The sequence below is a fragment of the Musca domestica genome, unplaced genomic scaffold (assembly GCF_030504385.1).
Source record: "Musca domestica strain aabys unplaced genomic scaffold, Musca_domestica.polishedcontigs.V.1.1 3, whole genome shotgun sequence".
NCBI classification, from domain to species: Eukaryota; Metazoa; Arthropoda; class Insecta; order Diptera; family Muscidae; genus Musca; species Musca domestica.
In genome coordinates this window covers 6,514,729-6,636,624 of record NW_026712299.1, presented here as the reverse complement: position 1 = coordinate 6,636,624, position 121,896 = coordinate 6,514,729, and the positions used below count along the sequence as shown (strand labels likewise).

Genomic DNA, 121,896 nt, shown 5'->3' with positions numbered 1-121,896 from the left:
ATATAAAGAAATCACACTATCACGCTTGAATTCCATAACGAATAACTTTTTTTCTGGAAAATTCTCACCAGAATGCCTGTGTACGCTTGTAAACAATATAATGAGCTGTCACTGGAATAATTTTAACATTTGTCGGACGAGTGGCTTAGAAATAACAGCAGTCTGAAATTGGTTGCAACTTTTTTCATCTCACTCTGTTTATATTTTGTAGGGTCTATCTTGAGTTCAACCTTCTAACCCAAATTGAAGAGACCAAATTTTTCCATTTGGTTAAACCCGGTTACTAATATAATTCTTATCGAAATTATATCATGCACTATACGGCAGTTTTATTTGGTACTAGAGGTACAAAAGCCTCCGTCAATTTTTTTGAAAATCGATTCCGAGTTGGATGTAATTCCTAAATTGTGAGTACTCTAAAGACATGATACGCCTAAAAATAAGGTTCAGAGTTGATATGATCTACTTCACGTAAACTCCCAATATAATTTTTTTTGTTACAGGGGCTCAAATAAATACACATAGTGGTCTGGGGTATCATATAGTCGGCACCGTCCGACTTTTGACCTTTCCTTTCCTGGTTTATATTGAAAATTGATATTTTTCTAGAACTGTCTATAAATATTTTTATCTATTTGAATATGTTTTAAAACACTCTTCCAAAATTTCCACTAAAACTAATCCTAACTTTGGCCCTCACCATTGGAAAATATGAACATATGTAGGTACCTATATATGTATTTATTGTATATTCCATTGTGCATTATAAATAACTATAAAATAAATAAACAAAAAATTCCAACAATTCATCATTCTTTAACATTGAATAGAAAAGCACACACACAAACACTCAACTATAGAGATAAAATATAAATTGAAGAAAATAAATATCTATTTAAAAAATAAAAAAAAATGGACTGCACAAAAAATGAAAGAGAGAAACATATAAAAGCTGTTCAAAGTTCAATTGTTGGAAAACAGCAGCATGGTCGTCGTAAACTGAGAAGAGAAAGACGTCGTAGAAAGTTAAATAAAAGAAAGAAAATAAAAACTACGACAACAACAATAAAATCCACTCGAAAAGAAGGCAAACAAAGGAAAATTGTACACAAGCGTTTCCGATTGGTTGGGTGTCACCACCGGCCCATCGGACCACTACCAAGAAAGCAGCGAACGTTTCGAGAGAACATCACAAATAAAGAAAGTATAAAATAAATAACAGAATACATACATATGTAGATATTTTCGTAGTTATTTACTTGAAATAAATAAAGAAAATCAATATGAAAACATTCCAAATAAATAATTATCAATATTATGGATTTTCAAACGCGGAGTATCTAGACTTTGTTGAAAATAATTGGGAGTGCGATAATTCCTATATCGTTTAATTATTTAGTGAGATTGACCGATTCATCAACTCCAATGCGAATCACTTAGAGATAGAATCTTGAAATTTTGCTTGTGGGTCAATGTAGGTGTGTAGAGCTGAGGCTAAGGCTAAAGTTTTTTGGAAATTCGTACTACACCTATTTCAGATATAGTTCGAAACATTTTGTTTGAAATTCGAGAATTCCTTTTGAAAACCATGACATTTCAATTGTAAATCGAGATTTCCATTTCTTATTCGTAACATTTCACTTGTATTTCGGGGGTGGCATTTGTCATTCGTAAAATTAATTTCGAATTATTTACATTGTAATCCGTTTTTAAACCCTCCACCATAGTATGGAGGGTATATTAAGTTTGTCATTCCGTTTGTAACACCTCGAAATATACATCAGCATAAAATTCCATGTTGATTTAACTATGACCGTCCATCTGTCCGTCCGTCTGTGGAAATCACTCTAGCTTCCGAACGAATTGAAATAGGTTGATAAAATGTTACTCAGATATGTGTTTGGTCTATAGGACTTTTGGTATTGAGAATGACCTATATATGACCACTTCTTCGTAAAACCACCACATAACGGGACCTCCCTATATTCGGTATTTTGAGGAATTTTGCTATATTATACCCCGGAATTGTTTCAAATCTTGGGTTTGAAGTTCGTTCTACAGCCTGTGACATAAAATTGCCTATGCATGCCCACACAGAGAAAAAAATTAACCTTATACAAGGTTAGCTTAACCATAAATAAACATGATTTGGAGTCTACGTTATGTAAGGTTAATTTAAACATTTTCTTGTTGACTGGTATTTAAAAATAATCATCGTTAATTTAGCTATTCCATGTTTGACTTTTTTAACCACGAAAATTGTTGATATTGAAAAAAATTGTTGTTTTAACAATGCACTGTTAAATTTTTGTAACCATGAGAATTGTTAATAATAACATTTCATAGTCAGTTTATCTAAACAGTTCATATGATAATTTTTAATAATAAATTAACCTTTGTTTGAATAAAACAAGAAAAATGTAATTTTTACAAGTTTATTTATTATTTATTTATTAATACCGCATATTTCTAAAATATGTATTTCCATTACAAATTGTATGTATATTTAAGGGAGGGCTGGTAAAGAAAGATATATGTTTAATATAAATTTTATTTTTTAACGCCTTACCGAGTGATTTTAAATTATATTCCTCAGCCATTGTGAAAAAAACTACAAAACGCCAAACACCGACTGCAAAAACAGAAGAAGAAACTAGTAGTTAATAAAAGCAAATAGTATTGTCACAACTTACCAACAACAACAACGTACATTTGGTGACAAATGCATACGCTAATGTACGTCGTAGCAGCCACAAGACAAAAAGAACACATATGTATGAATAAACACTCACACATTATTTCTCTCCTCATTTTTGCTTGCCGCTGCATATACGTTGTTGTTGCTTGTTTTTTAATGTATTACCGTTATTTTTGTTTCTTTATTGTAATTTATAGTTTATTTGATAGACAAATCCGATACAATTTGAATATAGCAATAACACATTACTATGTTGAAATAGTATCAGGGTTTTCTATTAAAACAAATACAAATTACAATCAAATATATTTGTTAATTTCACCAGCTTTTACTTACCTTTATACCAAGCACTATTCCCACGAGCACGTGCACTACTCCCTTGCACTATTCAACACCAACTTAAGAAGTGATTGTCTATTTGATCTTTCTTACACATATTCAGACCACAGAAAGAGATTCGATAAAGAGGAGGAGGGGGAATATGACAGTCACATTCGTTGCAACTTCGTATATTGTAATATTGAACTTCGTCAAACACAAAGCAGTTCAAAATTGTTGACCACAACAGAGCCGAAGGCTCTTTAAATTTTTATGTATCTCTCACATTTTTCCGTCTCTCTCAAAAAACAACAACCTTATACAACGTTAATTAAACTATTTTTCATCTACATTTGACCTTATATAACGTTAATTTGTGTTTGTAATCTCAAACATTTACCATGAAAAAATTAACCATGCACATGGTTAAAAAAGTCATTGTATTTTCGGCTCTGTGCAGGTCTTCGTATTGCCTTCATATAACTCTACTTCCCTGTATACGGTATTTTTATAATTTTAACAGCATTTTTCAATATGTTTTTATACCTTCTACCATAGTATGGAGGGTACATTAAGTTTGTCATTCCGTTTGTAACACCTCGAAACATACATTATAGACCCCACAGCATAAAATTCTTGATCAGCATAAAATTCTATGTCGATTTCACGATGACCGTCCCTCTATCATTTTGTCCGTCTGTTTTAACCACTCTAGCTTCCGAACGAAATTAAGTAGGTTGATAAAATTTTATTCAGATGTATATTATGTCTACAATACTTTTGGTATTGGAAATGACCGATATAGGTCCACGCCTTCGTATAGCCCCAATAAACCTGTATCTCCCTACATTTTGAATTTTGATGATTTTAGCGACATTATTTACCGGAATTGTTTCAAATTTCGTATTTCCAGTTCGTAACCGATACTACAGCCTCTGACAGAAAATTGCCTATGCAGGTTCAGGTCTTCGTATAGCCGAAATATACATTTTAGACCCCACAATAAAATTCGGATCAGCATAAATTTTTATGATCAGCATTAAATTCTATGTCGATTTAGCGATGTCCGTCCGTCTTTCCATCTGTGCAAATCACTCTAGCTTCCGAACGAAATGAAGTAGGTTGATAAAATTTTACTCAAATGTATATTATGTCTTAAGGACTTTTGGTATTGAAAATTCGCCATGTAAGTCCACGTTTTGGTATAGCCCCCATATAACGATACCTCCCTATTTTCGGTATTTTGATGATTTTAGCGTCATTGTACACCGGAATTGTCTCAAATTTGGTATTTGAAGTTCGTAATGGACACTACAGCCTCAGACAGAAAATGAGCCATGTAGGTCCACGCCTTCGTATTGCCCCCATACAACGGTACCTCCCTATTTTCAGTATTTTGATGATTTAAGCGACATTCTTCGCCGGAAATGTTTCAAATTTGGTATTTGAAATTCGTAATGGATACTACAGCATAAAACAGAAAATTGTCTGTGTAGGTCCACGTCTTCGTATATCCCCCATATAACAGTACCTCCCGATATTCGGTATTTTGATGATTTTAGCGACATTATTCGCCGGAATTGTTAAAAATTCGTATTTGCACTTTGTAATGGGTACTACAGACTGTGACAGAAAATTGTCTATGCAGGTCCACGTCTTCGTAAGCGACATTCTTCGCGAATTTGAAACAATCAAATTTCGTATTTGAAGTTCATAATGGATACTACTGTCTGTGACAGAAAATTGGCTATGCAGGACAACGTCTTCGTATAGCCCCCATATAACGGTACCTCCCGATATTCGGTATTTTGATGATTTTAGCGACAGTATTCACCGGAATTGTTAAAACTTCGTATTTGTACTTCGTAATGGGTACTACAGACTGTGACAGGTGCACGCCTTCGTATAGACCCCAAAATAACGTTAACTTCGTATATACGGTATTTTGAAGATTTGAACAGAATCTTTTATTTATTTATTTTAATTTTTTTTTTTGAAGATTTGCAAATTCTTTCCAAATTGTGTAAGGTATTAAAAGTTCGACTTGGCCGAGCTAACTGGTTTTTTTAATTGTTTATTTTTTGATTCGAATTATTTCATTTAAAATTCATATTTTTCCATTTCGAATTATTCCATTGAAATTCGAAACCAAGAAAATCACAAACACTTTTTTGAATTACAAATAAAATGATTAGAATTACAAGTGAAATAATTCCACTTTCGATTGTAATAATTCGAATAAAAAATAGAAAAATTAATAAAATTCTCAAACTACAATTGAAATGTTTCAAATTACAAATAAAATTCTAGAATTACGAAAAAACTTTGAATTACCACTTAAAAAGGTACTAAAAGGTACCAATTTAGTTTTTAGGTGAATGGAAGAAGGTGAAATGTTAAAATTTGGATTAACAAGTTAAAAGTTAAAAGTCGGTTTTGGCGACCGATGAATACCCCCAGGCAATGTTCGTTTTTTTTAAATATATAATTTGACTTCTGTTATGATTATTGAAATGTTTGGTTAAGCTCAAAAAGTACGCTCTAGAGAGAATATATCCACAACCTATATAACGAAATTAACAAGCAAGTGGGTCGCCAAGTCTTAATCTAGACTTTCATGATAACCTTGAATTTTTGAAATTAATAATTCCCTTGCAATGACTTAATGGATAAATACTTTATTCATTGCCCCTCTGTGCCTCCATATGTGTGTGTAATAATTTCCTAACACAAAAGTTCACAAAAAGAAAACAACACCAACAAACAATTTGAAATTAAGAAATAAATTAAATTCCATTATTAAAGAAAAGTGCCATACAATGACACAAAACATACAGAAAAACTGCGAACAAAACAAAAAACTCAATATTAATGTTGACATTCGCGAAAATGTAGAAAAAACGATGACAAAGACAACGAACGCCATGGGAAATTGCATAATGGTGTCGAGGGTAGGTAGGTAGGTAGGTAGGAGAGTCGCATGGAAGAGACACAGCGAGGCAAACAAACAAAACGAATGAACGAACCGACAAAAAAAATAAAAGGAAAATGAATTACAACAGCAACCTTTGGAGAAAAATGACAAATTAATCATTTAATTAAAATGTTAAGAACATAAAGAGAACCTCCGCCGTCGAAACGCAACTAACGTTGGTACCTCCCCCCTTACGGTAAACTCACACCATCGGCAACTGGCCAACGAATAACAAACCAAACAAACGTCAGACACCGCATTGAGTGACAGAAAAAGCCAGACTTATTTCCCTCGAATGGAGAGTGAAAGAGAACGAACTACAATTCCACAAAAGAAAGAAATATTTTATTTTTATTTTCATTTCAAATCAAAATAAAAAGAAATTCAAACATACATACCTACCAACACACAATGGATGATGCTTATGTACGTACATACAAAAATACAGAGACGAACACACAATGAGAAATGGAGAAACGAAAAATTTTCGCATAAAACACAACAATTGTCATTCGAATGTTGTTGCATTGGTGTGAGTATGAGAAGAATTCAAAGGAAACGCGACACTTTTGTCAGGAGTAACAACGGCAGAATTAAACTCCCTCCCACTTTCATTCAAATTTGCAAATGCTCTTCCACAGAGAGAGAGAGCGCACTATGTGTGCCCGCGAGAGAGAACATTTCATTTGATATCTCCATTTGTTTTTTCTTTGCTTATTTTTCTTCATTTCATTTCGAATACAAAATACAATTAAACCTATCCAACTCAGAGGCAATTGTACTCCACAACCGAAAGAGAAACAGCAGCAGCAACAACAAAACACATTCGCATTGAATGAATGTTTGTTTGTATTTTAAATGTGACTGTATATGCTTGCCCACTGACATGATGCTGCCGAGGAGAATAACTGAGACGACATCGTTGACGTCGACAGCGTAACAACTGCTTCGTATGGTTGTTGGTATGCGTGTGTGTGTGCGATGAGTACCAGTCAACTGTTATTGGTGAACACCAACCCACCTGCAATGGCCGTAAAGAGCAATTGTAACAACAAAGACACCAAATACGATTGCTGTACGAATGAGATGGAATGATATTCGATTGTGTGAGAGATATAGAATATGTGATTGCTTCAGTTGTTGTTGTTGGTATGCCATTGCTCCTGTCGCTGGTGTTTGATGAATGTTTTATTTGTTTTTCATTTGTAATTCGACCACGACTGGAACGAAATGGAATGAAATTTGGAATTGAAATATTTAAGGGCAGAAGTTGTAAGAAAATTTGAAACAAGAAATTTTATCTGTGAGAATGTGAATTTTACGGCTTTGTAGTGAAACACATTTTAAATAAATACCAAAGCATTTTGAATTTTTCGCTAGGGCAATGAGGAGTGGAAAATTGAATTTTATGCCACGGACAGGTGCAAAAAAAATGTGTGTTAAATGTTTGTCTCGAGTTTTATAGACATTTTTATTATAAATTTAAAATTTATTGAAGTTTTTCATTTTGGCCTTGAAAAAATATCTTGATCGTGGATTTTATTTTTGCTACATGCCTACATTTACTACTTGTAAATTTAAAAATGGTTCCTATTAATGACTAAAGCGGGTTTTGATATTGTTGAATTAAAAAATTAAGTGTGTAGGAAAATATTACAATTTTTGAGGAAAAATAGATACTATATTTTAAGAAAAAATTTGAGGGAATAGCAATATTATCAGATAATATCTTGGACATTAAAAATGCCCCAGGAGATTTTGATAATATTAACATTAGTTTCACAAATAATATCGTTGATAACAAATATCTGCAGACTACTAGCGAACTTTAAGAATTATATTTTTAATAGATGAAAACCTATTTGAATTGGATCGATCGTTGATTTTTAAACAATTGTTTTGCTACATTCGTACATACAGCTACTAAATGTGATGTTGGAAAACAATATTGGACGACTGTGGCAGTTAAATTGATTAATTAAAATACTAGCTAATATAAAATCAAAATACCAACATTTGGAAAGATAAGATGGAAATATGAACAAAATTGGCCAATATGGCCCATTCATCCAAAGCTCTACATTTATGTTCTATGGTACGAAATAGGTATATCTCAAATATCTGCAAACCGAGTCCTACAAATCCACTTGGAATTTTCAACAATACAGCTTTGCTATTGGATAGAACATTTGCAGCACATTCGTCCTCAAAGTCTCACAAATTTTCGTTTCATATAAACCAAAATTGTTGATATTACTTAAAAATGCGATTTTAATATTTCTGAATTTCTGGCACTTAAGTAAGATTTAAATTTTTGTTTTTATGAAAGGACCTATAATAGAGTATAAGGGCAAATAATTTTGTAGAATATTTTGACTTAAACAATATTTTGAAAAAGTACCAAAAATATATTTTTTGTTACTCGCTTGAGGGTTAATAGTGTCGGGGGTATTATAAGTTTGATTGGGCCAAAAAATGATGCAAAATCTATCTCGCCGAGCTGAGCTATGTAAGTCTGTCAGTCTGTCTGTCAATGTTAATTTGTAATCACACAACAGGTCGCCATTATGGTCCGATCCCCATGAAAACTTGCAGGAAGTTAGGGTTAGGGTCAGAATAGAAGCCTATAGTTCTTGAAGATGTTCGCAAAATACTTATGGGTTGAGATGGACAAAAAACAGAAAGGTTTCCAGATTTTGCACTTGTTCTACAGGTCACAATTATAGACCAATCTGATTTCGTCGGAATTGTAAAATTTTACACCGAGACATTTTCGTCGGAATTGCAAACTTTTACACAGAGAATAGGTTTAAAACATAGCAGAACTTATCAATTTGGATAATGTTAATGGTAAACTCGGCTGTAAGTTTTGTGTAAAAATACCAAATTTTCCATTAAAACTCGAATATTTTTGACCCCTACAAAATCACAAATACACTTTGAGGTTACCTCTGACCGAAACTATTGATGATAACAACCAAGATATACGGTATTTAGCAAGATATGTGCAATCTGTATATTTAATTGAAATTTATGTTAGTTTCTGCACCAATAACTAGAGAACGGCTTTTGAAAATTCTCACAAATTTAGAATAATCTCCTTGCTGAAAAGAATAAATTATAAGACAGGACAGAAAGCGTAGCCTGAATGGCCTATGAGCATGACAGAGGGCGTAAAAAACAAAGGTTAAATTTATTGCAGGACTGCATGACATTATTTAAAAAACGAGATCGACGAAATTTATTTTTGACATGAGGTGGCTTTTCAATATATTTTTTTCTGTTGTAGGGTATCACATAGAACAAAAAAACAAATTGGAAGATGTAGCCGTGTAATTAGAAAATATCAATTTTTTATAGTCATTCCTCGGAAATTATAGTCGATGAAAGAATTAATTCTCGGTTGGTATGCATGATTATTACCTTGTAAAATAAATCATTGTGGCGAGGCGAACTTTTTTAGTTTTCCTTTGGTATTATATTTTACTCAAATTCCGATATGAGTTGAAAATATAAAAAACATGGGAGTTTCATCTCCCATGGGTCCTTGGATATATGCTGTTGGTTTTTGTATTCGCAAAAAGACACACGGAACGGCTGATGGTTTTTGATAAAGTCAAATTTTATTCATTTATCATGAAAATCATTACCTATATCTTTGATAAAACTGACTTATGCTGATCGCAATTATATATATTTTATGGAGTCTCTGATACCGATAAAAATCGGTATGGCTACAAAAGGTCCATGGTGGTGCCGTCATTCCCATTTTTTTTCTTTTAATTTGTACACCCTCTACCATACATATTATGTAACTCCTAGAAATAGGCATTGCAGACCCCACAAAGTATATATGAATGTATTCTTGATCATAATAAGATTCAATGTCGATTTAGACATGTCCGTCCGTCGAATTAAGGTTTTTTGGGTATTTTAGTCACATTTTTAACTGAACTTTCTGTAAATACGCATGTTTATATCCGAATATTAAGTATTGTGATATTTTTCATGGGAATTGTTTCAAATTTGGTATTTGGAGTTCCTAATGGAGTTTTTCATGCTGACCCACCTCTTCGTATAGCCCTCATATAACGGTACCTCGCTATATTCCGTGTTTTGATAATTTTAGCGACATTATTCACCGACATTGTTTTAAATTTTGTAATATAAGTTCATAATGGGCACTACAGTCGGTGACTGAAAATTGTCCATGCTGATCCATGTTTTCGTAAAGAACTAACTGCTTTTTTACCTGTTATTTTATATATTTTACACATTATGGGTATGAAAAACTATTTGGCAAAAATATTTGTGGTTTTAAAATTAACCAATTATTTAAATTTCCATTTTTAAGATTTGAATCTGATATAGAGTTGTTTTTAAAACCGATTTTTTTTGGGTAGACAGCCCAAATATATTCCATTCTAAGTGATGTGAATTAAGAAGTTATTCAATGTAATTGCCAGCTTTTAAATTTCTTCAATGTCTCGAAATATCTAAAAATTATTATTCAAATACCAAGAAAATCCATTAAATGCCGCCGCTCTTGCATGTCCGTGGCCTCAAGCTCATTGAACAGCACAAAACAAAATGTTTTTAAGTTGTATCACAGGATATTCTCATTCCATACGTTTCTCTTCCAAGTCGATGGTATTCGTTTCATTTTTCGTTTCGTTACACACAAGGTAAACCTGTTTCCATAAGGACAAATGTAAGGGCAAACCTATTAAAATATTAAATTAAATTGAATTATAACGGAAAGGAAATTAGACAGGTTGTTTCTAAATTTCATAAAAATATTCATATTCAAAAAATATTATTTAAAATATTGAAAAAATATTTAACTAAAAATGAATTTATATATTTATATTAATGTATTTAGGTTTCTTAAAATAACATTAAAATCTCTTAGATATTTTTTCATATCTAATATTTATATTAAGGTCTTATTTTATTTTCTCCATTCCCTTAGCAATTAAGGACATCTTGAAATTGTCATTTTATTTGAAAAGTGGGAGTATTCTTTGGGATAATATACTCGTGCTAGATACAATCCAAAAGTTTCAACTTAAATGTTCATTGACAAATCATATTAATTTGTTTGTGGCAAATGTTATTTATTTGCTGGCTGGCAATATAAGCTCTCGCTCACACTCGTCCTCCAAGTATATAGCCATCTACCCACCCAACATATCCCATCTAGAGGCTAGTATTTACATAGCAGCATACAATTGTATGTATTGAGACAAACGAACAAATAAATACTTACTCACATTTCGTTCGCCTTGGGGTTCTTTTTTATTTCTATTCGTTTTCGTGTTTTTTTTTTTTCGTTTTGCTTTGCTTTATTTAATTCCATTTCACATTTTCCATTTGTAACAACTACAACAACATCGAGAGTAGTAATAATAACGTATTCGTATTCGTCCAAATGGCAATTGCGACAGCAGCAAAGCCAACAACAAAATTCCAGAAAACTCATGAAAACCATCCCCTTTTTTGATTGTGTGTGTGTGTGTGGGTTCATCCAAATGTGCCACTGTGAACAACAACAACGACAACAGCAATTCAAAAACTCAGCAAGTACGAATTGGAATCACAAAACACAATGGAAACGAACAACAAACGAAGAAACGTTAACGACCCCTCTTTAATAATACTCCGAGAAAGTGCCGCAGCAGCAGCAGCGTCAGTGGCTGCTGAAATTCGTTTTCACACACAGGCACACAGCTTTGCAAAATCAGAGAAATGAATATGCCAAAAACAAATATAACAATCGAAATGGAAACAAAAAAATGTTTTTTTTTACACACACACACATACAACTGTTGTAGTCCTGTGTGGAGACACGAACAACAGCAAAAACAACAATAGTATTCAAATTTAAGCACCACCACCATTGAGTTGCAGAGTAGCAACCATCCATCCCCACAATGGCAATAGTAATAAAAAAACAACAACAACAACCCAGCGAATGAGATAATATCCACAGGAGGTGGAGAGTAACAAAGCAATCATACATACATACGTACAAACAAACAAACAAATGAACAATGGGAATCAGCATTAATGCCGATTGTTCCAACTCCGATGACTGACTGCGGAGACGACTGCGTTTCTCTCTCTCTCTCTGGTTTCATTGTGGAGTGTGTCTCTGCTGCTCAGTAGCTCTCTTGCAATGTTGTATGGCATTACCGTTGGTTTTGTGTTGTAATTCATTTCATTTGCTATATTTGTCCTCCTGAGCACAAATGTCTGAATGTTGGTTGAGTATAGTCAGTCGGGTGTTGGTCGGATGGAGAGGGTGAACTGTGGGTGTGAGCATGCATATGTTTTGTGTGTGGTGTGTGTGTGTTTTTATTGTTGTTGCTGTTGCATACAAATGCCCAACCAATTTGAACAGTTGAATTTCTATTTTTTTATTTCTTTTTTGGTTTGTTTGCTGCTGCTGCCAGCCAACTCTCTTTCTCTTCACGGAGGAGCATCGACGGATGTGAGTGTGTGTGTGCGTACAAATGTGCGTTTTCTGCAGTTGTATGTGTCGTTGTTGCTGTTGTTGGTTTTTTTATTTCAAACAACATTGATATTCGTAGCAATGTTTCGTTTCTCATTACGAATTTGTCATTTGTAAGTGAAGGTACACACAATACAAATATTCCAGAAGGAGTCTCCTCAATTGCTCACTCACCATACCGTGTGTGTGTGTGCTCATAATCGTATTTACGGCTGTGTGATTGTGTGTGTTTGGTGGAGTCGTCGTCGTGCAGTTTAACGTTGAGCGACGGTGGTTTTCCCCATTTGAATTCAGTGTACGTCTAGGACCAAACGGTACGGTACAACGGATAAGCACCTTTGCAAATTTTGGAAAACAAACGGCAAAACGTTAACGAATTGAAATGTAAATGCCATAATAAAAAAATAATACATAAGAAATGGATAAAATATATAAAAAATAAAACTTAAAGAAAAAATTAAAAAAAAATTGAATTGAAATAAAAGTGGAAAAAATATTCTCTCCACTTTGCGCGCGCGTAAAACATTTCGTTACTCCAAAAAATTAAAAGAAAAACAACAATCAAATAAATACAAAAAATTCCAACAACAAAAAAGTCAAAAAGGAAAATGAAATATATATTTATATATAATTCCACATTGATGTGATATTTTTTTTTGTAAAAAGTGTCTTTGCTCAAACTCATTCGCTGGCTCGCTCAGCCCAAAAGGGTCGGTTCGTCGTTCTGCCACATCACAGTTGTAGTGTCGCCAGCAACAACAACGGCGACGCAGTCGACAGAACGAACGACACACGGATTTTTATTGGAGAGACATCATTTATTTGCCAGTGGAAATACATTTGAGTGTGTATGTGTGTGTGTGCGTACCCCTCCCTCTTTATTTCCTGCAGCAACATTATATTTCTTAAGTGACATTTGTATATGTATTTGTGAGGATTTCGACAATTGTTTGGCCACCGCCGCCGCCGTTTGCCAGCCATCCACCACCATCTTCATCATCCTCCTTACCATCATCCACAACAGCAACGTTTCTGTTTGGTTGATGTCGTTCGTTTCATTTGGTGGTGTATATCCATTTGATGTGCTCTGTGTGTGTTTGTTTTCGTTGTTTTTTTTATTTTTCTTCATTCATTTTCACATTTTGATGTTGTTTTTGCATCTCGTTTTGTTCGTTTCCATTTCCAATTACGTTTGGTTTTCGGTTACGATTGCTTAACGTTTTCCAGCAATAATCATACGTCGTGTGACACGCCGTCGGTTAACAACTGCTAACGGTTGAATACGAGACCCAAGCGAAATCGTAAAACGTGTATTTTAATTCTTTCATTTTTTTTGGTCAATAATGATAGGAATTACAGAACAATAACACACCACAAAAAAAAAAAAAAAAAAATTAAATAATTAAATGAAAGAAGAAGAGCATTTGCCAACAACAACAACAGCCGCAGCATCATCATCATCGGTTTACAAATACATTCTTGCAACAATCAATCGCAGCGGTTTGTGGCAACGGCAATGATCGGCTACGCGTTCGCGTCTTTTGTGGACAGTTTTAATTTCGAATTGCAATACAAAATTAATTAAATAAATAATACAAATAAATAAAAATAAAACAATTTTCTATTTTTTTAGAAATTCTTAAAACAAATATAAAAAAAAAGAAAAAAAAAACTTACAAATTAAAAATTGGAAGAAGGTGAATATTTGTAACAAAATATTAAACTAAATTACATTGCGTAATAATAAAAAATAATGAAATACAGTTGGTTTTTAAATATATATAAAAAAAATCATAATTGGTGTTCAATAAATGTATAAAATAATAAAAAAAAAAAACAAAATCGGTGAAATAAATTGAAAATAAACAGTGCTATGTTTGAGGATGTTTTCAAAATGAAATTATTTTAATGCTATGACTGGAGTTTTGTGAATAACCTAGTGGTTAATATAAATAGGTGTTCCAATGTAACTCATGCAATGTTAAGAGATCTCTTTAATAATTCCATTTTTTTGACCTTTTGTTTAAAAAAGTGAATGGCTATGGACTTGGGTATCAATTGTTTTCTATCAATTGAGTGCTAAAGTTTATTCGAATCTCTTTCACAAAATGTAATTCTAAAGATTTTTCCGAACTTTATACCTTTAGGAGGCTATGCTATTCAGTTGTGTCATCGTAATTAGTTTGTGCATCCAAATTAAGAGGTAGAAAAAATACAAAAGCCTTTTATTCGTTTTGCTTTCCCACATATGAACGTTATGAATCCTCGACCATCCTATGAGATTTATTGTGTCCATCTTGGTATGCTATCATTGGAAAATTGTCGTTAAATTCAAGATACCCTAAATTGTTATTCTGTATATTTTTAGATAAACGAAACTAACGTTTCATTCGTTGTTATTAAATTAGGGATATTTCTAAAAGAAATAAAATAGTGCATTTGTGCCAGTAGTCGGCACCACTTGTCTATTATCGGTATGACATGTCCCTATAACAAGAAAAAAATTAAATTTGAAAAAAAATTGTTTACCCTCCACAATTTGGAACGAATTTGGAAATTTTATATGGTCAACTTTATATAGTCTAACTGCATAGGTAATTTTTGTTATAGGCCATTACAATATTCAAATACAAAGAAAAAAAATCCGGCGAATAATGAGCTAAAATCGTCAAAATGTCAAACGGATGTCCCTAAATCGACATAGAATTTTATGATGATCAAGGGGTCTTAAATTTATATTTTGAGGTGTTAAAAATGGAATGACAAACTTAATATACCCTCCATACTATGGTGAAGGGTATAAAAATGCCGGTCTCAGGAGCACTTACCCTATATCATATTTTGATTTGCAATAATACCCACAGTATTTAATATTTACTCATTGGTGTGACATCGCATCACCTCCCTCCTGCTTAGGTTGTGAAATCGAGAATAGTTATAAATATAGAAACCGAGCCGAATTTCACAAAATTTTACAGAGGTATTTTTGGGGTGTATATAATTGTGTTATACAACCTGCAATATAGTACTATTTTTTTCACAGTGAAACAAAACGTGAAATGTGCGTGAGCTAAACAGCTCACCAGTGTTGCTAAAAATTACTACTTTACATTTTACTAGACACATTTTCTGATTTTATATGGGCAAAGCAGTAACCTCAGAGCACATTTAACAATTCTTCCTTTTACTAGTTCTACAATCAAAAATGGTACAATAGAAATGGAACTGATATTTTTCAAACATTGCGGACGTACTTCTAGGTTTAATTACAAGAAAAATCCAGCAGATTATGAAAGTTGAGCTAAAAATATCGGCGTTTTAAAAGGTTAGTTTATTCCGACATTTTTGGAAAATTTCAAATTAAGATTCCTTGGAATCCTTACATTTTAGGTATATAGAGGTTTCGTTAATATTTCTGGTAAAAATTCAAGAATTATTTTGATAACAAAATGTTTCACGCAAAAGAGGTACACAATAGGTTTTTTGTTCCTATTAAAAAAAAAAACTCTTCCCTTAAAGTAGAAAGTCAAAATATTAAGCAAAGTTATTAGTCAAACATTTCTATTATAGGTCCCAAACATTACCAAATACATCAAATGTCTAAATCTTATCTAAACGGCAGGAATGTTGTTGTGGTCCATTTTACAGCAATGGTCATACAAAATGCTAGACTTCTTCCCTGTCCATAATTCTCTTCTAAGGTGTGTCGATTGGCTTCAATTGTGTGATCAGGAAATTTTTTATTTTTTTTGCTTCATTTGAACCTCTAAATATTTTGCGACCATCTCCAAAAGCAAGAAGCCCCTCTGTATCTCTAAATTTAGACTCATCTATATGATTTGCTTGTCTACGATATTTGGCTATATTTGTCAATGAAACCAACTTAAAAAGCCAGAAGTTCACCTTTTGTGTATTTTGGATTTCGCCTGAAAATCAAGTGAAATTTCGCGTCCTTTGCTTTCTATTTGTGACCTTTATAACGGCTGCACAATTAGGAACATTTTTAGTTATTGGGGCATTTCAACCTCTAAATGTATTGCGGACATCTTTGAAAACAATAGGCCTAGCCCCTCTAACCCTAACCCGACCCTTGTGAAAATTTTCTTGAGGATCGGACGATAATTGCAATCTGTATATAAAAACACCCACCTGTGTTGTAAGGTGAAAAAATATTACAAAATGCACACTTAAATATTATAAATCAAATTGAAAAAATCGCATGCGATAAAAATATGAAAAAATAAAAAAAATCCCACAAAATACTACAAAAACTATATTAACATCATTATTGGCATCTTTCCATTTTCGTCAGGTTCGAAAATCGCAGGCAACTGAAATTTTTATACCCTACACCACAAGGTGGTCAGGGTATTATGTCTTTGTGCATTTGTTTGTAACAGTCAAAAGGAAACGAGATAGACCCATAGTTCCTTTTGATGATCTGCATAGAATCACATTCTGAGTCGATTTATGCATGTCCGTCCGTCCGTGTGTCCGTCCGTCCGTCCGTATGTCCATGTATTTTTGTAAACAAAGTACAGGTCGCATTTATTGCCCGATCCAGATGAAATTTTGCACAGATCATTTGTTTGGCCCAAGGACGAACCCTATTGGAGATAATCGGTCAAAATTTAGATATAGCTCCCATATATATTGTTCATCCGATTTGTTATTTTTGTCCACCGCTGCCGTAACAATATTTAGGGAAATATATCAAATACAGCTCAGAAATACATTTGCAAAATTTTATCGACATCGGTTCAGATTTGGATATAGCTCCCATATATAACTTCGGCCGATTTACCTTTTATTGTGCACCAAACGTCTAATATTTGTCCAAATGGGATGGAATTTGGCACATACGACCGAATTGAGTCTAGAAGCTAGTATGTCAAATTTAGTGAAGATCGGTTCAGATATAGCTATAGCCTCCATATATATTATTCATCCGATTTGTTATATTTGTTACCCACAACCGTAATATGCACTCCGTAACAACGATATTCAGGGAAATATATCAAATACAGCTCAGAAATATCTTTGCCAAATTTTATCGAGATCGGTTCAGATTTGGATGTAGCTCCCATATATATATTTATCCGATTTCAAATTAATTGTGCACCAAATGGTCAATACAAGTCCGAATTTAAAGGATACAAATGCTTCGGCATGTTTAGTCCTTTGAACTTTAAATTATAATTATAATCATAGCGTGTATGATTGAATTCTCCCATAAAAACTTTTAATTGTTATGTGGAGCTCAACTAAATTAGCAAAGTGGTGTAGGGTATCATAAAGTCGGCCCCGCCCGACTAAGACTTTCTTTACTGGTTAGCTTTGCTTTTTTGAGATATACATTTTCCGCGTTCTCGTATTATTTAATAAAATTTTAAATTTAAAAATCACTCACTTCGAAATACTATTTGGAAGTTATGAATGATGCCACTGTTTTCTACTCGTCCAAATTTGTTTGGCGTCGACCGCCCTTTTTGTTTATTTTGGCTTAAATTCGTATATACATTTTGAAAGGATTATTAGGGAAAAAAAATGAAAAACAATAAAATTTTCCAGTTTTTGAGACATACCTATTTGAATTTAAATGTTTAACTCTTTTTTTATTGATTCAATTAAAGCTCAGCCAACAATCGTACAAGATAAAATACTGCATATTTTATCAACATTTTTCAAAAATATGTTTTTGCAATATTACTTAAGTTTTGATCATTAAAAAGTCGATAGCGACAACTTCAAAAGCCTCATTTTTTCTAAAATTACCATTCCTACGGATTAAATTTAGCACAGGTTATACTTGATCAGTATCCTTTCTTTGTGTTTTTATTGAACATCAAATAAATATTTTCATTAACTTAACTCCGAAAACCAACTGTATTTTGCTTTAAAAAAATCTTAACAAAAAAATATCTAAATAAATATGTTATCTTCATTTTCCAGATTAAAAATGAACATATTCAGTGTACTGTGAGAAAATTAAAATATTCCACGGAAATTAAACTTAAAAATATCACCCAAAACACTTTTAAATTAAACCTCCCCCGCCCAAAAGACACTATGATGCTCGGAGACTAGTATGATTTCGAATTGTGTTGAGGAAAATCAAAGTGAAAAACAATTGCTATTGGAAAATCCAACGAAAATCATTGTTGTCGATCAAGCCTCGCCGAAGGCCTTGATTAAAGTGAAAAGTGAATTTCATTTAAATGCCATAACGCAAGAAATGAACAATAATAATAATAACAATAACAACAATAATAACAATAACATAACATTGCATAACAACAACAATCACTGTGACAAAAGTCCTTTACACGCCAAACTGAGTCCTTCATACCCATCAACCACGTATCTGCATCTTCATACGCATCAACAGCAGCAGCAGCAGCTACAACTACAACAACACCAACATCAAGCGAACATCATGAACTCGGCCACAATGCTGATGCATCATCAGCAGCAACAGCAACAACAACAACAGCAGCAACAACAAAATGGAGCACGTGACAGCAGCAGCAGTCGCGGTACCGAACGTGGCGATGATCGTACCAATGGCCGCTCCTCCCACACCGGTCGCGGTTCCAGCTGTTCCCCAGCCTCATCGCCCGCACGTCATGGTAATGCCGTTAGTCCGGTCACATCTCTCAATCACAGTATGATGCAACAAATGCAACAACAACAGCAACATCAGCTCTCACCACCACCCCATATGGGTGGTGTACCAACACCAAATGGCATGCCGGCCGGTTTACCGCCCCGCATGCCACATGGCCTGCCACCGCATTCATTGGGTCTCCTCAATTCACTGCAAATGATGCATCACGCCTCACCGTTGGAGCTAATGGCGGCCGCCCATCATCATGTACCGCCACGCACCTATAACAGTCCACCGCCCATTTCGACCTCCGATCCCAGTGCCAATGAATGTAAATTGGTTGAATATCGTGGACAAAAGGTGGCTGCCTTCATCATCAGCGGTGAGACAATGCTGTGTCTGCCGCAAGCTTTTGAATTGTTTTTGAAACATTTGGTCGGTGGCCTACATACGGTCTATACGAAACTGAAACGCCTCGATATTGTACCGTTGGTATGCAATGTGGAACAGGTGCGAATATTGCGCGGTTTGGGTGCCATACAACCGGGGGTGAATCGTTGCAAGTTGTTGTGTTGCAAGGACTTTGATATTTTGTATCGTGACTGTACGACAGCAAGGTAAGTGGTTTTTTTGGGGGGAAAGAGAAATTGTTGGTAATTTTTTTGGGGGAAGGTGGGGAGCGGATTTCGGGGGGAAATTTTGATGTTTCAATTAAACATCAATTTGGGGAATATTGCACAGGAACTGAAGTTAAACAAAGATAAAGAGAAAATGTTGAAAAATATGAGAGATTTGTGTGTTTTTTGAAACATTATTAGGATATATTCGAAATTAGCCATTAGAGTTTGTAAATAATATTCCTTAGGAAATAAAAAAACACAATCAAAGCTAAGGCAGTCCTTATAAAAAATTCTTGATAAAAACTTTGACAGCCCTTTCGGAAAATATAAAATTTTGAAGGTAGATAAATTGTCCCTCAAAACATTAAAAAAAATTATAAAAACATATAAATTAAGAAAAAAAATAATAATAATAAATAATAATAATAAATAATAATAAATGACAGATTTTTTCAGAAGCACTCTTTCATATCGAACAGTACTCTAGATCTAAACAGGGTGATATAAAAAACCCACGGCCACAATGTTTGCGTTCCCAAGGCTTTTATACACCCTCCAACATATTTTCGCGATAATATTCGGCATTTATTCTGATGCCACGGTCGATTAATATGAGCGGACAGCGATCATCGGCTTTTATGGCGGCCCACACCATCACCATGGCCGGCGCTTGAGTTCTGGTGGCCAACCGAAGGTGCACATTTTCAGCAGACCGCTTTGGCAAGTAAACATGATCATTTTGTGTGCTTACAAACACTTTCAATTTCAATTCAAGTCAAAATCTGCATTTAAACTTAATTTTTTTAGGAAAGTATCAAAGGAAGAACTATTCTGGATCAAATTTCATTGTGGGTGTGTCTAAACAAAAGAAGATTGTATATCGAATATGTAACATAAAAAAACTCATCAAATTTGAAATATTTGTAAAAACCCTCTTCCACTGGTACAATATATGCAGCCATTATCAACTTAGACCATCGTAAATCGCGCCTAAAAGTATACACCAGTCTTATATACTTATACCCAACACCACAAGGTGGTCAGGGTATTATGTCTTTGTGCATTTGTTTGTTACAGGCAAAAGGAAACGAGATAGACCCATAGTTCCTTTTGATGATCTGCATAGAATCACATTCTGAGGCGATTTATGCATGTCCGTCCGTCTGTCCATATATTTTTGTGAACAAAGTACAGTTCGCATTTATTACCCGATCCAGATGAAATTTTGCAAAAATCATATATTTGGCCCAAGGGCGAACCCTATTGAAATTGGAGATAATCGGTAAAAATTTAGATATAGCTCCCATATATATCTTCGACCGATTTGCCTTTTATTGTGCACCAAACGTGTAATATCAGCCCGATTAGTATGGAACTTTGCACATACCACCAAATTAGGCCTGAAAATAAGTATGCCAAATTTGATCGAAATCAGTTCAGATATAGCTATAGCTCCCATATATATGTATATTGTTCATCCGATTTGTTATTTTAGTCCTCCGCAGCCGTTATATGCACTCTGTATCAATAATATTTGGAGAAATATATCACATACAGCTCAGAAATACATTTGCTAAATTTTATCGAGATCGGTTCGGATTTGGTTATAGCTCCCATATATAACTTCGTCCGATTTACCTTTAATTGTGTACCAAACGTCTAATATTTTTCTCAATGGGATGGAATTTGGCACTTACGACCGAATTGAGTCTAGAAGCTAGTGTGTCAAATTTGGCGAAGATCGTTTCAGATATAGCTATAGCTTCCAAATATATTGTTCATCCGATTTGTTATATTTGTTATCCACAGCCGTAATATGCACTCCGTAACAACGTTATTCAGGGAAATATATGAAATATAGCTAAGAAATATCTTTGTCGGGCCCCGCCCGACTTTAAGACTTTCTTTATTGGTTTCCATGTAAGTTACTTATCAAGCTACAATTATTAAATGTTGGAATAATTGTTTTTTTCGAAATGTTTTATTTCAAATTTATGGAATTAAAGCCATTTTCTGTTTTTACAATTGAAAATCAAACCTAAAAGTATGCACCATTCTTATATTATTTTGAATGGGTTACATATTGTACGAAAAATATTACTGGCTTTGACTTTACTATAGAACATAATTAATTAATTTTTTTTACTTATTTCATGGTTAAATTATAGACTAATCTCAAGATGTATGACAGTGAAACAAAACACGAAACGTGCGCGAGCGATTGAAACCAGTATTTTCAAAATCAAAATATCTAAGAAATCGTCCTTAACCTAAAATAAAGTGCAATAATAATTCTTAAAGGATTCACGCTCATAGCTCGTATTATAAATTATTATCCCATAATAAAGCTTCTATAGTCCTTGACAAAAAAATGACTATTTTTGTCTGCTTTTTAGTTTTTTTCACCCAAAATGAAAATCCGCCAAAAATGCATCTCTATTTTATTGCCTTTTCATAAATTTTGCTGTTGATGGTTACTGTGAATATTATTTGGTGAACTGGTTTGAATAATTGCCTAGCTGTGTAATACAATAAGCAACAACAACAAACACTACCAACAACAAAAATATAAAACAAGGAATTCGTTTTCACAAAAAACCCTAACTCGGGCTCTCTCTGGTTATTGGCCTTTTTTCAGACTTCTTCAACAACAAGTCTTAATAAAAAAATGAGAAGAGGATTTTCCACATACATATGTACACATATATGTATGTTTGGTATGTATGAAGGATGATGTGAATAAAAGGGTTACTCTAAGTGGCATTTATAGTAGTGGCTGTTGTAGTAGTCGCTGTTGCTGTTTTGGCTAATGTTGTGGATAACCAAGTTTAAGTGGTTTTTCTGTATGAGACTACCAAACAACCAGTCCGTCAGCCCGGCCGGCTAGCCATCCAACCAGCCAGCCAGCCACTTTAAAAATTTACCAAGACCATTTGCTCTGTAGTTGGGGTAAAGAGAAAAGAGTGTGTTATCCATATGTAAGTCGTCCTCCAAAGACTTTAGTTTATTTGTCTGTCGTTTTTTTTTTTTTTTTTGGCTAGAGACGATTATGTTTTGTTTAGCTCCAGTTGGGTTTCTAGACTCTTTTAGAGTGAAAGGGCCATTCATAATGCATCCATATACACAAGAGTACATATGTATATTTATATTTGGTTATTAGCAGATATTTAATGAGCCATATTATTTACATGTTTATTTGAGGGGCACTAGTGTTGGTGTGTGTGTGAGTATCTTGCTAAATGAGTGCCATACCCTTTTAAATTAAAAGTTTTTAATTATTTAATAATTAAATTTTTGTTGGAAACTGTTTCAAGAAGAAAATATTAAATTTTGAATTTAAGTGCCAAAATTATTTCAAGGATTTGGGGAAAAAGGTTTTCAATGGGAATTGAAATTCAAGAGAAGTTATTTAAAATAAAAATTCGTGTTCAGATTTCCAACCAAATTAGATGAATTTCCAACCAAATTAGATGAAACTTTACACATGGGATTCTCTTCCTTAGAAATACCTCTGTCAAATTTAATCGGGGTTTGGTACATATGACCGAATTAAGCCTAGAAGCATATACTTCTAATTTTCGGTCGATATCTCCCATATTTATGTTTCATCCGATTTGGTGTTGAAGTCCCTCACATTCGTAATATGCACGCCACAAGCATCATATTTGGTACCAGATATCAGATGTAGGCCTGAAATACATCTGCCAAATTTTATGGAGATCAGTTTAGATTTAGATATAGCCCCAATATATTTTTCCTTCATAAGGCTTGTTGTGCACCAAATGGATAATATAAGTGGATTTTAGGCACAAGCGACCGATTTTTTGTTCGATATATATTTTTATACCCTCCACCACAGTATGGAGGATATATTTGTTATTCCGTTTGTAATAACTCCTGATATAAATTTTAGACCCCACAAAGTACGTCAGTGGAAATCGTTCTAGCTTCCGAACGAAAAAAAGTAGATTGATAAAATTTTACTCAAATGTGTGTTCGGTCTGCAGAACTTGAAAATGGTTAAATATCTATACCACGTGTTGGTATAGCCACTATAAAACTGTACCAAAAATTTGAGATTTTTGTGGGTGTTGTTGTTACAAATATAAGCCGTATTTGTGCCTTCCTATATTCGTTTTTTTTTTTTTTTTTTTTTTTTGAGAATTTTAGTGACGTTATTCACCGAAATTGTTTCAAGTTTCGTATTTGAAGTTTTTAATAGGTACTTCAATCTATAACAGAAAATTGTTTATGCAGGTCCAAGTCTCCGAATAGCCCCCATATATAGTACCTCCCTATATTCGGTATTTTTTTTTATTATTTCAGCGATATTGTTTCCAATTTCGTATTTGAAGTTCCTAATGAGTACTACAGTCTATGACAAAAAAATGTCTATGCATGTCCAGGACTTCGTATAGCCCCAATCGGTACCTCCCTATATTCGGTATTTTGAGGATTTTACCGACCTTTTACACCAGAATTGTTTCAAGTTTCGTGTTTGAATATCATAATGGCCTATGACTAAAATTGCATATACATGTCCAAATTTGCGTATAGGCCACAATATAACGGTGACTTCCCTCATTCGATATTTTTATGATTTTATCAGTATTTTTTTTTTTTGTTCAACGGAATTTCTTTAAATATTTGCAAATTTCAAAGAGGATATTCAAAGTTTGTCCCAGCCGAACGTACAGCTTTTTATTTATTTAATATAATAACTCTGGTCTTAACATGCACAACATGGCAATATTATTTGGATCGAGAGGAACAAATGTCTCCGTCAAATTTGGTGGAAATCGATTTAGGGTTGGAAATACCTCCCACATATTAGTACTCTCTGAAACCAAATTATAACTGCACTAAAGACATATATTCCCAATATTAAACTTTATTTGTTACGGATAGCTCTACTAAATATCTGTAGTGGTATAGGGTATCATATAGTCAGCCCGCCTGACTTTTGGGCATTTTTTACTATCATTCTTTTTGATATTCCACGCTTGCGGTCCCGATTTGCTTTCTTACTCCGTATTTGTTTCCTCTCTCTATAGAACAAAATTCTATTTCCTTTATATACACTTGTTCCTGGGGAAATACGATTTCACCCATTCCTAGACACCCATTACTTCCTTTCCTCCTGATTGTTGATTAAAAAACTGTCATAGTTTTCAGTGCATTTTAGCAACAACAAAAAATAGTCCATTGTAAAGTAGGAATAGGAGTAGCCACCAACAAAGTGCGTTAACAAAACGTTATGTCATGTAACTCTACAAACGTCTTCCTACGTTCTAGCTTTATTTTCTCATTTCCTGTTTCCGTTCGAATGGAAACATAAACTTTTCGCTGCATTTAATGAGTTTTGTGTTTTCTATTTTTCTTTTTTAAATCAATAACAAGAAATTGCAAATAGTTTTATTATTATTGTAACTAAGTGCAGTTTGTTGTAACACACTTTTATGTGTGAACGGATGATTGGGTTTGGTTTGGAATTCTACTATTCCAATGACTCCAAGAAAAAAAAAACTCTTTTTTTTTTAAAATTTAACTCATCGAAAACTTTAACCCATTATTAAGCCATCAAAAGGGTTATTTTCCTCGTTTTTTTTCGCAAATTTATAAAAAAACTCCCCTTAAATGGGATCTTAGCAAATCCAAATATTCTACAAAAATATTTTATATAAAATTCGACCATATACCCTAGAAGATGTTTAGAGTCTAAATCTTACCTAAGCACCAGGAGTGTAAAAAGCGTACTTTTTGTGAATTTGTGCAAAAATCTCCAACAAAGCATCATTTAAAAAAAAAATGACGTCAAAGACAAAAATATTCCTTATCAAATGTTACTTTAAGTCACCAAAGAAAAGTCTATATCCACTCTATTTTCAAAAAAAAAAAAAAAAAAAAAAAAAAAATGATGGTCCAAATAAAAAAAGACGTCGAAAAAAAGGTTATATTTTTTTCAGGACTGTATCGGATTATATCAACACAAAATCGACCAAAATGTATTTGGGCTTTCCAATATATTATAGTGTTGTAGATTATTACATAGTCGGCTCCTGATGACTATAGCCTTTGCCTTTATTTTTTATTTAAGATTGCAGATTCGATTCAGAAAATTATGAAAGTAGAACTAAAAGCGGAAAACACTTATCGACGATTTGATAGTTTACATCTCAAAATAACCTAAACAGAGGAGAAGAGTTCGCTGTTTTCCAATATTTTTGCAATTATATAAAGTGCCTTTGGTTATATTATTCATAACATTAGCTGGAAAAAATTAACCATCAGGCGAGTCACCAAATAGGTTTTTGGTCCTTTTTTTCCCCTGTAACGGGATCACAGAAAGTCAAAGTATTCTACAAATTCGTTTGTTATAAAATTCTACTACAGATCCCAGGTCCTACTACAGGTCCCATATATAAAAATTCCTTCTTCCTAAACGCCAGGAATTAAAAAATATGAAAAAAATACATTTTGAGGGTTAAAGTCGTACTTCATATGAGTTCATGCCAATTTCTCCTACAAAGCTACATTTTAGTAGGACGACCTCAAAGACAAGAATATTCCTCATCAAATTTCACTCTGCTTCACCAAAGAAAAGAATTCTCTATTTCCATCCTATATTGAGAAAATATTTGTTTCGCAAATGTAACCTAATGTGACTATTTTATCTTTTTCCAAAAATGTATAAAAAATTCCGCTTAAAAGGGATCGTAGCAAATCAAAATATTCTACAAAATTATTTGTCATAAAATTCTACTAAAGGTTCCAAAATACATAAAAATTCTAAGTGTTCCTAAACGCCAGAAAATAATAAATATTAAAAAATACATTTAAGATTTAAGGTCGTACTGCAGATGACTTTATGCAAATTTCTCTCACAAAACAACATTTTAGAAGGACGACCTCAAAGACAAGAATATTCCTCATTAAATTTCACTCTGCTTCACCTAAGAAAATAAATCTCTATTTCCATCCTATATTGAGAAAATATTTGTTTCGCAAATGTAACCTAAGGTGACTTTTTTATCCTTTTCAAAAAATGTATAAAAAATTCCGCTTAAACGGGATTGTAGCAAGTCAAAATACTGTACAAAATTCTACAATGGCTCTCGAAATCCATGAAAAGTCAAAATCGTAGGAACGTCAGGAATTAAAAACAAGTAAAAAAACATTAAGTTCGGCCGGGCCAAACTTTTAATACCCTCCACCTTAGGGTAAAGGAAACATTAGAAGAAATGTGGCAAAAACCATTAAAATGCCGAATATCGGGAGGTACCGTTATATGGGGGCTCTACCAAATCGTGGACCTACACATGCAAGGTTCCGCCAACGGAGCTAGAACCCATTATGACCTACAAATACCAATTTTCAGACAAATACGTGAAAAAAGGGGCAAAAATCATCAAATTACCGAATATCGGGAGGTACCGTTATATGGGGGCTATACCAAAACGTGGACCTATAATTACAATGACTCGCCACACGAACTGGGACCCATTATGATCTACAACTACCAAATTTTCAGTGAAATTCGTGAAAAAATCAGTCAAAATCATCAAAATACCGAATATTGGGAGCTACCGTTATATGGGGACTATACCAAAACGTGGACCTATACATACAATGTGTCGCCACACGAACTAGGACCCATTTTGACTCACAAATACCAATTTTTACACAAATCAGTGAAAAAATGTTGCAAAAACCATCAAAATACCGAATATCGGGAGGTACCGTTATATGGGGGCTATACCAAATCATGGACCCATACATGCAATGTTTCGCCACAGGAGCTGGAACTCATTATGACCAACAAATACCAATTTTTAGACAAATCCGTTAAAAACTGTGGCAAAAATAATCAAAATATCGAATATCGGGAGGTACCATTATATGAAGGCTATACCAAAACGTGGACCTATATATGCTATGTTTTGCCACACATACAGGGACCTGTTATGACCTACAAATACCAATTTTCAGACAAATCCGTTAAATAATGTGGCATAAATCATCAAAATACCGAATATCGGGAGGTACCGTTATATGGGGACTATACCAGAACGTGGACCGATATATCTCATTTTCAATACCAACCATCCTAGACACAATAACAATTGCTCTGCTAAATTTTGGCGCTCTACGTCAAATAATGTGGGCTGTATCGTGATTTCAACAGACAGACAGACGGACAGACAGACAGACAGACAGACGGACAGACAGACAGACGGACATCGTTAAATCGACTTAGAATTTTATGCTGATTATGAATATATATACTTTATGGGGTCTACGACGAATATTTAAGGATGTTACAAACGGAATGACAAAGTTAATATACCCTCCTTTCCAAGGTGGAGGGTATAAAAAATATGACAAAAATAAATTCAAGGTTTATATGAGTTTATGCAAATTCTCCTAAAAATCAACTTTTTAGAACAAATTTCACATAGAGTTACCAAACAAATGAAATTCCTATTTCCATTCTATATTTAGAGAATATTTGTTTCTAGGTAAAAAAAAACGCGAAAATATTTTCCAATTTTTTAAGAATTTTTTTTTTGGTCTCTTTTTTGAAACCTTGCATGAAAGTAACGTACAACATAATTTTTGATGAAAAATGTTCAAAGAGAAAATATTTTACACCAAATTTCACTATAAGTCTCAAAACAACATTTTTATGTAGGTAAAATAGTTTTTTAGAAAATTCCATTCGAAATTTATGTATTACAACCAAAAATTTTGTATTAAAGTTCTTTACTGCTAAATTATCATGTTTCCATCCTAGGCCAAAATTTCCCTTAAGACATAATTTTTTCGTAAAAGTATCAAAGCAACAAATATTCTAGAGCAAATTTCATAATGAGTCTCTGAAGAAAATATAGTTCAATTCATTACTTTGTAATGGTAATAGTAGCTTAGATGGATTTTATATTTTTCCTCTACGTTTTCTAAGGCAATTACTACCACAAACTTTATACTTTACTAATAACAAATCCTATTATATTTTTTTTGAGGCCGAGTCCTTGTCCTTCCCCTACTGATGGCTCTGGGCCTAGAATTGAAAATTGTGTCGATAGCTGTAACAATTTCTTTAGGTTATGTATTACAAGTTGAAATTATATGTTCAGGTGTTTGGCTGTTAATCTCCCTTAATACTTCATTTTTGGCGAAAGTGTCATAGGAAGAAATGTTGTGGATTAAATTTCATTATTACTTTGTAAAGGTAAAAGTATCTTAAAAAGATTTTACATTTTTTCTCGACGTTTTGTAAGGCAATGACTGAAACAAACTCCATACCGTACCAATAACATATGCTATTATAATTTTATTTTGAGGCTGAGTCCTTGTCCTTCCCTTATTGTCGTCCTGGGCCTAAATTCCAAAATGATGTCCAAAATATGCCACAATTTTTTATGTTACCTAATTCGTATAGAAAATTAGATACCACCTTCCCCTACCCTTTCTCCCCAAGTAATTTATTAATCCCTTTCCGTTAAATGGGAGTAGTATTTTCGCAATATTTTGTATTTTTCCTTTCAAATGGAAAACAAAACCTCCTCGTTTATTTTTATGCATAAATAAACTTGCAAGTACCTATCGAGGTAAAGCAAAAAAAAAAAAAAAAAAAAAAAAAAAAATGCGGCTACCTCCCTAAACCTACATTTATCACAAACAAATGTATGTGTAATTCATACACACACACATCATTTAGTGTGTCTGTGGCCAAACACAAAACGTTTTACAATTCACATTCAAAAGCTGGTTCAAACTAAAACTTGGCTGGCTTTTGGAGGGCTTTGAATGCAAAGCGAACTTATATTTAAATGCAGGGGGCTGGCTAATATAATTTTAATATACACACATGCATTTGTAATCTTGTATATATGTATGTGTATGTACTGAATGTATGTACTCATAAAATGAATGTCATGTATTGTTTTGTTGTTGTTCGTTCTTTTTTTTGTTGTCTATGGCTACATGCAATCTAGCAACAAAAAAATGCAAGTACAATGCGTTCCTTAACGAAAAAATGACTGTTGGTGGGTCTAACTTTTTGTTTCTCTCGGTTTTTGTGCTTTTATTGTACTGTTAAATGCGATGACATCGAACGGAAATACGCAATACAAAACTATGAGAAAAAAATTGCATTTTCATTCAAATAAATCGACGAAAAACATTGGCTGGATTTCAAATAGAGAAAGGGAAACTTTTTTTGGGTGACGCGAAGGCATGACGGAATTTTAGAAATTATTTATAAGACGACGGTATACAGGGTGAAATAAAAAAAACTGCAAAAAGCCAAAATTTTTACATTTTGTTTTTTTAATATTTATTGAATGAAAGCAAAAAATGTCGGAAATAGCATCAAATTTTAGAACATGTTTAGATTTGTTCGAATTGATCACCTTTGGCACGAATTATGGCCTTTAAATGGCCAATGAAACCGTCACACGCTGTCCGAATGATGCTCTGCGGTATTTTGGCCCATTCCCGGCGAAGCGCTTGCTTGAGGTGATCGACACTTTGTTATTTTTTAGTGCCAACCTTGCTTTTCAAAATACTCCAGACACAATAGTCCAATGGATTGGTATCTGGAGATTTTTGTGGCCATCGTGTGCTGGAAATGAAGCGAGGAACCTGATTTTGTAACCATTCTTGGGTGGCGCGTGCTGTGTGCGATGGTGCTGAGTCCTGTTGGAATGTCCAAGGTCTGCGGCCAAAATGTTTGTGTGCCCAAGGCTTTAAAACACCCTTCAGAATATTTTATTCGGAATATAATATTCTGAATTTATTCCGATGCCACGGTCGGTTAATACGAGCAGAGAGCGACCATCGGCTGTTATGGTCGGCGCTTGAGTTCTGGTGGCCAACCGAAGGTGCCCGTTTTCAGTTGACCTCTTCGGCAAGTAAACACGATCATTTTGTTTCTTTACAAACTCCTGGACAATGAAAGTTTTCTCATCGGAGAAAACTAAATTCGGCAGTTCACCCCTTTCGGTCAAGCGAAGAAATTCTTTAGCTCTTTTGAGTCTATTTTCTTACTGTTGTGGTGTAAGTTCTTGCACGTTTTGGAATTTCAATGGCTTAACCCCGAGCTCATTCTCAATATTTGCGGAATGGAATATTACGATACGTTCAGCTAACGAGCCATTTTTCGGCCACTGCGACGCGGGGAATTCGATTAAGTTGCTTCTTTACTTTTCGAACCACTTTTTCTGGTAATGTTGCTGTTTTCTTCCGCCCACTTCTTCGACGTCGAGCTACTCTATCAGTATCACGGTAACGAGCGATGGTACGAGACACAAAAGATTTATTCTCATTTAAATACTGGAATGCTCTAACGATAGCCACTTCTGGTTCTCCAGCAAAATATAAAGAAATCACATTATCACGCTTGAATTCCATCACGAATAACATTTTTCTGAAAAATCCTCACCAAAATGCTTTTGTACGCTTGTAAACAATATAATGAGCTGTCACTGGTCGGTCGAGTGGCTTGGAAATAACAGTAGTCTGAATTTGGTTGCAGTTTTTTCATCCCACTCTGCATATCGAGAGTAGTGTTTGAAACGTTGGGCGCCACTTCTATGGAGTATTCGGGAAAAAAGGAGCAACCCCGTCACATAAGTCGAGATCGAAAAGGAAATAACAATAATGGTCTCTCAATACATTTTATACCGTCAACCATTCTTTATTTTTCATAGGAACATTGGGCGCCAGTGATATTTGCATGATATTGAGAAAAAACGATCCGTAGAGTAAATGGGAGATTTCATAAAACGAACAGATATAGTAGCCCTTGGATATATAGAGCCCCACCCACTGATAGCTATTAAAACATTAGGCTCTCGTGGTATGTTGAACGCTACAGCCAGTAAAGTAAGTCGTCGTCAGCCAACTAGATAGTAATACTGTACCATTAATTTTGTGTTAGAAACGTTGGGCGCCACTCTCATGTGGAATTCAGGAAAAATTTGACTTTCAGTTACTCCAGCCTTTTTTTATATTTAGAGGAGCTCGAGAAGACTACTCTCCTAGACTAGTAAATTGAGCCTAAAAATATGCATCATTTTTATCATTTTCATAGGGTCTCTAAAAATATTGCAGATTTGACTTTTTTCGGAAAATTATTTTACTAAAATTTATGGAATAGTATTTAATAATAAGATATCTTCACTCCACTGATTTCACACCCTTTTAACCATCAAATACAAATATAATATTTGTTTGTTAAAAATAGCTACATTTCTTGTGCGTTTCAAGTGCCAACAATGGAAATCAAAAAAGTTTTCCAATATTCAACTGATGTTTGGTTGAAGGGAAAAAAGAAACTTTTTGTGAAAGTTTAAAACACTCTGCAATTTTTGGCAAGAGGGGGGAGAATGTTGAAGGAAAAATTTTTCAAGCAATGGCTTGAATAAAAATGTGAAAAGAGTAGGGAGAGGGTTTAATATTTTTGAATAATTTAAAAAAAAAATTAAAGTTACAAAGAAAATCTTTTTTATTTTTTTTTGAAATATTAACGATATGAATTTATATTTTTTTATTTTGAATTTATAATATAAATTATAATAAAAATTACAAATAAAATCTTTTTTTTAATTTTTTTCAAATGTTAACGACATGAATTTATATTGTATTCCGAATAATTTCGTTATAACCTTGTGCCTCTTTTTATATTTATTTTTAATATACAACACATATTATAAAAAAAAGCCAATAACAATATTAATATTTTACCCCTTTCTCTTTTCTTTAATTACAGATGCCTATCAATCAAGCCACCAGAGAGGTAATGCATTTTGAGCTAATTTTACTAACAGCCAATACGAAGTTAAAAAAAAAACACACATTAAATTAAAACTAATCCAAAATCGATAACAAAATACCGAAAAACAAATACTTATTTTTTGCACCACAAAAAATGCGGGTAGAGCCCGCAGACAGTTGAAGTTTTAATTTTCATAGCAAGGTACAATTGCGATTAAACGGAAGTGACCTAAATAAGCAAAAGTCCTCGGAGAGGAATTTGCAAGAAAAAAAAAAAAAAACAACCATCGTTTGACAAACACGTTGGGCCACAAAACTGTTTTCAAAGTGAAAGGGCGCTAATGTGTTGACAAATGTTTCGGCACTAATCAGCCAGCCCATACTCAAGCAGAAGACACGAGGAGAATTTCTATAAAAAATATTGCTTTGAGGAATTTACCCCGAGAATGATGGCCAAAATTAAAAGGGAACATCAAAAAAGGATAAGATCAATAAAATGTTGAACACATAATAAAATAATTAGAGCAGAAAGTATTGAGGGAAGCCCAGGAAATGGGAGTTTGAAAAAGGCAATTTAAATTACAACTCACAAATTGTTTTCCAATAAATGTTCAAGTTTTTTTTTTGATTAAAATAAAAAATTTCAAAAGAATGACCTACATTTTTCAAACGGTACTTTTGGGAACCCATGCAGAGAAACTGGGGATCGTCAAAGACGATCTGTGGAAAATAAGAATTATTGGAGAGATCAGAAGATAACATCTTGGAGCGATTGTAGTTCATTTGAAACTGTGACTGTTTTGTGAAACTGTGACTGCTTCCAAGTGCTCTCGGAATGTATGAAGGAAGGCCCCGATCAATTTCAGTCCTTAATAGCTTTCAAAGACTCAATTATAAAATTCTGTTTGTTCGATCGAAAGCATTCCATATGGTCAACTGAAAGCCCCCGAAAAGTTACGATCAATTTCAGAAACGGCTCGAGATCAAAGACTCAATTATAGAATTAGCTTTGTTTGATCGAAAGCATTACATATGGTCAACTGTCCTAAGTTGGTCATAAAGGGATACTGGGCGCCAGCGCTATATAGAATAAAAAAAATGAACTCACCGATTAACTCGAACAATCGATGAGTTCACAGTAGGAACATTTATGGTTTCTCTTGGGTATTAAGAGGAAACGTTGATAAGAACTGGATGTTGAGAGTGATATTTGAAACGTTGGGCGCCACTCCAATGTGATATTCAGAAAAAAGGTGCATCAGCTCCGTAGTGTGAGATCAAAATTCAATTGAAGTCTTGCTCTACCAGAAGTATTTTACACGGTCACTCCCTTTTGAAAATTGTTGGAAGAAACGTTGGGCGCCATTGGTATGTGGAAATCGAAAAAAAAATCGATTTGGCCAGTAAATTGGAAATTTCCTAAGCCATGAAGTCATGGCAGCCCTTGGTTATTGGAAGGACTATAAACTGGCACCATTTGAAGTTGTTAAATGTCGAGACTCGTATTCAAATCGTTGGGCGCCACTTCTACGTGGAATTTGCTGTTAATAAGTCGATTCTTAGAGTGAATGAATAAATCAGCCACCCTTGAAGGTTCCAAAGACTTAATTATAGCTAGCCCTTGAATATTGAAAAATTGCCATTTGGCAATATTTGAAACGTTATATTATGATAGCCTCGGTATATCGAGAGAAGTGTTCAAAACGTTGGGCGCCACTTTTATGTGGTAATCGAAAAAGTCTCAGCCTCGTAAAATATGCCGAGAACAAAAAGAATCATGTTCAATCAATGCATTAAATGCAAAATTTGTTCAGGGAAAAATTGGAGCCAGTGATACTTGAAGTTCTAAAAAAAATATTACTGGTGTGAATCGGAGGTTTCATAAGACTAACAGTTATGGTATCCCTTGAAGCGATTGAAAGTTTTGGGCGCCAGTCGAATTTTGAATGGTACAAACAGACGAATAAGTACTAGTACAGCAATAGTAGACCATAAATGTTGTGTTAGACACGTTGGGCGCCACTCATATGTGATAAAAAAAAGCATGTGATTCGGTCTACTATTTCCAATTTTTTCGCGGAAAATTGGTTATTAAGAAGCCCATCCATTGGTAGAATTAGAAACTTTGGGCGCCACTTGTATATGGTATGCAAAAAACAGAAGCCCCAGCCCAACAGAATATGTCGAAATCACCGCTGAAATTTGTCGTTGTCGCATTTGATCCTGTCGATGTGATCAACCATCCCAACTTGTTTGGAGAAACTTTCAGAAAAAAAATTGAAGTTTCGTGAAGTGAACCAGAAAGTTTACGAGATGCTCAGTTAATCTAGCCATTGTATATTTAGAGGAGAACAGCAGGAAACCCCTTTGGCAACGTTTGAAACGTTGAGCGCCATTCGTATGTGGAATTAAATTAAATGCGAAATCATTTACTTGAAACCAAATACGGAATTAAAATCTTATTCTATCGAAGTCATTCAATACTGTCAAACAATTTGCTCGAGACATACGATTCGGTCAACAATTTTAAATTTTCCGTGGAATCGTTGCGAACGTAGAATTCATTAACAAGAAGTCCAACAACGTTATGTTAGTCGACTTCGGGCAAGTGGACACTCATAGCTGGGGTAAACGTTGGGCGTCAGTGTGTGGCATTCAAAAACACTGAAGTGGATTAGAGAGTTCATAACATTAATGGTAGATCGTGAATCTCGAAAATAGTATTCTCCAGATATATTTGGTGCCATTTGGGTGAATTTGGAATCGGTTGATATTTGAATTGAGGGGATCATAAAACCCACAACTTTTCATACAATTATCTTCCGAAGGGTTTGAAATGCGCCCGTCGTTGTTCTATCAAAGACATTCCAAATTTATCAGGAAAATAATACGTAGTTCCATGGAGTGAATAAGGAGGTTAAATAGACTTACAAGTATCGTAGTCCTTGAAGGAAAAAAATTAAATTTTTTATGGGGAAATTATCGGTTAAGAAAATTGGAACCTTCTTCCAGTGAAAGTATTCAATGCGCATTCAAACGTTGGGCGCCACTTGCATGTGCAACAAAATAAGTCAGAAGAGAATCCCATGACCACCTTTATGATCTAGAGATAAAGAGAGGTCGAGAGCAGCATCAGACAGAGAGTTGCTCTTTATGTTCTCTCGTTGTTATTCTCTCATTACAGATAGGTCAAGAAAAGCCTCGGAGAATCACACTTTTATTTTTTTTTCTCAATTTTGTTACTCTCTGATCAAATTGCTTTTTAATTTTGATTGTGGGAGTAGAGAGCTTTATGCTCATTGATGCACGCATGCCTGCTTTCCCCTGGCCCTGGTCTAGAGATACAAACTTAAATCTCTTAATTATTAGAGCCAGCAACGTTTTCGTTAAGAACGTTACTTACCAAAGCAAACTTTAGCGGCTTCCGATTTTTTGAATTGCGATTGAAGGAACGATGCCTCATATTCTCATCCTGCCTCATATCCTGCATTGAGCTAGGACATTACTACACTCTGCTTCTCCTCAGCTTTCCAGCTAAATGCATTCACCTGCCTCTAACCTCACTTTGGATCTAGGCAATTTAAATTGCAGTTTTTTGTTCCATATATTTTATATTTATAGCTAAATTATAGCCACATGGGACATCCCTGTATTCTCTATAAACAATTTAAAAAGAACATCGGAAAGGACTTTTTAAATATTGCCAACATTTGCCCAACAACATTGCAATTATTTTTTTGCAGCTGTCTTCAATGTGATCGATGCCAGAATTATTCAAACATAACCCTTGCCGATGTAATATTCCAGTAGCTTCTTTCTTTTGGGGTTGAGGTCTCCATTTGTCTTCTCCATTTTCTCCCCCCTTTAAAATTCGATCAATTCTGTTGTTTGTTCCCTTCAATTAATCACTTAATTTTCACATCAGAATGACATAAATTGTAAATCGATGCAATTGACCGCAATTTGGCGTGTGCTTTATGTTTCATTTCGCTTTTTTGAAACAGAGATCAGACTTCTTTATGTTCTGTTCTTCGTATCTCCCCCCTCCTGTTGCAGTTTTTGAGACAAACGACGTTTACGTTGTTCTTCTCTCGGTGACAAAAGAGATCCAACCATTCATTCAGTCAACCAGCCAGCCAGCCATCTAGCCAGCATTTCAATTTGATCTCTGGCAAGTGATCTGATCACAAGTGACACATGGCTTGAGGTTCAGTTTTGTCTGATGTCTGGGCTGCCTGCTTGCCAACCTAACTGCGACGACAACGACGATCAATGCAATGGATTTTTGTTGTTTTTTTGGTCCAGACCACCAAGCAGTGCGCCATTGAAATACCGCATTTGTTTGGTTCCAAGTTGGTTGGTAGGTTGTTCGCTTGATTGGTTGGCTGGGCTGGTTGTGTTGAATGGGGGGAATGGATGAGGAGGAGGAGGAGAAGAATTACTCCATCGTAATGCAATTCTTTGTGATGTCGTTACAGTTTGTTAAGTTTAAATGCGGCTTAAATGCTATTTTGCGGTCCGCTCTGTCCGTCCCTCCGTCCGTCTGTTCATTTCATACGTAAATAAACGTATACTTTGTTTAACTGTCATTTAATTTTTGTATTGTTGTTATGGCCCGTCTCTGATTTCTTTCATAAACCCCTCCTAATGTGGAACCCCGACTTTTGAAGGCAAAAGAAACCGCACAAAATGCAAATTTGTTTGCAAACCAAAATAAAGACAGGCGGACGGACAGACAGACATACCGACCGACACACACAACAAAAGAGAAGATAACAAAGTTTAGTCAAACATTAATTGTGACAAATGATGTTTAAACCAATATAAATCTAAAATGACAAGTGCGATTTGGCTTTGCAACAATATGTTGCCAATCAGCAACAACAGCAACAACGGATTGGGTCAAGGTTTTCTTTACAACCAAAATACTTAGATGAATACGGCAATATTTTCCTTGAGAAATATAAAAAAATTAAGTTAAATTATTTGTGGGTGGCACCATTGCCGAAGAGTTTCAGCGATCTGTAAATAAATTGATTGATTCAAAATGTTATTAAATTGACACTAATATTTAGCAGTTATTTAGGCATAAAGCCTTTTGGAAACATATTAGATCGGATGAATTTATTTATTTATTCATTTTTTTTTGAATATAAATTGAAAATTCCAGAATTTTATAGTCTTAATAACAAATAGCGTTCAGCGCTCTAAAAATTCTGAGAAATATCTTTCATAGCCCATGAAAAATAATTTTAAAATTTCGTGAAATTTATAAAAAGCTATTAAATCCATGAAAGTTCTTAATATTTTTAAAAGTTCCGATATAAAAACAGATCATTAAACTAATTTTAAAATCCTGCAAAAGTCAAATGGTCTTTAAAAAAATTAAAAATTCCATTGAAGCCAAATAATCCAAAAAAGTTATTTTTTAAAAAATTCTAATCTACAATAGTTTAATAATGTTAAATTTTTAAAAAGGATATAGGATATTAACAAATATTTGTATACCCTTCGCCACATAGCTATAGAGGCTATATATCATTTGATACGACCAAAACGTGCCTAATCGAAATAACGGTTTTCGATTTGGTCCAAAAGCACTAGGGTTTGTTTCCAGACATTTATCATCATCAAACGAAGATCGAGTTCAGAGATACCGATACTGTCCGGACTACTTTTCTGGGGCCTTCCACGAAAAATGTGAAATAAAAGTGCGATTGTCTTCAAATTTCGCACATCTTAATATTTTTAAATCCACAAGGTCAGGTGTAAAGATTGAATATAACAACCTTCCCCACAAAAGGGTCAAAATTTTCAATAATTTTAAATTTCACACATTGCAATATTTTTACTAACTCAAAAACTGGTACGAAGATAAAATATATCGGAACACTCCTTCTACTACCTCCCACACAACAATATTTTGAACAATGATATATCTTAAAATTTCACACATCACAATTGTTTTCTTTTTTCAAAGATTTTTTCTGAGGTTCCAACAGCGCTCTAGTCGTGGATTTTTTCAAAGATTTTTTTCTGAGGTTCCAACAGCGCTCTAGGCGTGGATTTTTTCAGAGGGTCCAAAAGCGGTCTGGGCGTGGTTTTTTTAAAGATTTTTTTTTCTGAGTGTCCAAAAACGCTCATGGCGTTGATTTTTTAAAGATTTTTTTCTGAGGGTCCAATAACGTCTAGGCGTGGTATTTGTTAAAGATTTTTTTCTGAGGGTCCAAAAGCACTCTAGGCGTGAATTTTTTAAATATTTTTTTTTCTGAGGGTCTAAAAACGCTCTAGGCGTGGATTTTTTAAAGATTAATTCTGAGTGTCCAAAAACGCTCTAGGCGTTGATTTTTTTAAAGATTTTTTCTGAAGATTCTATGCGTGGATTTTTAATGATTTTTTCTGAAGATTCTATGCGTGGATTTTTAAATGATTTTTTCTGAAGATTCTAGGCGTGGATTATTTAAAGATTTTTTCTGAGGGTCCAAAAGCGGTCTGGGCGTGGATTTTTTCAAAGATTTTTTCTGAGGTTCCAACAGCGCTCTAGGCGTGGATTTTTTCAAAGATTTTTTCTGAGGTTCCAACAGCGCTCTAGGCGTGGATTTTTTCAAAGATTTTTTTCTGAGGTTCCAACAGCGCTCTATGCGTGGATTTTTTCAAAGATTTTTCCCGAGGTTTCAAAAGCGCTCTAGGCGTGGATTTTTTAAAGATTTTTTTCTGAGGGTCCAAAAGCGTTCTATGCGTGAATTTTTTCAGAGGGTCCAAAAGCGGTCTGGGCGTGGTTTTTTTAAAGATTTTTTTTTCTGAGGGTCCAAAAGCGTTCTATGCGTGAATTTTTTCAGAGGGTCCAAAAACGCTCAAGGCGTTGATTTTTTAAAGATTTTTTTTCTGAGGGTCCAATAACGTCTAGGCGTGGTATTTTTTCAAAGATTTTTTTCTGAGGGTCCAAAAGCGCTCTAGGCGTGAATTTTTTAAATATTTTTTTTCTGAGGGTCTAAAAACGCTCTAGGCGTGGATTTTTTAAAGATTAATTCTGAGTGTCCAAAAACGCTCTAGGCCTGAATTTTTTAAAAAAAATTTTCCGAGGTCAAAAAGCGCTCTAGGCATAAATTTTTTTAAGGATTTTTTTCAGAGGGTCAAAAAGCGCTGTAGGCGTGGATTTTTTAACGATTATTTGTAAGGGTCCAAAAACGCTCTAGGATTGGTTTTTTAAAGATTTTTGCAGAGGGTCAAAAAGCGTTCTAGGAATGTTTTTTTAAAAGATTTTTTTGTGGGTCCAAAAGCGATGTAGGCGTTGATTTTTTAAAGGTTTTTTGAGAGTCCACTTTTTTTTGATCACCCATGAAAGAACATTTTTGAAACGCCAGCAAAACATGTTTTTTTAAATCTACTAATCCAAAATAAAAAAAAAAAAATAAATAATAAATAAATAAGAATTAAATATACATTATGGCGCTAATAGTCCATAAGTTTTTTTTATCACCCACGAAAAACTTTTATTTAAACGCCTACAAAATAAATTTTCGAAATCTACAAAATATTCGAAAAAATGTCCATGGATAAGAAATTATGACTTCAAGAAATTGCTTACTCTGGTGTTTAAAGTTTTTATTCAAGTCGATTGGTATTTTGTAAATTTTTAAATGAATACCCTAAAATTATGCACTAAATATTAACATTTCTCTCTTATCCCAAGTCGGCAAGTGGATATTTTTTCTGCAAATGAATAACAGGATGTTTATTCCCGATTAATTATAAAATAAAAAAATAAAAAAATATTCACAGAGCAATAAATGAAAATTCTCGAAGTAACACAAAAAATCTATTTTAAAAATCTGAGAGATTTTTGTAAAAAAAAATCATGTTCCAGAAATGATGACGTCATTAAAATGTTTGTTCAAATCTCAAAACACTTGGTTTATTTCGATCACAGTTTTCAATATTTTTGGTTTGTCGCCTACAAGTATGTACCATACATTGAAATTTGTTTTTCTGCTACATTCGGAGGTTTTTAATCCTAATTTAATTATAGAAATTAAGCATCTCCGTAATTTCTTTTCTTATTTTAATTTTCAAAACTATTGTCCCTCTCTCTACCTGCCTTTAAATCATAATAACTTAAATATTAGTAACTACCTCCTCTTCTTATTATTCTCTCTCCCTCTCTCCACACACATCTATTGTTAAATTCTATGCCTAATTTAATTTGGCGTGTTAATAACACATTTATGCGCCCCACCTGAAACAAACAGAAATTAAAGAAAATTATTTCATATCGACAGTGCGGACAACAAAAAAACACACAGCCCGAAACAAAACAAAAGAAAACAAATTGGATTTTGAAAACAAAGTAATGAAAAAAAAAAAAAAACAACAATAATGAATTATGCGAAAAGAAAAACTAATAATTCATGCACAATTTGTTCAAAATAATAAGTAGATGAATGGAAAAACAACAACAACTCGACTTATTTACAAAACATTTCTTTGTCTTCGTCTTCAATATTCCAAAGTCAAATATAAAAAAAGCCTGCCTTAAAGTGATTATCAAGTTTCCTTCTTCTTTTACCCTTTGTTTTGTGCTTATATTGGCATATCTTTGGTAAAAAACCGGAGTAATTTTGTAATTACTTTTGTAATTTTGTTGTTGATTTTTACAATTTTCCTTCATCTACTTTGCTTATGGTACTTTTTTTTCTATTCAAAGTAATAACAAAACAAAAATGGAAAATTATTATTATAATTTTGCTGGCGATCCCGCCAGCCCTCCTGCCGTGTGCAAATCATCGTTTGAGCTTGGTTCTGCTCAATTAAATCGCGGTTGCTTTTGTTGTTGTTGCGCTTAATGAAATACATCACACCTTGGCCAAGTCTCAAACTACAAAAAGCCATGCTTTTTCAAATAGGCTTTCGGTTGGAATAGAAAATAGTGTTGTATTCATAATATGCTGAATATGTGTTAAATATTAATTACATTGGCTACCCAAGTTGTTGTCTCGAACTACTGAAATTCTCAGCATGATTCCCAAACCACCAATGGTGGCTATGTAGTTATCGCATAATGAATTATCGAGACAATGAATTTGGTGTGGGCGGGTTTTAAGCTACTGTTGAGTTTTTTTTTTATTTCAGACAATTATGGTTTTGTAGTTGAACATTTTTGAGATATAAAATAAGTTTGAATAGGATATTTGCCGATTAAAAAAAAATTGTAAATCAAAATATATTTGTTTCCATTGGTTTCCCTTGCGGTTCCTAAAAGTATGCACCACACCTTTCAAATTGTGTTTTAATTTTGAAGTAATTGGTTAAAAAATAGCGCTACATATTTGGGGTATCAAATATTAAAATCAATTGAGTCTAATTGGTTTCCGTCCTAAAAGTATGCAACACACCTCCTTAATTTGAATAATTAATTTGTTAAAATAATTGATTGAGGAAAATAGATCAGAATATTTGGGGGTCTAATCTTAAGGTAAAAATATAACTAAAATCAGAATAATATTTGTTTCAATGGATTTCCATTGTTACTCCTAAAAGTATGCACCTTTTAATTGATATCAAACAAAATGGTATAAAGACAAATTATCTTTATTGGAAGGAGAGAGAGGGAGAGAGGTTCTCTTAGCGAGAGGCAAAGGTAAGCCAAGCTTTTGCATTAGTAGTACTTGTCTTATTTTAATTTGCCTAAAAGTATGCACCACACATTGTATAATATTTGTATCTGAACGCCTAATGAAAACAAATTAGCAAAAGCTGTGCGGGGCATACCATGTGATACCCTACAACGGTGTAATATATTGGAAACCCCATTAGGTCCATCCCCATTTGGATCGATTTTTTATACCCTCCACCATAGTATTGAGGGTATATTAAGTTTGTTATTCCATTTGTAACACCTCGAAATATAAATTTTAGACCCCATAATTTATATATATTCTTGATCAGCATAAAATTCTATGTCGATTTTGCGATATCCAACTGTGAAAATGGCTCTAGCTTCCGAACGAAATGAAGTAGGTTGATAAAATTTTACTCAAATGTATATTATGTCTGCAGGACTTTTGGTATTGAAAATGGGCCATGTAGGTCCACGTTTTCTATAGTCCCCATATGACGGTACCTCCCCATATTCGGTACTTGATGATTTTAACGACATTATTCACCGGAATTGTTTCAAAATTGTGATTTGATGTTCGTAATGCATATTACAGCATAAGACAGAAAATTGTCTGTGCAGGCCCATGTCATCGTATAGTCCCCATATATCGGTTACTCCCGATACTCGGTATTTTGATGATTTTAGGGACATTATTCACCGGAATTTCTTCAAACTTGGTATTTGAAGTTAGTAATTGATACTACAGCATAAGACAGAAAATTATATGTGCAGGTCCACGTCTTCGTATAGCCCCCATATAGCTGTACCTCCCGATATTCGGTATTTTATGAAATTTTAGCGACATTATTCACCGGAATTGATTCAAATTTGGTATTTGAAGTTCGTAATGGATACTACAGCCTAAGATAGAAAATTGTCTGTGCAGGTCCGCGTATCCGTATAGCCCCCATATATAGCGGTACCTCCCGATATTCGGTATTTTGATGATTTTAGCGACATTATTCACCGAAATTGTTTCAAAATTGGTATTTTATGTTCGTAATGGATACTTACAGCCTATGACAGAAAATTGTCAGTGCAGGTCCACGTCTTCTTATAGCCCCCATATAACGGTGCCTCCCGATATTCGGTATTTTGATAATTTTTGCGACATTAGTCACCTTTCAAAGTTGGTATTTGAAATTCGTAATGCATTCTACAGCCTAAGAGAGAAAATTATCTGTGCAGGTCCACGTCTTCCTATAGCCCCCATATAGCTGTATCTCCCGATATTCGGTATTTTATGAAATTTTAGCGACATTATTCACCGGAATTGCTTTAAATTTGGTATTTGAAGTTTGTATTGGATACTACAGGCTGTGACAGAAAATTGGCCTACGTTTTGGTATAGTCCCCATATAATAGTACCTCCCTATATTTTGATGATGCAGGTCCACATCGTCGTATGGACCCTGATATAATGGCTACATTCGGTATTTTTAAGATTTTAGCAGCATTTTTATCGGATTATATTTTTTTGATAACTTCGTTCCAAATGGTGGAGGCTATTCAAAGTCCGGCTCAGCCGAACTTACAGCTTTTTTACTTGTTTTTTTTTCTTTTTTTTAATCACGATTTTGTTTGTTCAAAAAAATGGACCCTTTGTGGGGAAGGCACCAGAAAGAGTGAGTCGATATATTTTATCTTTACACCTGGTCTTGTGTTAGTAGTTAGCTTTGGATGTGTGAAATTTAGAGAGAATAGGATGCTTATTTCCTATTTTAGGAGGCACCAAAAAGAGAAATTGCATAATTGTAGTCTACTCTATGACTACGAACCTAGAAGTTATTTAAAAATACACTCAGAAATTATGTCAACAACCTTGTAGTCTTTAAAACATATTCTTAAATGAATGAAATGCAATTTTGTGAGGATTTCGAAAAATATTCTTTAAAAAAACCTACGATTACAAGTCTCATAAAAATATTATTTTAGGGTCGACTATGTACCACGAAATCTTTTCGAAAATCTGAATTTTTTGGAATTTATTCCTCCTATTAGTCATGGCATTCATACCATTTGCGTGCATTTCTGTTTTATGATATTCACAATAATAACAACATTGAACTTAAGATTATTTGAAAAAAAGAACATTTTATCCAACAAATGTCTAATGTTCAAATATTTAATACAACAACAACGACAATAACAAAATATTTACATATTTATTTACGCTTATCTGGATGGGCAAATATGTTGCATGTAAAAGCCAGTATCACAGAATAACAACAACAGATGTCTGTAACACAAGTGGTAGTCGAACAACAATTTCTTTTATTTGGTAAATATTTTAATAAATATTTTTTTCTTCTTTCTTTTGTTGTAGTCATAAAAAATGAAAGTAAAAACAAATGAATAAAAATAAAATATTTATTTAATATATATAACATTATTTTTTATGATAGTCTAGGGAAAGAAGACGACAGTAGGCAAGTCATGGCAAGAGTTCACCAAAGAATATTTACAAAAAAATGTTACAATAAATTATTTTTCGTTATTTATTTTTGCGTTTTATGCAAAAAGCCAAGTCATTTCATTAATGAGGTTTTTCAAATATTTAAACTCTCTTCAGCTTTAGCTCCAGCTTTTTCTTTTTTCGTTTAACCTTTTGATTGTCCTTTTGTGATTTTGCATTAAACTGTCATTTAAGTTGTCTTCATCTTTTTTGTGACATGTTGTGTGCCATTCAAAGTGTCAAGCATAAGGCATGAAGATAAATTATATCGCTTCTTATCGGTGGTGTAATGTCAAAAGTATAAAAATTTTGCATAAAACCCGTTCGGAAACGTCACCTTTTCAGAGAAAACAAAAATACCAATGAAATACAATGTTTGTGAAATGTCACGCACACACTCACAGTTAAAACGGCCTTTACGTCAGTGGATTTCGTCTCGAAAAATGCCTAAAATAAATAATTTTATCATAAGATTTAAGAAAAAAAATTAAATAACTTAATTCAATGGAAGTTGCCAAGCACTATTGTTCGGAAAAAAATATTTCCAAGAAAATAACTAAAGATACTGCGAATTAAGTTGTCCAGATATTTGAAATAAAACTTCATAATTCAAGCATTGAAAATAAATGAAAAAAAATCCCGTATTTACTATAACTCATATTAATATACAGATGTGTGGTGCATAATTTTAGGCTCGATTTTTTATAGAAATTTAGATGATTTTATTTATTTTCATATATTTTTATAAACATATATGAAAGATATTTAATTACCACATGTTCACTAAACCATATGTGAATATAAAAAAATTGTGGTGCATACTTTTAGGTTGTTTTAAGAATTTATTTTTAATGATTTTATATTTTTTCCCGATTAATATTTTCTAAAATTTTGTGAAAATATTTAAAATACAGTGTCATAATGGAAACTATAATTATCATATACTCACTAAAACTCGTAATAATATATAAATGTATGGTGCATGATTTTAGGCTTGATTTTTTAAACATTTCAAGGATTTCATATATTTTCAAAATATTTGAAATATAATTTTAAAAGTCAAATATGGGCGATATATAATCAGCACATGTTTGTTATACCATTTGTAAATAAAGGAATGTGTAGTGCATACTTTTAGGCGTTTTATATTTTATATTTCCTCCAATGAATATTTTCTCAAATTCCGCGAAAATATGCGTTTCAACATTACCTAGATTTTTCTCCGAAACAGCAAATATCTTATTTTTGTTATAACACTTTTTCAATTGAACCAGCCTTATCTGCAGCAAAATATCAAGCCATTTATTTCAATTGTTTTTTTTTTTTTGTTTACATTCAATTGAATGCATCTACATGTGTTCCCCATCTAGCTAGACAGTTTTGTGAATTAACCACAATTTAGTCATTAATCAAAAAATATCGAATAATTTCCATGCAACAAAACACAACACAAATGCCATAAATTTTCGCTGTTATACATTTTTAGTTTTAGTTTAGTTTCAATAAAATGCGGCAGCACATTCGTCGCAATGGCAGTCACCAGTCATAATTCATTTGAATAGAAAAGCAACGAAACAAAAATCGATAACAAATTTATGGTAACAACAAATACAAGTAGCTTTGCAGCCATAAAAATGTAATTAAATACCCCAAAGGCAAAAGGCAATTATTATAATAAAATGCACATGAACACACACACACACACATACTCACAAATCAAAAAGTAAAATTATATAAACAGTAGCTAGGTAATTGTGAATGACACTGAGAGAAAAATAAATTTTATTAAAATATATTATATGAAATTATTGTAGATTATTGGCTACGATAAGAATTAAAATGGCAATGGGAAGAAATATGAAATGCGTGGTGCATACTTTGGGGCGCATGAGATCGTAAATTTTCAATAAGCTAATGTAATTACACGTAATTGAAATATAGTTAAAAATTATATGAATTATTAATTATATAAAAATATGAAGACTTCATGCCCAATTTTTCTTTAAACATGGGTTTAAAATCAAATGTTGACATGTACGGTGCATACTTTTAGGCTACAACAAAATATTCTCTTAGAGATCCTTCTTTAAAGAACCCTTTGGCATACATTCTAAAAGAATTCCAAAACTACTCTTAGGAGAACAGAAAAAAATGTCAACAGACGGTTGGGTCTACCCTATGATACCCAACACCGCTATGAAAATTTATATTGGGAATTTATGAGACGTAGAGCATATCAAATATGAACCTGTTTTAAATGAACCTGTTTTGAATGTTTATATAAATATGCATGTAAGTCTTATGTATAGTCCCTTGCATGTATATACCGAAATCCACGATTTCAAGCCCTTCAAATATTTATAGAAAAAAATATTGATTAAAAAAAAAATTTTGTTGTTGCAAAATGGTCTGGCTTTATCCCTTTATTGTTGTTTTTATAAAAACAACGTTTGTTTATTAGTGGAGAACGATGGTAATGTTTACCAGGGGGTAAGGCAGGGAATACCTAGGTTTCGGAAAGAGCCACCAATCCTCATCAGTTCCCTTGTTTTTGTCTGGGATATTCTCCCCAGAAGTTATTTTAAAAATAACTTCTATGACAAAAAACATTTTTTTACCCAAGTGACGAGATCGTAAGCTCAATAGAAGAGGAACCAAAGAATTAAATAAAACTAAAATTCTCTTGGAAAATCTTACAACCGCACTTATAAACATTTACATCTTTCTCCACTTGTTATGCTTTCGTTCAGCCTGAACGAAGTAGCATAACCATGTAAGTTGGTTTTGTCTGTTACAACAAAAACCCCTTCGTCGACCGTGCCTTGTCTATTAATAGAACAGTGTGGCTTGTTTGTTCGGGATACCGTAGTATTTTGTTGTTGCAAAATGGTCTGGCTTTATCCCTTTATTGTTGTTTTTATAAAAACAACGTTTGTTTATTAGTGGAGAACGATGGTAATGTTTACCCTGCCTTACCCCCTGGTAAACATTACCATCGTTCTCCACTAATAAACAAACGTTGTTTTTATAAAAACAACAATAAAGGGATAAAGCCAGACCATTTTGCAACAACAAAATACTACGGTATCCCGAACAAACAAGCCACACTGTTCTATTAAAAAAAAAAAAAAATAACATAATTCGTAATTTCACGATTTGGAATCCTTCAACTAATTTCTTTAAAAATCAACCATTTAGAATTCCTTAAAAAACGTTTTCGAAATCTGCGATTTCGAGTTTTACAAAAATATTCATTGAATACATTTTTAGAAATCTTTAGAAATTTTTCTAGAAAACTTTCGATTATCAGACCATTAATTTTATTTATTATTTAAATCCACGATTTTTAGAGTTCTTTAGAAATTTTTTTAAACTTACGATTATTAACAACAATTAATTATATTAATTATATCCTCAGCCATATGGCTGACTGGTGCGCATGATAACTCTCAAAGGGAGTATCCGATTTGGTCCAAAATACAGGGTGATTTATCTTAATACAGGGTGATATGAAAAAACTGCAACCAACTTTAGTCTGCTGCTATGCCACTCGTCCGACCGCTATTAAAAATTATTCCAGTGACACCTCATTATATTGTTTACAAGCGTACAAAAGCATTTTGGTGAGAATTTTCCAGAAAAAAAGTTATTCGTGATGGAATTCAAGCGTGATAGTGTGATTTCTTTATATTTGGCCAGAAAAACACAAGTGGCTATCGTTAAAACTCTCCAGCATTTAAATGTGAATAAATCTTTTGTGTTTCGTTCCATCGCTTGTTACTGTGATACTGGTAGCGTAGCCCGAAGTCAAGAAAGTGGACGGAAGAAAACAGCAACATCAGTAGAAATGGTTCGAAATGTAAAGAAGCGACTTGATCGAAACTGAAACGCGTCGCCGTGACCGAAAAACGGCTCGTGAGCTGAACATATTGCAATATTCCATTTGGCAAATATTGAAAAATGAGCTCGGGGTAAAGCTATTGAATTTCCAAAAAGTGCAAGAACTTACACCGCAACTGAAAGAGAATTAACCCAAAAGAGCTAAAGAGTTGCTTCGCTTGGTCGAAAGTGGCGAAGTGCCGAATTTGGGTTTCTTCGATGAGAAAACATACGTTGTCCAGCAGTTTGTAAACAAACCAAATGATCGTGTTTACTTGGCAAAGAGGTCAGCTGAAAATGTGCATCTTCGGTTGGCCACCAGAATTCAAGCACCGGCTATAGTGATGATGTGGGTGTGGGCCGCCAAAACAGCCGATTAAAAAATGTCGCTCGTATTAATCGATCGTGGCATCAGAATAAATGCGTGAAAATATTCTGAAAGGTGTATTAAAGCCTTGAGCACGCAAACATTTTGGCCGCAGACCTTGGACATTTCAGCAGTACTCAGCAGCATCGCACTCAGCACGCTCCACCCAAGAATGGTTACAAAATGTGGTTCCTCGCCTCATTTCCAGCGCACAATGGCCACCAAAATCTCCGGATATCAATCCATTGGATTATTTTGTGTCTGGAGTATTTTGGAAAGCATGGTTGGCACTAAAAAATGCCAAAATGTCGATCACCTTAAGCAGGTGGTTCGCCGGCAATGGGCCTAAATACCACAGAGCAACATTCGGGCAGCGTGTGACGATTTTTTTGGCCGTTTGAAGGCCATAATTTGTGCCAAAGTTGACCAATTCGAACAAATCTAAACTTATTCTAAAACTGGATGCTATTTCGACATTTTTGGTTTCATTCAATAAAATTTAAAAAAAAAAAAAAAAATTATGGCCCTTGACTTTGTTGCAGTTTTTTATCTCACCCCGAGGATGGAGAATACCACTTTTTTTTGCAAAAATTAAGAAATTTGCACTGCCATAACTCTGAGGTATACCTCTGACGGCCCTTAAAATTAATATTATTAATATTATTCTTGCTGCATAACTTTTTCACCAATATATTAAAAAAAACTAGTTCCAAGTTTCTAGCAGTGTTTTAAAAAATATTTCTAAAAATTCTCTGGTTCTTGTTCTGATAGTCCTTCAAAATAATCCCTCAAAAATCCCCGAAGAATCCTGTTCTTACTCTGATTACCCACGATGTATGCAGTGACAATCTTTCCCAAAAATATTGAAAAGTACATGATTCTTTTTCTGATCGTCCTTTTAGAATCAACCTAAAAATTTATTATTTATGATATCCTATTTTTCTTTCCTAAAAATTACAATTCTAGCTCTGACAGTCCTTTAGGAAAATTAAAAAAATATATATATTACGATTGTTTTTCTGAGAGTCATTGGAACATATTTTTTAAAAACTCTACAATTTTATCTCTGAGAGTCCGAGAGTCCTTGAATTAAAAAAAAACCCATGTATTTTTTATTGTAAGTGCTTTAAAATATTATCGAAAACTTCCACGGTTCTGGCGTAGAAAATCCCTTAAAAATATTCCTGAAATAATGGAAGTCTTGCTAAATTAACCCCTAACAAATACTTCAGAACAAAATGTTGACTCTTGCTTCCTAAGGTCCTTAAAAAAAAATATTCTTAAAAAAAACTGTAGTCCTTCCCGAAAATACTAAAAAAATCAATGATTTATTCCCTCTCATTTATTTAAAAATCTTCTCTGTCACTACTCTACTATACCCTGGCCCCAAATTATAACCAGGATTCATTGCGATTGTGGTTTAAAAATTATATTAAAAAATTAAAATTAAATTATTTTATATATCTGTAATATAATTTTATTTTTCTATATCCTCCATACACATCAGAAAATATTGATATTTCATATAAACAAAAAATATACATAATTTTCTTGTCGTCGCTATTGCGTAAAAATTATTATTTTTTCTTCTTTTTCAAAATAAACAATTATCAGTTTCTTTTGGAGTATTTCATTGCTTGGCCAACCTGAGTTTTTTTTTTCTTTCCAACTTCCTCATGACAAACATGTTTTGCCTGATGTCCTGCAACAATTATTGAGCAGACAATTTTAATCGATTTTATAGTACTTGCAGTTAGTTTGAAAGCAATCAATTGCAGTTTTTGTTTTTACTCAACACAAAACAGCTGCTGCGAACAGGTTTGAAAACAAAAATTGATCGGCAGTCAAAAGGAATTTCGTTGGGAGTTTAAAATTTATGGGAAGCAACAGCAGCTAGTAATTTTTAATTCAACATTTGTGCGAGTTTAAGAAAAAATAATGATTAATTTTTTGTTTGTTTTTTTTTTGTTTTTTCTTTCATGACATATTAAGGCAAATAAAAACAATTTAGAAAAAAATGGTTTATTTATTTTTTTCTTGTTATTTTTTTGAGATAACCTAATACAATTACGTATCTCTTTTGCCCTGCTCTACTCCCAAAGAATGAGGTCAAACTAGAAGCCTCTACAAAAATTTTAGTTAAATTTTCTAACAAAAAAATATATTATCTGGGAATAAATAAAATTGGTGGCGCTCCCTTGCCACATACTAACTAAGATCATTGAGAAGAAGAATAAAAGAAACAGCAACAACAAAAAATGACTAACTACATCATAGAAGAGTAACAAAAAAATTATGGCCCACCTTAGCCTCAGGCAGCTTTATGTTGTCGCTACTGTACACATTATCCGACCGGTATCACAAGACTAGACAAATAATAACAATATTCTGTTGAGTTTTTTTTTATCTCCACGCAATATCAAAACAAAACTATCTCGAGATTTTATTTGCCCACAACAAATAGAAGAGAAACGTTGAATACAGAATTTTCCCAGTATCAGAAGGCACTTAACATTTTAATTCCAAAACAAATTCAGTAGCATATTTATTTTCAAATTAACTTATAGTCATATTTTTTATATTTATTTATTTATTGTTGCTTTGTATTTTTCAAATACCAAGAATTAATGGCGGGAGAGTTCAGTTTGCACAGGGGGAGGAGGTGGGGTTAGACTGATAGTTTGGTAAACAAAAACGTAAACGAAAGTGAAAATATTTATTTGATAAGAAAAAATATATAGGAATTTATCTAGAGGATAGCATTCATTGGAAAATGAAGCTAAGGAAGTAGGTGGTCAACTTCCTGGAAATGTTGCGACACGTGATAATAAAAAAATATGCATATAAATCTACGACTTTAGAATAATACTTTTTAATATTTTAACATTCAAAGTCCTGGATTTTACAAATATCTATACTCTCAGAATTCTGAAATTTGAGATGAAGGACACTGTTGGGGTGCATTTATTTATTTTTTTATTTATTTTTTTAATTCATACTAAAAAGCTCTATATTTGGTATAATATTGGGATGGAGCTTAAATAAATACATTAGAATTGAGTAGGAGAACTTGGGTAGAAATATTTACTAAATGTAAGAACTGTACTAAATTGAGGTCACTTTTAGTGTGTAGCTGGTTTTCGCAATATATACTATAGTACTGAGTGGTACTAAACTTAATATGTGAGGTAGGGAGGTGGAAATCTGAAATTTGATATTAGGGTTAATTTTCAGAAGATGGGATTGATATATGGTGATTTTAAAAATTGTACCAAAAAGTGCGGAAAATACCAAATGGTATTAAATTTTGGTACTTGGGAAAGGGATAGTGTTGGGAATCTGAAATTTGGAGTGAGGGTCTTTGTGATATTTAGGATTGATAAGCCAAAGATTCTATGGAAATCGGAACAATAATTGTAACAAAAGTACTAAATTTAGATACAAGTATGCTAAGAAATTTGGTATGAAAACCAATTTTAGGAAGTAGAGTTTATTAAAAGACGGTTTTCTTCGGAAATATGTTTTAAATGTATGAAATGTACTAAATTGTACAAAACTTGGTACAATTTGGTTTTGGGTAAATGAAAAAAGATGGAATGTTAAAATTTAGTACCGAAAGAGATACTTTAGGGTATTTGTATAACAAGTGTATAAAACGTCTTAATGGTAGGAAAATATTGATGTGATGTGTATCGGCGTTTTGGAAATTTACATCGCAAAGTGACTTAAATAGAGCAGGAGTAAATTACCCTCTCTTTCATGCCTTTTGAAAATTTAAGGTTTCGAAATTAAGATTTCTTAGAATCCGTTAATTTTAGGCATATAGTGTCTTCGGCAATATTGAAGATAAAAACAAGGATTGATTTGATCCAAAATTTTAACTATCAAGAAGTCAACAAAGGGGTATTTTTGGTCCTTTTTTTACAATGTGGTTTAAAACTCCCTTTAAACGGAATCATAGGAAGTCAAAATATTCTACAAAATTATTTTCCATCAAATCTTACTATAGCCAAACAAGATGTCAAGTATCTAAATCATAACAAAACGCCAAGAATTCAAATTTGTCATTGTAGGGTTAAAACCGTTCTTAGTGTGAATGCATGCAGAAATTTCCAAAAATGCAGCATTTTAAAAGAATGACGTCAAAGACAAAATTGTTCTCCATCAAATTTAACTATAAGTCATCAAAGAAAAGAAATCTCTATCTGCATTGCAAAAATATTTGCATCAAAATTCCAAAAAAAAAAAAAAAAATCGAAAATATTTTCTAATTTTTTTTTAACTATTTTTTCTTGGACTTTTTCGAGTTGCCGCCTGAAATAAACATAAAATTTCGTTTTAGACGGAAGATGTCAAAGGAAGAAATATTCTACACAAGATTTCACTATAAATCTCAGAATAAATCATGTGTCTAGGTACAAAGGGGTTTCTACGTCAAGAGACAAACTCTTATCCAAACGCCTGGAACTCAAATATACTAAAAAATACATTTTGAAAATGAAGCCGTACTTTGCGTGAGTTTGTGCCAATATCCCCAACACAGTATCATTTTAGAAGAATGACATCAAAGACAAAATTAATCTTCCTTAAATTTCGCTATAAGTCACCAAAAAAAGAAATCTCTATCTCCATTGTGTATCAAAAAAATATTTGCATTTATGTTGCCAAAAACAAAACGCGAAAATATTTTCTAATTTTTTGATCACTTTTTCCTAGGACGTTTTTCGAGTTGAGGCCTGAAAGTAGCATAAAATTGCGTTTTATGTAAAAGATGTTAAAAGAAGAAATTTTCTACACAAAATTTTATAATAAATTTCAAAATAAACCATACATCTTTGTACAATAGTTTTTATGAAAATAACATTCGAAATATATCGACTAAAAGTGAAAATTATGTGTTTGCTTTTTTCACTGTTTATTTAACACGTTTCCAGTCCAAGTCAAAAATTTCCCATTATTCCTCCTTTTTTCGAGAAGGTGAATATATGAATTCCTGGCGTTTGGGTAAGATTTAGGCTCTTGACGTCTTCTAGGCACTATATAGAATTTTATAACAAATATTTTTGTAGAATATATTGTTTTGCTACGATCCCGTTTTAAGGGATTTTATAACCATATTTTCAAAAAAAAAAAAAAAAAAAAAAAACGGATCAAAAAGACCCATTCGTCGACTCGCTTGAGGATTAACATTTTTAAACCAAAATAATTTTTGTCTGCAATATTGCCGAGGAAGCTTAATCCAAAAATTTCAAAAAAAGTAAGAGTAGGGGGAACTTGTCTCCTCTATTTAGGTCACTTTGCCATGTAAACTTTTGAAACGCCAGTATATTCAATTTTAGCCCCATATTTATAATCTGCTGAAGTCCCTGTAATTATTTGTGTTGCACAGTGTCATTGACATGCATAAACCATTTTTTAAAAATCCTGAAATTCGTAATAATACACAATTTTTCAGTTAGTATATCCAAAACCCCCGACTAGCTATGTTATTTTAAATATTTAAAAAAAAAAAAAATCCACAATTAAGATTTTCTTTATAAATATTTATAAAAAATCAAGGCTTTTTAATTCTCATTCCTTAAAAAATTTAAAATTTTTGTGTTACTTAAAAAAATGTTTGTATTAAAAAATATTTATTATAATAAATAAAATAAACAAGGTTTAAAAGAGAAATTCATAATTTTAAATAGCACTGTCTTAAAATATTAACAAAATGCTGGATTATTGTCCTTTCATTACATTTTTTATCCTGTTTTTCGGTATTTTGTATCCTTTTGCTCTCTCTTTCTCATCTCTAAAAAGTAACGCAAATTTGTTGAAAAATAAAAATGAAATCCGGAAAAATTTCAAATTCCTCCTACTTTGGAAAATAATGAATTCGGTTTCTTCAAAGCCCCTGGGAGGCCTTTTGCCTCGAAAGTTACAAATTTGCGTTGCTAACACATTTTCGATTTCCTGTAACTTCAATTATGTTTAACCCAACAGTAACTCTCTGCAATTTCGCAGTTCCAGGCCGGGTAGACCGCCAAAGCGTGGACCAGTTGGTTTATCTCTGCCGCCGACACATTTGTCACAGCATCCGCAAATGAAGAAGCATCGTTTGGACAACGGTGAATATCCCTACGAAAATGGACACATAAATGGTAAGTAGTTGTTGTTTTTTTTTAATATTTGTAACAATTTTTGGTTTATTAAATTCCTGTATATCATTTGAAATTCAACGCCATCAATTTGTGAAAGATTTGTTTGGAAAAGAAAAGAAAACGCCGACGCCACTTAGCATTTTATGATTTTCTGATGATGATCTGATATTTACGGTTTAGGCCTTATTTAACAGAGATCAGTGGCGAGACAGAGTGAGAGAGCCAACATCAAGAGCTAAGCCGCCACTCGACACAAATAGCCACCAATGACTTGACAAATTTCTCTGCCACCTATTTTTTTTCTTCTCTCATTCTTCTCCTCAGTTTTTTTTTTTTGAGTTCTTAGGAACTCTGTGAGAATTAACCAAAAAACCAGAAACATTTTTACAAATGTAATCCCATAATTTGTTCAATCATTTTGAAATATTGATAATACATTATTGAGGAGGGAATGGGAATGGAAAAAATGAAGACTAAAAGAATTTCAACAAATCATTGAATACATTAGTGAGGCGAGAACAATGAAGTCAAGTCAGCGATCATCCATTGCCAGTTCAATAAAAGTAGGCGTGTCGCAGTTGTCAGAGCTAAAAATCATGAAAGATATGATAAGGCAATGTAGTAGGGAAACAAAATTGAAATAATGTTACCGAAAAAAAAACGGCATTCCATTAAAATAGATTTAGTTGAGGCAAAAAAAAAAACAATAACATAAAATAAAAAAATAATAACAAAAATATTGATGAGAAATATGGCACTAGCAAAGTGAATGGGAATTATATCAATTGGGATTGTAAGTCCCCAGTCTATATTAATGATAACTGTTATTAAGCAATGAAGTATGGCACTAACGAAGTGAATGAGATTACTTCGATTGAACTTATAGGTTTTCAATCTACTTTATTTATTATTTTCAAAGAGAAGAGGGGGAAGATATACACGGTGTGATAAAAAATCAGCAACAAAGTCAAACGCCATAATTTTTACATTTTTGTTAATTTTATTGAATGTAAGCAAAAAATGCAGGAAATAGCATCAAATTTTAGAATAAGTTTAGATTTGTTCGAATTGGTCACCTTTGGCACGAATTATGGCCTTCAACCGGTCAATGGAACCGTCACACGCTGCTGAAATGTTGCTCTGCGGTATTTTGGCCCATTCCCGGCGAAGAGCTTGCTTGAGGTGATCGACACTTTGGTATTTTTTAGTGCCAACCTTGCTTTCCAAAATACTCCAGACACAATACTCCAACGGATTGGTATCCGGAGATTTAGATGGCCATTGTTCGCTGGAAATGAAGCGAGGAACCTTATTTCGTAACCATTCTTGGGTGGCGCGTGCTGAGTGGGATGGTGCTGAGCCCTGTTGGAATATCCAAGGTTTGCGGCCAAAATGTTTGGGTGCCCAAGGCATTAATTCACCCTCTGGAATATTTTAGCGATATGGCGGCCCACACCGTCACCATGGCCGGCGCTTGAGTTCTGGTGCCCAACCGAAGGTGTAAATTTTAGGCTGACCTCTTTGGCAAGTAAACACGATCATTTTGTTTGTTTACAAACTGCTGGACAACGAATGTTTTCTCATCGGAGAAAACCAAATTCGGCAGTTTAGCAATTTTGGCCAAGCGAAAAAAACTTTTTAGCTCTGTTGAGTCTATTTTCTTTCTGTTGCGGTGCAAGTTCTTGAATTTTTTGGAATTTCAATGGCCTTACCCTGAGCTCTTTTTTCAATATTTGCCGTATGGAATATTGCCATATGTTCAGCTCACAAGCCATTTTTCGGCCACAGCGACGCGGGTTTCGATCAAGTCGCTTCTTTACTTTTCGAAACATTTCTAGTTTTCAGCGTCTATTTTGATTTTAAAAATTCTATGAAATTCAATTTTTCAAAAAAAAAAAAATGGTTTTCGCTTGGTTTTGCTATATTTTCAATAAAATTTCTATAATTTGCTTTCGTTTCTGATATATTCTACAAAATCCATATGCTAACAAAAAATAAAAATTTTGAAAATCTTTTTTTTTTGTTGGATTTGAAAACATCTCTCTTCCATTCTATTGATGCCAGAAAGTATGGGAATGCAAAAAAATCCATCTAAACGCACATCATGTTTTGCGATTTGCTCTCATCATTGTTCAATTCAAATTTTTCATCAGCAAATAAACAATTTTTTTTTTGGCCATCAATACCGGCTAGAACAATAAACCAAAAAATGTAGACTAAACATCTTGCTATTTTATACTTCAAGGCAATTTTATAACCACCGGCATTGCCAAGAAGTACACTCAAATAAAAAAAAAAACAAAAGAAAACAGCCCACCTGTAGCATAATAACAGCAACAACAACAGCAGCAAAAACATGAAAAATAGATGGACAACAAAACAAAATTATTATCACTTACAAGAGAGCGCTCGCATATTCATCATCGTCATCAACGGCAACAGCGACAGCATAAATCCATGTAATTTTGTGTTGTACACTTAAAATGCTGGCACTGTTGTTGTTTTTGCATTTAATTTTAGTCCTGTAATATTGAGTTGTAAGTGTTGGTCTTTTTTTTTGGTTTTATTAAGGGTAACATATTTTTGTAATATTGATAATATTTACACGTATGTACACTGGTGGCCAAAACTAAAGCAACTGAAATTACTAGGAGAATGAATGCCCTGTAACTTTTTCAAAAATTAAGGAAATGAGAAAGTTTTTCTTGTTTTAAATTAGGTACTTCATTCACTTTTTAAAAACCTAAAACATAAAACCAGAATTCATTTTTATATAAAAAATAATGTTTGGTAAAGTCAATTAACCCGATTTTGGCTTGGACAAAACAAAAGCAACTCTGTTGTATATTCATATAACCGCTGCAATTTCAGTTGTTTTTACTGTGATATTTATCGCTTTTTGCTTCCTTCGACAATTTCGCTTGTCATAAATCCTTTTTGAGAAGTTTTTTACAACAGTATGTGTTTTTCTTTTTTAAGTACTGCCGTTTTTTAAGTACTGCCCAAAAAAAATTTAAAAATGGCTAGAAGCAAATACAGTACCTGAATAAAACAGCAAATTATCAGTGACTATCAAAACAACATATCACAGAAAATGATTTCCGAGAAATATTTCATAAATATTTATGTGATTTCATAATTTCTGTATACTAAGTCGGTTTTTTGAAACTGGATCAGTAGTAACAGTCTATAACGGATGAAGGCCGTGAAAAACTTCACCCCGTACTGATCCACAAATTGTAAGACTCGTAAGACATCAAAAAACCATTTATATCTGAAAAAATCAAAAAGGCTTTCGGAAACGATAATATTAAGTGGAATCAAGCTCAATGGAAAAAACATTATATCTGGGATGAGTCTACGTTTAATATTAAAGGCTCAGACGTGAAAAATTTTACGGTGAGAAGGCCAAAAAATGAAGGACTCAAGCCGCAGTGTTGCAAAGGTACAGTGAAGCATGAGGGAGGGTCAAAAATGGCGTGGCGCTATTTTTCTTTCTATGGACTTGGGCCTATGCATAAAATAAATGAAGTTGTGGATCGGTTTGTTTACATAGATGTATTGGATATCACGTTGTTCCCTTACGCTGAGTAAAATATTCGGCTGATTTGGGTGTTTCAGCATGACAATGATCCCAAACTTGTATCAAAACTTGTCAAATATTGGTTGCGGTAATCAAAAATTCATGTTTTGTTATGGCTGGCACAATCACCTGACCTAAACTCCTTAGAAAACCTTTGGAGTATCGTAGATAGGAAGATCAAGAGAGATTCGGAAATAAATAAGCACAACATTTTCTAAAGAATTCGGGGTGCCTGGGAAAGCACACCCAAGGATCAAATTGAGCGTGTTATAGAATCAAAAATAATGGTTATGCTATCGACTACTAGCCAAAATTTAATTATTTTAAAATAAAAAATCAAAAGTTGCTTTAGTTTTGACCAAGCAAAAATTGGATCATTTTAGTTTTCCACATATTATTTTTCGTTCAAAATTATTTTTGTATTTTTATTTTTAGTTTCTTAAAATTGAATTAAACCCCTCATTTAAAACTGGAAAAATAATTACGATTTGTTTATTTTTGTAAAAGTTACAGAACATTTATTGTCTTTGCGATTTAAGCCACCAGTGTATGTGTATGAAATTATGGAAGGAACAAAATTAAAATACAGTGGAACCCCTGGCTGAGGATTTTCAAAAAATAATAAAAAATAAATAGATAAATAAAATTTTTCGAGATGCTTCCCAAAGTTCAAACTATGATTTTTTGTATAGATCTTTGAATTTCTAAATAAAGAGAAGGTGGAGAATTTAACAAGATTTTAAGAAAGACTTCATCTGCCTTCCCGAAACAGCCAAAAAGTGTTCCAGTATCCCTAAAGCAAAATCTTTTCAGGATTTCGACCCAAACTAACAAATCTAAGAACATTTTGGTACATATTATAAAATTTCTTCAGGTTTTTGGAGATCTCTTTATATATTTTCTTCTCTTCAATCCATAAAATTTTATTTTTATATTAAATGAGATTAAATTTTGAACAAAAAAAAAATTAATAATAATATCCGACATATCAGTTTCAAAAAAAAAAAAAAAATTATAATAATAATAATAATAATAATAAAATAAATAAATAAAAAATAAAAGAAATAAATAAATAAAGTAAAGAAAATAAAATAAATGAATAAAATAAATAAAAAAAAATAAGTAAATAAATAAATCTAAAAAATAAATAAAAAAATTATAAATAAATAAACAAATAATAAATTTAAACAAATAAAAAGATGAATACCCTCCACCATTTGAATACCCTCCACTATTTGGCATGATTCGACAATTTTCAAAAAATAAAGCCCGTTAAAGATTCTGTTAAAATCTTAAAAATACCGAATGTAGCCGTTTTATTAGGGTCTATACGATGACGTGGACCTGCATAGGTAACTTTTGTTATAAGCCAGTACAATATTCAAATGCAAAACCAAAAAAAAAAAAAAATGGGTTTATAATGTAGCTAAAATCATCAAAATACCGAAAATAGGGAGTTACCATGGGGGTTATGAAACGTGGACCTGCACAGACAATTTTCTGTCACAGGCTTTAGTATCCATTACGAACTTCAAATACTAAACTTGAAATAATTCCGGTAAATAATGTCGCTAAAATCATCAAAATGCCGAATATCGGGATGTACCGTTATATGGGGGCTATACGAAGACGTAAACTTACACAGACAATTTTCTGTCATAGGCTGTAGTATCCATTACGAACTTCAAATACTAAATTTGAAACATTTCCAGTGAATAATGTCGCTAAAAGCATTAAAATACCGAATATCGGGAGGTAACGTTATATGGGGGCTATACGAAGACATGGACCTTCATGGCCCATTTTCAATACCAAAGTCATGCAGACATAATACACATTTTAGTAGAATTTTATCAATCGACTTCATTTCGTTCGGAAGCTAGAGTGATTTCCACAGACGGATGGAGATTTTGGTGGCCATTGTGCGCTGGAAATGAAGCGGAGACCTCATTTTGTAACAATTCTTGGGTGGCGCTGGCTGAGTGCAATGGTGCTGAGTTCTGTTGGAATGTCCAAGGTCTGCGGCCAAAATGTTTGCGTGCCGAAGGCTTTAATACCCCCTTAAGGTGCACATTAAGGGGGTGCACTTAAGGTGCACATTATCAGCTGACCTCTTTGGCAAGTAAACACGATCGTTGTGTTTGTTTACAAACTGCTGGACAACGAATGTTTTCTCATCGGAGATCGGAGAAAATCAAATTAGGCAGTTCACCACTTTCGGCCAAGCGAAGCAAATCTTTAGCTCTTTTGAGTCTATTTTCTCTCTGCTGCGGTGTAAGTTCTTGCACTTTTTGGAATTTCAATGGCTTTACCCCGAGTTCATTTTTTAATATTTGCCGAATGGAATATTGCGATATGTTCAGCTCACAAGCCATTTTTGGGCGACTGCGACGCGGGTTTCGATCAAGTCGCTTCTTTACTTTTCAAACCATTTCTGCTGATGTTCCTGTTTTCTTCCGTCCGCTTCCTTGACGTCGGGCTACGCTACCAGTATCACGGTAACGAGCGATGGTGCGAGACACAAAAGATTTATTCACATTTAAATGCTGGAGTGCTCTAACGACAGCCACTTGTGGTTTTCCAGCCAAATATACGCTGTACGCTTGTAAACAATATAATGAGCTGTCACTGCAATAATTTTAACGGACGAGTGGCTTATAAATGACAACAGTCTGAAGTTGGTTGCAGTTTTTTCATCTCAACCTGTATATCCAAAAAATCCAAACTCCAAATATTTATCAAAGTTATCGTTTATTTTCCAGCTTACCCAAATTAGCAAATATGTTATTCTTTCTCCCCAATATTCCAATATATTTTATTCTAAAAATCAAATCGTATTATCCAAAATTTCTTTACATTATTGAAATTTCCTGTAAAATTCATTCTCCTTTAAATTGAAAATATTATTATTGCACCTATCTAAATGCCCATCATTCTCTTATCCACTTCCAATACACCATTGTGTAATTAAGCTAACATGGAACTCTTTGTAATGTCATTGTTTTTGTTGTTGTTTTTATTTTTTTTTTAACAATTTATAATTTTTTTATTAAAACAATTTTCGTTGACATTTGTGTTAATTCAGGGTTACAGCCCCCTCTCTGTATTTCTGTTTGGCGTATTTTGCTAATTTGAGACATGCGTGTTGGCTTGTTTTGTTGTTTCCTTTGGGCGAAAATATTTGAGTGTTGCGTTCGTTCGTTCGTTGCTGTTTTTGTTGTAGTGGTGTTGTGTAGGGCGGGAGCTTTTGGTTGAATGCTGAAATAATGTTGCGCAGTAATTTTAGGGGTCATTTTTAATTCCAACCGCAAAATATGGTTGAATTTAGTTCGGTCGGTTCTGGTGGTGGATGCCGGTGGTGTGTAAAACAGCAAATAGGAGTTGTGTGGTTCTTTTTTTTTTGTATCGCCAAAGTGACATTTAATTGCCAATGGAAATTATCTATGGTTTTTGCGGGGAGTGTTTTTGGGAAATGTAATTTTTATGAAGGATTATTTGAAATTATTCAATGTTTTGAGGGGAGTTTGAAGAAATATTTTTTTTTTTGGGAAATTTATTTTTTTGAAGGATTATTTGAAATTGATCAATATTTTGAGGGGAGTTTTGAGAAATAACGTTTTGTGAAGGATTTATGAATTTCGAAATTTTCTATGATTGAATACATTTACGGAACTGTTGAGGGATTTCAAATAACTTGATTGGCCATTGAAAAATCAATGATTTCCAGGCAAAAATACTCAATTCCACAAAGAGAAAATAATAATTCGCTTTAAGCCTTTTCACAATTTACCTTCCTGTTTCTTTGGCCAAATCAATTGGTTTTAAGTTTTCTTGGTTTCCCAAGAAAACGAGAGACAGACAGTCAGTCAGACAAACAAACAAATGTAGGCAATACAAACTGAAATCGAATCATCATTGGAAACGAAATCAAAAACCGGGCATCAAAAGTCTTCCTCAGTTAACAGACGGACTGACCCAACGACAGACAATCGTTCAAACATTCAGATCGGCAATCATAAGCATTTAAACATGGTTGAATGGTTTGCTGTGTTATTTCGAAGTTGTTTTTTTTTTCTTGGCTGCTGCCAATAATTTAGCCCAAGTTTGGTTGGTTTCATATTTCAACGAATGTTATTCTGTCTTGCAATGATAATTCATATTGAAGTCTATCATAAGACCGCTCGCGCTCGCTCTCGCGCTACTTACCAAACTGCTCTACTACATTTCCACACACAATGAAAATATATGACCATTATTATTCATCATATCAGATGGGGAGTAGGGGGAAGGGGTGCTGGACTTGTGTTGAACAGGAAACCAAAGTCGACGAAACAAAACGAATTCGCATTAACAAATCAAAAGAAGAAAAACCTTTATGAAAATTACAATCTAAGCGGAATCGTGCAGAAAGACAACATAAATTTCAATTTGATTTTTGTTTTCTTGGGGGGGAATTTTTCTACTCTTTCGACTCTCTTTCGACTCTCTTTCCATGTGATTGTTGTCTGATTGTTGGCTTAGTTTGCAACGACAATTGCAGGTTATGTTGCATTGTTGATTGCTGGCACAATACTCAAATGCAATTAGCAGTCATACATACAGATATATGTGTGTGTGGAAAGGAGGGAATTCTTTTGAGTTTTCTAAGATGGAAACATGATATATTTTCCTAAAGGTGAAGTATTTTGAAAAAAAAAAAACAAATTTTGGAGAAAAAATAGTACAAGACCTTTTTTATAGTTTCTGAAATTTTCGGATTCAGGTTCCCTGGAAACTTTACATTTTTGGGTATAAAGTGACTTCGGTAATATTACAGATACGAGAATTGATTTCGTCGAACAATTAAGTTTGTCATTCCGTTTGTAACACCTCGAAATACACATTTTAGATCCCACAAAGTATATATATATTCTTGATCAGCATAAAATTCTATGTCGATTTAGCAATGCCCGCCTATCCGTCTGTGGAAATCACTCTAGCTTCCGAATGAAATGAAGTAGGTTGATAAAATTGTACTCAATTGTATAGTATGTCTGCAGGACTTTTAGTATTGAAAATGGACTATGTAGGTCCACGTCTTCGTATAGCCCCCATATAACGGTACCCTCCGATATATGGTATTTTGATGATTTTAGCGACACTATTTACCGGAATTGCTTCAAATTTGGTATTTGAAGTTCGTAACGGATACTACAGCATATGACAGGAGATTGTCTGTGCTGGACCTGCATATAACGGTACCTCCCGATATGCGGTATTTTGATGAATTTAGCGACATCATTTACCAGAATTGTTTCAAAATTGGTACATAAAGTTCGTAGTAGATACTACGGCTTAAGACAGAAAATGCGCCATGTAGCCCCCCACGTCTTCATATAACCCCATATAACGGTACCTCCCGATATTCGGTATTTTGATGATTTTTGCGACATTATTTACCGGAATTGTTTAAAATTTGGTATTTGAAGTTCGTAATGGATACTACAGTAAAAAACAGAAAATGGGCCATGTAGGTCCACGTCTTCGTATAGCCTCATATAACGTTACCCTCCGATATTCGGTATTTAGATGATTTTAGCGACATTATTTACAGGAGTTGTTTAAAATTTCGCATTTGAAGTTCGTAGTGGATACTACAGTCTATGACAGAAAATTGTCTGTACAGGTCCACGTTGTACAACCCCCACATAACGGTACCTTCCTATATTTGGTATTTTTATGATTTTAGCTACATTATAAATATTGAATATTGTAATAGCTTGTGACAGGACTCTCCTATGCATCTCCATGTCGTCGTATATACCTTAACAGAATTTTTAACGGATTTTATTTTTTAGAAAATGCCAATTTTTTACCAAATGGTGGAATGTATTCAAAGTTCGACCCGGCCGAACTTACAGCTTTTTTACTTGGTTACACTCAGAAGAGTCACTAAAAGACTTTTTTGAGTTTTTTGGTACTGCGTTACTTTAGCCCATTTCCGGCGAAAAGATCGCTTAAGGTGCTCGACACTGTGGTATTTTTTAGTGCCAACCTTGATTTCCAAAATATTCCAGACACATTAGTCCCACGGATTGGTATCCGAAGATTTTGGTGGCTATTGGGCGCTGCAAATGATGCATATTGATGGGTGCGATGGTGCTGAGTTCTGTTGGAATATTCAAGGTCTGCGGCCAAAATGTTAAATGGCTTTAATACACCCTGCAGAATATTTTAGCGATAATATTCGGTATTTATTCTGAAGCCACGGTCGATTAATACGAGCGGAGAGCGACCATCGGCTGTTATGGCGGCCCACACCATCACCATGGCCGGCGCTTCTGTTCTGCTGGCCAACCGAAAGTGCACATTTTCAGCTGACCTCCTTGGCAAGTATACACGATCATTTTGTTTGTTTACAAACTGCTGGGCAACGAATGTTTACTCGTAGGAAAACCCAAATTCGGCAGATCACCACTTTCAGCCAAGCGCAGCAAATCTTTTGGTCTTTTGTGTCTAATTTCTTTCGGTTCCGGTGTAAGTTTTTACACTTTTTGGAATTTCAATGGCTTTACCCCGAGCTTATTCGGCCACTGCGACGCGTGTTTCGATCAAGTCGCTTCTTTAATTTTTGAATAATTTCTGCTGATATTGCTGTTTTCTTCCGTTCATTTCCTTGACGTCGGTCTCGCTACCAGTATCACGGTAAAGAGGAATGGTACGAGACACAAAAGATTCATTCACGTTTAAATGCTGGAGTGCTCTAACGATAGCCACTTGTGGTTTTCCAGCCAAATATAAATAAATTGCACTATCACGCATGAATTCCTTCACGAATATCTTCTTACCTGGAAAATGCTCACCAAAATGCTTTTATACGCTTGTAAAAAATACAATGAGCTATCACTGGAATAAATTTAACAGCTGTCGGACGAGTTGTTTAGAAATTATAGCATTCTGAAGTTGGTTGCAGGTTTTTCATCTCACCCTGCATAGTTTATCCCACTGTGAAAGTTTGTGTAGAATATTTCTTCCTTTAACATCATTCGCCGAAAACAAATGTTTATGCTACTTTCAGTTGTTAACTAGGAAAAAGTTCGAGAAAAACTTACTCAAAAAATGAGACAATAATTTCGGTTTTATTTTTTTGTGGACAATTGATTGCTCGAAATTTGAAGAATAGTTTTGTTTTTGACGTCATCCTTCGGAAATTATGCTTTGTTGGAGATGTTTGCATAAACTCGCACAAAGTATGGTTTTAAACTTAAAATGTGTTTTTAGTATTTTGGGATTCCTATTATTTTGATAAGACTCTCGATGTCTTCCGAGGCCTATAGTCGAATTTTGTTTTGTAGAATATTTTGACGTGCTGCGATCCCGTTTAAAGGGAGTTTTTAACCATACCTTCGAAATGGGACCAAAAACCCAATTCTTGCGTCGTTATCTGCAATATTGCCAAAGACGCTATATACCTAAAATCGATGGAATGAAAGATATCTTAATCCGAAGTTCTCCAAAAATGGTTGAAAAGGAAAATTCCTATAAGCATTGATAGTTTGTAAAAAAAGTATCCTTATCCGATAAAAATTTCTGGGTATCATAACAAAGGTTCATTCAAAAAAAAAAAAAAAATTAAATTTGTCGCCTAGTGTTTTGTTCCAATCACTATTCGGTAGTACGTAGAAAAATATCCATAGCTCGAAAAAAATTCCTCGCCGTGAATCCAACATTTTTTTTTTTGATATATCTCAAAATTGTACCCTCAAATAATTTTCCAATTTTTTTATATTTATTCAATTTCAGACATGAAATCCCCACTCTTAGCAAACGGTTACAATCCCCCGCCCATTAATCACATGGCATTCATGCAAATGAATCATCATCCCGGCTCGGCTTTGATGTCACCCGGTATGCCACCACATGGCCTGCACACACGGCCCGATAGTCAAATGTTGAAGGCGGCTGCCCAGAGTGGTATGTCAGCGGCAAATATGGATGCCTTGGCCCGATCGGGTATTTGGGAGAATTGTCGAGCGGCCTATGAGGATATTGTTAAGCATTTGGAAAGGTAAGGGTCTTCAATTTTGTTCTTGTTATCCATCAAAACATTTCGAAGAGTCTTCGAATTCTATTTCCAAAATCAAATGTCTATTTTTTTCATTTCAGACTTCGCGAAGAACGCACCGATGAACGCCAGCAAATGGGTGGTGGTTCGGCTGCCGGCGGCATGGGCAGTGTTGAACCCAAACCCAGAGACTTGAGTTCACGTAATTGTAGGTTTCATTAACTGCTGTTTTATTTGGTTTTTCTTCTAAAACGATCGCTTTTTTGGTTTCTTTATTTCCCCATTTAAAGGCTCGCCAAATCGTCAAAGTCCTGTCTTAAATCTTTCCAAATCCGGCGGTAACACCGATCAGGGTAGCAATTGTGATGAGCGTAGTGAACGCAGTGATATGCATTCGCCAGCCCACTCGGTACGCGATGATAGCATAGAACGGGTGAGCGGTCGCAGTGCCGGTGATGTGGGCGGGGTCAATGATCGCAACAACATGGACGATGAAGATATTGAAAATATGAGTGATGATAATGTTTCCGATGTCGATGATCGTATGGTGAAAGATGAAGAAGGTAAGAAGGGGAATACATATTAAATAACAATAACAAAAATATTAAGAATAACATTAAGCTTCAAAAAATAAAATTAAAAAAAATTAATTTGTAAAAAAAATATAAAAATATATATATTTTTATTTTTGTATGACAGTATTTTTTTTAATTATAAACAAAAACATTTGTAGTTTTTTCAATTTAAAAATATATCACTTTTAACATTAAAAATAATTATTAATATTTAACAAGAACATTTCTAGTTTTTTCTTATATTGTTTTTAAATATAAAAATATATATTTTTAAAAATTTATTTATTACAGCATTTTTAGCATTAAAAAATATTTATAAATAATTATAAATATTTTTTTATGCTAAAAAATTATAATTAAATTTGTAAAAAATATGAAAATATATATATTTTTTATTTTTGGTTTATAACGTATTTTTTAAATTATTTAATTATTTTTTTTTTGTTAAAAAAATATTTTTTTGTTTATGACAATATTTAAACAAATTATAAAAAACATTTGTAATACGTATTTTAATTCTTTTTTATTTTTTTCTTGCTCTCCTTCCAGACTTGAGTGATGTTGAACGTGATAACATTTCCACCACCTCCTCCTCCCAACGCCATTTACAACACACTATGCCCGCCTCTGCCGCATCGATGTCAGCCTCCGCTGCTGGCGCCGGTGGTGATCGTATCTCGGTTACGGATCGCGACTCTACCCATCCGGCTTTGCAACATAGTTCACCGTCGCATCAGGCTGCCGCCGTTGCAGTCTTACAACATCAAAGAGCTTTGAATTATTCACAATTGGCGGCGGCAGCAGCGGCTGCCAATGGTGCTGTGAATGGTCCCACTGGTGTTGTGCCTGGCGCGAATAGTGTTGGCGGTGCAGGAGGTGCCCTAACACCCAATGAAGCGCTTCAGATGGCCACCGCCGATGCCACCTCTGCCGCAGCAGCATTAGCTGCAGGTGGTCTATCATTGGGACCCTTGGCCATGGATCCTGGTTTACCCTCATCGACAGAGACTTTACTGAGGAATATACAAAGTCTGCTCAAGGTGGCGGCCGATAATGCCCGTCAACAGGAAAGGCAAATTACATATGAGAAAGGTAAGATTTTTAGCTGGAAAATATTAAAAAAAATTACAGGACAGGGAAATTGAAAAATATTTTAAAAGAATGCCGACATTAATAGCGGGGCCATCTCCCAGAAAACTTATATTGCTGGGTTGAATATCCTCGAATTTTTTTTAGGGGAAAAGTTCACTTTTTTATATTGACGTTTATAGGGACCATCTGCTTGAAAACTTAATTTGTTGTCCTTGAAAAATAGCTGGAAAAAAATTAATGTTTTTAGAGCGGAATATCCTTTTTTTAATATTATATCCTTGAAAAATATTTTGAAAAATCTGTGAATATTGAGAAATAATATTGGTAAAAATATTTTGATAAAAGTGCAACTTTTATTGGTAGATAGTCATTAAAAAATATTAAAAAAATATATGAAAATAATGGGGAATGTCCTTGAAAAATATTTAAAAAAAAAGGACGATGTTCATCTGTCTGTCCGTCCGTCCGTCTGTTGAAATTATTATAGAGTGAACATTCTTTAATTTAGAGCTAATTTTTCAGAGCGGAATATCCTTGAAATTTTTTTTTAAATATTAAATCCTTGAAAAATATTTTGAAAAATCTGTGAATATTGAGAAAGAATATAGGTAAAATATTTTGATAAAAGTGCAACTTCTATGGGTGGATTGTCAATAAAAAATATTTTAAAAAAATCTGAAAAGGATGGAGAATGTCCCTGACAAATATTTTCAAAAAGGACGATTTCCATCTGTCTGTCCGTCCTTCGGTCCGTCTGTTGAAATTATTATAGAGTCAACATTATTTAATTTAGAGCTTCATAATCTTGCACAAAGTTTTATATTATATGCAGGCTGAGTGGTATTGAAAATGGGCTTTATTGGTCCACGTTTAGGTATAGAACCCATATAACGGTACTTACCGGTTTTCGGTATTTTGAAGGTTTCTGCCACAATTTTCGACCAAATTAGATGAAACTTATCAGTTGGGGTTCTAGGTAGGTCTGTTCTCTTCCTGCAAAAAAATCGCTACAGGTGCAATAATTGGTATAGCCCTCATATAACAGTACCTTCCGATTTTCGGCATTTTGAAGGTTTCTGCCATAATTTCCAAACAAATTAGCTGAAACTTGATAATTGGGGTTCTCGGTAGGAATGTCATCTTCCTGCAAAAAAAAAAAAAAAAAAAAAAAAAAATCGCCACAGGTCTTCTAATTGGTATAGCCCCTATATAACGGCACCTCCCGATTTTCGGTATTCAATCAAAATATTTGAAACTTGACATTTGGGGTTCTCGGTAGGTCTGTTCTCTTCTTTCAAAAAATATTCGTTACAGGTCCACTAATTGATATAGTCGCCATATAACGGTATCTCTCGATTTTCGTTATGTTATAGGTTTCTGTCACAATTTCCAATCACATTAGCTGAAACTTGATAATTGGGGTTCTCGGTAGGTCTATTCTCTTCCTGCAAAAAAACATTCGTTACAGGTCCTTTAATTGGTATAGTCGTCATATAACGGTACCTTCCGATTTTCGGTATTTTGAAGGTTTCTGCCATCATTTCCAATCAAATTAGATGGAACTTGGCGATTAGGGTTCTCAGTAGGATTGTTCTCTCCTTGCAAGAAATATTTGCCTACAGGCCCACTAAATGGTATGGCCCCCATATAAAGGGCACTCCCGATCTTCGGTATTTTGACAATTGAAGCCACATTTTCTAACAATTTTTGTTTTTTGGCCATGGTGGAGGGTTTAAAAAGTTGGGCTGGGATGAACTCCATAACATCGATGTTTAGAAAAATATATCAAATACAGCTCAGAAATATTGCAAAAATTTATGAAGATCGGTTCAGATTTGTATATAGCACCCATTTATATCTTTATCCGATTTTAAGTTTATTGTGCGCCAAACGGGGAATATAAACCTGAATAAAATGGATAGTTGCACATACTACAGAATTCAGCCTAGAAGAAAGTGAGCCGAATTTGATGAAAATCGGTTCAGATATAGCTATAGCTCCCATATATATTTTTCCTCCGATTTTGTGTTTAAGTCCCTCCAACCTATAAAATGAGGTCCACAACACCGATATTTAGTGCCAGCTATCAGATACAGCATAGTAGTAACTCTGCTAGATTTTATCGAGATTGGTTGTGATTTAGATTTAGCTTCCATAATAAACCTTGGCACATCTAACCGAATTCTGTCATGAAACAAATACTTCAAATTTGATAAAAATCGGTTCAGATATAACTATAGCTCCCAAGCATACTTTTCATCCGATTTGGCGTTTAAGTTCCTTACATTCGAAATACGCACTCCAAAACAATGACATTTGGAAAATTTTATCGATATTTGGTGCTAGCTTCAGGATATACCTTTTATATATTAGTTCTCTCTGATTCAAAAACAGCTGCTTCTCATAAATTCCCAATATAGACGTTTATTTGTTACGGGTAGCTCTACTATATATACACAGTGATAAATGGTCGACCCCGTCCGATTTTTGACCTCTCTTTACTTTTACCTTTTTCTTATATCATTGCCCACTAATAAATTTTGGCTTTTCTTGTTTTCCTCTTTTTTTGCAGCTGAATTAAAAATGGATGTTTTACGCGAACGTGAAGTCAAAGATTCATTAGAAAGGCAATTAGTCGATGAACGGAAGTTAAGAGGTAAGTTAACAACATAATTTACATATTTGTTTTGTGGCATCATGATAAGCATAAGCAGAAGTTTCCCTTGGGCCCCATCATCCAACATTCGGATCAAAAGCAATCGTAACGTAATTTGCAAATACCGCACGAATTAAGATTGCATTTTAAATGATTGCAAATAACAGCAACAACATTGTTGTAGGCGAATACCGCAAAAACAAAAAAAAAAAAAAAACACACACACACATACACATAAAAATGCAATTCGTTTTGCAGTGCAGAGGAAATACGTTTTTCATTTGAGTTTTGGTAATGGATTGCAGCTTGGGCTATGTGAGAGACCAAGCATCCATAAGAGGTATTTTCTTCTCCTTATGTTATACCGGTTGGCCAATAAATAACGGCAACAAATAAGCGTATTTGGCAGAGTACCAATCGAATAACTCACTGATGAAGATGCATGCCAATTTTCCATGAGGGGGGAGGGGTTGCTTTCATTGACTTTTTTACCAAAAATTTAATTTTTTCTCTTTAACTAACAACTTTCTTCGAGTGTATCCCATTGAAGAAACCAATATTTTTGCTCACCTAAGAAAAGAAACAAAAGAAAAATTTATATTTTATTTTTATTTTTGTTATTCCTTCTTTTACTCAATACATTTAGTCTGTCATAGTTATTCAACATTGTATTCCTTCTTCACTGAAGTGTTTATAATTCAAATTGACTCAAATAATGGCCCATAATGACACCTGATATCATCGTATTTGGATCGTCGTCATTGGCGTTATTTGTGTTAAAGGGGCGAAATGTAGAAATGCGAATGCCAATAAAATGAAAAAAGCAACTTCACTCCACTGCAGCAGACCAACAGAACAACAGCGACCTCCGACGATTGTCTGGACCTTGTGCTCCACTGCTGTTGTGTTTATTGAAAATTCCCGATCGAACTGAATGTTTTTGAGTTTCTTTATTTTTTTTTTTACTTAATGTTGTTATTCAATATCTTAAGTAGGGGAAAAGTGTCCTTTTAGCAATGACGACGAAGAGGAACAACTTAAACTTAAACAGCACCACATTCAAATCAATATCTTAAAGATACAACATTATTCATTTAAAAATACACATATTTTGCCTTTGGAATTTAATGTTCCACCAATGATGGACGATGTTAAAGGCGAGAGAGGTATGTGAATTTTGGGATTTAAAGAAGGGATTTAAAATTTAGAATTAGAACAGAAGGTATATTTAAAAAAAATCTAAAAAAAGATAACTCTGTCTCTTTCCTAAACCATGGTATTCCCGGCCTTCCCCCCGGTAAACATTGCCATCTTTCTCCATTGATAAACAAAAGCTGTTTTTATAAAAACAAGAATCATAGGATTAAGCCTAATTATTGTGGAAATCACTCTAGTTTCCGAACGAAATGAAGAATGGTATTGAAAATTGGCCATGTAAGTCCACGTCTTCGTATAGCCCTCATATAACGGTACCCCCGATATTCGGTATTTTGATGATTTTAGCGACATTATTTACCGGAATTGTTTCAAAATTGGTATTTAAAGTTTGTAATGGATACTACAGCCTATGACAGAAAATTGACTGTGCGGGTCCACGTCTTTGTATAACCCCCATATAATGGTACCACCCGATATTCGGTATTTTGATGATTTTAGCGACATTAATTACCGGAATTGTTTCAAATTTGACATTTGAAGTTCGCAATAGATACTACAGCATAAAACAGAAAATGGGCCATGTAGGTCGACGTCTTCGTATAGCCCCCATATAACGGTACCACCCGATATTCGGTATTTTGATGATTTTAGCGACATTATTTACCGGAACTATTTCAAAATTGGTATTTAAAGTTTGTAATGGATACTACAGCCTATGCCAGAAAATTGTCTGTGCAGGTCCACGTTTTATAACCCCCATCGTACCATCCCATATTCGGTATTTTTATGATTTTAGCTACATTTTAAACCAATTTTTTTGAGTTCGTATTTGAATATTGTAATGGCTTCTGACCTGCCTATGCAGGTCCACATCGTCGTATAGACCCTAATATACGGCTAAATTCGGTATTTTTGAGATTTTAACAGAATTTTTAACGGATTTTATTTTTTTGATAATTGCCAAATTTGTACCAAATGGTGGAGGGTATTCAAAGTTCGGCCCGGCCGAACTTACAGCTGTTTTACATGTTTTTTTCTTAATTTTTATTGAATGAAAGCAAAAAATGTCGGAAATAGCTATCTAGCAAATGTTAGAAAAAGTTTAGATTTGTTCGAATTGCTCATCTTTGGCACGAATTATGGCCTTCAAACGCTCTGCGCTATTTTGGCCCATTCCCGGCGAAGCGCTTGCTTGAGGTGATCGACACTTTGGTTATTTTCTGGTGCCAGCCTTGCTTTCCAAAATACTACAGACACAATAGACCAACGGATTGGTATCCGGAGATTTTGGTGGTCATTGTGCTCTGGAAATGAAGCGAGGAACCTCATTTTCTAACGATTTTTGGGTGACACGTGCTGAGTGCGATGGGGCTGAGTCCTGTGAGAATGTTCAAGGTATGCGGCCAAAATTTTAGCGTGTCCAAGGCTTTAGTACACCCTCTAGAATATTTTGGTCGATTAATACAAGCGGAGAGCGATCATTGGCTGTTATGGCGGACAACACCATCACCATGGCCGGCGCTTCATTTCTGGTGGCCAACCGAAGATGCACATTTTCAGCTGACCTCTTTGGCAAGTAAACACGATCATTTTGTTTGTTTACCAACTGCTGGACAACGTATATTTTCGCATCGGAGAAAACCAAATTCGGCAGTTCACCACTTTCGGCCAAGCGAAGCAAGTTTTTAGCTCTTTTGAGTCTATTTTCTTTCTGTTGCGGTGAAAGTTCTTGCACTTTTTGGAATTTCAATGGCTTTACCCCGAGCTCATTTTACATATGTGTCGAAAGGAATATTGCAATATGTTCAGCTCACGAGCCATTTTTTGGCCACTGCGACGATGGTTTCGATATAGTCGCTTCTTTACTTTCCGAACCATTTCTCTTGATGTTGCCATCCACTTCCTTGACGTCGTGCTACGCTACCAGTATCACGGTAACAAGCGATGGTACGAAACACAAAAGATTTATTCACTTTTAAATGCTGGAGTGTTCTAACGATAGCCACTTTCGGTTTTCCAGCCAAATATAAAGATCACGCTTGAATTCCATCACGAATAACTTTTTTTCTGGAAAATTCTCACCAAAACGCTTTTGTACGTTTGTAAACAATATAATGAGCTGTTACTGAAATAATTTTAAGAGCTGTCGGACGAGTGGCTTAGAAGTGACAGTCTGTAGAAGGTTGCAGTTTTTTCATCTCACCCTGTAGTAGAATTTTATGACAAATAATTTTGTAGGATATCTTGAGTTTCTACGTTTCCATTTAAAGGGAGTTCTTCACCATATTTTCAACAGAGGACCGAAAAGCCCCCTTTTTTACTCGATTGTGGGTAAAATTTTCTACTTAAATATTCCTCGACTTTTTTTTAATTACCCAGTCTATTTATATCGACCTCGTTTATTATAATTTAGTATCAAATGTTGCCTTGTTTTTTTTTTTTTCTTTTGGTCTCTTCTTGTCTCTCCGCTTATCCCGCTGATTCGGATTTCAACAGAAATCAAAGAATAAATTTAATAACATTTGATTAGTTGGTAACACTCGAATGCTATTGCATATTTTTTTGCAAATTTGAAAAGAGAGAAAACGAAACTAAAAACCCTACCAGAGTACAACCTGATCCGTATGGCATAAGTAGGTAGGAGGACAGTTAAGAACTAAAATAAAGATACATTACGACAAATGGAGACGTTGTGTCGCGGCAGCTATTCAAATGACATGTTGCTGCGACTTCAATGACGGCATCATCATCATCATACACTGCAGCTCGATGCCATACTCAGAATGCCATGCATCCCACAAAACCCAGCCCATAACAGAAAAAATGGCAAATTTATTTCCCATTATTGCTGCTACTCCACCTCCTTCTCCTTTGAAATGGAACAACAATTGCATTTATTTGTGTATAATTATTTTCTTCTTTGCTTTGCTGCTCTTCTCCATTCCATGGAATTGGGGAAATCGAAATTGTAACGCATTGTGATTTTATTCCAAATAGACTTCGAATAGCAAATCAAACTGGCACATACACACACACCGGATGGAAACCTCCCAGTCTATCGTTCATTCATCCATTCGTTCAGTCGTTCATTCCATGGGCTCCAGTTGAGTGATTATGCCAATTGAGGTGTGTCATTTGATATTATAAAGACCTCCATATCCGAATCATTGAAGCAAAGCGTTCTGTTTTTTTTTTTTTTTGTCTCGGCAAAAGGCATTCAACGAACGTTAGACGACATATCGTTTATATTGTGGGTTGTTTTATTCGCCACAGATAGAAAATTATCAAAGATTAGTTTCGATTTTTTTCTGGCATGATTTGATGATTTCCTCTATTCCATTTAGCCTGAATTCTAGCTCATCTTGAGTTTCTCAGGAAATCCATCCACAGATCATGAAACACATTTATCTATGATTTTGATGACAGTTTTTTTTGCCGATGTCTGCGAAACCGAAATACATGGAATTGATTTGCTTAAATGGTATGATTTAATCTTTGCATCGATTATTTGTGCCAATAATTGAAAATGACGTGGGAAAATAGTTCAAAATTTTTTAATAGGAAGAAGAAGGAATATATATTTTTTGGATTTTGATATCGGTGACAAATTCAGGGAAAAAAAATCAGAGCGGATATTTTTGGAAGAGAATTAAAAAAGAGGATACTTAAACTTGACTACCCTTACAGCAAATCAAATATTTTGAAAATCATATAAGAGTCCAATTGGGCAAATATAAGTCATATTGAAATTTAAATCAATAGCGTGTTCCATGACAAAAATGCAGCTATGAGCGGCTGCGGAAAATGCACATAAACATAATTTATTAAAAGAAACTAGATGCTTCAAATAAAAATTTGGTCAAAACGCAAGATTGAATAATTTAAATAAAGTCTGGAACAAATCAATAAAATTTAAGGGTACATTTGGAAAAGACAGCGAGAGAGACAAGATGCAGGAACCCAAAATTCAGGTAGTTTAGACAGACCTAAATTCCCCTACCCTCTACTCATTTTAGAGAACACGTTTTTAATACAACAATACCTCGAAATATTCATCTGAGACTCCAAAATACGTATTTTGGATCAGCGTAAAATTTAAAGTCGATTTAGCGATGTCCGCCTGTCTGTCTGTTGAAATTCCGATTAAGTTAACATCATATAATCTAGAGCTTTGAAAATCGATACAACGGTTTATATTATATGCAGGCGGATTGGTATTGAAAATGGGCTATATGGCTCCACGTGTGGGTATAGCCCCCTATAACATTATCTCCCGACTTTCGGTATTTTGAAGGTTTCTGCCACAATTCCCAACCAAATTAGATGAAACTTGGCAATTGGTGTTCCTGCTAGGTCTATTCTCAGCTCGAAAAAATGTTCGAATCAGGTCCACTAATAGGTATCGCCCCCATGAAACGATATCTCCCAAATTTTCGGTACTTTGAAGGTCTCTGCCACAATTCCCAACCAATTTATATGAAACTTGACAATTGGAGTTCCTGCTAGGTCTATTTTCAGCTCAAAAAAATTTATACAAAGTGAGATGAAAAAACTGCAACCAACTTCAGACTGCTGACATTTCAAAGCCACTCGTCCGACAGCTGTTACAATTATACCAGTGACAGCTCATTATATTTTTTGCAAGCGTACAAAATCATTTTGGTGAAAATTTTTTTTCCAGAAAAAAAGTTATTCGTGATGGAATTCAAGCGTGATAGTGTGATTTCTTTATATTTGGCTGGAAAACCACAAGTGGTTATCGTTAGAGAACTCCAGCATTTTAATGTGAATTAATCTTTTGTGTCTCGTAACATCGCTCGTTACCGTGATACTGGCTCGACGTCAAGGAAGTGGACGGAAGAAAACAGCAACATCAGCAGAAATGGTTCGAAAAGTAAAGAAGCGACTTGATCGAAACCCGCGTCGCAGTGGCCGAAAATGGCTCGTGAACTGAACATATCGCAATATTCCATTCGGCAATTATTGAAAAATGAGCTCGGGGTAAAGCCATTGAAATTCCAAAAAGTGCAAGTACTTACACCGCAACAGAGAGAAAATAGACTCAAAAGAGCTAAAGAGTTGCTTCGCTTGGGCGAAAGTGGTGAACTGTCGAATTTGGTTTTCTCCGATGAGAAAACATTCGTTGTCCAGCAGTTTGTAAACAAACAAAATGATCGTATTTACTTGCCAAAGAGGTCAGCTGAAAATGTGCACCTTCTGTTGGCCATCAGAACTCAAGCGCCGCCCTTGGGCCTGCCATAACAGCCGATGGTCGTTCTCCTCTCGTATTAATCGACCGTGGCATCAGAGTAAATGTTGAATATTATCGCGAAAATATTCTGGAGGGTGTATTAAAGTCTTTGGTACGCAAACATTTAGGCCGCAGACCTTGGACATTCCAACAGGACTCGGCACTCAGAATGGTTATAAAATGAGGTTCCTCGCTTCATTTCCAGTGCACAATGACCACTAAAATCGGATCCAGATACCAATCCGTTGGACTATTGTGTCTGGAGTATTTTGGAAAGCAAGGTTGGCACTAAAAACTACCAAAGTGTCGATCAACTCAAACAAGAGCTTCGCTGGAAATGGGCCAAAATACCGCAGAGCAACATTCGGACAGAGTGTGACGATTTCATTGGCCGTTTGAAGGCCATAATTCGTGTCAAACTATAAATTGGATAGATTTTTTTCATATTCAACTGAATTTTTCCATTTTGAGAAGCTCGGTCCGGCATAGCTATTACTCCAATAAGTATTTTTTAATAAATTCTTATCGGAAACATATCATGTATCTTTACAGCAATTTTATTTGGTCCTTGAGGTACAAAAGCCTCTTATGGGAGCTCTGCTAAATACGCGTGGTAATGTAGGCTATCATATAGTTGGCCCTGCCCGACTTTTGACCATTCCTTACTGATATCTAATAAATTTGACTGAAAATTAGTATCTTCGACTTTTGCTATCTCACCATGTTTTAGCGGTTTTATTAAATATTTTGGACAATTGGCGGAAGAGGCATTCCACCGACCGATCCATACTGTTGATGATGTTTTTATTAAATATTTTGAAAAAAATGCCGTCGGAGGTTTTCCATTGGGGTTAAACCGTAAATAGGGTTTCTCATCGCAGATTAATTCCGAAGGATTATATGGGACGGTTGAATAGGGATTCGTTTCCAATTTGATATGTTTTCAAGGACGAACCCTATTGAAATTGGAGATAATCGGTAAAAATTCAGATATAGTTCCCATATATATCTTTGTCCGATTTGCCTTTTATTGTACACCAAACGTGTAATATCAGCCCGAAGAGTATGGAATTTTGCACATAAAACCAAATTAGACCTGAAAATAAGTATGGGAATTTTCATTGAAATCGGTTGAGATATAGCTATAGCTCCCATATATATTGTTCATCCGATTTGTTATTTTTATCCTCCGCAGCAGTAATATGCACTCTGTAACAACAATATTTGGGGAAATTGATCAAATACAGCTCAGAAATACATTTGCTAAATTTTATCGAGATCGGTTCAGATTTGGATATATCTCCCACATATAACTTCGTCCGATTTACCTTTTATTGTGCACCAAACGTCTAATATTTGCCCAAATGGGATGGAATTTGGCACTTACGACCGAATTGAGTCTAGAATCTAGTATGTCAGTATGTATGAAGTTCGGTTCAGATATAGCTATAGCTCCCATATATATTGTTAATCCGATTTGTTATATTTGTTACCCACAGCCGTATTATGCACTCCATAACAACGATATTCAGGGAAATATATGAAATACAGCTCAGAAATATCTTAGCCAAATTTTATCAAGATCGGTTCATATTTGGATATAGCTCCCATATATATCAAATGGGCAATGCAGGTCCGAATTTAAAAGTTACAAATGCTTCGGCATATTTAGTCCTTTGAGCTTTAAATTATAATCATAGCGTGTATGATTGAATTCTCCCATAAAAACTTTTAATTGTTATGTGGAGCTCTACTAAATTAGCAAAGTGGTGTAGGGGATCATAAAGTCGGCCCCGCACGACTTTAAGACTTTCTTTACTGTTTTTTTTTTGAAAATTTTTTGTCTTTTAATTTGCATACTTATTTTCGTCAATGTCCTCAAAATCCAAAATTTAACAATAAACCTGATGAGTCCTTCAATAAAACTAATAATAACGGTTCATTGTCACATTTCATAAACGAAAAAATGCGACAGATGGACTCCATCTCCGGCCACACGCATTTGAAAATATTTACAAGAGAACCAGATAAAGATAAGGTATGTGGGCAAATAAATGAGAAACTAAATCACATTTTACGTTTATCGATTACTTGAGAAATTTGATCGATTGTCTTTTGTGTGTGATTGACGAACATGCAACAAGGCCCAGAATCTACAGACCAACATTCTATCAAAAAAAAAAAAAAAAAAACATTCAGTCCCCCATCATATCCTTCGTTTATTTCTGTTTCAATACCAAAAGTATCGAATTGCATTCAACATAAGTTTGCCGTATTTTTTTTCTCATTTCAGTTTTATATCAAAAACGTTATAGACGTGAACGTAAATTGCGCATTCGTTATCAGCAGCAAGTGGAGGGCGGCAAACGTAAATCGCCCAATGCCACAAATGCCGGCAACAACAACAATGCCAACAGCAATGCCAGTGGTAATAATGGCGGCAACAACAGCAATAATAATAACAACAACAACAGTATAAGCAACATCAATAACAACTCTTCATCGGCTGGGGAGCAACAGCGTTCGGCATCTCTAAATGAGGATGTCCGTTCCATAGATTCAGCCTCGATGCATAGCAAACACAGTGGCAGTATAACAGATCTGACCCGTAAATCAGAACAAGGTAAGAGATGAAACGATGTTCATTTTTTGGTTTCTTTTTCAATATTATCTGTAGATGTATCGAATTTTAAGTTTGTAGGCTAGTAGATTTTTAAGTTTTCATTAGCAAAATCTGTTTTAAAAAGTTTTTTTTAAACAAAGAAAATTTAAAATAAAAAAAAACAAACTAAGTACGCCCCCTAAATGCGTGTTTAACATTTTTTGTTTGTTTCTCTCTCTCGCACTGTTTTGTAACCTCCTGTTTTAACCAACACAGCGTCCTCTATTTCTTCTTCTTCTTCTTCTTGTTCTTCCACTTTCCCTTTAACCTCATAGATCAGGATGGCAAACAAAGTGAAAAGTCTGATAAATCAACAACATCCTCTTTAAATTCCCACAACACCAACAACAACAACAACAATAATTTACATCACACAGCCGACAACAGCAATGACAGCCGTATTCAACAGCAGCAGTCGCAGCAGCAGCAGCAACAACAACAGTCATCATCACAACAACATCTAAGACCCATGTCTGTAAGTCCCAGTTTTAAACGTGAACCTCACTCGGATCATGAATCACGCGGTGCCGAAGATTTACCACCCCAACTACGTCATTTACATCATGCTGCTGCCGTTGCCGCCGCAGCAGCAGCTGCTGGTGGCGCTGACAGTGATCGCCATTCTTCAATGGAACGTCTCAGCGAACGTGTCGACGATATGGATGATCGTCGTTCGGTGGATCGTGACAGTAATCGTCCACCCTCTTCGCATGCTGCAGAGAATAGTTTGGCTGTTGCCGCCGCCGCTGCAGCAGCAGCTGCTGCCAATGGCGGTAAGGGCCAGTGGAATTATCCCGGTATCGATTTAATGGCTACCGGAGCGTTTTGGCAGAATTATTCGGGTAAGTGAAACATTTCTTTCAAACACTTTTTTCATAGATTCGAAACAATTGTTGAGAAACAATTGCTGAGAAAATCCGGGATAAAAGCTCTGAGAGTTCTTGACGAAGATTTTCTAAAAAAAATCCATAAATGGCTTAGAGACATTCTTCAAATATCCAAAATGGTAGCTCAGAGAAGCTCATAAAAATATTTCTGTAAAATCATTTTTGAAATCATATTCCTAAGAAATCCGAAATCATGATTGATAACGAGCCTTTAAAATGAAAAAGCCTAGTTCCCACTTTCAGATCAGCAAATAATGTAAAGATGTCAATTTCGTTATGGAAAACATTACTCGTTTTAATTGAAAGCACTACAAAGTCAAGACAATGGTGGAAATACTCCAGACATAAACAAATCTTGAAAAATTCAAAATAATTGCCAAATAGTTCCAGAAAATATTGTTAAAAATCCAAAATATAATAAAAATAATCCTGAAAGCTTACAATAATCTTCTGAGAGTCCTTCAAAAAATGTCTCCGATTAATAAAAAAATCTTCATAGATTCCTTGAAAAATATTCCTGGCAATTTCAAAATAGCCCTAAAAGAGACTATTTCTATAAAAATATTTTAAATAACGAAAAAAAAATTAAAATAGTTCTCAGAGTTCTACTTTTTTTGGAAAAATCAAAAATAATCTCTTTTACAAAAACATAGCTAAGAACTTCAAAAAATTCTCAAAATTTCCCTAAAACCCGCATCAAAAAATCCAAAAAAAGAAGCAGTGTCCTTGAAAAAATATTTCTAAAATTTCTTCTTGAATAAACTTCAGAGAGTCATTGGAAAAAAATATTTTTCAAAAATTTGAAATAGCCTTCAGTAAGTGCTGGAAAAATCCTAAAATTCAATAAAAATAATCGTTGGAGAGTCCTTAAAATATCCTGAAAATTTCAAAAAAGAATCCACAGATAGTTCATCATACATATACCAGATAAATTAAAAAAATAAACAATTGAAAAGTCCTTGAAAATTGTTTTCTTAAAAATAATAATCTTCGTAGGGCCCTTGGAACGAGAAAATATTCTATTGCGAATGCTTAAAACAACTTCTGGAAAATTCAAAATAATTTTCAGAGCAAGTCTTGAAAAAAATATTCAAAATGATCCTCAGAGAGCCCTTATTCTTGAAAAATTTTTTATAAAAATCCACGTTTAGTCCTTGAAAAATCTGTTAAAAAAATCCACGTTTGGTCCTTGAAAAATATTTAAAATCCACGTGTGGTCCTTGAAAAATTTTCTTTAAAAATCCACGTTTGGTCCTTGAAAAATATTTAAAATCCACGTGTGGTCCTTGAAAAATTTTCTTTAAAAATCCACGTTTGGTCCTTGAAAAATATTTAAAATCCACGTGTGGTCCTTGAAAAATTTTCTTTAAAAATCCACGTTTGGCCCTTGAACATTTTTCTTTAAAAATCCACGTTTGGCCCTTGAAAAATATTTTATAAAATCCACGTTTGGTCCTTGAAAAATATTTTATAAAATCCACATTTGGTCCTTGAAAAATATTTTATAAAAATCCACGTTTGGTTCTTGAAAAATATTTTATAAAATCCACGTTTGGTCCTTGTAAAATATTTTATAAAATCCACGTTTGGTCCTTGAAAAATATTTTATAAAATCCACATTTGGTCCTTGAAAAATATTTTATAAAAATCCACGTTTGGTCCTTGAAAAATATTTTATAAAAATCCACGTTTGGCCCTTGAAAAATGTTTTATAAAAATCCACATTTGATCCTTGAAAAATCGTTTATAAAAATCCACGTTGTTCTTTAAAATTATTTTAGAAAAATCCACGTTTGGTCCTTAAAAAAATATTTTATAAAAAATCCACGTTTGGTCCTCGAAAAATATTTTATAAAAATCCACATTTGGCCCATGAAAAATATTTTATGAGTATCTACGTTTGGTCCTTGAAAAATATCTTATAATATACATTTGAAGCATTGCCCCCTCATTTTAATAATTTTAATAATTGGGTCAAATGGTCTTTAGAAAAATATTCTTAAAAATCCAAATGTACAGCTTCTTTGGTCCTTGAAAAGAAATTTGTGGATTGAAAAAAATATTTTCCTTGAAAAGAAATTTGTTTAAACCCCTACTCATCGTCCTTAAAAAATTATTTCTTATAAACCCCGTTTGTAAACCGAAAAAAAAAACCTTGAAAAAGTATTTCTTGCCAATCAACGTCTGTTAACTTTAAGGTCCTTTAAAGTTTTTTCTTACAAATCCATGTCTGGGACTTCCATGGTCATTTAAAATTTATTCTTTGAAAATCCATTGCCAATCAACGTCTGTTAACTTTAAGGTCCTTTAAATTTTTTTCTTACAAATCCATGTCTGGGACTTCCATGGTCCTCTAAAAATGTATTCTTTGAAAAACCATGGTTGTAGACTAAAAGTTCCTTGAAAAAAATATTCTTTAAAAATTCTAAAAAAATATCTCTTAAAAAATTCACTTTTGTGGCTCTTATGGTCCTTGAAAATATTTTCACGTTTGTTCCTCTCAAAGTCCTTGGAAATAAAATCCAGGTTTGTGCCTCTGATAGTCCTTAAAAATATTTTCTTAAAATCCACATTTTTGGGTCTTTTTTCATTGATTTTTTCATTAAATCCATGTTTGGAAAGTCCTTAAATTATAATCCTTAATAAACCAAGTTTGAACAGTACCTGAAAAATAATATTTATGTAAATTATTTTAAAATGCACGTTTGAAGACTGAAAGTTCCTTAAAAGAATATTCTTTGAAAATCCAAAAAAAGAAATCTTAAAAATTCACTTTTGTGTCTATCATGGTCCTTGAAAATATCTTCTTTAAAAGTCAGCGTTTTGTGCCTCTTAAAGTCCTTGGAAAATTTTTCTTCAAAAATAATATTCAAAAATCAACATTTGAGGTGTTCTTGAAAAAAAATATTTTAGAAAAATCCATATATATAGGCTAGAAAGTTCTTGAAGGCTCAAGAATCCTTAAAAGAATATTATTTAAAAAACACGTTTTATGTCAGTTTGTTATTGGAAAACATTATTTTAAATTCCGTGTTTTGGGACTCTTAATCCTTGAAAATATATTATTTAAAAATCAATGTTTTGGGTCTATTGGTCCTTGAAAATACAATCTCTAAAAATCCACGTTCAAAACTATCATTGCCTTTGAAAAATACATTTTTTAAAAATCTCCCAATATCATTAAAAATACATTATATTTTCTTTAAAAAATTCCTTTCTAACATTTTGTCTCATTTTTCTTTTTTTCATTACAGAATCTCTAGCTCAAGAGATCGAATTGGAACGCAAGACCCGTTCCGCTGGGGCCGATCGTGATGTCAAGAGTCCCTTGGCCGAAAGGCAGGCAGCTGCAGCTTATTATAAAAATTCGGTGTTATTTGGTGGTGCAAATTGAAGAGTTTAAAAGAGGCCAGCGGGCAAAATGAACAAAATTTGCTCAACATGAAATTCCGACGGCACTGTAAAAAGAAATAAAATTCAAAATATAATGTAGGTACAGCAAAGACCTTTTTATCTTATATTCTTATATTAGACAGAAAAAAAAACAACAAAAAATTATAATGATCTCAGAGTGCAATGTAGGAAAAAATGACAAAAAAATTAAACAACAACAAAATCCAAGTGGTGAATTTAAAAGAAGGTCAAATTGGTTAGCTTCTTAGCCGAAATTCCTCTTTTTTGATGAAATTAATGAAGCCCATGGGAAAAAATATAATTTCTCCTCGCCCTAAAATTGTTTCTCAAAAAATATATATTGTATTGAGGTTTAAGAATAGAGACCGAGAGAGAGAGAGAGAGAGAAAGAGAGAGAGAAATGAGCTCCTTTATTTTTCGCTTTGAACCAAGACTCCAATTTTGTTTTCAACCATAGCATAGATTTGCTTGTTTTTACTCGGGAGAGAAACTTGCTCGCGAGTAGTAATGCTCGAAGAGTGAGAGTTTTTTTTACAGAGTTTACTCTTCACTCTTTTATTTGAAATTTAAATAACACCATTTTTAATGGTGCAAGTTAAAAGAAATCTGAATATTTTTGAAGTGAATTGTAACCTCTGACCCATTTAGAAAAATTCCCAATGGAAAATAATTTGATTTTTCCTGGCATTTTAAGATGGGTTTATTGGAAGGAGTATTCGTTATTAGGAACCTGCCCACACCACCACCTCGTCAAGAATAATTAAGGATAAAATCATTGTAGAGAAGTTTAATATAACAACAATAAAAACTAATTAGGGGTTAGATAATGGCTCAGAACATAGGACCCTCTAGGTACATCATTTTCTTTGTAAATAAAACAATTTTAATTTTTGGTTTAATTATTTTGAAGTAAATTTTTTTATATTAAAAAATATAAAATTTTGTAAATAAAAAAAACCTAAAATAGGAAGCGTTAAAATTCGCTTGCGGAAACGTAGTTTACTAAGCTTAATAAGATATTAGCCAAGAAGTAGCGATCTAAGTAAAGACTAAAAAGAAAATAAATGCTTTTAGCCAGAAACAGCAGCTAATAACTGTAGCATGTGAAGCGAGGTTTAGTTGTAGGAGAAAAAAAAACCCAAGTATTGACAGTGGGACCTCTTTTAAATCGACACTCTCGAATAAGGAAAATATTTGAATAATTATCTTTATTTGAGGATATTTAACTTTTTCACAAGGACCCCCCTTTACTTAGGGGAGGAAATTTTGGAAAACCATTAATTTCCATTCATTCAAGGTTCCACTGTCGTTCATTTTTGTAAATATTAACATCCCACAACAAGACTTTTTATAAAAAAAATTGATTTCACTCTTTAAAAAAATAATTAAAAAATATATACAGAATTTTAATGAATGAGTGGAGGAAAGTTGATATGTTAATAAATAAATTTAAATAAAAAATACTTAAATATTATTAAATAAGAATTTATTGCTGGAGAAATCCCTAGAAATTGCCTCGAAAGTTTTTTTTAGTTGGATAAGAATTTTAATGATTTTTTTCTCATTTTTTATGCTTAATAAAAATAAAGTAAAAGTATATTTTAAATTTAAGTATTAAAATAAAAACATATATATAGCTTAAAAAGAAACAACAAACACACCCACACATAACCTTATAACATAAACTAGGTTTATTTCATATACAATAATTTTTAAAAATATATAGACATAGCATTAATGCCCCCACAGATCCCCAAAAAAAAAATACATAAATTTAAGGAAAACTAATTTTAAATTTAAAAAATATTTAAAATGAATTTTATTATATATAAGCCTAAAATATAAATTGTATGACTTGAAAAAAAAAAAAACACACACAAAAACAAAATCAACTAATCTCACATGCTTCCCCTCAAAATCATCATTTTCCAAAACCAAAAAAAAAACACATTCCCCCAAAACACAATCAGACCACAATTTAATTATCCCAAAAAAAAGAAGGAAACCTCAAAACCCCCAAAAAATAATTAAACACACAAAAAATTATAAAACACACACACAAACACCTACTTTACATACCTACAAACAACTAAAAATGCATCTATTACACACCAACATCATCCTTATCAAATATTTATATCCAAACAACAACAACAATAATTACAATAAAATACTACAACAATAACATTGAAGAAAATAATAATTTATAAATTGAAAAAAAAAAAAAAAACAAAACAACAACACTGAAATTAAAATAAAACCCTAAATCTAATAATATAATTATTATAAATACTAATAAAAATGCTTCGTATTTAGATAACAAACTGACAGCAGAAACAAAAAAATTAACTGAAAATTATACACAATACCCACATTATATACAATGCTAAGCTCCTCCTCTTTATGCCCCCATCTCCTATCGCTCGCTCCTACACAATAGTAACAATAAATTATTATTATTATTATAAAACAAAAAACAAAACACATTAATATTACGATTATTATTATAAACAATACAAAACAAAAAAACCCTAACATATATTATTAATTATTATTATTGAATAAATGCAAAAAACAATACAAAAAAAAACATCAAACAACAACAGCAAAAATCAAATAAAAATAAATTATTATTAAAACCATAGATGATGAAAATGACATTTTATTTATTACTTTGGTCATACAAATATTGATGCGGGGGGAAAATGTATTGATGTGGTAAGTATGGTACAAATATTATGAATATGGATGGAATCCTAAAATATGTTGTGATAGATAATTCCGAATCCTTTGCTTCATGGCTATTTTTGAGCTGAAATATCCCACAACCGCAAAATACAAAAATATTACACATATGATTTAAAAGAATTTTATCCCAAAAAACATTTCAAAATTGTGAAACACAAGTTGGAAAGTTTCAGTCGTTGTATCGAGAGATATACGCAGGGTGATTTGAAAGAACTGCAACCAACTTCAGACTGCTGTCATTTCAAAGCCACACGTCCGACAGCTGTTAAAATTATTCCAGTGACAACTTATAATATTGTTTACAGGCGTACAAAAGCATTTTGGTGAGAATTTTCCAGAAAAAATATATTCGTGATGGAATTCAAGCGTGATAGTGGTGAAAGTTGTGGGTCAACCCGTTGGACTATTGTGTCTGAAGTATTTTGGAAAGCAGGGTTGGCGCTAAAAAATACCAAACTGTCGATAACCTCAAGCAAGCGCTTCGCCGGGAATGGGCCAAAATACCGCAGAGCAACATACGGTCAGCGTGTGACGGTTTCGGGTGACCAATTCGAACAAATAACATAAATAACGATGGGGGTATAAACAAATCGAAGTTATATTAAATAAATAAAATCCTTCAAAAATATTTAAAACAAGTAAGCAAAGGCTATAGCCGTGCGGGGCCGACCATGTGATACCCGGCAACACTACAATGTTAGAAGCCCCCTTATGTCCAAATCCGTTTTGGAATATTTCGCTTTTGAAATTATGACACGGAGCGCTGCCCAGATATTTCTATCAACATTTTGAACAGAGACATTCACCCAATATTTACGCACTACGTCGTGCTGTTAGTTGTTGTGGTCCATTTAAAAGCTAAATGTAATCCAATGGTCAACCGAAATGCTAGAATTATTCTCTGTCCATAACTCTCTTCTTAGGCGTGTCGATTGGCTTTATTGTGCCAGGAAATTTGATCAGGAAATTTTTTCAGTTTTTGGTCCATTTTAATCCCAAAAACATATTGCGGATATCTTTGAAAATAATAGGCCTAGCCCTTCTGAACCTAACCCTACCCTTATGAAAATATTCGTGAGGATCGGACGATAATTGCAGACTGTATATAAACCAAAACCTGTATTGTAAGGTGAAAAAATATTACAAAATATACACTTTAATATTAAGTCAAATTGAAAAAATCGCATGCGATAAAATATATGAAAAAATTAAAAAAATGTCACAAAATATTACAAAATCTATAATAACACCATTATTGGCATATTTTTATGCGATAAAAATTGATTTTATTTCTTAATTCTGAATTGACAAAATTTGTCAAAATCGGTCTAGCCATTCTTGAGATATAAGCATTCCATCTAACATTCCTTTCCTTTGTATACACTCAACTTATATATTTCGCTATATATGTCCGACATATTTACTATCGGCATCTACGTAACGGTCAGAATTGACCTGTTCGTCTATTTGTGATTTCGCCGGGATTAAAAATATTCGCGGTTAGATGGAAAATTTGACTTTTATTTAACACAAATGTTGTGGCATATTTCACCCACCAAATATTACCCAATGACCATCAAAATTGGAAGGCTTCTGCCCAGCCATGAGCTCTAGCCACATGCTAACTTCCGCTTTGATTGGTCTATAATTGCGACCTGTAGAGCAACTGCAAAATCAGGAATTTTTTCAGTTTTTGGTCCATTGCAACCCCTAAATATTATGCAATCATCTCCAAAAGAAATAGGGTTCTATTCTGACCCTAGCCCCACCTCCATTCTAAATTTCGTGAAGATCGGACATCGGATAATTGCGACCTGTAGAGTGATTACAAATTAACATGGAAAGACGGACATACATAGCTAGATCGACTCAGCTCGGCGAGATAGGAAGATCCATATATACTTTCCTATGTGGGAAATCAATATTTCGAGGTGTTACATAATTTTTGGCCCAATCAAGCTTATAATACCCCCAACACAAAGTGTTGTAGGGTATAGAAAAACAGATTAAATATATTAAAATACTGTAAGTTCGGCCGGGCTGAACTTTGAATAGCCTCCACCATTTGGAACAAATGTGGAAATTTTCCAAGATAAAAGTTAAAAGTATCAGTTTTGCCGACAGATATTTACCCTTAGGCAATGTTCGATAATTTAAATATATTTTGATTTTTGTTATGATTATTCAAATTGTTGACCCTCTCCCTGTTGACCTACTCCATGGTTCCGATGGAAAGTGCCAATATTGTCCTTTATATGTAATAATTTTCAAAACATTTTCGAGTACGTGACGTACCAGATAAGTCGACCGAAGTATTCCATTTTCATACTTCATCTAATACAGATTGGCATGGGCAAAATTTAAAGAAAGGGGAGGTACCAGGAGAAATGGTCCGATCTTTACAGATTTTGTGTTGATGGAAATATTGAGATGCGTCATGTCAGAATGGAATCGGATGTTAATTTCGCGTTTTTTGAACTTCATAAATATTCCAAATTTTTACCCTTTGTGGGGGGGTTCCGGAAAGAGTTGACCATTATACCAGACCTTGGGTAAATAAAAATTTTGTGATTTGCGTAATTTGAAGGGAACCGTATGTTAATGTATGTCGGGTTTTTATTATCGTTTTTATTTATTCAAAACTTTGACTCTTTGTGGGGAAGGGACCAGAAGGAGTCGATCGATACATGTTGTCGTCACATCAGATCTTGGGTTAATAAAAATATTGTAAGTTGGGTAATTTGAAGACAATCGTGCTCTAACATCACATTTTATAAGAGATATAATTATTCAAAATTTTGACCCTTTGGGGGTTTGCAATGTACTAAGTTTGGATCAAATCGTTGTGTGCTCGAGAAGGAGAAAGACAGACAGACGGACCGTCTACAGTAATATTTATCTATCCTTTATAGCTATTTTAAGCAGACGACATTAGAGAGGATCTTGAGATTTCATCCTTTGTGGTATGCTCAACACCGGCAACGTGATCTATAATTTTTGAAAGTAGACTGCCTTCGATTTTAAAATCAATAATTTCGGAACTACAAGAGATATAGACATATATGACACTATTTTGTAAATGTAAGTGTAGGCTATATATAATATATGGTCCATTTCCATATATATAATGGACTATATAATATATAGTCCATTTTCGACTTTTTAGAGATTTTTCAAAGAGTTCTGGCAAAAATGTTATTGTAATGCATTGCTCCGGATTCGGTTCAAAAAAGCCCATCACTTGTTGGATACATATTTCCATAAGTTTTCAAATGATATTTTGAAGATAACAATTTTTTAGAACCGGACATAACACGGATTTTGTATGCAAACTTTCGGGTCAAATAACAAGGTATTTCCGCCACGAAAGATATACTTTGCCGTAATCAGGTTAAAAAAAGTCAATTAAGTTAATTTAAGTCAATCCGAGCATAACTCCGAAACTAACTATAGCCTTGCTTTCCTTCAGGGGATAAAGCCCGAAAAAATCGGAATTTTCGGTGGGTTTATACTGACCGTGGTGATTATGCTAGTTTTTGAGGTGGACATAAACCCCACTGTATAATGCGGGTTATGACAAAAACAAACCGGATATAAGCTCCATTGCAATTATGGGTTATGGATTATATCCAGGCACCGATTTATCCTGAAGGTATTAAAGAAGATCGAACAGTGTTATATTTCAGATAAATATATACAATTATACTCCTCTGAAACAAAATTCCTAATAAGATATAATCGTGAATCTTATTAGGAATTTGTTTCAGAGTCCCCTAAAAAATATTTTCCAATAAAACAACGTTGTAGTCCTGATTGACTTTGTACCCATATTCTGGAAAAAAATGTAGATCTGATAGTCCTTGAATAAATTATCCTGAATATTTCTTTTTAAAAAACTATAAAAGTTCTTGAGAAAATTCACGATTTTAGTTATTAAACAAATATCATACGAAATACTATGAGTTGCATTCCATAATGCCAGGTAGATTCTTCTACATCAAGTCTTTAAAAAATATTTGTTAAATTTTGCAGAGTAATACTCTAGCTTTTTCTTCTAAAAATATTCTCAACAAATTAACAATTATTTTTCTGAGAGCCCTCTAAAATGTATGCTTTCAAAATCCAATAACTGAACATTTAATTAGTGGCATATGAATTTCGATTTTATTGGCGCTAATTGTGGCTTGAAGCGATTTAACTTTGACAGTTGATGGAATTGGCGAATTAAGTGTGTTATGTATCGCTCAGCATCCAATGTTTGACGAAACAAAAACTCAACACAATATTTTTTGTCTTATTTCCAAAAGTAACTTCACAATGCATATGGCGTTTTTGCCGACACCTTTCATTATCTTTCAATTTAATTGTTTGATTTATTGATTTGCAATAAACAAAGAAAGAAAGAAAGAACAGTTATACAAAAAACATTAACAATTCAAGTTGAAAACGGTGAAGGAAAGAGTAAAAGCCTTTTAAAGAAAGGAAGACGGCGACGAGCTTCATAAATGTATGGCAAGGACGGACACAAACACACACGCTTACACTCACACGAATATATGACTTGGCAACCTCTCAAAAGAGGCAACCAACTAAATACCCGTTTCTCGAATTGTATCTCTCATAAAACCGTCAATCAGTTAAACGTTCTTCTTTTATAAGTTTTGAAATTATAAACATTAAAATTAACTCGAATGCGATCGGTGTTGGTATTTTTTCTGATCGCGAGGTATCTCTTCTTTTTTTTTGAGATAATAACCCATAATCTAATGCCGTTTGTCCAAAAAGTCCCAAAATTGTTGTGAAAAAGCATTCATCCATGGCATGGCTGGGACAGAGTCACAAACATACAATCATACAAATATTTCAATGGAGGGGTTTTTGTTGTTCCTGTTTTTTTTTTATATTTGACTGTGGACTTTTATTAAGTGATGTGTAGTTTTGTATTGAAGGAATTCGAAAACTACATGTCGAATTGTTGTGGCCCAGAGTTTGCTTTTTGAGTAGGTTTGGTTGTATTTCAACCGCTGTTGCTGCTGCCAAAAACATAACAGAAAAATATAACAAAACCAATAATAAACTTAAATCGATAATTGAGGTCAGTTTTCAAGTGATGATTTGCGTGATAGCCCAGCGAACTTTTCGGATGGTGATTTTGTTTTTTGGATTTTAAAATGTGGGTGATTGCCAGCGACATCTCCCTTATCTGGATATTACATAAAAATAGCTCTCAAGGTCCAATTATTCTTTAATTAAGTGCGGATTACAGTCTTGACTGTAAGATGCATTACATATGGCACTTATAGGTTTCAGGAATGAACAGAATGGACATGACCTGCAAATAACTTCTATAATATATTTTTTTACCATAGACGTACAAAGATCTACTTAATTTCAAGCAAATCCGAAATACACTTTTGTTTTCACCTGAAGTGGACTAATGTTATCCATTACTTCTCTGATATGATACAACGTGGCAGGTTTGGACTATTCGGCCTATGTGAAATATGTGCTCATTTTTTGAAAATGTTGAAATACGCATGATCTACCAGAAATAGTGACCCGAAGTGTTCTACTTTATCTAATACTTAAACCAGTAAAGAAAGCATTAAAGTCGGGCGGGGTCGACTTTATGATACCCTACACAACTTTGCTAATATAGTAGAGCTCCACATAACAATTAAAAGTTTTTATGGGAGAATTCAATCATACACGCCATGATTATAATTATAATTTAAAGTTCAAAGGACTAAATGTGCAGAAGCATTTGTATCTTTTAAATTCGGATTTGTATTGCCCATTTGATGCAAAATTAATTTGAAGTCAGATAAAGATATATATGGGAACTATATCCAAATCTGAACCGATCTCGATGAAATTTAGCAAAGATATTTCTGAGCTGCATTTGATATATTTCCCTGAATATCGTTGTTACGGAGTGCATATTACGGCTGTGGGTAACAAATATAACAAATCGGATGAACAGCAAAATTCCATACTATTCGGGCTGATATTACACGTTTGGTGCACAATAAAAGGCAAATCGGACGAAGATATATATGGGAGCTATATCTAAATTTTTACCGATTGTTTCCAATTTCAATAGGGTTCGTCATTGGCCAAACAAATGTTGTTTGGAAAATTTCATCTCAATCGGATAATAAATGCGACCTGCATTTTGTTCACAAGAATAAATGGACAGACGGACGGACGGACGGACAGACGGACTGACATGCATAAAACAACTCAGAAAGTGATTCTATGCATGGTATATTGAAGAGAAGGTAGGCCAACTTTGAAAAAATTGCAAGTATAGAGGTCAACCTGTTTGGCTTGTAATGTCAGAATTAGTATCAAAACAATAAAAAATCAAACAACTTGTTGCATTTATTTTGAATAAATAATTGAAAAACGCGATAACTGAATGAAATATCAACACTTTTTTTCAAAATCATGTACTATATATCTCTAAAGAATTATTTCGCTACAAAAACTCTAGATTTTGTCGATGCATACGTTCAAATAAACATTTCGAAAACACCCGAATTTGAATATTTTCTGAACAATTTGTTTGTTATTGAAAAGAAAACACATACATAAACAAATAAAGATGACATATTAAGCCAAGAAAATAAAAAAAAATAAAATCATATGGTATCATAGCCCTACCTTGATATCATTGTACCATGATTCTATGCAGATCATCAAAAGGAACTATGGTTCTATCTCGTTTCCTTTTGCCTGTTACAAACAAATGCACAAAGACATAATACCCTGACCACCTTGTGGTGTAGGGTATAAAAATTGGGATGAACCAAATTGAAAGAGAAATCGAACATTTAGTTGCAATTTTGAAAAGAATCGCTGAATTGTGTCTAAAGTTATGAGAAATATATATATTTAAAATTGTCACCTAATTTGGGGGAGGTACAAGTGGGGGTAGTCCGATATCTGCCATAATCACACTATTTTTTGTGTTTGTAGATATATTGAAATATTTGAAGAGCGTCGGATTCTTATTTCGCATTTAACGAGAGTTTTGGTATTCAAATTTTTGACCATTTTGTGGGGGAGGTACCAGAAGGAGTTAACTTATTATTCCCATTTTCACGCCAGATCTTGTCATATAACAAATGTTGGGATGCGTGAAATTTTAAGAGAACCTGCTGCTTATTTCGCATTTTCTGTTAGAAAAAATAATTTAAAATTTTGACTCATTGTGGGGGAGGTACCAGAAGTAGTGGCCCGATATTTCACACCCTTCCTATCTGATCTTACGTTGATACGAAGGATGTGCGAAATTTAAAGAGCATCGGTTGTTTATTTCGCATTTTATAAGAGTTATTCACTTAAAATGTTGACCATTTTTAGTGGAGGTACATGATGGAGTGACCGTATGTGGTCCATTTTCACATCTGACCCAGCAATGAAAAAGATATTGGGATTTACAAAGTTTGCACAGACTTCGATGATATCAAACTTTTCTTTTTGCCAAAAAAAGGTCTCAAAATATCTCCCTGTGTATATAGAATTGTCCACCTTTGGCTCGAATTATAGCCTTCAAACGGCCAATAAAACCATCACACGCTGCCCGAATGTTGCTCTGCGGTATTTTGGCCAATTTCCGGCGAAGCGCTTGTTTGAGGTGTTCGACAATTTGGTATTTTTTAGTGCCAACCTTGTTTTCCAAAATACTCCAGACACAATAGTCCAACGGATTAGTATTCGGCGATTTTGGTGGCCATTGTGCGCTGGAAATGAAGCGAGGAACCTCATTTTGTAACCATTCTTGGGTGGCGCGTGCTGAGTGCGATGGTGCTGAGTCTTGTTGAAAGTTTCAAGGTCTGCGGCCAAAATGTTTGCGTGCCCAAGGCTTTAATACACCCTCCAGAATATTTTCGCGATAATATTCGGCAATTATTCTGATGCCACGGTAGATTAATACGAGCGCAGAGCGACCATCTGCTGTTATGGCGGCCCGCACCATCACCATAGGAGAAAAACAAATTCGGCAGTTCACCACTTTCGGCCAAGCGAAGCAACTCTTTAGCTCTTTTGAGTCCATTTTCTTTCCGTTGCGGTTTAAGTTTTTGGACTTTTTGGCTTTACCCCGAGCTCATTTTTTAACATTTGCCAAATGGAATATTGCGATATGTTCATCTCACGAGCCATTTTTCGGTCACTACGAAGCGGGTTTCGATCAAGTCGCTTCTTTACTTTTCGAACCATTTTTGCTGATGTTGCTCTTTGGTGGAGTGGACGGAAGTACGAGCGATGTTACGAGACAGAAAAGATTTATTCACATTTAAATGCTGTAGTGCTCTAACGATAGCCACCTTCGGTTTTCCAGCTCAATATAAAGAAATTACACCATTACGCTTGAATTCCATCACGAATAATTTTTTTGGAAAATTTTCACCAAAGTGCTTTTGTGAGATTGTAAACAATTTAATGAGCTGTCACTGGAATAATTTTAACAGCTATCGGACAAGTGGATTGGAAATGACTGCAGTCTGAAGTGGATTACAGTTTTTTCATCTCACCTTGAATATCCTATTTATACCCTCAGCCATAGAGGTTGAAACGGCCAAAATACGTCTCATAGAAATACCGATTTTAGACCCTAGGTCTACTTGGACCAAATCCGTTCCGATTTATTTGAGTCCGTCCATCTCTCTGGCTGGTGCACACGATAGCTCACAAGTGAGTATCCGATTTTGTCCAAACTTGGTACATCGTAATATTTTTATCAAACTTAGATCGAGTTCGAAGATGGTCAATTTGGACATTTTTGGACATTTTACATAAAATAATTTAGGTTATTGAACAAATAAGGATCATCGCCAATTTTATGCAAACATTGCAAATCCTAATATTTGCATCAGTGCTAGATCAGGTGTAAAGATGGACAATATCGACCCACTCCATCAAGTACCTCCCCACAGAGGATCAACATTTTTAAATATTATAACTCTCATAAAATGTGAAATAAGAGTCCAATTATCTTCAAATTTCGCATGTGTGCATATTTCTAGCAACTCATGATCTGGTATGAAGATGAAGAAAATTTCCCAAGAGGTGGGAAATCGCCCCGTCTATGTACATTTTCAAAACGCCGATAATACGTCTTCTTGTAATCACGCTAGTGTTCAAAGGAAATAATTCAATATTCGACATTTAGAATTCATAACGGATTGGATCCTCTGCCTATATAGGTCTACCTTTTCTAATAGCCCTCATACAATGACACCACCCCATATTCGGTATTATGAAGATTATTTCACGAGTTTTGCCACATTTTCTAACGAACTTACTTAAAACTTGGCACTTAGATTTTTTAAAGGGGTTATACCCCCTGTAACAGAAAACTGTCCATATAGGTCCCCATTTTCCTAAAGCCCTCATAACAGTACTTCCTAACATTCAGTATTTTGACGATTTTCTAAGGGAATTATTTCAAATTCTCCAATTTGATTTTATAAAGGGGTTTCATCCTGTAGCAGAACAATTCAACATTTCGTTGAAACGTCAGCCGAACAGAAATATTTTTTACTTGTTTAAAAAAAATTGATTTTTTTTTCACTTTGGTTTTATGATCAATATTCCAAAATTTTCCCAAAAGTTATGGTGGGTTACGCAACTTCATTTATCTACACCACCAACAACAACAGAAATCAATAATTTGTCCTTTGAATAAAATCCAGGAAAAAGAAAAGAATCACATGGTCATTTCTAGTTCGTCTTTATCTGCTTCGGCTTTTGTGTTTTTTTTTGTTGTACCAATAAATGAGAGAATGAAATGATGCGTGAGCGTTTCTTGAATTTTGGGACCGCTCCAAATTCGAATGGCCAGAAGAGAAAACTGCGTTAAAACGTTTTCGGTACGTGATCGTTTAACTGTAAATTAAATATAATTTAGCAATAATCATAATAAAAAGGAAAGGTACGAAATATTCTTCATGAAATGAAATGAACATTTAGTGGCTAAGATCGGAACTATAATTATATCTAAATTGAGTGAATATTTTATTGAGGGTGTTATTTGAAGGATTCGAGACGCATAAATCATTTGGAAAGGTATCAGCATAACATAAGGGATTTGAGATGGATTTGCTTCAATTCGGAGATGAGATGTGATTAAGTTGAAGTTCACGCCTATGTATAGACCCCACGTAAGGGTACCTCCCGATATTTGGCACTTTTGATGATTTTAGCGATATTATTTACCGGAACTATTCCAAATTTTGTATTTGAAGTTTGTAATGGATACTATAGCCTATGACAGAAAATTGTCTGTGCAGGTCCACGTCTTCGTATAGCCCCATATAACGGTTCCTTCCGATGTTCGGTATTTTGATGATTTTAGCGACATTATTTACCGGATCTATTCCAAATTTTGTATTTGAAGTTCGTAATGGATACTACAGCCTATACCAGAAAATTGTCTGTGCAGGTCGACGTTTTATAACCCCCATGGTACCACCCTATATTTGGTATTTTGATAATTTTAGCTACATTATAAACAGATTTATTTTTCTAGTTTCGCATTTGAATATTGTAATAGCTTATGACAAAAGTTGCCTATGCAGGTCCACGTCATCGTATAGACCCTACTGGCTACATTCGGTATTTTTAAGATTTTAACAGAATTTTTAATGGATTTTATTTTTTTTTAAATTACGAAATTTTTTTCCAAATGGTGGAGGGTATTCAAAGTTCGGCCCGGCCGAACTTACAGCTTTTTTTACTTGTTTTTTCCTGAAAAGCGTTGAGCAATTTATCAATTCAATTGATCACTCCGTTGTCACCATTCAGCGTTTCATGATCGCTGGTGTGTGTTAGTTTGGATTTCCTTTTGGTGTATTATCTCGTGTTTCTGCTGTGGGACATATTTACCATGTTCCGACATGAAAATCCCGAAAAAAAAGGAGAGGACAACGAGATAAAACCAAAAACACAAAAACAACAAACAACTGCCTAAACACGAAATCATTTTTATCGAACCATAATTTACACAAATAAAACGCCGTCAATTTTCATTTTCCTTAACATAATTTTTCTATTTATGCTGCTATTGTTGTTGTTGCTGTAGTTTGTCCAACTCATAGATTTTGTTCGTGGCGTTGTTGCTGCTGTTGTTGGTGGTGGTGCCTTTGCACCAACCATAAAATATTTTCAACAATTCAACACATTTGTGAGGTTATAGTTTTTTCCTCCTTCCTAAAATAAACAATTTTTTAACAAAACATTGGCGTTACCGAGTTATAAATCAGACAATGACTTTAGTCTCAATTTTTTTCTTGCTGCTGCAATGCTGAGAAGCTTTGCGAGCAAAAGTGCTAGGAGGGTGGCAAAGACGAAAATGAGAAAACGGAAGATTTTTTAGAATATTCGTATGGTACATATCGGGATGGGACTGAGTGAATGACAAGCGCCCTGAAGTACTCTAAACTAGGGATTGGGAGAATGAGTAGTGCGACGTTTGTCCTTAATGTAATCTTGTTAGGAGGTGCCTACCAGCGAGGGATAGGGGTTCATACTTAATTCCAAATACACATATCGTTTTTAAGAGGAAGTCTGATGGGCTAATTGGTCTCGAGTTCTTCAGCGTTTAGTGACTTAATTTAGCTTTCTCCAAAGACAGAGTATATACGAACTGTAAAAATATGTCGTGTAGTCATGTTTTAAACTGACATCATTTAAGACCCATATGGAACATGAAGTGCATAGGACTGGAAAACCGATAGCTTATTTAAACGGTTCTAATAAACCTGCCTCTCGGTACTGATACACGTAGGATTGAGTTGCAATGACTGCAACATTTCTTAGGTTTTAAGGATTAGCTCAGTCCATGAACTGTCGTGTTTCTTGATATTTTCAATTAGCTTGTGACTCCTTGGAAACTTTTGATTTTAAAAATATTTTTCTTCGGAATAGTAACGATAAGGTAACGAACAGTCGTACCGAGATCATCGAATTTGATTACAATGACTTCTGTGAAATATTGGAACATTTGCAAGTCATTCCTTTATCGCTTGAAATTACCGCCAGATTTAAGGTGTTTTGTTTATGTTGGTCATATTTATATCCTCAGCTATATGGCTAGAGAGGAAATTCAGACTGCTGTCATTTCTAAGCCAATCGTCCGACAGCTGTTAAAATTATTCCAGTGACAGCTCATTATATTTTTTGCAAGCGTAAAAAAGCATTTTGGTGAGAATTTTCCAGAAAAAAAGTTATTCGTGATGGAATTCAAGCGTGATAGTGTGATTTCTTTATATTTGGCTGGAAAGCCACAAGTGGCTATCGTTAGAGAACTCCAGCATTTAAATGTGAATAAATATTTTGTGTCTCGTACCATCACTCGTTACCGTGATACTGGTAGCGTAGCCCGACGTTAAGGAAGTGGACGGAAGACAACACCAACATTAGCAGAAATAGTTCGAAGAGTAAAGGAGCGGCTTGATCGAACCCCCGCGTCGCCGTGGCCGAAAAATAGCTCGTGAGCTGAACAAATCACAATGTTCCATTCGGAATATATTGAAAAATGAGGTCGGGGTAAAGCCATTGAAATTCCAAACAGTGAAAGAACTTACATCGCAACAGAAAGAAAATAGAGTCAAAAGAGCTAAAGAGTTGCTTCGCTTGGTCGAAGTGGTGAACTGCCGAATTTGGGTTTATCCGTCTCCGATGAGAAAACATTCGTTGTCCAGCAGTTTGTAAACAAACAAAATGATCGTGTTTACTTGCTAAAGAGGTCAGCTGAAAATGTGCACCTTCGGTTGATCACAAGAGCTCAAGCGCCGGTCATGGGGATGGTTTGGGACGCCATAACAGCCGATGGTCGCTCTCCGCTCGTATTAATCGACCGTGGCATGAAAACAAATGCCAAATATTATAGCGAAAATGTTCTGTAGGGTGTATTAAAGTCTTGGACACGCAAACATTTTGGCCGCAGACCTTGGACATTCCAACAGGACAACATTCAGCACCATCGCACTCAGAACGCGCCACCCAAGAATGGTTACAAAATGAGGTTCTTCGCTTCATTTCCAGTCTGGAGTGTTTTGGAAGGCAAGGATGGCTCTCAAAAACTCCAAAGTGTCGATAACCTCATGCCAGCGCTTCGCCGGGAATAAGCCAAAATACCGCAGAGCAACATTCGGGCAGTGTGTGACGGTTTCATTGGCCGTTTGAAAGCCATAATTCGTGCCAAAGGTGACAAATTCGAACAAATCTAAACTTATTCTAAAATTTGATGTTATTTCCGGCATTTTTGCTTTCATTCAATAAAATGTAAAAATTATGGCGTTTGACTTTGTTTCAGTTTTTTATCTCACCCTGTATATCTTCACCCGATTTGGAGTTAATTGTGCACCAAGTGGCCAACATCAATCCAAATGACCTGAATTTTGGCACATTGAACCGAATTCAGTCTAGAAGCATGTACATCTAATTTGGTGAAAATCGGTTCAGATATAGCTATAGCTCTCACATATAAATTTCATCCGTGTTTAAGTTCCTCACATTTGACAACAATGTTATTTGGTACAAGATATCAAACACAGTTCCGAAATACATCTGCCAAATTGTATCAAGATGGGTTAAGATCTGGATATAACTCACTATATATCTTCAACCGAATTCGGGATAATTGTGCAATAAATGACCAATGACAATCAAAATGACCTGTGTTTGACAAATCCGACCGAATTTAATGAAAATCTAAAATTCAGAATTGGATATGCCTTCCACATCCTAGTTCCCTCTGAAACCAAATTATAACTGATCTAAAGCCAAACATTGATAGGTGGTTTGATATATTTCAAGAAATTATTTTGTACCGGGAGCTCTACTAAATGTATATTGTGGTCCAGGGTATGATATAGTCAGCACGCCTGGCTTTTGACTTTTCCTTACTGCTTTAGACAATGGTTTGATTCATGGTTCGGTTCATTTGCAGATATAGGGGTTCATTTCAAAACCGGTTCGATTTAGAACCGATTGGTAGCTCTTGTTAAAACCAGTGTTGCCAATGAGATAATAACTGAATATCGCACTTTAAAACTTCTGTGGAAGTTAATTAATTTATGGTGACCCCAACTAACGACTATGTTAGTCGGAGGACAGTAAATGATTAAAAAAACAGTAAAAAAGCTTTAAGTTAGGCCGGGCCCATATTTAAATACATTCCCCCATTTGGAACGAATTTGGTAATTTTCAAAAAAATTAAATCTCTTAAAAATTCTGTTAGGACCTGAATAGGCAACTTTTGTCATAAGCCATTGCAATATTCAAATGCGAAACTTAAAAAAAAATCTGTGAATAATGTAGCTAAAATCATCGAAATATATATTGGAAGATAGCGTTATATGGAGGCTGTACGAAGACGTGGACCTGCACAGACAATTTTCTGTCTTAGACTGTGGTATCCATTATGAACTTCAAATACCAAATTTGAAACAATTCCGGTGAATAATGTCGCTAAAATCATCAAAATTCCGAATATCGGGAGGTACCGCTATAGGGGGGCTATACAAAGATGTGGACCAGCACAGACAATTTTCTGTCATAGGCTGTACTATCTATTATGAACTTGAAATACCAAATTTGAAACATTTCCGGTAAATAATGTCGCTAAAATCATCAAAATACCGCTTATCGGGAGATACCGTTATATGGGGGCTATACGAAGATGTGGACCTACACAAACAAATTTCTGTCTTAGGCTGTAGTATCCATTACGAATTTCAAATACCAAATTTGACACAATTCCGGTAAATAATGTCGCTAAAATCATCAAAATACCGAATATTGGGAGGTATCGTTATATGGGGGTTATACCAAAACGTGGATCGGATGGCCTATTTTCAATACCAAAAGTCCTGCAGACATAGTACGCATTTGAGTAAAATTTTATTAATTCGTTCGGAAGCTTGAGTGATTTCCACAGACGGACGGATGGACATCGCTAAATCGACATAGAATTTAATGCGAATCAAGAATATACATATACTTTGTGGGGTCTAAAATTTATATTTCGAGGTGTTACAAATGGAATGACAAACATAATATACCCTCCATACTATGGCGGAGGGTATATAAAAAATAAGTAACTACACTCATGCAAACAGTATGTTAGACAGGCATCACCAAGTCAACGAGAATTATTTGCCCTATGTAGAAAACGGTAAATATTGTCGAAAGCTAAATTTTCAGTTACACAGTCAACGAATGCTGGGAAGATTAGCTGATGGGTAGCTCGGTTCATACATATAATTATATTATCCGCTTCGACCATTAAAAGAAAATAGGTAATATTCTTTATTTATTTTTAGACCTTTTTCGTAAAATAATGCCTTCCAGTTTTCAGAATATTCCAGAAAGAAACAGTTGTTGGCTAAATTTGGTGTTTATTTCAAATATGTGTGATTTGTGTTCAAAATCTCTCTGATTTTCTTTAAAAACTATCACCATATTTTATAACTCTCATATTTTCAATGATTCTTCATTCTTTATTCGTTTTTTTTTTTTGATGTACTAATTTCCCCACACTTTGCCAGTCACCCTCGTTTAAACCACTGTAAAGGTAAAACACATTTAATAAACGTAATTGAGTCGCGTTTAAACGCGATCTTCATTCGTCTGCCTGGCGGTCTGTCGTCGTCGTCTGCTTCTTCTCTACATGATCATAGAACATTAGTTTGGCCAAAGCAAAAGGGACCCTTCGCTAGCTAGCCTCCAATGTTGGCAGCTATTACGGTTTGCTGTGAATGCAAACTGAAAACCAACAGAAAAAAAAAAAACCAAAACAAAAAATACCCTCGAATTCTCAATTCCTCTAATTTTTGTGAAATTGATCGCGTGTGGGAATGCTGTGTGTAAGTGCGCGCATTTGCGCACTGAACCAAGGAGATGAGGAAAGGAAGGAAACCTTTTCTGCTGTTGTTGCTGTTGCTATTTCTGGAGGGGTGGGGGGTACCTATATCGCGGTTGAGAAAATGTTTGAGAGCATGTTGCAATTTTTATTGTGTGCCATCTTAAGTGATCCTTACTTGAGTCTAGCAAATGTTAATGGTGCTGTTGTTGTTGTTGTTGTTGTTGCTGTCGTCATTGTATGTTTGTGGGTTTTTTGCCTTGGCTGTGTTTTGTATAGCAATTGCTGCTGTTCCAGCTTGTCGCGATTTGTGCGGTTATTTTAGAGTGCTTTTCAGCATCGTTCGCCTTTAGCTCCGCGTGTGTTTCCTTAGAGCGTATTAATATGTGGCACTTTGCCTGCTGTCGCCACTTTTTTTTTTAAAGATTTTTGTATTTTTTTGTTTGTTTTTTTCTCTTTTTGTTGTTATATCTTGGCTGTGTTGTTGTTGTTGTTGTACTTTATGCAGATACAATTAAACGATATTACAGAGGTATATTGTCGCTGATATTGTTGTTAATGAAAGTAACATATGCCGCTGCCGCTCAAGTGATACAAAGAACAACAGCAACAATAACAACAACAACATGTGTACATTTGAAAGGAGCAATGTTGCAAGAATGATATTAGTGTTGCTGTTGTTGTTGCTGCTGTTGTTTTTGTGGTAGTGGTGATTGTAATTATTGTTCCACTCATGTTTTACATGGATTTTAAATGGGATAGTTAATCCATATGTGGCGAGGAGGTTTTTTATTTGCATTTTGCAATATTTGCTGTATAGGCATTTGGAATGGTTTCAATAGATTATAATTGGCATTATTAATGTAGGATCACATTTAGCCACCTTTATTATATATTGGAGAATTATAAACATCTAAAAGATAGGAAATTTTAAGAAAAGTAGGATTTGCGAATAGATCTTTTTTTTAAGGAAAGAAGAAATTTTTAATTTCAGATAAAAGGAGATTTTTATACCCTCCACAATTCTATGGAGGGTATATTAGCTTTGTCATTTCGTCTGTAACTCCTCGAAATATTCATAATCGACCCTACAAAGTATATATATTCTGGATCAGAGTAAAATTCTAAGACTATATAGAAATGTCCGTCTTTCTGTCTGTATGTATGTTATAATCACGCTATCTTTCGAACGAATTGAGTTTACCAGTAGGCAGGTTCAGTTCGTAAATGGGCCAAGTCGGTTTACGTTTTCGCATAGCCCCCATATAACTGTACCTCAGCAACATTAATGCCTAGAATCGTTTCAAGTCTCGTAGTGGAAGATCTTAATAGGTACTACAGCCTATGACAAAAAATTTAGTATGCAGGTCCACGTCTTCGTATAGCCCCCATATAACGGTACCTCCCGATATTCGGTATTTTGATGATTTCAGCAACTTTAATCACCAGAATCGTTTCAAATGTTATATTGAAAGATCTTAATAGGTTCAACAACTTATGGCAACAATTTTCGTATGCAGGTTCACGTTTTCGTATATCCCCATAATAACGATACCTCCCGATATTCGGTATTTTTATGATTTTTGTGACATTCTTCACTGGAATTGTTTCAAATTTGGTACAACAGCCGATAACAAAAAATTTCGAATGCAGGTTTACGTTTTCGTATATCCCAATAATAACGTTACCTCCCGGTATTAAATATTTTTTAATTATTTTAGCGACATTATTCACTGCAATTGTTTTAAATTTCGTATTTAAAGTTCGTAATGTGTACTACAGCCTTGACAAAAAAAGTTCGTATGCAGGTTCACGTCTTCGTATAGTCCCCATATAACGGTTTTCATTTAAGTGATAGTTTTCGGTTTTTTTTTTTTTTTAATTTTTCAAGTTCCTTCGAAATGGTGGAGGGTATTAAAAAATCGGCCCTTTGCTGCGAACTTAGATGATTTTTTAAATGTTTAGCTTTAATCTATTTCGCAATACTGGTTTAAACAGCTCACGCAAGTTTCTTTTTTTTTTTGTTTCACTGTCAAATCTTTATTCAAATTCCAGCTCCACCCCTTTACTCTATAACCGATTTAGTACTAAATATCGAATTTTAGAATTTTGTCTCTATCCCTCATCCAATATTGAATATAGTACCATTCAGTACTTTTTGTACAATTATAGTACACATTTTCCAAACCACCTAGGCTGCATATTATCAAGTCGACCCTAATTTCAGTTTCAAAGCATCATCTGTTTACCCAATTTCAAATTGAATTTTAGTACTTATGGTGTACGTATTGTTCGAATTTCAAAAAACTCTTTAGTTTGTCTATCCTACATAAAATCGAAAACTCTCACTCCGAATTTCAGATTTCCAGCTCTACAACATTCCCAATATGTAAAATTAGTACCATTTTCTACTTTTGAGTACGTATTTCAAAATTGCCCGCCAAGTATCAACTAAACCACAAAAAAGTTCATCCTAATACCTAATTTTAGATTTCCAACTCCGTCCCTTACCCAAACATCAATTTTAGTACCATTTAGTACTTTTTAGTATGTATTACAAAAACTACTTCCAAATGTCAATCCTACACACAAACAGTGATCCTAATGAAAATATAATACCATTTAGTACACATAAGTATGAATTTCCAAACAAATTCCTCAGTCATAGAATGCAATAGTAATCTTATTGCCGAATTTCAGGAATCACCTAATTTATCGGGTCACCTAAATTTAAATTGTACCAATGTAATTTAGTAAATTTTAGTACATATAAGTATATATTTTCCAAACTAACTACACATCCCAATCCTACGCCCCGACAGTAATCTTATTTCCAATTTTCAGTCCAATAAAAATCTTATTTTCAAATTTCAGGATACCTCTCTTGGTTAATCTAAATCCAAGTTACACCAAATGCAATAGCATTTAGTACATAAGTACTATATTTCATAACTACCTACATCAACACTCCAATAAAAATCTTATTTTCAAATTTCAGTGTTCCAACTCTACCGGTTCACCCAAAATATAAATTGTACCAAATTTAGTACCATATAGTACACATAAGTACGAATTTCGAAAACTACCTAGATTACGAAGTTCTAGAATGTAATAGTTATTTTAATTTGTAAATTTCAGTTAACCCAATAAAAATGATACCAAATCGAAATTGTATCAAATTTAGTACCAAAATTAGTACCGTTTAGTACATTCATTAGTACACATTTCCAAAACTGATCCTACTCCTTAACATTGATTCTCATTCCAAATTTCAAAATTTTTAGCTCTAGCCGTTCACATGAAATTGTATCAAATGCAGTACTTTTCGTACACTTCCAGCGCGAATTTCTCGAACGGCAAAGGTGAGTTGTCGACAGCTGCCATTTTTATACACTACAACACTCTGTGTTGGGGGTATTATAAGTTTGATTGGGTCAAAAATTATGTAACACCACGAAATATTGTTTTCCCACATAGGAAAGTACATATGGATCTTCCTATCTCGCCGAGCTGAGTCGATCTAGCTATGTATGTCCGTCCGTCTGTCCATATTAATTTGTAATCACTCTACAGGTCACAATTATAGCCCGATCTTCACGAAATTTAGAATGGAGGTGGGGCTAGGGTCAGAAAATATCCCTATTTCTTTTGGAGATGATTGCATAATATTTAGGGGTTGAAATGGACCAAAAACTGAAAAAATCCTGATTTTGTAGTTGCTCTACAGGTCGCAATTATAGACCAATCAAAGCGGAAGTTAGCATGGGGCTAGAGCTTAGGGCTGGGCAGAAGCCTTCTAATTTTGATGGTCATCGGGTAATATATAGTGGGTGAAATAGGCCACAACATTTGTGCTAAATAAAAGGCAAATTTTCCATTAAACCGCGAATATTATTAATCCCGGATCCCGAAATCACAAATTGACGAAGAGGTCAATTCTGACCCTTACGTAGATGTCGATAGTAAATATATCGGTTATATATAGCGAAATATATACAATGTGTATATACAAAGGAAGGGGATGTTAGTTAGAATGCTTATATCTCAAGAATGGCTGGACCGATTTTGACAAATTTTGTCAATTCAGAATACCCTCTTGACATAAAAGTATAAAATCTAAAAAAATCGCAGAAAAATATGCCAATAATGATATTAATATAGATTTTGTAGAATTTTGTGACATATTTTTTATCGCATGCGATTTTTTCAATTTTGTAATATTTTTTTCCCTGTACAACACAGGTTGGGGATATTATATAAGTATTGCAAATATCGTCCGATCGTCACGAAAATTTTCACAAGAGTAGGGTTGGGCTCAGAAGGGCTAGGCCTACTGTTTTCAAAGATTTCCGCAATATATTGAAAAATTTTCCTGATTTTGCAGCCGTTATAAAGGTCACAAATAGAAACCAAAGGACACGAAATCTCGCATAAAGTTAGAGTTTAGGACAGCAGGTACAATGTACCACTAATTTTGTGTGAAAAAATACCAGCATTACTTAAAGGCGATATCTGAAATACACAAAAGGCGAACTTCTGGATTTTTTATGCTGATTTCGTTGACTAATATAACAAAATATCGTAGACAAGAAAATAATATAGATGAGTCTTAATTTGGAGATACAGAGGGACTTCTTGCTTTTGGAGATGATTGCAAAATATTAAGGGGTTCAAATTAACCAAAAACAGAAAATTTTTTCCGATCACACAATTGAAGCCAATCGACACACCTGTGAAGAGAGTTAAGGACAGGGAAGAATTCTAGCAATTAGGATGACTATTGGATTATATTTAGCTGTAAAATGGACTACAACAACTAACAGCCTGATGGAGTGCAGACATATTGGGCAAATGGCCCTAGTCAAAATCCTAATTTCAAAAGAGAAATCTTCCAATATGGATTTGGACATAAGGGGGCTTCTAACATATTCTATTGTTGTAGGGTATAACATAGTCGGCCCCGCACGACTATAGCCTTTGCTTACTTGTTCAATATTCGTTTTTCAATTCAATCCATAGTGACTGCTATGAGGATTCTTGCTGAATATTTGCACAGATATTATTGGTTTTATTTTTTTCCAATAATATTTTTTAAGTTAAAAAATAAACAAATTGCCGACTACTCCGTTTAAAAGTTCTCATAACAGAGTCTGCGTGCAGAAAGTTAAAAAGAAAAAAAACCCAACCTCAACATATGAATGATAGAAATTAACCTCTCTAATCGAACTTTTGGGAAATTCAATTACAAATGAACAGCATCCACTTAATAATTTATTAGTGAACCGGTTCACATTGGACAACTGAAACGAAAATGTGAACAAATTGCATTTACAATCAATGCAGACGCCGCGTAGGAATACAAGCCGATACCGTCGACAACAACAACAAAATAAACCAGCTAGACAGACTCCGACTTCCAAACTCCAACATAGATACAATTAAACATTTGCACGCAATGGCAAAGGCAACGGCACAGTTAGTGGCGCATATGCGAACGTCTCTGGAAAAGGAGGGAGGAAATGTACAACACAGAAGTAAAAGAATCTTACAAATGAATAAAAATTGCTGTAATAGCACTGAGCGTGCCGGTATCAATGATTTTTTGCTGTTTGTTTGAAAGAAATTAATTTTGGTAACGATGATTTTTGTGACACGCCTCCCACCATGGAATATTAAAAGCGGGCGTCAGCTCTGTTAATCGCTGGCTTAGATTTTGGTCCAAACATGATAGATACTGTCTGTAGAGGAGGAAGCCAACTACTACTACCAGCATTTGGTAGACAAAGTTTAGACAAGGTATTGATAGCAAGTGCATGCAGTTTGGTGGGAAGGAAATATGGGGATACCCTACATCATAACCCTTCGACAATAGTTTTCATGGTCTTTGAAAACTATTCTTTGAAGCTTTGCACTTGGCGGTCTCATGCTCCACGCTTGGTCCTTAAAAAATATCCATTATAAGCCCAGCTTGGTCCTTGAAAAATATTCTTAAACAACCCTTGATGGATAATGGAAATCCACGTTTGATCTTTGAAAAATATCCTAAAAAATCCAAGTTTGCTCCTTGAAAAAATATTCTATAAAAATTAACTTTTGGTCCTTGAAAAATGTTCTTTATTTATCCAAGTTTGATTTTCGTATTTTATTTTTAAAAATATCCACATTAATATCCTTTAAAAATCCACGTTTGGCCTTCGACCAACATTTTTTGAAGATCCCTAGATGTTGTCCTAGAAAGAAGATTCTTAAAAAATGCACTTCCATTTTTGAAAATTATTCTTAGAAAAATCCATATTTTGTCCTTGAAAAAATTTTTTTAAGAATCCATGTTTGGTCCTTGAAAAAAATATATTCTTTAAAATCCATGTTTAAACCTTTAAAATTATTCTTTAAAATCCACGTTTGATCCTTAAACAGTATTATTTTAAAATCCGTGTAAATCCTTTAAAATTATTCTATAAAGTCCACGTTTGATCCTTTAAAATTATTCTATAAAGTCCACGTTTGATCCTTAAAAAATCATTAAAACCCACGTTTGATCCTTAAAAAATCATTAAAACCCACGTTTGATCCTTAAAAAATCATTAAAACCCACGTTTGATCCTTAAAAAATCTTCAAAAACCAACGTTTGGTCCTAGAAAAATATATTCCTTAAAAATCCACTTTTAGTCCTTGAAAAATATATTGCTTAAAATTTCACGTTTGGTCCTTGAAAAATAAATTCCTTAAAAATCCACGTTTGATTCTTGAAAAATATATTCTTTAAAAATCCACGTTTGGTCCTTGAAAAATATATTCTTTAAAAATCCACGTTTGATTCTTGAAAAATATATTCTTTAAAAATCCACGTTTGGTCCTTGAAAAATATATTCTTTACAAATCCACTTTTTATCCTTGACAAAATATTTTTAAAAACCATAGGGTCCTTGACAAATCCTTTAAAAATCCACGTTTGGTTCTTGAAAAATATTCTTCAGAAATCCACGTTTGGTCCTTGAAAAATATTCTTTAGAAATTCACGTTTGGTCCTTGAAAAATATTCTTTAGAAATCCACGTTTGGTCCTTGAAAAATATTCTTTAGAAATCCACGTTTGGTCCTTGAAAAATATTCTTTAGAAATCCACGTTTGGTCCTTGAAAAATATTCTTTAGAAATCCACGTTTGGTCCTTGAAAAATATTCTTTAGAAATCCACGTTTGGTCCTTGAAAATTTCTTTAGAAATCCACGTTTGGTCCTTGAAAAATATTCGTTAGAAATCCACGTTTGGTCCTTGAAAAATATTCTTCAGAAATCCACGTTTGGTCCTTGAAAAATATTCTTCAGAAATCCACGTTTGGTCCTTGAAAAATATTCTTTAGAAATTCACGTTTGGTCCTTGAAAAATATTCTTTAGAAATCCACGTTTGGTCCTTGAAAAATATTCTTTAGAAATCCACGTTTGGTCCTTGAAAAATATTCTTTAGAAATCCACGTTTGGTCCTTGAAAAATATTCTTTAGAAATCCACGTTTGGTCCTTGAAAAATATTCTTTAGAAATCCACGTTTGGTCCTTGAAAAATATTCTTTAGAAATCCACGTTTGGTCCTTGAAAAATATTCTTTAGAAATCCACGTTTGGTCCTTGAAAAATATTCTTTAGAAATCCTCGTTTGGTCCTTGAAAAATATTCTTTAGAAATCCACGTTTGGTCCTTGAAAAATATTCTTTAGAAATCCACGTTTGGTCCTTGAAAAATATTCTTCAGAAATCCACGTTTGGTCCTTGAAAAATATTCTTCAGAAATCCACGTTTGGTCCTTGAAAAATATTCTTTAGAAATCCACGTTTGGTCCTTGAAAAATATTCTTTAGAAATCCACGTTTGGTCCTTGAAAACTACTCTTTAGAAATCCACTTTTGGTCCTTGAAAAATATTCTTCAGAAATCCACGTTTGGTTGGTTTGGTCCTTGAAAAAATATTTTCTTGAAAAATCCACGTTTGGTCCTTGAAAAATATATTCTTTAAAAATCCACGTTTGGTCCTTGAAAAAATATTTTCTTTAAAAATCCACGTTTGGTCCTTGAAAAATATATTCTTTAAAAATCCACGTTTGGTCCTTGAAAAAATATTTTCTTTAAAAATCCACGTTTGGTCCTTGAAAAATATATTCTTTAAAAATCCACGTTTGGTGCTTGAAAAAATATTTTCTTTAAAAATCCACGTTTGGTCCTTGAAAAATATATTCTTTAAAAATCCACGTTTGGTCCTTGAAAAATATATTCTTTAAAAATCCACGTTTGGTCCCTGAAAAATATATTCATTAAAAATCCACGTTTGGTCTTTGAAAAATATATTCATTAAAAATCCACGTTTGGTCTTTGAAAAATATATTCATTAAAAATCCACGTTTGGTCCTTGAAAATATATTCATTAAAACTCCAAATTGGTCCTTGAAAAATATTCTTTAAAAATCCACATATGGTCCCTGAAAAATATTTTTTAAAAATCCACATTTGGTCCTTGAAAAAATATTTTCTTTAAAGATCCACGTTTGGTCCTTGAAAACAATATTCTTTAAAAATCCACGTTTTGTCCTTGAAAAATATATTCTTTAAAAATCCACGTTTGATCCTAAAAAAATATATTCTTTATAAATCCACGGTTGGTCCTTGAAAAAAATATTCTTTAAAGATCCACGTTTGGTCCTTGAAAACAATATTCTTTAAAGATCCACGTTTTGACCTTGAAAGCAATATTTTTTGAAAATCCACGTTTCATCCTTGAAAAACAATATTCTTTAAAAATCCAAGTTTAGTCCTTGAAAAATATATTCTTTAAAAATCCACGATTGGTCCCTGAAAAAGATATTCTTTAAAAATCCACGTTTTGGCCCTTGAAAAGAATATTCTATAAAAATCCGCGTTTGGTCCTTAAAAAACTTGCATAAAAAATTTTTCATTGAAAAAATCCAAGTTTAATCCTTGAACATTTTTATTAAAAAAATCCTAGTTTAATCCTTGAAAAATATTATTATAAAATCCTAGCTTGGTCCTTGAAAAAACATGGATTATTTGGTCCTTGAAAAATATATTCATAAAAAACTCACGTTTGTGATTCCCTTTACAACACACTTTTTAAAAATCCACCCTTGTTAGTCCCGTTGGTCCTTGTAAAAATACTTATTCCCCATTGTCCTTAAAAACTACTTTTAAAAATCCTTGTCACAGTCCATATAAAAATATAAAATTTTCTGGATCTTTTCAAATATTCTTTTGAAATACACAATTACTGTGCCCCAAATTCGTCCATTCCCATCCCATTTAAATTCGATATGAAGTAGTTAAAAGTAGTTGCCCATTAATTGAATGTCCTCCACCACCCCACCATCCATACAAATTACCAGCTGTTTGTCTTGTTATTTTTATTGTTGTTGCTGTTGCCATATACAATTGTTCAAATATTTGTTCATATGTTCACTTGACTCTTATATTTTGGTTTCGGGTTTGGTTTAATGCCAAACATTAGTGGTTTGGTTATGTTGTGGTCAATGCGATTTGCCTTATGTTCGTTCGGTGGTTATGACCAAAGATATAAGTATTACAGGTGACCGACCAGAATGTGGTTGGACAACTGTGCCAGACACAGCGCAAGACAAAGTAGTGGGATGGTTGGATGGTCGATAGTTAAGAAACTCCTTTGGATCGGACAGCAGTCAACATCTAGTGATTGGATTCCGTTCAGACATCCCCACATGGCAATCGCAGCATTACGATTGTAGAATCAATGAAATCGCAATGGCAACAAATCGATTTGAAAGATTTCTTCCTTGAGAAAGCACAGCAAAAAAATATCCAACGTTTTAATTGTAATTGTTAACAGCATCAGACAAAAAGATAAGATTACAAGAAGAGAACAAATTAACACAAATCATAGAAAGGGGGGAAAGAAAAGAAAACAAAACTGAAAAACAGGAAGGATAGTTTTAATTGAGTTTTGCCCAGACTTGGATTTTTTCACCATTCCCTGATTGCTGAGTTGTTATTATTTGTTCGAATGTTAGGAAACAAATCTGCAATTTATTGTAGATTATTTTTCATAGATCTCCATGGGTGTGTTTGAAAAGCAAACATGCATATGTTTGCTAACTACAAGGATAGGACCAAACGTTGATTTTTAAGGAATATTTTTCAAGGATCAAACATGGATTTTTAAAGAATATATTTTTCAAGGACCAAACGTGGATTTTTAAAGAATATATTTTTCAAGGACCAAACGTGGATTTTTAAAGAATATATTTTTCAAGGACCAAACGTGGATTTTTAATTGAATTTTTAAAGAATATATTTTTCAAGGACCAAACGTGGATTTTTAAAGAATATATTTTTCAAGGACCAAACGTGGATTTTTAAAGAATATATTTTTCAAGGACCAAACGTGGATTTTTAAAGAATATATTTTTCAAGGAACAAACGTGGATTTTTAAAGAATATATTTTTCAAGGACCAAACGTGGATTTTTAAAGAATATATTTTTCAAGGACCAAACGTGGATTTTTAAAGGATATATTTTTCAAGGACCAAACGTAGATTTTTTAAGAATATATTTTTCAAGGACCAAACGTGGATTTTTAAAGAATATATTTTTCAAGGACCAAACGTGGATTTTTAAAGAACATATTTTTCAAGGACCAAACGTGGATTTTTAAAGAACATATTTTTCAAGGACCAAACGTGGATTTTTAAAGAATATATTTTTCAAGGACCAAACGTAGATTTTTAAAGTATATATTTTTCAAGGACCAAACGTGGATTTTTAAAGAATATATTTTTCAAGGACCAAACGTGGATTTTTAAAGAATATATTTTTCAAGGACCAAACGTGGATTTTTAAAGAATATATTTTTCAAGGACCAAACGTGGATTTTTAAAGAATATATTTTTCAAGGACCAAACGTAGATTTTTAAAGAATATATTTTTCAAGGACCAAACGTGGATTTTTAAAGAATATATTTTTCAAGGACCAAACGTGGATTTTTAAAGGATATATTTTTCAAGGACCAAACGTAGATTTTTAAAGAATATATTTTTCAAGGACCAAACGTGGATTTTTAAAGAATATATTTTTCAAGGACCAAACGTGGATTTTTAAAGAACATATTTTTCAAGGACCAAACGTGGATTTTTAAAGAACATATTTTTCCAAACGTGGATTTTTAAAGAATATATTTTTCAAGGACCAAACGTGGATTTTTAAAGAACATATTTTTCAAGGACCAAACGTGGATTTTTAAAGAACATATTTTTCAAGGACCAAACGTGGATTTTTAAAGAATATATTTTTCAAGGACCAAACGTGGATTTTTAAAGAACATATTTTTCAAGGACCAAACGTGGATTTTTAAAGAACATATTTTTCAAGGACCAAACGTGGATTTTTAAAGAATATATTTTTCAAGGACCAAACGTGGATTTTTAAAGAACATATTTTTCAAGGACCAAACGTGGATTTTTAAAGAACATATTTTTCAAGGACCAAACGTGGATTTTTAAAGAACATATTTTTCAAGGACCAAACGTGGATTTTTAAAGAACATATTTTTCAAGGACCAAACGTGGATTTTTAAAGAACATATTTTTCAAGGACCAAACGTGGATTTTTAAAGAACATATTTTTCAAGGACCAAACGTGGATTTTTAAAGAACATATTTTTCAAGGACCAAACGTGGATTTTTAAAGAACATATTTTTCAAGGACCAAACGTGGATTTTTAAAGAACATATTTTTCAAGGACCAAACGTGGATTTTTAAAGAACATATTTTTCAAGGACCAAACGTGGATTTTTAAAGAACATATTTTTCAAGGACCAAACGTGGATTTTTAAAGAACATATTTTTCAAGGACCAAACGTGGATTTTTAAAGAACATATTTTTCAAGGACCAAACGTGGATTTTTAAAGAACATATTTTTCAAGGACCAAACGTGGATTTTTAAAGAACATATTTTTCAAGGACCAAACGTGGATTTTTAAAGAACATATTTTTCAAGGACCAAACGTGGATTTTTAAAGAACATATTTTTCAAGGACCAAACGTGGATTTTTAAAGAACATATTTTTCAAGGACCAAACGTGGATTTTTAAAGAACATATTTTTCAAGGACCAAACGTGGATTTTTAATTGAATTTTTAAAGAATATATTTTTCAAGGACCAAACGTGGATTTTTAAAGAATATATTTTTCAAGGACCAAACGTGGATTTTTAAAGAATATATTTTTCAAGGACCAAACGTGGATTTTTAAAGAATATTGTTCAAGGGGCAAACGTGGATTTTTAAAGAATATATTTTTCAAGGACCAAACGTGGATTTTTAAAGAATATATTTTTCAAGGACCAAACGTGGATTTTTAAAGCATATATTTTTCAAGGACCAAACGTGGATTTTTAAAGAATATATTTTTCAAGGACCAAATGTGGATTTTTAAAGAATATATTTTTCTAGAACCAAACGTGGATTTTTAAAGAATATATTTTTCAAGGACCAAACGTGGATTTTTAAAGAATATATTTTTCAAGGACCAAACTTGGATTTTTAAAGAATATAATTTTCAAGGACCAAACGTGGATTTTTAAAGAATATATTTTTCAAGGACCAAACGTGGATTTTAAAGAATATATTTTTCAAGGACCAAATCTGGATTTTTAAAGAATATTTTTCAATGACCAAACGTGAATTTTTAAAGAATATTGTGTCAAGTGCCAAGCTTGGATTTTTAAAGAATATTGTGTCAAGTGCCAAGCTTGGATTTTTAAAGAATATATTTTCAAGGACCAAACGTGGATTTTTAAAAAATATTTTTCAAGGACCAATTGTGGACTTTTGAGGAATATTTTTTTATGGACCAAATGAGGATTTTTAAATCATATAATTCAAGGAGCAAACGTGGATTTTTAAAGAATTTTTTCAAGGACCAAACGTGGATTTTTAAAGAATATATTTTTCAAAGACCAAACGTGGATTTTTAAAGAATATATTTTTCAAAGACCAAACATGGATTTCTAAAGAATATATTTTTCAAAGACCAAACGTGTATTTTTAAAGAATATGTTTTTCCAGGACCAAACGTGGATTTTTAAGGAATATATTTTTCAAGGACCGAATGTGGATTTTTAAAGAATATATATTTCAAGGACCAAACGTGGATTTTTAAAGAATATATTTTTCAAGGACCAAACGTGGATTTTTAAAGAATATTTTTCAAGGACCAAACGTGGATTTTTAAAGAATATTTTTCAAGGACCAAACGTGGATTTTTAAAGAATATTTTTCAAGGACCAAACGTGGATTTTTAAAGAATATTTTTCAAGGACCAAATGTCTATTTTTAAAGAATATTTTTCAAGGACCAAATGTGGATTTTCAAAGAATATTTTTCAAGGACCAAACGTGGATTTTTAAAGAATATTTTTCAACGACCAAACGTGGATTGTGGATTGTAGATTATTCCTAATCCCTGAGAAATAAATCTGTATATTCTCTATAGAGTGTACAAAATCAGTAACCAAAACAAAGTGGTTTTCCGTCAATAACTCTTTTTTCTCCAAGAATTATCAACCACAATAAAGGCTAGCCCCCCAAAAAATATGAAATTCGACTACGGCAGGTGCTTATTGTCTAAAAATAAAACCACTTCTCTACAAAAAAAAAAAAAAAAAAAAAAGAACCAAAGGAAATCTTAACAATATCTGCAAATGTTGTTCGTATGAGATTTCTTTTGTGCAAAAACCTCCACAATATTAACAAATGTTATCCAACAAAAAATAATACGAAAAAAGGAAAGAATTACAAGAACCGGAACAATTTCAAACGTAAATGCTTGGAACCACAAACTATCCAAACAAACAAACAGAAAAGAAAAGAAACGTGCGACTTGCCACTTATGATTGTGGCTTGCATTCACATGTGGAGTCCGATCGACTGACATGTGTAAGACTTTGTAAGTATTTGCTTTACGGACGGACAGACATTTGTTCTTTGTGTGTTCTGTGTAATTGTTGCTTGTCCGACTTGCTATGGCTCTGTGCAAAAAATAACAATTATTGCCAATTTCTTGTATATTTGGCCATTGAGAGGGGCTGCACATAATTACTTTGATAATAATGAGTAACATCGTCATTATCATCATAGCGGTTATGGGTGTTAAATATAATTGGAATTGTTGTGCTTAGTTTAGTGCGTTGCAAAAAATAGAGATATTTGGACATTTGGATCGATATTAAGGTCACCGAAAAAACTTTATATATTAATGACTTCTCTGGAATAAAAGTTTCTGAAATTGGATTTTAAGTTTGTACAGAAATAAGAATTTTATATATATAAGTATTCTCAAAATGATGTCTACATTGGCCTTCATAAGGGATGGGAGTAGCTCAGCTTAAGTCGACTTGTAATGCCCTTTTATTATCAATTGCTTCGTCGTGGAACTGACACAGCTTTCTCTTCGATCCCGTCGACACTGCAGTGAGAGTATCCCTGGTTGAGAGTATCCATGGCGACAATAACTTCCAAAGTGGAATCTTATTTAGAAATACAGCCGCCAAAGCCACTATCTTTTTATACAAAAAATTATATGAAGTATTCGAGTTTTTAGTGGAGAACCTTAAGGACATTATAAAGGAATTGAACTGACAAATGTGTGTTAAATCTCCTTGTGACCTGGAGGGCCTATATCGATGGAAACCATCCGAAGCATTGGTAGCAGTTCCCTTTATCTTTTCATTGGGAAGAATACCGAACTGAAAATATGAGATAATTTTTAAGTCTCAGGGATTTCTTTAAGCTCATTTTTTTAATTTCTGCGCAAATGTCAATGCTCACGAAGCCACGAGAAAATTAAATTTGGAATTCTAACTCAAAAAAAAAAAAAAAAAAAAATGCGTCCTGTTGTTGTTTCTTTATTCTCATTGGAACCTGAAAAGATTTCTGATCAAGAGATTCATATTCCGTCTCTTGCAAGGATAAGATGGAAAAGTTTTTTTATACATTTTTATACCCTCCACCATATAATGGAGGGTATATTAACTTCTAAGTCGATTTAGCCATGTCCGTCTGTCTGTCTGTTGTAATCACGCTATCTTTCGAACAAATTGAGATAGAAGGCAAAAATTTTACATACATGTATATTTTGCCAGTAGGCAGGATAAGTTCGTAAATGGGCCATGTAGGTCCAAGTTATCATATAGCCCCCATATAACGGTACCTCTCTATATTTGGTATTTTGACGATTTTAGCGACATTATTCACTGGAATTGTTTCAAATTTGGCATTTGAAGTTCGAAATGGATACTACATCCTAAGTCAAAAAAATGAGCCATGTAGGTTCACGTCTTCGAATATCCCCCATATACCGGTACCCCCCGATATTCGGTATTTTGATTATTTTAGCGACATTATTTAACAGAATCGTTCCGAATTTAGTATTTGAAGTTCGTAATAGATACAGCAGCATAAAACAGAAAATGGGCCATGTGGGTCCATGTCTTCGTATAGCCCCCATATACCGTAACCCCGATATTCGTTATTTTGATTATTTACCGGGACTTTTTCAAATTTCGCAAGTGAAGTTCGTAATGGATAATTCAGCCCGTGCCAGAAAATTGTCTGTGCAGGTCCACGTCTTCGTATAGCCCCCATATAACGGTACCCCCTATATTCGGTATTTTGATGATTTTAGCTACATTATTAACTGATTGTTCTTCGCATTTAAATATTGTAATAACTTATGACAAAAGTTTCCCACGCAGGTCCACGTCGTCGTATAGGCATTCGGTATTTTTAAGATTTTAACAGAATTTTTAACGGATTTAATTTTTTTTTGTTTGGAAATTGCCAAATTTGCACCAAATGGTGAGGGCATTAAAAGTACGGCCCGGCCGAACTTACAGCTTTTTTACTTGAAATATATATATATATATATATATATATATATATATATATATATATATATATATATATATATATATATATTTTTTTTTTTGTTTTTAATTCTGAATTGTATAAAACTCACACTTATGAAAAAAATATATATATTTTTTTAAATTATCTTGAAAATATATTTTTTTAAGAATTATATATGTTTTTTAAAATCCCTCAATTAGGCCCTTCATTTTTTCCAACTATACTTTTATTTTTGAAACCATCCTCAAATTTTTTCTTTTTGAAAAATCTACGTTTATTGCCAGTAATGTTTTTGATTTTTTTAATTCTGAAATTGACCATTTTTGAAATTGACCAATTGACAATTTTTTTTTTTAATCCTCCTATATTGATGAAACAGTCCATGATAAATATTTTTTTTAATTCTGAAATATTCTCTGAAACATTTTTTTCATAAAAATCCAAGTTAAATGATGGAATAGTCCTTGAAAATATATTTATCTTTTATAAACCCCCCCACCATCATAGTATTGTCATTCCTCGAAATATTCATTTTAGAACTTGAAAAGAAATATATTATTGATCAGCATAAAATTCTACGTCGTCTGACTGTGGAAATCACTCTTGCTTCCGAAAGAATTGAAGTAGGTTGATAAAATATTACTCAGATGTGTGCTTATTCCGCAGAACTCTTGGTATTGAAAATGAGCTACATAGGTCCACGCGTATGGCTCCCATTTAACTGTACCTCCCTATTTTCGGAATTTTGATGATTTTAATGTTAACATTTACCATTATTAGCCTGAATTGTTTAAAATCTCGTATTTATAGTTCGTTATGAATACTTCAATCTGTGACAGAAAATTACTTATGCAGGACCAGTTCTTCGTATACGCCACATATACCCTCCACCATTGGGTAAAAAAAACATATTTATATAAAATGATCTGAGTTCGGACATGGACCTAAATATTCAATGTTCAAAATCATCAAAATACCGAATATTGGTAGGTACCGTTATATGGGGTCTATACAAAATCGTAGACCCATAGATATAATCTTTTACCACCGGAGCTAGAACCCATTATGACCTACAAATACCAATATTTATGGATGTTGCAAACGGAATGACAAAGTTAATATACCCTCCTGTTCAAGGTGCAGGGTATAAAAATCATTAAATTGTCTTTGAAATAGTCCTCAAAAAATGTTTTTTTGAATCTCCGCCTGGTCTCTTAGAAGTCTCTTGTCCTCAAAAAAATTATGTTTTGAATTAACAAATCCTTTTCATATCAACGATTGGTTTTTAAAAATAGTCTAACTACCCTAAAGAAAATACTCTTCTGAAATCCTCGATTATTCCTTGAACAATTTGGCTAAATAGACCAACTTTCTTTGAATAAATGAAATAGATACTTTTAAAACTCCACGTCTAGCCCTTAAAAATGATCCAATATCCTTAATAAATATTTCCCCATTGGTCCTGGTTAAAGAGCCTATTTGCCCTTAAAAAATATTTCGCAAAAATGAATAGCTAAATAGCCTTCAAAAATATTATTTTTTTACATCCACGATTTGTTCTTGAAGAAATAGCCCGATTGTCTCACAAATATATTATTTAGTCCTTGAAAATCAGAAGTTCTCGAAAATCTTTTTCTAAAAATCCTTTATATGACTTTAAAAAAAAGTATGGCAATCCACGAAAAGTTATAAAAAATATTTTTTTAAAGTTCACGAATAATCCTGAAAAATATTCTTTAAAAACTGGCTCTCTAACCTAAGTCCAATTGACAAATAATATGATCCTTAAAAATTTATTCTTTTAAAAATGCCAGAGTTTTTTTTTGTGGGAAACATTTATTTGGCCTTAAAAATATTTCTTGTAAAAAGAATTAATGTTGTCCTTGCAAAAATATTATTTTCAATAAAACTTTAATAAAATATTCTGTTAATAAACAAAGTTTAAGTATTTTAGAAATGCTATTTAAATCCTTGGACTTTAAAAAATTGACTAATTTTACTTGAATAAAGTTCATTCCATTTGGTTCTCTCCGAAAGTATCTCGGATTCCATTATGTTTGTATTTATTTCTATAAATTGATGTCATGTCTAAAAGGACCCAGTCGTGAATTGTAAATAATTATTAGCAGTACTACCAGCATAAAAATATTATTTTTTTATTTCAAAAAATATGATATTAATTTCCAATACTAAAACTACAACAAAAATATGAATCCTTGCAATTTATTGTGGCTATATTGAAAAAAAGTAAATAAAATAAGAATAAATAAAAAATCTAAATATGTTACATGATATTACCCTGTGCCTACACCAGCCAGGCATGCCAATGTGAATCAAGACAAAACAACTAAAAAAAAAAATCTGGAAAATTTGATACTTTTTCAATTCCCGCTACTTCTCCTCCTCAGCTGGTTACGGTACCAGTAAATTTGTATTAATAGGAATTTTGCATGAAATTAAATTCTGTATTTTTTTCGATTTTTTTTCTTGCTGCACAGAAAAATTAATATTGATAAACTTATGACAAAAGGAATCGTTTCGATTGTGGAAGAGGGGGAGGGGTATAAAACATGTTGTTAACAACAACAATAATTATGTTGCACATACATCCATAGATTGCAATTTGATATTTTAGTATATGAATATTATTCACAGTCCCCCACAATAAATGCAAAATATTCTTGATAACTAACATTAACTGGCTAATAAATACCCTCACTTTTTTCCAAATAGTCCTTCGGTTGTGCTTCATTCCTTGATGGCAAATATTCGCTGTGTAGCCTTAATGAAATGGAATTCCTGTTACCATTCGAAGATGTTGTTGTGAAATACGATTCATATGGGAGCGTTTGAGTCTAGTATTCTGTAAATTTATAGTAAATTATTGTTTATTGCGGAGATGTATTTTATAACTGCGGGCTAAACGTGCTTATTTACCGAAAAAATTGGAATTTCATAACGTGGTTATTGTAGTATATTCGTTTGATTTTCATGGAATATTA

General features: G+C 33.6%; 1 protein-coding gene and 1 long non-coding RNA gene across 5 annotated transcripts; one reads left to right on the top strand and one right to left on the bottom strand.

Moving 5' to 3' along the window:
• Window positions 1–2,421: 2,421 nt before the first annotated feature.
• On the bottom strand, window positions 2,422–3,091 carry LOC131803430 (uncharacterized). Its single transcript, XR_009342568.1, has 2 exons — window positions 3,035–3,091; window positions 2,422–2,632 (listed from the first exon to the last, which is right to left on the bottom strand). It is a non-coding gene; the product is annotated as an uncharacterized LOC131803430 (long non-coding RNA).
• A 9,503-nt stretch (window positions 3,092–12,594) lies between these two features.
• LOC101894733 (probable WRKY transcription factor protein 1) lies at window positions 12,595–86,937 on the top strand. 4 transcript variants are annotated; one of them, XM_005175893.4, is made up of 13 exons: window positions 12,599–12,888; window positions 14,138–14,201; window positions 18,457–19,728; window positions 32,507–32,533; window positions 54,856–55,013; window positions 66,379–66,643; window positions 66,742–66,848; window positions 66,931–67,203; window positions 67,765–68,307; window positions 70,880–70,963; window positions 79,666–79,995; window positions 80,310–80,876; window positions 84,176–86,937. In XM_005175893.4, the coding sequence occupies exons 3-13, from the start codon at window positions 18,593–18,595 to the stop codon at window positions 84,313–84,315; spliced, it is 3,630 nt and encodes a 1,209-aa protein (XP_005175950.1). In that variant the 5' UTR covers window positions 12,599–12,888; window positions 14,138–14,201; window positions 18,457–18,592; the 3' UTR covers window positions 84,316–86,937. The 4 variants fall into 4 exon arrangements, with proteins under 4 accessions (XP_058980621.1, XP_005175950.1, XP_019894029.1 ...); XM_020038470.2 differs by having other exon boundaries at window positions 12,599–14,201; window positions 54,883–55,013; XM_020038468.2 differs by having other exon boundaries at window positions 12,599–14,201; window positions 54,877–55,013.
• The last annotated feature ends 34,959 nt before the right edge of the window (window positions 86,938–121,896 follow it).

Excerpts from the sequence above, each read along its gene's own strand:
- LOC101894733 (XM_005175893.4), top strand. The coding sequence starts at position 18,593 with ATGATTTCGAATTGTGTTGAGGAAAATCAAAGTGAAAAACAATTGCTA. Across the intron at positions 66,849-66,930 it reads AGACTTGAGTTCACGTAATT|GCTCGCCAAATCGTCAAAGT; the intron begins GTAGGTTTCATT and ends CCCCATTTAAAG. Across the intron at positions 79,996-80,309 it reads GACCCGTAAATCAGAACAAG|ATCAGGATGGCAAACAAAGT; the intron begins GTAAGAGATGAA and ends TTAACCTCATAG.